This window comes from Lactuca saligna, chromosome 1 (assembly GCF_052625555.1).
Source record: "Lactuca saligna cultivar CGN05327 chromosome 1, ASM5262555v1, whole genome shotgun sequence".
In the NCBI taxonomy this organism is placed as follows: domain Eukaryota; kingdom Viridiplantae; phylum Streptophyta; class Magnoliopsida; order Asterales; family Asteraceae; genus Lactuca; species Lactuca saligna.
The window spans coordinates 139,572,803-139,716,981 of NC_136417.1; positions in this window are offsets into that span (position 1 = coordinate 139,572,803).

Genomic DNA, 144,179 nt, shown 5'->3' on the forward strand with positions numbered 1-144,179 from the left:
ATTAGTGAATCGTCATTCACTTACTTTCAAATATTCTGCAACTAGATTACGACATCTCTTTTCTAGGTTGTAGCATATTGTGTTGGGTCCTAGCCTTAGTATCTCATTTGGGTGATTTACTAAGGAATCAATCAATCAACTAACTTGAATTTGTTTCTCCTGTTTTGTAGACGTCAAAGTTCGACAACTATGGTCTTCCCAAATCCCATGGAACAAGCATTCCACATGAAGATGACATTCCACGATTCGATCGAGGAACAAGAAATCATGCTTCACTTCTTCTTCCTCCTCCTCCAATTATTCTCCCTAACCCACAAGATTGTAAAAGTGAAAGGTTCAATATCACTCAAGCCCTTTTGACAAGTAAACATAAAGAAGGAAAGTCGGTGTGTGCACACGTCTTAGGGATGAAGTCAGACATTGATAGGTTAAGAATGATGGGATCCGTTGTTGGTGAAGAGATGGCTATTCATTGGGTTCTTCAGTCACTTCCTAACTCGTATAGTGAGTTCGTAAGAGAGTACTATATGATGAACCATGACGTGACCCTTATTGATCTCACCTATATGCTTATTGCTGCTGAATCAGCAATGGTTTGGCGCAATAGAAAAGCAAAGTTGATTGGTGAATCTGTCTTCACGACCTCTATGGATATAGACAATGGCAATGAAATACATGCAATGATCGAAAAGTTTGATCATAAGAGAAAGTCGATGTCTGAAGTAGTTCCATGTGTTGTTCCAAAAGAGTCAATTTTCTTTTATTGCCAAGAGAAGGGGCATTGGAGACGAAGTTGCCCTATTTACCTAAGAGATCTAAGAGATCGGAGAGTCAAAAGTATGACTACGCTTCAGGTAAAATCCACTATCTAACTCCGCTAAGTTCCTATTCATTGATTCTTAATACATGATGTGATAAGATTGCATTTGAATGTTTTGCAGGATCAGTAAAAAGAAAGGAAGCTTGATAAGAGAGCAAGATGAATCTAATCACATGAGATGGATCTCGATCGCATGGACTTGAAGATTGGATTTTGAGCTTAGATAGTTATGATAGAGTTGTTAGAAATTTTCCTTTTAGATAGTTTTCAATAGATTTTGCATTGTAAGGACAAATGTTTTTCCGCTGCTTTTATAAATAAAATAAATTTTGACTTATTTATTTGTTTACTTCCTTGCAATGAAATCATTATGAAAATTGATGTTTGCATATTTCTACAACGAATGGATATGATTCTTAGTTATGTTATTTATGGAAATGTCGAGAATTTACTAAATAGGGAGAGTTTCTCATCGCCTAAAGTTTCAATTGGACTGAAATTTGAAATCACACAACTTGGTTGCATGATGAATGAGAAATTTCATATTTGGAAATTAGACAAATTCGTTGACAAAGTGTCATGTGAAGGACTAGGAGATCGAGTACACAAAGTTGTGTGTTGATCAAGTTCACCATAAGAGTAACAAAGATATTCGTCATGATTTACTAAAGGTTTAGTAAATATGATTATACTTACAGGATTAAGTATAATTCTGAATTGATTAAAGGGTTTAGATCAATAGTAGAACGAATAAGAAGAATCAAGTAGGCAAAAAAATAAAAGTTTCTCCATTCTAAGAAGAAGGGAGAGTAGCTTTTATGCTTTATGATAGATCTTAATGATTAAGAACCATATCTCAATTGATCCTCTAAGTGAGTCTTAGTACAATTGTATGTTTAAGAAGAGGAATCAAGGATTGAAGAAATGGTTAAATCAAGAAGTCTATCATACTTCGTTCCAATAACAAGTCTTAAAGTTAAGATTGTGACAATGAGTGAAAAGTATTAAAGGTTTATAACATTTATCAAATGTGGAAAGTTGTGATGTCTTCAATAAGACAAAGACCGACTAGGACCAATTTATGAAGTGTTTTGATAAAAACTACACTAACTCTTGAATATTTGTTTGTCAAGAAATGGTTATTGACAAAAGAATCTTATATGTCAAGGAGTCAGTGGGAGCCTTAATGGTCTTGAAAGGTTTCAAGAACAAGTAGAAACGGGGTTATGACATTTTGTGGATATGGGGACTGGACGAGTTGGCGGGTCAACTCGGCGAGTCGAGTCAACCAGATGTTGACTATGTCCAAAAGTTGACTTTGACCTTGGATTTGACTTTGACATTACTGGGATTGAGTGACCCTTGTAAGGGTTATGAGTATGATTTGATAACTTAGAAGACTTTTCATATACGGATTGAGGAGTCGGGGAGAGTTGATTTCCATACCAAGGTCAGTGCAGACACTACGTGACAGTGAGGTGAGTTACCTTCTAGTAGTGGTGGGTCTACGACCACAATGTCGGCCCACCAATAAGAGTTGTATGTTAGATGATTGTCTTTGTGATATTCATCTTGGTTTGCTACTAATTGATATGCTATGTGCTAGTATGATATTTTATATGTTGTAGTGGTAGGGGTGAAATAGTCCCCGATAGTTGGGTGAAATAAACCGACGGGTAAGTCAAGCACCCCAAAATGGCTTGACCTGGGTAGGTCAGGCGCCTCAGAATTGCATGGCAGTATATGTGTATTATATTATTATGAGGTAGTAGTAGGGGGTAAAATAGTCCCCGATAGTCGGGTGAAATAGACTGACGGGTAAGTCAAGCACCCCAGAATGGCTTGACCTGGGTAGTCAGGCAGCCTAGAATTACCTGACAGTATGTTATTGTATATGTGTGGTATGATGGGGGATCTTACTAAGCTTCGTGCTTATAGTTTTGGTTTTGTTTCAGGTACCTCTTCAGCGAAGGGGAAGGAGCCGGCACGGTAGCGACACATCATATGCACAACAGGATTCTGCATTTTCAGTTCTGTGGGATTGTACTCTGATTTTATTATTATCTGATGATATGTTTTCGAGACACGACGTAACGGTTTTATGCATTAATATAATATTAACAATGTTTTGACAAATGATTTTTCATGTTACTTAATTAAAAATCAAAATTTATCCTTGAATTTTTTGATGTTACAATGTTTTACTCGGTGGCCGAGTACTCCTTTCTGCTTAAGGGATTGGCCACCACGTTAGCCTTGTCAGGATGATACTTGATCTCATATCCTTAGTCGTTTAGCAGCTCGACCCATCGTCGCTGCCTCATGTTTATTTCTTTTTGATTCAAGATATGCTGGAGGCTTTTGTGGTCCATGAAGATGGCGCACTTTGTACCATAAAGGTAATGCCTACAAATTTTTAGGGGGAATACCACAACTCCCAACTCGAGATCATGAGTGGTATAGTTCACCTCGTGGTTATTCAGTTTCCTGGACGCATAGGCAATCACCTTTGCATGCTGCACTAGCACACTGCCCAAACCCTGGTTGGAAGCATTGTAATATACTACAAAATCTTCTGTTCCCTCTGGTAGAGTCAAGACCGGCGCATTGCAGAGGGTCTGCTTCTGAGTTTGGAAAACAACTTCTCATTTTGCATACCTGATAAAGGGTACGCCTTTTGGGTGAGAGCTGTGAGAGGCTTGGCAATTTTGGAGAAATTATGAATATACCTTTTGTAATAACCATCAAGACCCATGAATTGCCTGATCTCCGTTGGCATCTTTGGGGTCGCCTATCCCTCAATTGCCTTGATCATAGAAGGGTGCACATGTATCCCTTCTTGACTGACTATGTGCCCCATGAAATCCACCCTGCAAATCCAGAACTCGCATTTGGAGAATTTTGCATACAACTTCTCCTCCCTTAGAGTTTCCAAGACCTGCCTTAGATGTTGACTGTGCTTTTCCTTTCTTCGTGAATAAACGAGTATGTCATCGATTAAGACGATTACAAAGTCGTCGAGGTATGGTCGGAAGACTCGGTTCATGAGGTCCATAAATGTTACATGCACATTCGTTAGACCGAAGGGAATTACCACGAACTTGAAATGTTCGTTGCGGGTTCGGAAGGCAGTTTTGGGGATATCTTCTTCTTGGACCCGTAGTTGTTGATATCTGAACCTTAGATCTATTTTGGAAAAGTAACTGACTCCTTGGAGTTGGTCGAATAGATCATCAATCCGAGGAAGTGGGTATCGGTTCTTGATAGTGAGCTTGTTTAACTCCCGATAATCGATGAACATTCTGAAAGATCCATCATTCTTCTTGACAAACAAGCCTAGAGCTCCCCAAGGTGAGAAGCTCGGCCTAATGAATCCTTTGTCTAGGAGTTCAATCAATTGGCTAGATAACTCCTGCATTTCTGCTGGGGCTAACCTATAGGGTCACTTGGCAATTGATGTGGCACCAGGTATCAGGTCAACTTGAAATTAGACCTGCCTCTCAGGAGGTATTCCAGGGAGATCTTCCAGAAATACGTTTAGAAAGCCATACACCTCTGGAATATCATTGATGTGCTTTTTTTTTTCTCTCTGTTTGTCCACTATGTGGGCTAGAAATGCATGATTTTTCTTATGCAGACACTTTTGTGCCTTCATGCATGATATGAGTCGAAGGTTTGTGCCAGGTTTATCACCGTAAATAATTAATGTTTCATTGGTCGGTTGGTGGAGTTGAACGACCTTCTTGTGTCATATAATGTTGGCATGGTGGGGGGCCTAACTAATCCATGCCGATGATCGCATCAACACTCCTAATATTAGCATGCATCAAATTGATTTGGAACGAGTGGTTATTTAGTGTTAACGTGCATCCTACGTATATGTCTTTGGTTGTTTCAATCTTCCCATTAGCCATCTCCACCATGAAGGCATCGCTTAGCTTATGGGGGTTTTGATTTAGTAGATGTTTGAATTTATGACTCACGAAACTCGGCTCAGCCCCACTATCAAATAGAATTCATGTGTAAGTGTTGTTAAGAGGAATCGTACCAGTTACAATAGCCTGATCTCGTACTGATTCACCCTGTCCTAACTTCAGGACCCTGTCGGATCCCCCGACACCCTGGTTGTTAGCTTTTGGACCATTCTGCTTGAAGTGACCAGTCTCCCCACATCCATAACATGTGTGGTTGGCCCCAACACTGTCGGGTTGAGGGTTGTTTTGTCATGGAGGCGCTCTGCAATATCGGGCAATGCTCCCTTTTCCATTGCAGTTTGTGCATTGAAAAGTCTTTGCATGCCCTGACATGATGGAAACTACATTTGTCACACTTTGGGTGGGAACCCGCATAAGGCTTCGCAGGTGCTGGTGTAGTTGTTGTGGTTGCAGCTGGGGTGTGTTTGGTCAGAGTAGTAGTAGCGTGAACCACTACCATTTGCTGCTTCTTAGAAGAATATGAAGCTTATCCCCCTTTCCTTTTATTTCCCTTGTTCCTCTTGTGGCTATCATCCTTTTTGGTCTCTGCCTCTAGAGTCTTGGTGCCTTCTTGTTCCCATGATCATATAGCTTTTTAGCTAGATGCTTTGCACTATCGAACATATCAGGGTTGGCTGCAATAATGTTTTCCTGAATTGGAGGAATTAACCCCCAAATAAAACGTTCGATTTTCTTTCATTCCAAGGTTATCATACCCGGACACAAAAGTGCCAGTTCACTGAACCTAGTGATATAGGCTTCGACATCAGAGTTTTGTACAGTAAGGTTCCAGAGTTCCTGTTCAAGCTTTTGTACATCCACGTGAGGGTAGTACACAACCACCATCATTATCTTGTGATCCTCCCAAAACATAGCGTTTGCAACCGGAAGAGTTAAGACCTTGACATGGACATTCCACCATGATAAGGCCCGATCAGCAAATGTACATGCAGCGAACCTCACCTTGCTTTCTTCAGGACAATCACAAATTTCAAAGATGGATTCAATTTTCTCGAACCAGCATGTTAAAGCTATCACTCCACTGGTTCCGTTGAAAGTTTTGGGCTTCGCATTGGTAAAATCTTTATAGGTGCATATTCTTGTAGGTCCCTGATTGGCTCCCTGATTGGAACTTCCCATTCCCTGACCATTTCCACCCCCGTTGTTACCGTTGTGGATGTGGGCCAACGTTGCAGTAACCGCGACTGACACTGCTGCCTGGAATGAAACAGAGTTTATCTCCGGTGGAGGCGGCGGGGGTGGAGGTGTGTTGTTGTTTCTATGAATGTACCTTCGAGGCATCTTCTGTCATGGAACAGAAGGATGATAAGCACGTAATAGTTTTTTTGGTTATTCGATTTGTGCTTTTAAGTGAAATCATGCAATGTCAGGAAATAATGAAAATAGAACTCATAGCAGATAACAACATCACAAATAAAACACACACTTGTTTCATTATTGATAAAGGTTTAGTACATGTTATGTGAAAAATTTCCTTTATAAGACCTACAGTACATGGGATAAAAGTCAAACAACAGAACAACCCCATCGAGTAATGTAATCACCTAATCGAGGGGTTAACTCTACATACACAAGGCATGAAGGAAAAAGGAAATAATATCAAGAGCATGAATACCCGAACTAGTAGTGCGGTGACTCTCATACGCCGAAATACCACACAAGGAGTTCAGCCATTTCACTCATTTCATTAGTGATATCACCTTCCTTTTGCTCTGCTCAAACTGCCCTAGCTTCGGCTGCAAAGAGTTGTTGCTTAAGGGTGGGTACTTCCTCTTCTAATGAGCGTAGACGGTCAGTAGGGTTCTCATGTGCTGTATGCTGGTCCGGTAATGTTCCCGAAGGGCGGGGTTTGTTATGGATTTCTTCGATGTCTTCTTCCTCATCTAACACCTCATCAGATTTTCCACCCTCATAGTCTGTTTCTTGATATTCTTCAAGTCCCACTTATGGGTTTCCCGATTGAACATCTTCTGGTTCTTCATCAACCCATCCATTGGCCGCCAGGGCCTAGTAGTAGAGGTCTCTGTGCTGGAAATGTCCGAGGTAAGTGACTTCATTTTGTAATATCATAACAAGTGTATATAAATGAAACATAGACATCATCATTACCATTCACAAAATATAACAACATACATGGTTTACATACTTGAGTTTGATTGTAAAATTACATCCCAAAATATCAAATGTACGGTGAAATAAAAAACACCACAAAAATCCAAACTCCATAGCTGTCAACCTGTTTAGCGAGTTTATGAGAACACAAGTTATTTTGAAAAGCATCAACATATAAAATGGTAGTGAGTTCATAAGCATGTTTGTAAGAAAAGCTTCGTATTAGTTTGTAAACACTAGAAAATCCAATATTTTATGTAAAACAGTTTGTGAGTTTTGTCTCAAATCCTATATTATAACATGTGTATTCTTGTTAATAGTGCCTATAGGGAGATTCATAGAAAATCCTGTATTTTATGTTTAATGAAAAGTGTGGTCTTAACCCTTAGTCCTGAGTGGTGAAAGTTAAACATAAAGTACTGACTGTATAGTTCGTACTTTGTATCACAAGTAGAGTATGTGTATTTCGTAAATTTATTGTGTTGTTATTCTCTATGTGAGTCGTTATAACCATACTAATATGACGAGAGCGCCTGTGTTGACGTTCTTCAAGCATCGATTTCTTGAAGACATTTGTCACCCTATAGTGGCCTGTCTAGCTGTAGCGAGCAACTCATGTGTGGGGTGTCAACCTTGTATAGATCTATACACAAATTCCTGCTCTCCCTCCAAGAGACTCTGGTTATAACTACAAGACTTTCTATGTACACTAGGTGGGTACGAGTGAAGGAGTGCCTCACAAGAGCCTTAACAAAATTTACGCGAATAGTGTATTTCATTATTTAATGTTATAAATAATGCTGCGAGTGTATATTTTGACTACAAACCATAAGTGATAAAAATATAATTGTTTTTAATCGAAAGTGTCAAAATATATAATTTTCACTATAGCTTTCGTAAATAACACATTGTTACACAAAGTATCATGAAAGATTCGAGTTTACTAGGATTGTCACTAATGGCCCAAATGACACAAAGTTTGTCATGCAAGGCCCAACTAGAATAGAGTTGTCATATATGGCCCAATTAGTATGGAATTATCACATAAGATCCAATTTCAATGGATTGGTCATATAAGGCCCATTTTTACATTAGTGTTCAAATATGGCCCATATTTGTTAGTTTGTTCACTTTCGGCCCATTTTAATTTGAAATATCATAAATGACCCATTTTTTTATTAATAACCATTTTAGCCCCAAAATACCGAAAATGACATAAAAGCCCATTTTTAATGAAAAATGACACTTTTTGCCCAATAAAATCGTGGATGTCAAATAAAGCCCATTTTTGTCAAAAATGACACTTTTGGCCCAATTATACCGTGAATGTCAAATAAAGCCCATTTTTAATCAAAAAGGACTCTTTTGGCCCAATACTACCGTGAATGTCAATAAAATCCATTTTTATTAAAAATAACAATTTTGACCCAATAATACTGTGAGTGTCAAATAAAGCCCATTTTTTTTATAAAAAATGACACTGTTGGCCCAATAATACCATGAATGTGAAATAAAGTCTATTTTATCAAACATGATACTTTTGGCCCAACAAAACTGTGAATGTCAAATAAAGCCCATTTTTATAAAAAATGACACTTTTGGCCCAATAATACCATGAATGTCAAATAAAGCCCATTTTTTTAAAAAAATGACACTTTTGGCCTAATAATATCGTGAATGTCAAATAAAGCCCATTTTTATCAAAATTGAAACTTTTGGCCCAATAAAGTCGTAAATGTCAAATAAAACCCATTTTTATCAAACATGACACTTTTGGCCCAATAATACCTTGAATGTCAAATAAAGCCCATTTTTTTTTATCAAAAATGACACTTTTTCCCAATAATACCGTCAATAACAAATAAAGCCCTTTTTTATGTTTTCTTTGGTTTTATAGTAAATATTCAAGCTTACTTAGAATTTTTAGCCAAACATAAGAAGTTACATAATGTAAGTTATTCCAACAACTTCAAGGTTTGGGTAAATCTTGAAATTTTGGAGTTTTTGGCATAATATCACAACATATTAACACATATATCACACAAAACATACACATGCAGTTATACATACTAAGATTTTTCACAAAACTAGCTTGTATTCTCCCCCAAAAGATAGTAAATCACAAAAACAAGGGGTATGAAGCTCACCTTAGAGGCTTATTTGGTTTGAATGGAAAGATGAAGGAGGTTATCGGCCTTGACTTTCTTCCTTGAAGAGATTTTTGATTGAAGGTGGTTCTAAGAAGCATATACACGAAGTAGAGTGGTTTAAGGAAGATTTTTAGTGTAACCTTTGATTAAAACTATAAGGTTTAACAAGAACTTACCAATAGTGCACTTCTTGAAGAGATCCTATGAGAAAACCCACCCCAAACCCACGATTTTGATGAAATAAGGTGAGAGAGTTTCTTATGTTTGAGAGAAAATAATATAAGAGGTAGCTTTGAAATGTGAGGAATGGAGAGAGGTGGTGATGGTTCAGCCGATGAGAGGTGAGAGGAGATATTATAGAGTTTGACTTCTCGAGCTTGTGATGTGAGTGTTATGTAGTTGCATGAGATATAATGCATGGTTATCCACCATGCAATATTGAGGTGGCAATGCCTTCTTCCAATGCATCATCATCATTTTTTTAAATAACCGAGAATAGGAGATGGTAGGGTTTTGGGTTTTTAAGTGTGACCAAGAACCCTAAGCCCAACATGGTTTTCAATTTAAAGGTCCACAATTAAATGGCTCTCGGCCCAACAAATGATCCATGAAGGGTTTTGGAACCAATAAAGATTTTCGACCTATTAGGGCCCATATTTAGGTTTTCGGCCCAATTACACTAAATGGAAGTGTTTTCGGCCCAATAGGGCCCATTAGGGGGTTTATGGCTCAAAATTATGTTAATGAAGAGTTTTCTGCCCAACTATGGCCCAAATAAGGTTAACTAATGTTTTTGGCCCAAGGATGGCCCAATAAGAAAGTTTTGGGCTTACACGAGGAAGTTTCAACTTGAATTGATATTTTGGAATGAGTAAACTTGTATAAAATTGAAATTTAGCTTATATCAAAAATACGGTTACAAGATTACACCAGGGGTTATTTGCACATTGATAAAATTTCCTAGTCCTAAAATTCTCGTTGTGACAAGTTAGATGTAGTGAAAGACTATGATTATGAGATCTTGTATTATTTGGGCAAGGCCAATATGGTGGTCGACGTCTTAAGTCGATGGGCGGTAAGTGCCCCGATTTGGGATGTGTACATGAGGATAACTATGATGACTCCAGTTTTAGAGATCATCAAGGAAGCACAGTTAGAGGCTATAAAAGAGGAAAATCGGAAAAGTGAGAGGGTGATCGGTCAGATTTCAGCCTTTGATATTGACAACCGAGGACTTTTGACTCTTCATGGATGGGTATCGGTACCGTGTGTGGGTGGGGCCCGACGGATTTTGATGGAGGAGACCCAGAAATCACGACTTTCAATATACCTAGGGTTACAAAGATGTATCTCGACCTGAAGCATAATTATCAGTGGCCATGTATGAAGAGAGATGTGGCATGGTTTGTAGAGTGATGTTTGACCTGCCAGAAGGTCAAGGTCAAGCATTAGCGCCGTCATGGAAAGTTACAGCCTCTGGAGGTTCCCCTATGGAAGTGGGAGCAGATTACCATGGATTTTATTACAATGTTATCGAGGACTGCAAGGTAGTGTTTACACTATCTAGGTGATAGTGGATTGTTTAACAAAGAGTGCTCACTTCTTAGCTATTAGCAAGAAATCTTATGTAGAGAAGTTGGCCGACATTTATGTCTGGGAGGTGGTGGCTCGGCATGGGGTCTCGGTGTTGTTTGTCTGGGATGTGTGTTTTACTTTCTGGTTTTGGAAAATATTTCACGCGGAGTTGGGTACCCGACTACACTTCAGTACCATGTACCATCCGCAGACGGACAAGTAGAGCTAGCGAGAAATTCAGACGCTCAAGGATAAGCTGTGTGCATGTGTCATTGATTTTGGTGGGAGTTGGGATTCCTATCTTCTATTGGCTGAGTTTTCTTATAGCAACAACCATCACACAATTATTAGTATGCCCCATTCGATCTTCTTTATGGTTGAAGGTGTCAGACTCCTATTTGTTAGGGCGAGGTAGGATAGAGGGTCATGTGGAGCACGAAGATAGTGCTCAAGACGGCTGAGCTTATACAACTGGTTCGATAGAGATTGCTGATAACACAGAGCCATCAGAAGAGTTATGCTGATAGGCGACGCTCTGAGTTAGAGTTTCAGGAGGGAGATTTTGTGCTCTTGAAGATGTCACCCTAGAAGGGTGTTATCCGCTTTAGGAAGCAGGGCAAGCTCGGCGCCAGGTTCATTAGCCCTTTCCAAGTTTTGGCTTGTGCGGGCAACGTGGCTTACCGGTAGGAGCTACCGGAGGAGTTGAGTCAAATTCATGATATATTCCATGTTTCCCAGCTTAAGAAATGTTTAGGTGACGAGGCAACAATGGTACCTTTGTAGGAAATTAAGGTTGATGATCACCTGAACTTTATGGAGAATCCTATGGCAATTATAGATCAGAAAGTGAAGACCTTGAGGAACAAGGTAGTGAACTTGGTCAAAGTTCGATGGCAGCACTAGAGAAGTTCAGAGTGGATGTGCGAACTAGAGTCCGAGATGCGAGAGCAATATCATGAGCTTTTTTTGGAGGATGAATTCGAGGGTGAAGTCTGATTCTAGTAGGGGAGAATTGTACCATCCCAAAATCAGGTATTTTTATTAACTCTTGAATCTTTATTAAAAGTTTCACATTTGGTCCCTTGAAGAAAAAGGTTTGTGGAATTGGTCGTACACAGGACCTACATAAGAGTACGTGCAGCGTACTCATGCAGTGTACATGATCGTGAATGACCAGCTAGTACGTTGGGTGTACGTGTGATATGTCGGGTGTACTAGCCCAGACTTCAAACCCTATTTTTAAGCGTTTCCCCCTATTAAAAGAACATTATGTCTCCATTTGAGCAACCTTATCATCCTCCAAACCCTCTCTAAAACACTAATCCCATGTTGTGTTACTTGTGTGAGCTTTTCCAAGGTTTTTGAGTTTTATTGGTGCTTGTAGTGGAAGAAGGAGACTTGAGAAGAAGGAGTGGGTGCTAGAAAAATAGTAGATAATGAAACCTTCCCTCTTTGTGCATCATTATTAGATATAAAGTTTGTACCTTGGTAATCTTTCCTTCAGATCTTCATGGTTGAAGTTTTATGAACTTTTTTCCCCAAGATTGGACCTTTATGAGTTTGAAGCACTCCATGGATTTGTAGTTGTCCTTTCATGCATTTTAGGACTTATAGATCCATAAAAATGATTGGTTGATCATGCTCTTTCGCTCATGCTTTAGTATAATAACTTAGAGTGTATTAGAAGCTAAAGATTGTCGCATTGGGTCCTTCCTAGCCATGAAAAGGCTTAAATCCAACAACTTTATGGGTTAAGACAACTTAGATTAGTCAGATCTGTGGTTAGGTTGGTCGTCTTAAAGGATTAAGACATTAACTTGGTGGAAGTAGAGGCAGATGGAGTACATTGAGCGTACTCTTGGCTACACTCAGTGTAGCCAATTCCTCCCTCGATGGAAGCTGACTTCATTGTATGCCTTGCGTAAGAAGTGGTACTCCCAGTGTACTAGCTAGTTAGTTGAATTTTATTGAATTTGACCATTGGTCAATATTTAGGGTTTTGGACCATGAAAAGGGCAAAATGGTCTTTTACCAGTGGAAGGTTTAGTTGTGGGATTTGGTCTCGTGAGTGAGTTTTGGACCTTAATAATTAATTAGGGTTAATTATTTATTTTGAGTAGGTGGAGTCTAGATCTGACAGTTCGGGTGTGAGATTTACTTGTCGTCAGTATCAGGTGAGTCTCCTCAATCATTCTTACCTATGTGGTAGAATAGTTGTATTTATGATGACCACTTGAGTCTACCTGTCATGCTTATGTTATGCTATTTATATATGGCTAAGGCTATTAATAGCCAACCAGGGTTGCTGATAACCCATACGGCGTGCTGTTAGCCTAGTGGGAATGCTGATAGTCCCTACAGTTGCTGATAACCCATAGTTGTTTATTTATACTGTGCTGTATGTGGTATCTTGGGGAACTCAGTAAGCTTCATGCTTATAGTTGTTGATTTATATATGACGAGTACTTCTGAGGACTGCGAGAAGGCGAAGGTCTGATTATACACACGTATTGGCAGATATACTACTTGGCCATGTTTATGAACTATGATATTTTTGATACTGGTTGTTTTGGGATAACTATGTAATTGATAACTTGGTTGTGAAACTATGATTTTGGTACATTAAGATGAAAATTTTGGGCTAAATTTTGAGGTGTTATAATTTGGTATCAGAGCCCTGGTTTGAGGGAATTGGATAAACCTTTGGTTGATTCCAGACTCAAACCAAGGACCTGAAGATTTTTTAAGAATTTGACAAGAAATAAAGACTTTTAGAGGATAAAAACCCAAAGAAGCAGTGTGTACAATCGACCATCGCTCGAGCGGTAATTCCCAAAATACCTCGATTATATTATGAGTAGTGTAGAGAAAATATGTTTATATTATGAGCTGATAGAATTGCATGCTAACTAGGGGTAGGCTAAGGAATCTTGCAGAGTTAGTGAGAAAACGTTGCCTGATTTGTGATGCTTTAGCCTAGGAGTTCACTCTTATGAAATGGAATTTGCCATTACTATTTGCTTATTGTAGGCTACATGGTTGTACATAGTTAGCATTTTATAGCCTTAGACTGCCTGATATGTCATGTCTTCGTGTTCCTTGTTTGGTTATGGATTTGAGGTAGAATCATTTATTCAAATGTATATTGAGTCTCGTATTATATACAATTGGCATATGTGAAGAAAATGGCGAGGGCAGAAAAGATCTTGTGAGGCGGAGCAATTCTAGGAGCAGTCTAGAGTTAGAGTCTAGATGCTTAGTTGTGGTTCTAAGGAACTAGCAGGGTGAGTCCATAGCTGATTCAAGGAAGTAGAATCCTTGCGACTTGGGATCTTGAGGGAATGACTCGAGACAAATACGGGTTGGTGTGGAAGGTAGTATTGGGCATGTACTACTGGAAGCAATGGATTTGTACGTGGCTTGAGGAATAACGTGAAGGAACTAAAGAGCTTGTAGGGGTGTGAGTGTCAGTATATACATTTTAGCATGTTTGCTGATAATTTTCTTATGTGTTTCAGTATTGTGGTTACTTGAGGTTTAGGCTCTAGCGACCCCAAAAGGCTGAGTGCCAACGATGATGAGATCCGCTAGATTGTTTCCACAGAGGTAGCCGCATTAATTGGAAAGGATATTCTGGAGATATTTGGGTATGCCAAGACCACGCTAATTGAGACTGTTGGCAAGCACTAAGTTGCTGTCACTGAGGCTGCAGCTGTCGTAACTACCACAACTCTTAGTACTGCGAGGCCACAGGTGGGGGGGGGGGGGTGATTCGTTGTGGTATCGGGAGTTCACCAACACGAATCCACCTGAGTTTGATGGGACCGATGATCCAATTGCTGTTATGAGATGGATCTATGATGTTGAATGATTTTTCTATACCTGATCTTGTCCGGAGAATCCAAGGGTTTGTTTCACACTGAACTTGCTTCAATTAGGAGCGAAGGACTGGTGGAAGTTTGTTACAGTTGACTACTCTATTATAGATCATACTGTGATAACATCGGAGAGGTTTAATGAGATATTCAGGGATGAGTTTGTACCCATGGTTGAGCGAGAAAGGTTGACCCAGTAGTTCCTGTCTCTCAAGCAGAAGATAAAGATGGTGACTGAGATCACAAGGATGTTTCATAAGAGGGCTTTGTTTTGCCCTGAGCAGGTGTGCACGAAGCTAGCCCTTGTGAGATGGTACTTGAGTATTTTGAGGAGGGGTATCCGAGAGTTTATGCTGTGCACCACGTATCGGATATTGGTTGAGCTACAAACCAATGCTAGGAGGAGAGAGATTGAGTTGTAGACTCATGCTAGGGAGGACAGGGAGACCCAGGGGATAGATAGGAGGCAAGTGCTATCGCAACCAGTAACTAAGCAGCCCGAGTTCGCTAATCAAAGATCTGGAGGACAGAAGGGTTGTACTTGAGGGAACTGCAACAAGGGACAGGAGGGAGCCTGTCGGTCTGATTCATCTTGCTACTTGTGTGGCGAGGAGGGGAATTTGGCTAGGGATTGGCCCAAGGGATTTTAGGTTTGTTTCAGCTGCATCCAGACTAGCCAAGTAAAGGTAGATTTTCCTCATCTTACATCTAGGGAGGTTTAGACTCTACCCCCCGTGACCTGCGTATCACTGATATGCAGTGGAAGGCCGAGTCATCGAGGGTTTGATGGAGAGCATTTCAGTTGACAATAGAGGAGGCTCGTGCATCTCCAGACGTCGTGATTGGTATGTGTTCTTTATACTTTTGTTGATTTATTTATGTTGCTGATATTATCGATTGTGTAGGTACTTTTCCGATGAATTATGTGTCTGTGCTTGTGCTGTTTGAGTTGGGTGCGAGTCTGTCATTGTGTCATCATCATTCTGTTGCGATTTTAGTTTTTTTCAAGAGACCTTGAGCAGGACCTTGAGAGTCTCGATACCTATGAGCATTAGGTGGTGAAGGTTCGAGACTCTAGTGGCGGAGTGCTGACTATCTACAACGAGGGTACTAGATCAGGATCAACTTTTTGTTTTGCGGTAAGGTAAAGGAAGACTTTGCAGCATCGGTGTATGGGTTATTTGGCATATGTAGTGGATGCTCAAGCTAAGAAGAAGGGATCGATCTCTATTAAGATGTTCTGGTGGTATGTGATTTTCCCGAGGAGTTACTGGGTGTGCTTCCTAAGAGGCAAGTGGTGTTCTGGATCGATCTGATCCAGATGCATCGCTGATTGCCAAGGCACCTTGGATCAATCAATGATCGTTTTCATCGATGATATTCTAGTATATTCGAAGACTAGGGAACATCATGAGGAACATCTACAGAAGGTTCTTGGGGTTATGAGGATGGATAGACTTTACGTCAAGTTCTCGAAGTATGACTTTTGGATGCGTGAGGTTTAGTTTTTGGGACACCTTGTCAATCATAATGTTATCTTGGTCGACCCATCCAAGATAGAGGCGGTGATGTAGTGGGAAGTGCCGAGATCTCCATCTGAGATTCACAACTTCCTCGAACTGGTAAGTTATTATCGGAGATTTATCAGAGACTTCTCCAAGATTGATGTTCATCTCACCCAGTTGACAAGGAATGATGTTGATCTTAGTTGGAGGCCTGAGTAGCATGCATTATTTGAGGCTCTTCACCAGAGGTTCTGTGAGGCATCGGTACTTGCCCTCCCTAAGGGAGTTGAGGACTTTGTGGTTTACTGTAATGCATCCATTGCAGGATTGGGTGTTGTGTTGATGCATAAAGGGCATGCGATCGCATGCACTTCGAGGCGGTTGAAGCCTCACGAAGCAAAATCTGACACAAATGATTTGGATTTGGGGGAGTGGTTTTCATGCTCAAGATTTGGTGCCACTATATCTTTAGTGTTCGGTGTACCATCTACACGGACCATCAGAGTCAGAGATATATTATTGATCAGCCTAACTTGATTATGAGGCAAAGGAGGTGGTTGGATGTAGTGAAAGACTATGACAGTGAGATCTTGTATCATCCAGGAAGGAAAATGTGGTGGTCGACGCCTTGAGCTAGAGGGCAGCAAGTACCCCAATTTGAGATGTGTTCATGAGGATGACCATGATGACTCCTGTTTTAGAGATCATCAAGGAAGTGCAATTGGAGGCTATAAATGAGGAAAATCGAAAAAAATGAGTGGGTGACCGGTCAGGTTTCAACCTTTGACATTGACAACCAATGACTTTTGACTCTTCATGGACGGTTATGGGTAGCGTATGCGGGTGGGACCTATCGGATGTTGATGGAGGAGGCCCACAAATCGATATTTTCTATCCACCCTGGGGCTACCAAGATGTATCCCGACCTGAAGCTTAATTATTGGTGGCTATGTATGAAAAGAGATGTGGCATGGTTTGTAGAGCGATGTTTGACATGCCTGATGGTCAAGGCTGAGGACCAGCGCCCTCATGGCAAGTTGCAGCCTTTGGAGATTCCCCTATGGAAGTGGGAGCAGATTACCATGGATTTTAATAAAAAGGTACCAAGGACGGCGAGGCATGTTGACGCTATTTGGGTGATAGTGGATCATTTGACGAAGAGTGCTCACTTCTTAGCCATTAGTGATAACTCTTCTACAGAGAGGTTGGCCTATATTTAAGTCCAAGAGGTGGTGGCTCAGCAAGGGGTGTCGGCATCTATTGTGTATGATCGAGATATGTGTTGTTACTTTTAGGTTATGGAAGATATTTCACAAGGATTTGGGTACCCGACTACTCTTCTTTACTGCATACCATCCGCAGATGAATGGGCAGAGCGAGCGGATGATTCAAACGCTCGAGGATATGTTGCGTGGCCGCGTCATTAATTTTGGTGGGAGTTGGGACTCCTATCTTTTGTTGGCTGATTTTCTTACAACCGCCATCACGCCGTTATCGTTATGCCCTTATTCGAGCTCCTTTATGGTCGGAGGTGTCAGACTGCTATTTGTTGGGGCGAGGTGGAACAGAGGGTCATGTTTTTGATGAAGATAGTGCTCAATATAACTGAGCTTATATAGTAGGTTCAACAAAGATTGTTGACGGTGCAGAGCTGCCATAAGAGTTATGTCGTGCGGCGAGGTTCTAAGTTAGAGTTTCAGGTGAGAGATTTTGTGGTCATGAAGGTATCACCCTGGAAAGGTGTTATTCGCTTCAGAAAGCGGGGCAATAAGCCCCAGGTTTATTGGCCCTTTTCGAGTTTTGGCCCGTGTGGGCAAGGTGGTTTACCGGTTGCAGATACCAGAGGAGTTGAGTCAAATTCATGATACCTTCCATGTTTCCTAACTTAGGAAAGGTTTATCTGACTTGGCATAAGTGATCCATTTGGAGGACATTCAGGTCGATGATCGCTTGAACTATGTGGAGTAGCCTGTGGCAATTATGGATCAGAAAGTGAAGACCTTGAGGAAAAAGGTAGTGAACTTGGTCAAATTTCAATGGCAGCACCAGAGAAGTTCAGAGTGGACATGCGAACCAGTGTTCGAGATGCATGAGCAATTTCTTGAGTTGTTTCTGGAGGATAACTTCGAGGGCGAAGTCAGATTCTAGTCGGGAAAAATTGCAACATCCCAAAATTAGGTATTTTTGTTAACCCTTGAATCCTTATCAAAAGTGGCATATTTGGTTCCTTGAAGAAAAAGGTTTGCAGAATTAGCCGTACGCAGGACGTATATAAGAGTACGCACAACTTACTCTTGTAGCGTACATGATTGCGGATGACCAACTTTTATGTTGGGCGTACTAGCCTAGACTTCAAACCCTAATTTTAAGGGTTGCCCCTATTTAAAGTAAATTATGTCTTCATTTGAGCATCCTTATCTGTAACACCCCCCTCTGGCACGTATCACAATATTGTCCGCTTTGGGCCACTCGGCACGAGGACTTCTCAGGGGGTCACCCATCCTGGTACTACTCCCACCCGAGCACGCTTAACTGCAGAGTTCTTATGGGATCTGCTGCCCTCACGGCTTTAAAACGCGTTGTGACAAGGAAGGTATCCACACCCCTTATAAGTAGATGTTTCATTCTCCTTCCAAGCCGATGTAGGATCAGGTGCAACCCACCTTCACCCCCCATTATAGGGTTCGATGTCCCTGTCGAACACATCGACCCGTGCCCTAGCTCTGATACCATTTGTAACACCCCCCTCTGGCACGTATCACAATATTGTCCGCTTTGGGCCACTCGGCACGAGGACTTCCCAGGGGGTCACCCATCCTGGTACTACTCCCGCCCGAGCACGCTTAACTGCAGAGTTCTTATGGGATCTGCTGCCCTCACGGCTTTAAAACGCGTTGTGACAAGGAAGGTATCCACACCCCTTATAAGTAGATGTTTCGTTCTCCTTCCAAGCCGATGTAGGATCAGGTGCAACCCACCTTCACAACTAGCATTTTTAGCTAGGAAATTCTATTCTCATATAAACATCATCCATTGTAAAAGCATGTACTCTAAGTGAATACAATACTCTATCCTCGTTCAAAATACATCTCATATGTTCAACTAAGGGTTGGAAGCCCTAGAAATTCATGTTCAAATTAGTTATGGACTATGAATTCTTTATTGATCTTATTGGGCTGATAATTCTTCCCTTTGATCTACATTGGGCCGTGAACACACTTAAGGGCCCAATGGGCCGAATATTTTTTTTTTGGGCTTCATAACTTCGAACCAAGTCAAGAAAGGAGCCCAAAACCATTCTATCATTTTGTCAAGCCCATTCTCGGCCCAACTAATATAAAAAAAATGAATAAATCTAACTAATTCATACAAAGACACCTCATTATGGACTATAGGATTTCTAGGCACATTACCCACCATGTAACAATAAATCCCATGCTTCCATGCTACCACCCTTCAACATAATCTTCTCCTTTCCCTATTCTTCATACTCTCGGCCACCACCACCATCATTTAACTTTCAAAGATCTCTTCCATTTTACTCTCAAACTCAAGGAAATTTACTCACGTTTTCCCTTCAAATTTTCGAGTAATACAAGTGTGAATCAAGAGGATTTATGCAAGTTTTTCTCTAACTTGGTAAGTTATTGTCAAACAAAAGTATCTTCTTTCATCTTAACATGAAAAACTCCTTCTCACATGATTTTATTCCATGATCACACCTTAGAAGCTTCATAAAACTCGAGATCTACAACAAAGGTGTGCTAAGACCCAAAAATCTCTTCAATTCTTCATCAAAAACCGAAATATTCAAACAAGGTGAGCTTCATACCCCCTTAATTTCGGTTTTTATAAGTTTTTGTGGGGGAGAATACAAGTAAAGGTGTAGATCCATCATTATGTGTATGTTTTGGTTGATTTCAATGCTTATATGTATGTTTTGTATGATTTTGATGCTAGATCTAGTTATGAATTGCTAAAAACCGAGATATATCTTATACTAGCATGAAATATACTACTACATACAAAGTATACCAAGAAAAATAGCTAAGTGGCTTAACAATACATACTTTGGGCTAAAAACTCATTTTTTTGACATAAATGTTAAAAATACAAAGTTAAAGGGCTCAAAATGAAATATTTCGAAATCTGATGGGTGAGATGAGTCAAAACAGATTCCATAATGTATTTTCTGAAAATATACTCTTTTGGAAGATCAAAAACATAAATTTCAAGCTTAATGGGCTAAAAATGACAACTTCGGCCCAATAGGGCCCATTATGCGAAATTTTCTGTTTTGGAGGGCCAAAACTGTGTTTTCCTGTAAAACAGTGGACTATTAGTGTTACATGTACTTTTCAAAGGTTTAAAACGCTTTTCAAATTTAAAAAGGACCAAAGTTGCAAAAATTTTCCAAATTGGGCCAAAAATGTAAAAATTGCGAAAAAGAGGGGTTATAACCGAGAAAACTGCAATTTCAGGGACTTAAACTGTTTTAAATGAAAAATATGCTGAAAAATATTAATTTCAATAATTTTTGGTGTTAAAATGTCAAGAAAAATGGTTTAAGGACTAAACCGGAAATTATTTTACCTAAAGGGGTGAAAAAGTAAATTTACAAAATTAAGAGGGGTTGTAAACAGAAAATTTTCAAGGGTAATTCAATACACTCGTTGTGAACAAAGATTGACACTACGACTCTCGATAAATTACAATACACAATATCACCAACAATCGTTATCAAACGAATTGATTCGGTCTCGAATCAATAACAAATCCAAAACTACTAACACTATAACGCTCAATACACATATGAAACTCTTGGAACTCTTTACTCTCGTGGAATTACTCAATACGTCGACGTACACTCCTTAGGCCCAAAAGTTGCAAATCATGCTTGTCGAGCCTAGCTAGCCCGATGACATGATCTTTAGGCCCAAAGGACACTTGCTTACATGTAGTTGGGTCTAATGCGACTCGACCGTGTGTAAAAGGACTTTCAATGGCAAACATGCTGCTGGTCCCCAAGGGTCCTTCAGTGCTGCTAGTAAAGTCGGTAACTCACGATTGCGGGTTGGGCTTCGGGCCCTTCGCAATTGCAATGGTCTTGAACGACGCAGGGAAATACCGAGGGTTTCGCACCTTCACTTTTTCTCTCCGGTCGTGGGACTACACAAGTCCGGGAGGATTGAGTTGTGTGAATAAGTGCGAGTGACGCCTAAGGGATCACTAGCACGGTTGCCAATTGGACGTTTTCATTAACGTACGATACAACAATTCACCACCCTCTGTATACTCAATGCCTCCGGAGCTCAACGAATACCTCTAACGTAACGAAATAACAGTACACAAACTAAGTAAAGCAAAGTGATAGGAAAACGTCGGGTTTTCCTAGGGTTTTCAACTATTACACTTACGAATTACATGACGAATTTTACAACTCGTACGCTTACATCTATAGAAAACAAACAAGCATACTCACGGATCTTCACACTTTTTTTTTACGCTATACTATTTTCAGAAAATATCGGATTTTCTGGTGGTTTTCGAAACAATACAAACATTGGATTTCAAACATTACTTATGAACTCACCAACATTTCATATGTTGACGTTTTTCAAAATACTTGTATTCTCAGGTAACAGATAAATTGAAGGGATAAGTGTACTCAGTGACGTTTTGCTGCTTGTTTAATTAGCACCGAACAATCTACTTTTTGGGCAAGTAATGTTAGGGAACAATGTACTAAATGTAAACGCTACCAGTTGTATTATTCCAATGCTTGGTGATGTATGATGTTATGTTTCATGTATATTCATTGTGATGGTATTCAATTGAGTCACAACAGCCCCCGGACGTTTCCGCCGTCTGGTTCGGGGGTGTGACATTATCAGCCTCCAATTCTTCTCTAAAACCCTAATCCCGAACTGGGTTGCTTATGTGAGCTTTTGCAAGTTTTTGAGTGTTCTTGGTGCTTGTAGTGGAAGGAGACTTGAGAAGAAGGAATGGATGCTAGAAATCTTGTAGATCCACAAACCTTCCCTCTTTATGCATCGTTTTCAGGTATAAAGTTTGTACCTTGGCAAGCTTTCCTTTAGATCTTTATGGTTGAAGTTTTCTTAACTTTTGTCCCTAGGATTGGACCTTTATGAGTTTGTATCACTCCAGGGATTTGTAGCTGTTGTTTCATGCATTGTAGGACCTATAAATCTATAAAAATGATTGCTTGATCATGCTCTTTGGCTCATGCTTGAGTATAGTATCTTAGAGTGTATTTAAAGCTAAAGATTATTGCATTGGGTCCTTCCTAGCCATGAAACCCTTAAAGCAAACGACTTTATGTGTTAAGACATCTTAGATTAGTCAAATTTGTTGCTGGGTTGGTTGTCTTAAAGGATTAAGACACTAACTTGGTGGAAGCAAAGGTAGATGGACTATGTCGGGTGTACTCCTGGCCACGCTCAGTGTAGCTAGTTCCTCCCCCAATGGAAGCTAACTTCATTGTACACCCCACGTAAGAAGTGGTACTCCCAACATACTCGCTAGGTAGTTGACTTTGACCATTGGTCAATATTTAGGGTTTTGCACCATGAGAAGGGAAACATGGTCCTTTTCCCTTGGAAGGTTTAGTTGTGGGATTTGGACTCACGAGTGTGTTTTGGACCTTAACTATTAATTAGGGTTAATTATTTATTTTGACTAGGTGGAGTCTAGATCCGACAGTTCGGGTGATAGATTTACTTGTTGTCGGTATCAGGTGAGTCTCCTCACTCATTCTTACCCATGTGGTAGAATAGTTGTATTTATGATGAACAGTTGGCTCTAGTTGTCATGGTTATGTTATGTTATTTATATGTGACTAAGAGTGCTGATATCCATCCAGGGTTGTTGATAACCCACTGGGCATGTTGTTAGCCCATTAGGACTGCTGATAGTGCCCAGGGTTGCTGATAACCCATAGATGTTTATTTATGTTTTGTTGTATGTGGTATCTTTGGGAACTCACTAAGCTTCATGCATACAATTGTTGATTTATATGTGGCAGGTACTTTAGAGGTCCGATGGAAGGCGAAGGTGTGATTGTACACAAACGCTAAGGGATTTACTACTAGAACATGTTTATGAACTATGATGTTTTTGATACTGGTTGTTTTGGGATAACTATGTAATTGATAACTTGGTTGTGAAACAATGAATTTGGTAAATTAAAATGAAAAATTTGGGCTAAAATTTGAGGTGTTACATTTGCCAAGTATATGTCACGAAAGCTGTAACTTGCTATAGCTCGTCACAATGATCATATGTGAACACTTTCAATAAGTTTGTTGCCTATATATCTACAAAAAATGTTACCTAAATGCGAACACTTTGAATAATTTCATTACCATAATAAGTCAATTCCCCTTTAAAAATTTGATATAACACATATCTCTTTCATTTGCTCGATTGTATGTGAAAACATATCAAACATAAAAATAATATAGTGATTTTTCCTTTCTTAACTAATCGATTTTACCTCAATTAATATCCGAGTTATTAAAAAACAAAAATGTATGTCTTATCATATTTTTTAGTTTGTAGTTTGGTTTCATTTGAAAGATTCGCTCTCTCTCACTATCCTTATTCCCAAAATATAGGAAGTCTCTCCGAGGTCCTTCATAGCGAAACACTTCCCGAGCCAGGACTTAACCTCCTACAGAGTCGGGATGTCGTTTCCTATGAGCAGTATGTCATCGACATACAAAACGAGGAAGCTAAGTATACTCCCACTAGCCTTGACATATACACATGATTCATTTTCACTTTGTACAAATCCCAACTCTTTGACTTTCTCATCGAAGCAAAGATACCATCTGCGAGATGCTTGCTTGTGCCCATAAATGGACTTCTCAAGCTTGCACACTCTATTGGGATGCTTCGTATCGACAAAACCCTCTGGCTGAGCCATGTAAATATCCTCAGCCAACTTCCCATTAAGAAAAGCGGTCTTGACATCCATTTGCCATATCTCATAATCATGAAATGCAGCAATGGCTAGAATCACCCTAATAGACTTTATTTTAGCAACTGGTGAGAAGGTCTCATCATAGTCAACTCTAGGAGTTTGAGTAAATCCCTTCGCAACCAATCGCGCCTTATACGTGTGTACATTCCCATCCACGTCGGTATTCTTCTTGAAGATCCATTTGCACCCAACGGTCTTACGTCCGGGCACATTGTCAACCAAATTCTAAACTTGGATGTCATACATGGACTGAATCTCGCTGTCCATTGCCTCTTTCCATTTTGTAGACTCTGGGCCTACCATGGCTTCCTTATAGCTGTTAGGTTCATCTATATTTATTAGTGTACCATCACGACTATACATGTCCACTTCAGTAGTAATATGAAAGCCATAAAACTGGGGTTGAACTCTAACTCTTTCGGAACATCTAAGAGGTAAGGAATCGTCAATTGGTTCAACCGGAGTTTCCTCCTCTGGTTGAGTGCCAGCGATAGAGGTTCCTGTTGGGTTTTGAGCATTCTAACACTCCTAAGTGTACATGCAACCCTAAATACCTTGGATCTATGTTTTCTCTATTATACATGCAAATATCAACTTTCCAAGGTATTGTTCTATTCTAGCATACTAAACTTTGAATAACGCAAGTTAGAATAACATACCTTTTGTTAGTGCTTGTCTTCACGAAGCTTGAGTGCCTAGTGCCCCAAGTGTGACACCTCAAATGGTTCACACAACACAAAATACACTTGGAATAACTTGAGAGAATTCTACACTTCATGAAATCGGCTAGCCCTCTCTAGAATCATACTAGTGCCGATTTTGTCAAGAATAAGATCTTTATATAGTGTTAGGGTAAACCCTAATTGTCATGACTTTCCATTTCCTTGGATCCATGGGTTCAAATACACCATGGAGCATCCATGGACCATCCTATGGGTTTTAGCCCAGCTTGATTATCCATGGAGCATTAACCCACTATACAAGTATGGATGATTTACACAATCAACCCATATATTTAATTAATCTTCTTTTGATCACTTAATTAATCCTAGATTAATTCTTGATCAATACTATTTAAATAATCTCATTATTCTTATTATTAATATACTAGAACTTATAATATATTAATAACCATAAGTGTCTTATTTCTCTCATTATAGTCTATCCAAGTGCATGATGCCATGCAACTCAAATGGACCAAGCCGGGTCGGGTCAAGTCTTACCAATTATAATTATGGACTTAGACATTAATCCAACAGTCTCCCACTTGGATAAGTCTAAAACTATTATTGCGTATGACTTCAGGAACCAACTGGTAATCGTAGCTCTCAAAAGCTTCTGTCGAACTCTGACCTTGTCGATAAACTCTGACCTTTGTCAATGACTTGTCCATTAGATAAGGGATCATATATTCCTCCATTCTAGATATCATATGGACTGAGACCTGGATTATAATCATTCTCTCTATCCATTTGTTGTTTCCCGATTTCCGATTTATGACGACTGACTAATTGAACAAATCAAATCAGTCCTGGCCCAGTCGAGTACTTCCATTTGTCATCATCAAATCATCGAGGGGCCCACAGATATCGCTTTTATCCCGAAGGTAAAAGGAATGGATAAACTTCGACTCATATGGCTTGTTCTACTACTTGTTGAATCATACACAAAGACACGTTTTATAACATCGAGTTACCAATGCATTTTCGTGCAATCAATGTACTATCAACTCATAGTAACAACTCATATCTCTAGGTTTGAAGAATATAAGATATTATCGTCTCATGATCACTCGTGATAAAATCCATGAAGTGATTCCAATGAGCGCGGGTTGAATCCAATACTCAGAACTTATGAGAACTCATGAGTGTTGTAGCCCTTTGTCCAACACCTTAGACCTCTACAAGCCAACCCATGACAGTCTTAATTCATATCTACTTCCAACATATGACCGACTGTGGATGGTTTGAAAAACTTAGTCATTCCGGAAGAATAACCTAGTTTATTTGGGAAGTCAAAACATGCAAAATGAAACACAATAATAATTGAATCAAATATGGTATCAAAACCTATGAACATAAATAAAACACCTTTTATTTATCACCATATGATTACACATTATTCATTGTATACTGTTTCAGCTATCAACTTTATTCTTGAATTTAAAACAATAGTTGTCCCATGCTCCAAGCATGTACACTATGTTTTCTAAACACTAGTCATGCCATACACCAAGTATGCACACTATGTTTGTCTATGATCTTTACTTTGTGAACTAGATCCATTGAACATAACTTAAATGATTCTCTTTTCACACTCCCAAATCCTTACTGCAAATGCAAGAATTCCAAGTTCATGCCATTTACTGAAATCTGTTAGATTCTAAACTTATATGCATTGATCCTCTTGTAACAATTATGCACAAATTCACAAAGACTTGGCAACAATCATTACAGAGTATTCCAAAGGAGATCAATTCCTTGGAAACATCCTTCTTGCATTAAGTTTCCTTAATCTTACACAGATTGAAACTTCTGACTTTGAAACATTTCCAGATTCATTTTGACTATCACTTCTGAACAAGAGTTGCCTCCTTACAGATTATGTCAATATGGTCCTTCCAGAATTATCACTATACTTCCAATTCTCCTTGAGCAACCAATCTTTGGTAAACCTTAGATTGTCCTCGACAATTGTTTAATCCTTTTAGTCATATCCAGTTCTAAACCTTTTCCCTTCTTAATGCCCCAGGCATTTGGAAACTTTTAGAAAGGATGAATATATCACATGTAATCGATCCTATATCCGAAGCATATAGGACACGATTCACGATGTCTCACATAAAGACTAAACCAGTCTTTTGCTATAACATTTCCATTTCTATTTGCCAAGTTCTCATAATTCAGATTATGAAAAGGGACGCCGTAATCATAATCGAATTTAAGAACGCAAATAATGGACCCATATACATAATTTCCTTATGTTGAGCCTTTCCAACATGAAATTCATATATATTTCCTTGACTAAATGATTAAAACCTCACGATCTAAGCTTATAGATTTGAGATGAAGTATAATTTCCTCTCCCTTAATTATAGCAAAACAACTTTTCCTAATTGAAACCTTTTGTTTTCTATAATTAACATTGCTAACTTGCAATACTTATCATAATTATCATGCTCCCAGTAACATGATGATTATTAGCATAATACTTACGCTCCCACTAGCTTTGACATGTACTCAGAAACCAGCTGACTTTCTTACCAAAGTTCAGATTTCTGATACTAGATTGTTTTGATAAAACTTTATCAAAATCATACACCTTCCCTTAGATAGCACACTTGTGTGTCTAAATAATTATGAAGAGGGATGCCGTAATCATAATGGTTAGACCTTTTTGCCACTTCCCACAAGTCCAGGTTAGTGTGCCGGTAAACCACAAACGCTCCACTAATGACTTTGAGAATGCAAATATCACAATTGCTATCTATCTAAAATCTACTTAGTGAAAGTGTTTCCTCACCATCATTTTCATGAATCGAAGAGAAACCTTATGACACTTAGATTTAATGGTGTATGTGTTCTTATCCATGTGAATTATCAAAACCATAGTCACAAGACAAGGATAATGACAAATCCGAACTCATATGGACTGAACTCAATCTTAACTTCTTGCCACCTGGCAGCTCAAGGTCCCGCCATTGCTTCCAAGTTGTTGCGCAACACATTGAGAACTCTAAGAACTCATATGCAAAGCCAACTTTAACTGGAATGGGCACAGAATATGTCAACACGATAGGTTATAAACCTCAAGTTGTGTGCTAGTGAGGAACTTCAGGTTTCATTCTTGATTAGTTCTTGAGACTTTCAAGACCTTCAAGACTCCCTTGTCAAACATCCAAGAGATAGTGTGGATTCTAATCAAGACAAACACTTAACACAATTGGCCTTAGTTGGTCTTTGTTTTATCCAAAACATCACAACTTACCAATTTCAAATGTACAAGAGTAGAAAACTTTTACTCTTACATTTGACTTGTGTTTTTAAACCTTCTTTAAGACATGTCACTCAAATTACAATCTTGGAGTATGACTCTAAGACTTGTATTGGAACGAAGTATGACTCATCTTCTTGATTTAACCACTTCAACAATTCAAGTTCCTCTTCTTAGTCATAAGAATGCACTAAGATTTTCCTTAGAGAACTGATTTTGATATGGTTTCTTAATCATTAAGATGATCACAAAGCTGATACTAAAGTACTCTCCCATCTTTTCAGATTTGAGAAACTTTTATCCTTCTGCCTAATTTGATTCTTCTTATTCGCTCTGCCATGCATTGGAACCTTTTCCAATGTCTCAGAGTTACACTTAAGCTTGTAAGTATAATCATATTTACTGAGCTTTAGTAAACTATGACGAATAGCCTTATCAATCTTTTGTGGTGGACTTAATCAGTGCACATGACTATGTACTCGATCCTTTAGTCCATTACATGACTCACACATCCATGTGAACAAGTAATTAGTCTTAATTTTTCCAATACTTGAAAGTTCTCATTCATCATGCTATACAACTTTCATGATTCCAAGTCCCGGTCCAATTGAGACTTTGGATGATGAGAATCTTTCCTTATTTGGTAAATTTAGACATTACCACAAATGAAGGAATCAATTTCATATTTCCACTCTTGCTATTAATGGAATCATATAAGCAACAATTTTTCCTCAAATGCCATTGTAAGGATATTTTAAAATAAATAAAATCAAAAGTTTTCTTTTATTTTAAAACTATGCGGAAAAACTTATCCTTACAATCCATATGAAAACTTGTTGTTATCTATTCCTAAGCAATACCTCATAACTCCTAAGAAGTAGCTCAAGAATCCGATTTTCAAACTACGCGATAGAAATCCATCTATGCGATCAGATTCAACATATTTTTTCTTTAAGTTCCTTTACTTTTCTTTGATTCTTAAAATATTAACATGTGACCCAGTCACATCATGTATCAGGAATCTCAGAATAGAAACTTAACAGAGTTAGATTAGTGGACTTTACCTGAAGTAGAGTCAACCTTATTGACTTTAACATCCTTAGGTAAATTTGGCAGCTTCACAACCAATGACCCTTCCTTTGGCAATATAAACATATGAACCTTTTGATAATGGTACACGGGACTATTACAGACTTAGCCTTTTCTCTTTACCATTTGGTCAACCTAGTTGACTATGGTCAACCCCTTTCCTTGGGAAGAGAATGCTTTTTTTTTTTGTATTTCCAGTGTCACCATTGTCAATGTCCATAAAGTTTCAGGAAGTTGATCTTAGCAAATAGATAAGATCATTAAGGGTCTTGTCATAGTCTGTTTCATAGGTGTTCCAAAAGAACTCACTATGTGACTTAGAAAGTAGTTGAACCACCAACTTTCTCAAGACTTTGACACCCAACTCTCCTGACTTGTCAATATGTGACTACATCTCCAACATGTGACCACACCTAGACCTTTACTTGCCAATAGGGCTCGAGTGACCTTAAACTTTTCAAGAACTTGTGGGGTAGGGAGAATAATTGGAGGAGGTGAAAGAAGTATGATTTCCATGGAACATCATCTTCATTTAGGAAAGCTTGTTTCCAGAGATTTGGGAAGATCATAAATGTCTAAACCAGACATGTTTTGGGAGATATTCAAGATAGTTGATCTTAAGGTCCTTAATATGACACCCAATATGAAATATTAAGGCTAGGACCCAACAAACTATTTTATAACTTAGAAGAGGTATGCCGTAATCCAAGCTATAAGACAATTTGAAGGTAGGTGAATGACGATTCACCAATTTCCACCAAGATAAACGAAATGTATTATTAGGTTTTAATTGGTTTTGAAACTCCTAGATCTTTTGAGATTCATTGAACTGTTCAATGGCATGTTTCAATCTCGAGTGTGCCCTTCAGGTTTTGTGACTGGGATGCCGAGGATCACAAAACAAGGTGTGAAGTAACCATGCAAATTACTTGGTACCCTTAAGTGTTTACCCCTCAATCGATGTGCCGATTAACCACACACGCTCCATCGATACTATGATAAACATTAAGTTACCCTTTGCCTACCTTGTTAAATACAAGTTAGTGTGCCGGTTAACCACACACGCTCCACTAACCGACTTAAACAAAGTGCAAAGTGTAATTTCATGGATTAGCACCTTATTCACATTTTCCTAAGTAACTAAGATTGGGAATTATTAAGAGTTTAGTTACTTAGTATTTATCATTAATACTTTTAATGAAAGGAGAATTATAGTCCTGTCAAACCCGTTCGACTAACGACCCTCCACCAGTCAAGCAAGCGGTGGGTGAGAGTGGACACCCATTAAGTTGCCATTTTATAAGCAACAACCTTATACCCACCTTATAAACCGGCTTCGTGAATGAGGCGTACTAGCGGTAAGACTGACTTTACTCGTATACATATATATATATATATATATATATATATATATTATTAACTTATAATATTATAAAGTATAAGGGTTGAATTTTAACTTTTAAAATTCTAAGGTCTAACTTGGAATTAAAGTATTCATAAGAGAAAACTTTACAAATTCCAAAACTTGAGGGCAAGTTTTAAAACCATTCAAAACTAATTAATTCCATAACTTATGTGTTTAAAGTAGTTTTAATCCAAAAACTCTTCAAGTTCCATAACTTGAGGACAAGTTATGGAAGACTTTAAACTAATAAAAGAATTAACTTTTCTTTATTTTATACCTTATGAAATTAATTAAGGTTACACTTTTTTTATTTATTATTTAATGAAGAGACTCTTGGTCCTCCATAACTTGAGGACAAATTATGGAGTCATAACTCCAATTAATTAGAACTAGACTCTTCATTTTGTAACCTTTGCCAACTTTTATGAGTTTTATGAAACTTAAATATGACTTTTCATATAACTTGAGGACAAGTTACAAAAACACATTTTAGAATCAACTCTTAGATTAATTTGGATTGAAAACAACTATTTCACTCAACTTTTCTATTAATCTAAGCAACTCATAAGAACAAGATAATTCAAATCAAACTTTTTCATGTAATTAGTCTAACCCTTAAACTAATACAAAACATGAATCTATTGACAATTATCTTTGAAATTGGATTAGCATGAACATTACCACACCAAAAGCAAGTTTATAAGTTCAAAAACATCTTACGGTAATGTTCCTAGTCCAATTCCAGCCAAAAGGTCGAATTTATGTTGTCTGGGGGTCCAACTCATCGAGTGCACTAACCAACTCGGCGAGTTGGATGCTTTTTGCCTTGGACTCGTCGAGTCCCTTCATGGACTCGGCGAGTCTGTTGGGCAGACAGCATCAAAACTCGATTTTTCAGCTCCATTTGCAAGTATAACAAGAAAACAAGCCTAGGTTCTGATACCACTGTTGGGTTTTGAGCATTCTAACACTCCTAAGTGTACATGCAACCCTAAATACCTTGGATCTATGTTTTCTCTATTATACATGCAAATATCAACTTTCCAAGGTATTGTTCTATTCTGGCATACTAAACTTTGAATAACACAAGTTAGAATAACATACCTTTTGTTAGTGCTTGTCTTCATGAAGCTTGAGTGCCTAGTGCCCCAAATGTGACACCTTAAATGGTTCACACAACACCAAATACACTTGGAATAACTTGAGAGAATTCTACACTTCATGAAATCGGCTAGCCCTCTCTAGAATCATACTAGTGCCGATTTTGTCAGGAATAAGATCTTTATATAGTGTTACAATTTGGGTAAACCCTAATTGTCATGACTTTCCATTTCCTTGGATCCATGGGTTCAAATACACCATGGAGCATCCATGGACCATCCTATGGGTTTTAGCCCAACTTGATTATCCATGGGAGCATTAGCCCACTATACAAGTATGGATGATTTACACAATCAACCCATATATTTAATTAGTCTTCTTTTGATCTCTTAATTAATCATAGATTAATTCTTGATCAATACTATTTAAATAATCTCATTATTCTTATTATTAATATACTGGAACTTATAATATATTAATAACCATAAGTGTCTTATTTCTCTCATTATAGTTTATCCAAGTGCATGATGCCATGCAACCCAAATGGACCATGCCGGATCGGGTCAAGTCTTACTAATTATAGTTATGGACTTAGACATTAATCTAACAGTTCCTTCATCACTCGACTCTTGAATCTCTTCAAGATTGATTTGCCTCCCACTGTCTCCCTGGCTTATGAGTTCTCGCTCTCAGAAAATCCCTATCCTCGTAACAAAGACAACATTGTCACTTGGTCTATAGAAGAGATATGCAAAGGATTTCTGTGGGTAGCCGATGAAAATATATCGCTCACTACGAGGTTTGAGCTTGTCGTGAGTATCTCGTCTTACGAAAGCCTCGCAGCCCTAAACCTTGATATGTGCCAACGAGGGAGCTTTCCCTGTCCACTTCTCGTGAGGTGTTTTGGAAACCTTCTTTGTAGGGAATCGGTTAAGGATATGGGCGGAAGTCTCTATGGCATACCCCAAAATGAGATAGGTAGTGAAGCACAACTCATCATGGAACGAATCATGTCCAATTGGGTTTGATTACGATTTTCTGCCACACCATTCCACTGTGGTGTCCTAGGTGGCGTCAATTGCGAAACTATTCCGCATTCCTTGAGATAGTCTTGGAATTCAAGACTTAGGTACTCTCCTCCTCGATCGGATCAAAGCATCTTGACTTTCCTACCCAATTGATTCTACACTTCATGTTTGAATTCTTTGAACTTTTCAAACATTTTTGACTTGTGCTTGATTAAGTAAATATACCCATATCTACTATAATCATCGGTGAAAGTCACATAGATGCGGTTCACATCCTTTGTAGGGGATCTAAAGGGCCTACACATGTCGGTGTGTATGAGATCCAATAAACCCTCACCCCTATCACAAGTGCCAGTGAAGGGTGACTTGGTTATCTTTCCAAGCAAACAAAACTCGCACGTGTCATCTTCCCTAAGGTCGAATGACTATAACACTCCATCCTTTTGGAGCTGGGCTATGCGCTTCTTGTTGACATGTCCAAGACGACAATGCAACAAGCATGCTTTATCCATACTATTTGAAGAACCCATACACAATACGTCATTTCCTAGGTTATCTACAACCATGACATTTCATAAATTCCATTAGAAGGCAATGCTTCAAAATATAAAACACCATTTAGATAAGCACAAATCGAACCATTCTCATTATTAAACGAATATCTAAATCCTTGTTTAAACAAACCATGAAATGAAATGATGTTTCTTGCCATATCTGGCGAGTAGCAATAATTGTTTAAATCTAAAACTAATCCATTAATAAGCACTAGAGAATATACTCCAATCTCGGTGATAGGCGACAATCTTCTGTTCCCCATGATTAGATTTATTCTTCCACGCTCCACATCCCTACTTCTTCTTAGTCCCTGCAAATCAAAACATATGTGATAACCACATCCTATATCAAGAACCCATGAAATAGCATGTGATGAATCATTGGATTAATTGTGTAAATACCTACGAAAGATGGCTTGATCTTCCCATCCTTGATGGTTTGCAGATATTCCGGGCAACTTCTCTTCCAATGCCCTATTTTGTGGCAGTGGTGGCACTCTGCCTCCTTCTGGTTTGAGTTGGGCTTGGTAGGACCAACTTTGGTCCCACTAGAGGAAGAACCATCATGGGACTTTCCCTTGTGGTGGCTCTTTGAAGAAGCCTTCCTCTTCTTGCCCCTCCCTTACCTAATAGCCAAAACAGAAGCAACGGGTGGAGTGGGAGTTAATGCAACAAACTTTTCCTTGAGGTTGCTCTCAGCAGTCCTTAGGAGCCCTTGGAGTTTACTTAGGGTGACCTCTTCTTTTTTCATGTGGTAGATCATCCTAAATTGGTTGTAGGAAGAGGATAAGGAGTGAAGAACGATGTCGATTTCTAAATCTTCCCCAAAGTTAACATTTAACTTGCGAAGACGATCAACATATCTTTGCATCTTTTGCAAGTGCACGGTTAGAGACTCTCCACTACCCATCTTAGTGGAGATCATGTTCGTGATGATCTCATAGCACTCTTGCCTTGCACTTTGGTGCTATCTCTCCATCAAGTCTTGATGCGTTTCGTACGGATACATGTCCTCATTAGACTTTTGGAGTTCGGGATTAACTGTGGCTAGTATAATGCAATGGACTTTCGTTGCATAACGCTCATGGGTCTCAAAGTCAACCATTTCTTCGGGAGTAGCGATTTCCGGATTGATCTTTTCAAGCTTCTCATCGAGGACATACTCCTTGTCCTCGTAGCGAGAAATTGTACGAATGTATCTTATCCATTCGCTAAAGTTCGATCCATCAAATGTCACCTTTTGACATAGGCTCATTAGCGAGAATGAGGTAGCAGTAACGTTGTTTATGTTAGACATCTACAATAGAAAGTAACAAGGTTTTATTAGAATTAAATCCCTAATTAAACACCCAAAATAGAAAATTAGGGCTAGGACCCAAAAACATTATTTACACATTAGAAAAAAAGGATGTTGTAATTCAATATGCAAATAATTTGGAGGTAAGTGAACGGCGATTCACTAATTCTTCACAATGAAAACCATAATGTTCAAGTTTTAAATGTATTGAGAATTCCTAGATTTCCTTAGAGATTCATTGAACTTTACAATGGCATGTTTATATGTCGATATGCCTCTCTTGTTTGTGACTGGGATGCCGAGGATCACAAAGTGGGTGTGAATAACCATGCAAATCTACATGGTGCCCTCATTGTTACAATCACCTATTCAATGTGCCGGTAAACCATGCATGCTCCATCGAATTATGACAAACAATGAGTTACCCTTTGCTTAGAACCAATTAGTGTGCCGGTTAACCACACACGCTCCACTAACTTCTTAGCAAGGGTGCAAAGAGCAATTTCATGGGATTGCATCAATTTCACTTTTGTCTAAAGTAACTAGGATTGGGAATTTGTAAAAGTGTTTAGTTACTTTACACAGATTCATTATACTTATTAATGAAGAGAGGATTACCCTATCCTACCCGTTTGGCTAACGACCCTCCACCAATCAAGGAAGCAGTAGGTAAGAGTGGATACCCATTAAACGACCATTTTATAGGCCATAACCTTATACACCCCCCCCCCCCCCCTTTATAGATCGGCTTCGTGAATGAGGCCTACTAACGGTAAAAATAGCATTTTAGTTTTATATATATATATATATCTTGTAACAATATAATAGTATAGGGTGTATTTTTAATCATTTCAAAATACTAGGGTTTTAATCTCAATTTAAATTTTTTTCGAAATTTAATACCATTTAAATTAAAATTTTAAATATTAAAACTCTTGATTTAATAATTATCTTGAATTAAACTATTAATTTAAATTATTAAATCATAAGGGATTATTTAAATTATGAAGGATGATTACCAATTAAACAATTAATTTATCCTAATCCTTTCAATCCCTCTAAATTTTGAAAATCATGGGATAGGATAATTCAAAATACTTAATTACCATATTTAACCATTAAACGATAACTGCAAGATATGGGATTATCCAAATCCCTAAAATTTAGGATCTTATCTTGGGTAGGAGGCTAATATCGAAAATCCTAGGTTTTGTAAACCCTAGATTTCGAATTCTTTGCATTTAAGGAAAGGATTTGAAAAACCCTTTCAACTTTTCGCAAATTAGGGTTTAGGAACCCTAATCTCGAAATCTTGCCTCCTAGGGTTTATTGGCTTTAAACCCTAATATATCAAGTTCATACAATTGTATAATGCTAATAGATAACAAGTTAACCAAAGGCTCTGATACCACTGATGGGTTTAGAACAAACAATCCTATGTGTGCATGCAACCCTAGATTTGGATATATGTTTTCACTATTAGATATACAACATTATGAACACATGAAGAACCCTAGCATGCTCTTAGGATTTTCGATATTCATGTAGAAAGATAGATCACATACCTCTTGTTGTTATATTACAATAACAACTCAAATCTTCAAACCCTAAGTCTAAAGTACCACACGTGTAGTACCTCTAATGGGTCACAAACACCACAAACAAATGGAGAGGCAATAGAGAGAGAAGATGAGACGTAGAAATCGGCTCTAGGAACCCTAGGGATCAAGAGGGGATGATTTCTATGGCCTTAGGGGTCTTTATATAGGGTAGAGATTAGGGTTTCAGTCCTTATCCTTATCTAGTTGCTTGCCCACCAAGTAACCAAAAGATAAGCCTTTAAAACCCTATCTTTGGACGATTTCAAGGATGCCTTATCCCTTGAATTCGTCCAACCTATATTTAGGGTAACCATTACCCTAATTTGCAACTATCACATAATTACAATTCAGCCCCTCTAGTTTAATTAATTACACTTGATCACAAAATTAATTCCTAATTAATTATTGACCAATATTAATTAAACAAATATGATTTCTCTTTTAATATATTATTCTTATAATATATTAATAAATCATAATAACCTCTTTCTCTATTTATTTCTCCAGTCAAGTTGCTTTGGTGAAGACAACCCAAAAGGACCATGCACAACCGGGTCAAGTACTTACCAAATATGGTTACGGGCTTAGACACTAATCCAACAGTTTTGTTTTGGGGTCAAATTCCGCAACATCTTTAAAAATATTACTCTGATTTTGTTTTAAAAGCATAAAGTAAATCGGTCTATTTTGCCCGACAAATTTGGGGATGTCACAAAATCGCTATCGGCCTCTCAATGTAATTCAAGCTCGCATCCACCTGAATGTCCTCTATGATGGGTTTTGAGCATTCTAACACTTCCTAAGTGTACATGCAACCCTAATAACCTTGGATCTATGTTTGTCTAATTGTCATGCAAAGTTGAATTCCAAGGTTATATTCCTATCTAGCATACATGGGGAACAATTTTTACATAAAGTATAGATAGAATAACTTACCTTGTTGTTGTTTGTGTTCCTTGAAACCTTGTGAGCCTAGCACCCCAAGTGTGATGCCTCAAATGCTTCACACAACACCAAATGCTCTTGGAAGAACTTATGAGAGAATACACACTTCTAAAATCGGCCAAGCCCTCTTGATTCTTAGTGTAGCCGATTTTGGGTGGAGAACATGTTACTTATATAGTGTTGACACATCTAGGGTTAAACCTTAATGTGTCATGACTCTTCATTTCCATGACCCATGGGTTTGTAACTCCTATGGAGCATCCATGGAGCATCCTATAGGTGGAACCCAACTTGATAGTCCATGGAGCCTTTTAGCCCACTATACAAGATATGGATGATTTACATAATCAACCCATATAATTAATTAGTTATCTTTTGATAACTTAATTAATTCTAAATTAATTCTTGATCAAACTAATCAAATAATATTATTAATATATTAGAACTTATAATATATTAATAATCTCCAAGTGTTATTTCTCTCATTTAGTCTATCCAATTGCATGATGCCATGCAACCCAAATGGACCATGCCGGGTCGGGTCAAGTACATACCATAAATAGTTATGGACTTAGACACCTTATCCAACAGTCTCCCACTTGGATAAGTCTAATAACTATTACTGCAAATATGACTTCAGGAACCGATCGAAAATCGTAGCTCTTTACAAGGTTTCTCGAAACTGAGAAGATGATGGTACGCCATTTAAGATAAGTGATCATATAATCCTCTGTTCTAGATATCAGTCGGACAAATACATGGAATAATGTCTTACTTATTGTCCAACAATTTGTTTCCCGATTTCCGATTTGTTTGAGAAAGAACTTCATTGAACACATCAATTTAGTTCTGATCGGGCCCGGTACCTAGGTCAAAACAAAATCATCGAGGGGCCCAAATATCAGCTTCTAATCCAAGAAGGAACAGATAAAGTTCGACTCATATGTTTGTTCTACTACTCATTGAATTACACACAAGAGCGCGATTTTATAACATCGAGTTACCAATGCGTTTTTCGTACAATCAATGCATAACCAACTTGTAAGTAACAAATCATATCTCTAGGTTTAAAGACTAATATGATATTACCGTCTCACGATCACTCGAGATAGAATTCCATGAAGTGATTCCAGTGAGCGTGGGTTGAGTCCAATGCTCAGAACTTATGAGCACTCATGATTGTTGTAGCCTTGTCCAAGACCTCTACAACCAAACATGACAGTCTTGATTCATACCTACTTCCGACATATGACCGACTGTGGAGGTTTGAATAATATGTTATACCAAACAAAATTATTCTGGAAGTCAAAACATGCAAAAGAAATATAGTAAACGATTGACAAGAGATAACAACACTTTACTCATAAATAAAACACTTTTATTCATCATCAAATGTCAATTACACTTTACAAATTTCGAGGTTATCTAACTACTAAATCTAATATCATCCTTCAGCCCTATGCTCCGAGCATGCTGGAGATGCTTAATCCGAGTCAGTCCCTTCGTGAGGGGATCTGCCGGATTCTCATCTGATGATACCCTCTTTGCCACGAGGAGTCCTTCTTCGATCCGATGTCTGATGAAATGGTATTTTCTGTCGATGTGTCTGGATCTCCCGTGATCCCTTGGTTCCTTGGCTAAGGCAACAACACTTTCACTATCACAAAAAATTTCCATTGGCTCTTTAATAGTTGGTACAACTCCAAGGTCTCCAATGAAGTTCTTCAGCGATAAAGCCTCCTTTGCCGCCTCGCTAGCTGCAATATACTCTGATTCACAAGTAGAATCTGCCACCGTCTCTTGCTTGGAACTCTTCCAAGAAATTGCTCCTCCATTTAGGGTAAAGACCCAGCCCGACTGAGAGCGGAAGTTATCCCTATCAGTCTGGAAGCTAGCATCACTATACCCTACAACTCTCAAGTTATCACTCCCACCGAGGGTAAGGACCCAGTCCTTAGTCCTTCGTAGGTACTTGAGAATATTCTTTACCGCAGTCCAGTGTGCCTTGCCAGGGTTCCCCTGAAACCTGCTAACCATGCTCAAGGCAAAGGCTACATCAGGTCGAGTACACGTCATATCATACATGATCGAACCTACAGCCGAAGCATAAGGTACTCGACTCATTTCTGCTATCTCAGCCTCAGTGCTAGGGCTTTGTGTCTTACTCAACTTGGCGCTACTCTGGATGGGCAACTCTCCTTTCTTGGAGTCTTGCATTCTGAATCTCTTCAGAACCTTCTCCAAGTAGGTACTTTGACTAAGTCCAATTAGTCTTTTACTCCGATCTCTCAAGATCCTTATCCCCAAAATATAGGCAGCTTCACCAAGGTCCTTCATAGCGAAACACTTTCCAAGCCAGGACTTTACTTCCTGCAGGGTTGGAATGTCATTTCCTATGAGTAGTATGTCATCAACATACAATACCAAAAAGCTAACTATACTCCCACTAGCCTTGACATATACACAAGATTCATCTTCACTACTAGAAAAGCCAAATTCCTTGACCTTTTCATCAAAGCAAAGATTCCATCTGCGAGGTCTTGCTTTAATCCATAAATGGATTTCTCAAGCTTACACACTCTATTAGGGTACTCGTTGCTGACAAAACCCTCTGGCTGACTCATGTAAACATCTTCAGCCAACTTCCCATTAAGGAAAGCGGTTTTGACATCCATTTGCCAAATTTCATAGTCATGAAATGCGGCTATGGCTAACAGAACCCGAATAGACTTAATCTTGGCTACCGGAGAAAAGGTCTCATCAGAATCCACTCCAGGAATTTGAGAGAAGCCCTTTGCAACCAGTCTAGCCTTATAAGTGTGTACTTTACCATCCATGTCGGTCTTCTTCTTGAAGACCCATTTGCACCCTACAGTCTTTCGACCTGGTACATTCTCAACCAAGTTCCAAACTTGATTGTCATACATGGATTGAATCTCGCTATCCATAGCCTCTTTCCATTTAGCAGACTCGGGGCCTGCCATGGCTTCCTCGTAGCTGTTAGGGTCATCTTGACTTACTAGTGTCTCATGACTAATAAGTGTCTCACCTTCTGCAGTAATATGGAATCCATAGTAATGCTCAGGTGCACTCCTAACTCTCGTGGAACGTCTCAGAGGTACAGATTCGTCAATTGGCTCAACAGGAGTTTCCTCCTCAAGTTGAGGGCTAGAGTTTGAAGTTCCTTCACCACTTGACTCTTGAATTTCTTCAAGATCAACTTGCCTCCCACTGTCTCCTTGACTTATAAAATCTCTTTCTCGAAAGACTCCTCTTCTTGCTACAAAGACCACATTGTCACTAGGTCTGTAGAAGAGGTAACCAAAGGATTGCTGTGGGTAGCCGATGAAAATACACCTCTCGCTTCGGGGTTCGAGCTTATCATGAGTCTCGCGTCTCACGAAAGCCTCGCATCCCCAAATCTTGATGTGGTCTAGTTTAGGTACTTTACCAGTCCACACCTCGTGAGGAGTTTTGGCAACTTTCTTTGTAGGGACTAGATTAAGGATATGGGCGGCAGTCTCTAAGGCATACCCCCAGAATGAGATTGGTAGCGAAGCTCGACTCATCATGGAATGAACCATGTCCAACAAGGTTCGATTACGCCTCTCAGCCACACCATTCAACTGCGGTGTCCTGGGAGGTGTCAATTGTGAGACAATCCCACATTCCTTTAGATAGTCGAGGAACTCTGAACTAAGATACTCACCACCCCGATCGGATCGAAGCATCTTAATGTTCCTGCCCAATTGATTCTCGACTTCCTGTTTAAATTCCTTAAACTTCTCGAAAGTCTCTGACTTATGTTTGATTAAGTAGACATATCCATATCTACTGTAATCATCAGTAAAAGTCAAATAATAACGATTAGCATCCCTTGTGGCATGTTTGAATGGCCCACACACATCCGTGTGTATAAGGTCCAAAAAACCTTCACCCCTTTCACACGAGCCTGTGAAAGGTGACTTTGTTATTTTTTCAAGTAAGCATGATTCGCAACTATCATTTGACTTTAGGTCAAACGACTCCAAGACTCCATCTTTTTGGAGTTGGCCGATGCGTTTCTTGCTTATATGTCCAAGACGACAATGCCATAATGATGCTTTATCCAAGTTATTATAATTAGTAGAATCAATACACAAAACATTATTTCCTAAGTTATCTACAATAGATACAACTTCATACACACCATCACAAGGTAATGCTTTAAAATAAAGTACATTATTAAAGAAAGCATTAATCGAACCAACTTCATTATCAAACGAAAAGGTGAAACCTTGTTTGTACAATGCATGAAAGGAAATAATATTTCTTGCCATTTCTGGCGAATAACAACATTTATTCAAATCTAAATTTAACCCACTACTTAGTGATAAAGTATAAACTCCAATCTTGGTGACAGGTGTAACTTTCCTATTCCCCATGATTAAGTTTATTCTTCCTTGCTCCACATTCTCACTTCTTCCTAGTCCCTGCAAGTCACAACAAATATGAATACCGCAACCGGTATCAAGGACCCAAGATTTCGAATGGGGTGAGTTATTAGAAATGATAGTGTAAATACCTGCATGGTTGGGTTTGACTTTCCCATCCTTCACATCCTGCTGGTACTTTGGGCAGTTCCGCTTCCAATGAGCTTTTTCATGGCAATAGAAGCATTCAGCATCTTTTGGGTCAGAAGAAGGAGTAATGAAACCTTTCTTGGTTCCACTTGAAGAAGAGCCATCAAGGGTCCAAGCCTTGGTACCCTTCGATGATCTCTTTCTCTTCCTCCCTCGACTTTGCCCGATTGCCAAGACTGGAGTTGAGTCTGGAGTAGGAGTGATAGCAACCGACTTCCCCTTAAGACCTGTTTCTGCGGTCTTGAGAAGTCCATGAAGTTTGCTGAGGGTGACCTCTTCCTTGTTCATGTGATATGTCATGCGGAATTGATCATAGCACGATGGTAAGGAGTGAAAAATGATATCTATTGCAAGCTCCTCAGGGAAGTTCACATTGAGCTTCAGCAGACGATCCACATACCTTTGCATTTTCTGCATGTGGCTCGTGACGGACTCTCCATCCTTCATCATGGTTGTTATCATGGAGCAGATGACTTCGTACCTCTCTTGTCGTGCACTTTGATGGTATCTTTCCATCAAATCTTGGTGCATTTCATAAGGGTAGAAATCCTCATAAGATTTTTGGAGTTCAGCTGTCATGGTGGCCAACATGATGCAAGCCACCTTGGTTGCATCTCTTTCATGAGTATGAAAGTCAGCGATCTCCTGTGGAGTTGCAGTGGACTCATCAATTTCCTTAAGCTCCTTGTCAAGGACATATTCTTTGTCCTCGTAGCGGGTAATCATCCTGATGTTTCTGATCCATTTATTGAAGTTGGATCCATCAAAGGTGACTTTCCCACACAAACTCATAAGAGTAAAGGAGCCATTAGGATTCGAGCCAGAAGCATTATTTGAAGACATCTGAAAGAGAAGAACGAGTTTAGTTTAGATTTAAGAGAGTCCTTAATAAAACACCCAAATGTAATATTAAGGCTAGGATCCAATCACAATATAATATAACTTAGAAGAGGTATGCCGTAATCTAAGCTATACCATATTTGAAAGGTAGGTGAATGACGATTCACCAATTTCCACCACGAAAACCGAAATATTAAATATTTAGTTTTTATTGGTTTTAGAAATTCCTAGATTCTTTGAGATCCAATGAACTTTTCAAAGGCATGTTTCAATCTCGAGAGTGCCCTCCAGGTTTTGTGACTGGGATGCCGAGGATCACAAAACGAGGTGTGAAGTAACCATGCAAATCACTTGGTACCCTTAAAGTTTATCACTCAATCGATGTGCCGGTAAACCACACACGCTCCACCGATACTATAATAAACCTTAAGTCACCCTTTACCTACCTTGTTAAGTCCAAGTTAGTGTGCCGGTTAACCACACACGCTCCACCAACGACTTAGACAAAGTGTAAAGTGTAATTTCATGGATTAGCACCTTATTCACATTTTTCCTAAAGTAACTAAGATTGGGAATTTAATAAACATTTAGTTACTTTATTATATTCATCATACTTTGAATGAGAATTTATAAGTCCTTGTCTTACCCGTTTGGCTAACGACCCTCCACCAATCAAGCAAGCGGTGGGTGAGAATATACACCCATTAAGTCACCATTTTATAGGCAACAACCTTATACCCACCTTATAGACCGGCTTCGTGAATGAGGCGTACTAGCGGTAAGACGACTTTATTCTTATACATATATATATAATTATTAAATCATCATAATATAAGTATAAGGGTTGAATTTTAACTTTTAAAATTCTAGGGGTTGGAACTTAAAGTTTTAACTTAACTTTACTTGTTCCAAAACTTGAGGGCAAGTTTTGTAACTTTCAAAACTTTTCATTTCTTGTAACTTATGAGTTTAATAGAGTAATAAAATGAAGACTCTTCATTTTTTCTAACTCTTGTGTTTTTCTTAATGGTTTTAACTCAAGTGTGACTCTTGGTTTTCCATAACTTAAGGATAAGTTATGGACTCCATTAAAACACATTATGATCAAGAATTAATCTACCACATAGGTTACAAATAATTCCTATGATCATCTAAAACATCATAAGAACAAGAACATGGATATGAACACAATCAAAAAATTACATAAAACTTTGTAATTTTGATAACTAGTTGTTGTAAATGAATTAGCAAAGACATTACACCACCAAAAACAAGTTTTCAATTACCAAAACAGTTTAGGGTAATGTTTCTAATTCATTTCTAGCAACTGAATCGAAAATCTGCACTCAGTCGACCCTACTCGCCGAGTGCATGAACTGACTCGCCGAGTTGGTTGAAGATACTCATGGACTCGACGAGTCCCCCCTATAGACTCGACGAGTCCATTCACAGACAGCAAGATTTTCGATTCTGTTTTCAACTTTTAAGCACAAATAAGAACAAACAAGCCTAGGCTCTGATACCACTGATGGGTTTTGAGCATTCTAACACTTCCTAAGTGTACATGCAACCCTAATAAGCTTGGATCTATGTTTGTCTAATTGTCATGCAAAGTTGAATTCCAAGGTTATATTCCTATCTAGCATACATGGGGAACAATTTTAACATAAAGTATAGATAGAATAACTTACCTTGTTGTTGTTTGTGTTCCTTGAAACCTTGTGAGCCTAGCACCCCAAGTGTGATGCCTCAAATGCTTCACACAACACCAAATGCTCTTGGAAGAACTTATGAGAGAATACACACTTCTAAAATCGGCCAAGCCCTCTTGATTCTTAGTGTAGCCGATTTTGGGTGGAGAACATGTTACTTATATAGTGTTGACACATCTAGGGTTAAACCTTAATGTGTCATGACTCTTCATTTCCATGACCCATGGGTTTGTAACTCCCATGGAGCATCCATGGAGCATCCTATGGGTGGAACCCAACTTGATAGTCCATGGAGCCTTTTAGCCCACTATACAAGATATGGATGATTTACATAATCAACCCATATATTTAATTAGTTATCTTTTGATCACTTAATTAATTCTAAATTAATTCTTGATCAAACTAATCAAATAATATTATTAATATATTAGAACTTATAATATATTAATAATCTCCAAGTGTTATTTCTCTCATTTAGTCTATCCAATTGCATGATGCCATGCAACCCAAATGGACCATGTCGGGTCGGGTCAAGTACATACCAGAAATAGTTATGGACTTAGACACCTTATCCAACACTCTAGTGGTACCAATGCCGTATCATCGGCTACACACTTCCTCAAGTGAGACATGTGGAAGGTGTTATGTACTTGGCTCAACTTTACGGGTAGCTCCAACCAATATGCTACCTTACCCACTCTAGTGGTCACTCTGAAAGGACCAATGTATCGGGGCCCCAACTTACCCTGTTTCCTGAATCAGATCACCCCTTTCCATGGGGATATCTTCTGGAGGACAAAATCTCCAACCCGAAACTTAATCTCGGATCATCGCCGATCTGCGTGTCTCTTCTGGCGACTCTGGGCTGTCATTAACCTCTGTCTGACCTGCTGAATCTACTCCATCGTCTTGAGCACTATCTCAGTGCTACCCATTACTCTCTGTACCACCTCTCCCCAACATATGGGAGTCTGAAACCTCCTCCCGTACAGAAGCACAAAAGGAGGCATACCAATATTGGAATGGTGGTTGTTGTTGTATGAACACTCAGCCAAGGGAAAACAAGTGTCCTAATTTCCACCGAAGTCAATAACACATGCACGCAGCTTGTCCTCAGTGTCTGAATCGTCCGCTTACTATGCCCGTCTATCTGTGGGGTGTAGGCTATACTGAAGTGCAGCCGGGTACCTAGCTCCTCATGAAACTTTTTCTAGAACCTGGAAGGAAAACGCACATCCCGATCTGACACTATCGAGGTTGGCACTCCTTGCCGAGCTACCACCTCCCTCACATAAATCTCGGGTAGTCTCTCTGCAGAAGAGCTCTCACTGATAGCGAGGAAGTGATCACTCTTCGTCAGCCGATCCACAATCACCCATATCACATCAACCCTATGCACCGTTTTCGGAAACTTGGCAATAAATTTGAAGGAAATTTGGTCCAACTTCCACTGGGGAACCTCTAGTGGTTGCAGCTTTCCATGAGTATGCTGGTCCTCGGACTTAACCCGTCGATAGGTCAATCACTTCTGAACTACCCATTTTACATCTCTCTTCATATAGGGCCGCCAGTAATCTCTCTTCAGATCCAAATACATCTTCATGGCTCCTAGATGGACCAAGAATCTCGATCTATGTGCATCCTCCAACAATACATGACGAGCTCCACCTGTATAGGGCATCCGAATTTTCCCATGTAAATTCATAAGCCCACGACTGTCTGTCACAAACTCGGAATCCTGCCTAACCACACGCTCTGTCTTGCAGTTCTTCAATCTTACAACCTCCACCTGAGCATCTCGGATGTATCTAAGATTGGAGTCATCACTGTCATCCTCATACACACATCCCGGATCAGAGCACTCTCGGCTCTGCGACTAAATGCATCGGCTATCACATTAGCCTTGCATGGGTGATATAAGATCTCACAATCATAGTCCTTCACTACATCCAACCATTTACTCTTTCTCATATTCAGGTTGGGCTGATCCATCAGGTGCTTCTGGATCTTATAGTTCGTGTATATGGTACACCGGACACCATAAAGATAATGGCGCCAAATCTTGAGGGTGAACACCACCTCCCCTAACTCCAAATCATGTGTGGGATACCTCATATCGTGAGGCTTCAGCTTCCTCGACGCGTATGCTATAATGTGACCTCTCTACAACAACACTGCACCCATCCCTGAAATGGACGCATCGCAATAGACCACGAAGTCCTCTACTCCCTCTAGATGGGCTAACACCGGAGCTTCGCACAACCTCTAGCGAAGAGTCTCAAATGATGTATGCTACTTAGGGACCTAAACAAAAGTAACACCCTTTCAGGTCAATCTGGTGAGAGGAATCGCAATCTTGGAGAAATCCTTGATAAATCTCAGATAGTAACCGACCAATCCTAGAAAACTTCTAATCTCGGATGGGGATCTCGGAACCTCCCATCCCATAATTGCCTTAATCTTGACCGGATCGACCAATATCCTATTTAGATTAACGAGGTGTTCAAAGAACTGGACCTCTCGTAACCAGAAATCACACGTGGAGAATTTGGCATAAAGCGTCTCCAACCTCAAAACCGTAAGAACCTCTCGCAGAAGATTTTCGTGCTGCTCTCTGGACCTCGAGTACACTAAAATGTCATCGATGAACAAAATAAACGACCGATCGAACATAGACCTACACACTTAGTTCATGAAATCCATGAACTATGTCGGTGCATTGGTGAGCCCGAAAGGCATCACCACAAACTCATAATGCCCATAACGAGTTCCAAAGGTCGTCTTCTGAATATCCTCCTCGCATACTCTCATATGGTGATATCCAGATCGTAAATCAATCTTGGAAAACCAAGATGCCCCTTGCAACTGATCAAATAAATCATTGATACTCGGAAGTGGATAACGGTTCTTGACTATCAGCGTGTTCAACTCCCGGTAATCTATACAAATCTGGTGTGAACCATCCTTTTTCTTGACAAAAAAGATCGGCGCTCCCCATGGTGGCTACTTGGTTTGATAAAACCCTTCCCCAGCAGCTCCTAGAGTTGTGAGGATAACTCCTGCATCTCTTGTGGTGCAATGCGATGAGGTGCTTTGGAGATAAGTGCCGCTCCCGGAACTAAATCGACCCGGAACTCCACCTGCCTCTCGGGAGGCACACCTGATAACTCCTCTAGGAAAACATCCAGGAACTCGCACACTATCGGAACCATAGAGATAGAACTCAACCTCTCTAAAACAACCCGCTTATCCATCATGTACGTGAAGAAGCCCATGCAACCCTGCTGTAAACTCTAGCTCACCCTAGATGTAGAGCAGAAAGCTGACCCAGATCTGGTACCCTCGCCATACACTGTAAGCACTCCCCCACAAGGGTCTCATATAGTCACCAACTGACGCTCGCAGTCGATCACTTCTCCAAAATGGCTCAACCAATCCATGCCCACGAGGACACAGACATCTCCCATCACTATCGGTACTAGATCTATCGGGAACTCGACACCAAAAATCTCCAGTACACATCCTCGAATTACATCAGTAGCAAAAACTGCATGCTTGTAGGCTATGGAAACCCTCAGAGGTCGACTCAACACCTCACGTCAGATGCTGATGTGATGACTGAAAGCTAAGGACAAAAAGGACCGACTCGCACCCAAGTCAAATAACACCAAAGCAGGTACATAACTCACAAGAAATGTACCGAAATACAGCACATAATAAGCACAATAAATCTCAAAATAGATAAATAAGGAAATACGTACCAACCATGACATCAGGTGGTGCGCGAACCTCCTCTGTTGTCAGCTGAAAAGCTCTCTTACGAGCCCTTGTAACCTCAGCCTTCACCTGCCGAATATCAATAGCATGCAAAGCTGTAGGAGTGGAACCCTGGGTTGATCCCTGAACAAGCTGAGGGCACTCGACCTTCCGATGGCTGGTTTGGTTATAGTGAAAGCAGACTGCCAACCCCTTGGGGTAATCCTTCGCAATATGCCCCTCTTTGCCACATCTGTAGCATATTCTCTCCTGGAAAGATCCCTCATGACTCTTGTCACACTTTCCACAAGTGCGACCCTTCTAACCTACTGATCTCAAATCAACGGGCTTGTTGTGATTGTGCTGGCCTCCAATCTCTCCCCTGAGACTTCGGATCCTCCCTGGCCTGAGTCTCCACCTCGATCTCCCTCCTCCTGGTATTTTCCTGGAGCTCAAAAAATGTCTGATAAGAGGAGTTCGCCACGATCTCTCGAATATCCCTCCTCAGAATGCTCAAATATCGGCTCATGCGTGCCTCCTCAGTCGATTTCGGAGCATGAAAATGCTCTACAATGTTGAGTGTTTATTAGGATAGAATATTCCCTTGTATGAAAAGCATATTCCCTTCACTGGTATATAAAGTGGACGTGATGGTCATTTTATTGTAAGTGTTCACTATCTAGACTTTGTAGATTAGAGAGAGTGTGGTGGGATCTCTCCCACCATGGGAGAGTTATCTTTCCCACCCATTAGTGTTCTTGTATTATTTTATATCTCTCTATCTATCTACTAGAGTTTTTACACACATATCTTGTTCATCATGTTCATACACGATTATCTTCTTGGTTATATCTTCTGCAACAGTTCAATCGATAAAATGGGAACCTACAAGTGGTATCAAAGCAAGACCTTGGAGATCTCACAATTATTTCAAGGGAACGATCCCGATTGGTTTATTATCTTGAAGATTTTTTTCATTTATGAATATTTTCTTAGCCTACGTAACTGAAAAATTTTCTATGAGTTATTTACTGTTTTATTGGTGATGTTGCTAGAATAATAAAAATTATGCTGCTACTGTTCATACATTTTTGCTGCTGTTGAATTTGAGTTTATGAAAAGAAAATTTTGTTTGTTGGAGAAGATGAAGTTCTCTTAAAAAATGTGGTGTTTGGTCTTCTTATCCTATGCAAAAAGATGTTTAGAAAAAGCAAAAAATATGGTTATGGAGTAAGAGATTGAGCAAATGGTCATATGTCCGGAGTAATTGTGTTTTTTAGAAGAAAATGAGTTGTGGATAAGTTTTTCTGTGATGATATGGCTTTTGGTGTGGATGTGTATTAAAATTCCGAGGTTACAAGTACTTTGTGTTGTGGTACAAACTTGAATAATGTGGTTTGTTTTCAAGAATATAATTGGGAATATGTTGAGTGTAACGTATGGACCGGACAATATGCCGTTTATGTGCATAGCAAGTGAGATAATCTAAAGTCAAACAAGGTATAAATATCATATGCAATCAGCTTTTGTCAGGTATTATATCAGCCTCAAGACCGGTTTCATCTACATGATAGACGCGTGAGGTGTGTTCTCCTCTCAACCGGGTCCCACATGCATTAAAACCTACAGCTTTTAAGAAGTCAAACAATGAATGCATTAACTATTGAGGTTGTATTGAATAGGGAGTACCACTCACTCCATTAGCGCGTGAGCCTCAACCTCCTATCACCCTTCAACACGTCAACATGTGATGTACACTCGATCGCTCGTTTTTTGCTGCTATGGGGCCCAGTCCATGTTATTTGTCTCCGACAAAATATGCAGAGGAAAGAGAAGGTTAGATAATTGAATGCCTTTTTTCTCTTTTGTCGGTTAATGCATGCACACTCTAGTATGAACCATTTGCTTCCGGACACGACCCACTTGCCTTTTTGATTCTAGATTACGGACGAAAATAATATGAAACCACTCCGGAACCTCTTTTGTAACATCCCGAAACTCAGGTAAGCTTTATAACCCCTCTACTTTTGAAAATTTTCAAGATAAGTCCCTTAAGTTGAGCATTGGACTTGTGAGTACGTTGGGCGTAATCAGGTCTACACTACGCATACTCTCACGCTTAATTTGGATGCAAACTCTCTTGGGTACGCTGGGCGTAATGCGCCCAGATGCAAACCCTAATTATGGCTTGTGCACTATAAAAGGAACGGTAAGTACTTTATCCCCAGCCACCATACTTCATTGAGTGAGCCCTAAGAGAGCAGAAAACCTGTTTTGAGCTTGTGTGTGTGTTCTTAAGCTTGAAGGTGCCTTCTTAAGGTGAAGAAGGAGAAGAGGAAGCCATTGTTTGAGCTAGAAGTTGGAGAGCAAGAGTAGATCCGAGTTCTATAGAGGATGGAGCTCCTTTTTGAGATAAAAAGCACAAATCTTTCCTTGAATTTCATGATTTTTGCTTATGGACCCGTTTTTAGGGTTCTTAGTTCAAAATTGGAGACTTTTTGTGCGAAGGGTATCCATAAGCTTAGATCTGGCCTTTCCCAGTGTATTATGTGATGAAAGTTCATAAAAATCCAATCTTGGTCGTGGATGTTGAGTCATGCATGAGATATGGACTTAATATGGAAAGAGGAAAGGTGTTTTGAGGGTGTAAGGGCCTTTACAGCCATGCAAAGGCTTAAAGGTTCCAACTTTATGGAATAAGAGGTTTTGAGGGAGTCAGATCTGGAAGTTAGAGAAGTGGCTTAACCGTTTAAGACCAAAATCCATAAAGTAAATGAACTGGGACTTACATTGGGCGTAATCTCAACACGCCCAGCGTAAGGGGTCGCACACCCCGATTTTGTGAAGGCACCGGGTACGCCCAACGTACATGCTTGGTACGCGCAGCGTAACCCGGAGGGTTGACTTTTGTTGACTTTTAGGGTTTGGTCAACTTTAGTGTATTTAAGCCATGAGAGGGGTAAACTGGTCTTTTACCCTCCTAAGAATGATAGGAAAGCAATGAGTCTAGCCTTGGGGAAATGTATTAATGTGAAGTGTTTGTTATGATTAGGCGGAGGCCAGACCCGATTCATAGAGTTTGAGATTATCCGAGATACCAAGGTTAGTCTTCTCACTATACTGTACCTGGAAGGGTACCTATGTGTAACCAGGAGGTCTTGTATGATATGATGAATGTGCTATATGTGGTTATGTGATATGTATGTTATATATGACGAGGACTGAAGGGTTAAGATGACATTTATGTGTTATGTATGGTATGCATGATATGGACCGGAAGGTCAAGATGATATGGACCGGAAGGTAAAGACGATATGGACCGGAAGGTAAAGACGATATGGACCGGAACATCAAGAGGGTACGGACCGGAAGGTCGATACGTGTAGGATTGAAAGGTCTACCGGAGTGCGGGACAGAAGTCCCCTGAGACACCTGGATCGGAAGATCCCACAGAGTATGGCATTGAAAGGCGTATGTGTGGTATGTGGTATTTTGGGGAACTCAATAAGCGTTTATGCTTACAATGTTGTGTTATGTGTTTCAGGTACTAGCGACGATCGGGAGAAGGTGCCGAATTGAATCTTACACACACCGTTGGATTTGGATATGTTTCGATCTTGGGATGTAATGTTATGGATTGATATGTGACACAAATGATATTTTTATAACTATTATGAATGAAAGTGTGTTTTAAATGTAATTTTTTTTTTGAAAATTTACATCATTAGAAATTGGTATCAAAGCCTTGGTTTGAGGGATTCGGGCGCATCTTCGGATGAATCTGAACTCAAACTGAGGAATTGAGAAAGTTTTTCATAAAATAAACAATTTTTTTAAAAGAGTAAAAGGGTTTGAAGATGAAAGAACAGAGCAGTGTGTACGATCAGCTAACGCCTGAACGGTGATTTCCCAAAATACCCTTACGTTTTTTGTTATAAGATATGATTATGATATGATATTCATGCTGGAGTTGGCTAGGTATTCATAGTAGGACTAGAGTGGCCTGATTTTGTGATGCCTTAGCCTAGGAAGGATTTTGCTGCTATGTGATGCTTGAGAGTGAATAGGTAGCCACGAGGAGCTCATGAGAGATCTACCAAAGGGTAGCCTATGCTAATGAGATGAAGAAGTACTTGTGATCTGGGATCCAAGGAGGAGGACTTGGGATGAATACTGATGCGGTGTGAGCGGTAGTATAAGGGCCCGTACTACCGAAGGCACCGTATCAGTGCGCAGTCCATGTAAGAATCCTTTGGATACTGGGGAACAGATAGGAATGTGTTATCGAGTGCGAGTATGCTCGAGCGGGTCTCTGATACTTTTATGTTGTATTTCAAAGACATCATGGTTGGGACACGACACACACCTGGGAGCAGTGGTCTCAGCGATGAGGAGATCCGTCGATTGATTCATGAGGAGGTGGTTGTTGCCATCTGGGCCGAGATTCCAAAGATGTTTGGGGACATCAAGACCACATTGATTAAGACCTTTGACAAGCGATATGAAGAAGTGACTGAGGTTGCGGCTGCTGCAGCTACTGCTGCTATTGCTGCTTCTAGACCTCAAGAAGGTGACTTGTTGTTGTTTTGGGAGTTCAGCAACATGAAGCCACCAAAGTTCGATGGGATGCAAGACCCGATTGCTACGATGAGGTGGATCTCTGATATCGATGGATGTTTCTACATGTGTTCTTGTCCAGAGCACTTGAGGGTACGGTTCGCTCTAAACCAGCTCCGCTTGGGAGCGAAGGATTGGTGGAAGTTCGTGATGGCGAGCTTCACTCTAGCATAGATTTCTTCGGTGACCTAGGAGAGGTTCATTGCCATGTTCAGAGACGAGTATGTTCCCTCGGTGGAGAGGGAACGGTTGATTTAGGAGTTCTTGACCCTCAAGCAGGGTACTGATTATGTTACAGTTGTTACCAGGAAGTTTCATGAGATGGCGATGTTCTGCCATGAGCAGGTGTGTACCGATCAGGCACGCATGAACCAGTATTTGGGAGTTTTGAGGAGGGATATCTGGGAGTTCGTATCGAACTCGACTTACCGGACATTTGTTGAGCTTCAGGAAAATGCCCGGAAGAGGGAGATTGAGTTGGAGACGCATGCCAGGGAGGAGGCCGAGTCTCAGAGGATGGATCGGTGGCCGACACAGTCTCAGCCGGCAGCCAAGCGGGCCAAGCCCGCCGATTCGGGATATGGGGGCCAGAAGGGCCGCACTTGCAGAAAGTGCGGAAAGGGACACGATGGGGTTTGTCGATCCGGTGCTTGCTACAAATTGTGCATGGAGGGGCATATCGCCAAGGATTGCCCCAAGGGATTTATGGTATGCTTTCATTGCAACCAGACAGGTCACCGGAAGGACGCGTGCCCGTAGTTGCGTCAGGGATTAGCACATGGGTCTGCACCTGCTACTAAGGTTACTGAAATTCGGTCGGCAAAGGTCGAGGCACCGAAGGCTCACGGGAGAGCCTTCCAGTTGATAGCGGAGGAGGTCGGTGCAGCACCCGATGTCGTGGCTGGTATGTGTTCTTTCGTTTACTTATGTTAAATATGAAGTTCTGTGCTTATATTATGATATGCGTACGTACTTTTCTTGTGAATTTTGTACCTGCTTTGGTGTTATTTGATTCAGGTGCGAGTGGGTTATTTGTTTCTTTGGCATTTAGTCAGCACATTAATATCTGACGAGAGGCGATGAGTCGGCCTCTACGAGTCTCTATAGCTAACGAGCGAGCGGTGTATGCCACGGATGTGATTCCAGGATGTAGACTTGAGATCTTCAGTGTGGAGTTCCCAATTGATCTAGTCTCGATATCGATGGGGGACGTATGTGTCATAGTAGGCATGGATTGGTTGAGTCAGTTTGGGGCTGTTATAGACTGCGAGAGTCAGTTGGTGACGATACGAGACCCTTGTGGGGGAGTGCTTATGGTGTACGGCGAGGGTACCCGTCCCGAGTCAGCATTTTGATTGGCTACGAGGGCGAGACAGAGTCTACAGTAGGGTTGTAGTGGGTTTATGGCCTATATGATGGACACGCGAGTGGCCTTTGGGAGGTCGAGTTCAGTTGATGAGGTCCCGATAGTGTGCGAATTCCCTGATGTTTTTCCCGAGGAATTTCCAGGTGTGCCTCCTGAGAGGCAATTAGAGTTCTGTATTCAGTTGGTTCTGGGGGCAACACCTATCGCCAAGGTGCCCTACCGCCTTGTGCCACTAGAGATGCAGGAGTTATCCTCGCAGCTTCAGGAGCTGCTGGGGAAGGGGTTTATTAGACCGAGTGGCTCACCTTGGGGAGCGCTGATCCTTTTTGTCAAGAAAAAGGATGGTTCACACCAGATGTGGTTTGATTACCGGGAGTTGAACAAGCTGACGGTCAAGAACCGTTATCCGTTACCGAGGATCGACGATCTGTTCGTGTAACGACCCGTTCCCGGTATGTTGATTTATTGGTAATTATAGTGAGTTTTTCAAGAGGGACTCGGCGAGTTCTAGCCTGACTCACCAAGTAGGGTCGCGCCTGAGGGAACGCGTGAGCCGGGGACTCGACGAGTCCATATCCCTGACTCGGCGAGTCCGTCTGTCTGGGTGAAACCCTAAAATCCCCGGGTTGCCCACTATTTATACCACCTTATAGCCCCCATTCTCGCCTCCCTCACCCTGAGAACGCAGTGATAGAGCCTTAAACCTCCCTTGAAGAGCTTATATGTGTTTTGGTGCCATTTTGTGAAGGTGTGAAGAAGGAGAAGAAGGAAGAAGCAAGGAGAAGTGTTGTAGTGCAAAGATCCAAGGCCAAATCAGAGTTAATTGAGGTATTTTCGGAGTTCCATCTTGTTATATGCTTTAAACTTCCATTAGAGCTCTCCTAAGAGCTAGTTGATGCTTGTCCCAAGCCTTACACTTGCATGAACGTCTTATTAAGTCGATATATCTATGGATCTGAATGTTGGGGTGTTGTAGAGCCCAGATCTACTGTCTTTTTGGAGTTATATTGCATGATAACCATAGATCTACCCATTTTATGCATCTTTTAGCCTTATTTCCCTTATTCATGAGGTTGTGCACGTAAAGTTGGAAACTTTACGTGGTAAATCAGCTTGTTGGACTCAGATCTATCAATTGTATGCATTGGATTCAAACAAAATCGAGTAAAAATCTGTTGCATGGCGGAAACTCGGCGAGTCGGAAGAATGACTCGACGAGTTGGGTCGCGAGTCCCGAGTTCTTCAGTTTTATCAGTGTCGAGTGGACGACGTGAGTTAGAGAGTGGACTCAGCGAGTTGAGGGTGAACTCAGTGATGGAAGGACTCGGCGAGTTGTTCATCAACTCGGCGAGTCCAAGGCAATCTTCTTGGGATCAATAACAACTCGTCGAGTCTGTTCATACGACTCGACGAGTCGGATGAAGATTGTCTGAGTTCTTGGATCAAGAGGGTACTCGTCGAGTCGATGCCAGACTCGACGAGTAGCAGTGGGTAAAAGAGAAAAGTGAGAGTAGGACTCGACGAGTTGGGTGGCCCAACTCGGCGAGTCAGCCCAAAAGAGAGTTGATTTTGACCAAGGGTAAAAGAGTCATTTTACCCCAAGCACAGTGTTTAGTATTTGATTGAGTGTGTTTATGGACTTGTAGTCGAGGAGATTCAGGAGCAGCCGCCATTAGCTTTCCGAGCCACACACTCAGCAGCCAGCTTACGAGGTGAGTTTCCTTCCAGTAGGAACGGGTCTAAGGCCACAATGCCGGCCCGTTCAGTTAGCAGTAGTTTCCGGATTTAGGTCCGATGTAGTAGTTGGTATGTTCATTGCCTTCGTGGTTCGAACAGGATTTGTGTGCTATGTTTTATGTGTTAAGTACTATGTGTTCCGGGCCACGGCCCGATGTAGCATGTCGTATATGTGTTATGCTAGTTGATGTGCTATGGTATGCCATGTTCAGTCAGATAGTTCCGGACTTTGGTCCGATACAGTTAGTTCCGGACTTCGGTCCGATGCAGGGGACAAGGTCCCAGTCAGTTCCGGACTTCGGTCCGATGCAGTTTCCGGGCTTCGGCCCGATGCAGCGGGCAAGGCCCAATATGTGTTTATATGTGATTGTATGGTATGTGGTAGTTTGGGGGAGCTCACTAAGCTTCGTGCTTACAGTTTCAGTTTTGGTTTCAGGTACTTCCGCAAGCAAAGGGAAGAGCTCGGGGTGACAGCATCGCACACACCGCATCATAGCTTTTATCCTGGGGATGTCTCTTGATGTTTTGGATTGATGTAGTATGATACAGTTTTCCGCACAATATTTTATTATGTTTTGGGGATACATTGCGGGTGTTTATGGAAAAACAAAAATTTTTGGGTCGTGTTTTGGGTCGTTTCAAGTTGGTATCAGAGCCCTGGTTTGAGGGATTCGGATACACTTCCGGGTGTATCTGAACTCAAACTAAGGGAAACAAAAGATTTTAGTAAGATAAAAACGTTTTACAAAAAGAATTTTGAAAGCACTTAGAAAGAAAGAATTGTTTTAAACAAGATAGAGGTGTGTGTGCATGCGGTCAGCCGAGCTCAAGTAAGTACTCCCAAATTACCCATACAAGTTATTTGTTCAGTTTTAGTTTCAGTAGAACAGCATGCTAGTATAGGGCTAAGGATCTAGGAGAATGCCTTATGTGCCTGCTTATGTGTTACAGCTTTATGAGTATTGCATGCTAGAATTGTGTAGACAGCAGTAGGATAGCATGTTTAGGTTATGCCTGATAGTATGAGCTTAGCATCCTATGCTAGCGCAGTTTCTTGTTATAAGAATAGTTTTGCCTGAGTCTATTTCCCTTGTCCGAATGCTGCTTGCTTCATGCTTGGTGGGGTTCTGAGTAGTGGGAGTTAGCCATTAGGTGAACACGTCACACCACATGTGATCAGGTTTGAATAATCCCAGAGTGCTGGAACTGGCCCTATTGCGCAGCTCTTGTTTGAGTCCAACCGTTGTAGGGACGGATCTTTTACTTGAAGGATTATCTGATCCTCATCACATGTGATGGTGTTTAGGTGGTGGCTAACTGGCATTATGAGGAGACCTATAGCAGCTGAGGACCAGTCGCGTTGAGCTTGAAGTTTCCCTAGGGCAAGCCTAGGATGAGAGTAGCAGAGAATGGCAGTAGTAGAAGTGACTTGGTGGAGTCAAGGCAGTTCTTGAGGAAAGTATGGATAGATGTGGAAGGTAGTAGGGGCCCATACTACTGAAAGCAGAGGATCCGTACTCGAATTAAGGAAGGCCAAGACATGACCAGGAAGCTAGTAGTAGTATCATGATCCCTTGAGAAATTTCAGTGTTCTGATGTTGTTATGATATGTTTCAGAATGGTAGTTTTGCGTCCGAGGCCAGCAGCCGGCAGTTCAGATGCCAGAGGGGGATCAGGATCGGGATCAGGCCCGGAGGCCGGGCAGATGGATGAGCAGACTAGGGAGTTCCTTTCTTCTGAGGTTACCCGCATCATACTAGAGCAGACTCCTGTGATCTTCGGTTCGATCAAGGAGGGTATTTTAGAGCTGATGGATGAGAGATTGAGTACTTTCCGTGCTGAGATGGCGGCCGTGATGGGGTCGCGCACACTTACGTTCAGGGAGTTCAGGGCATGCGGGGCTCCATACTATCATGGGGCGCGGGACCCCATAGCGAGTACCAGATGGTTGGCGGATGTGGCCAATGCTTTCCGCACTAGCAGGTGTCCCGAGGGGGACAAGGTCAGATTGGCGTCCTGTCTTCTGAAGGACAGGGCACGGGATTGGTGGGAGGAGGTCGGACATGCCATTGGGGATGATGCGGCATTGGATGCCATGACCTGGGCTGATTTCTCTACCAGGTTCAGGGCGGAGTTTGCACCGGTCATTGAGGTGCAGCAGTTAGGTAGGGAGTTTCAGGACCTTACCCAGACTACAGAGACAGTGGCGGAGATCACCGCCAAGTTCAGGGAGAGGGCCCTTCTTGTTCCTCAGTATGCAGCCGATGAGGAGATGAAGAAGGCCCGTTATCATGAGATGCTGCGGAGTGACATTCGCATGTTTGTGAGCCGGTCCAGTTGTAAAACGCTGGACGACATGATTGCCAGAGCTAGAGAGAGGGAGATTGATCTCGAGATGGAGAAGAAGAGGAAACCGGAGGCGTTTTCGGGTTCAGGCAGTATGGGCAAAAAGCCCAAGGTTTCAGATCACAGGTCTAGGGGTCAGCAGAGCCACGGTCGGTGTGGCAAGTGTGGGAGATTGCACGAGGGGGCGTGCAAGGCAGGGAGTTCCGGCTGCTACAAGTGCGGTCGGATTGGGCATTTGAGTAGGGATTGTACGGCCCCTGCTACTACGGTTACAACATCAGATCTGATTTGCTTTCAGTACAATCAGAGGGGACATAAAAGGTCCCAGTGTCCCAGTTTAGCTGCAGCAGGGAAAGTGGTTGCACCTGCCCCTGCCACCCTGAGGATTACGGATGGCCGGCAGAGCCGAGCTGATGCGCCGGTGGCGAAGAGCAGGGCATTTCAGATGACAGCAGAGGAGGCGCGAGCGACTCCTGATGTGGTGACGGGTATGAATCTTTCCTTCATCTTTAATTGTTATTATATCGTTTGAATATTACTTGATGATATGTTTTATTTAGGGTCGTTCTCGGTGAACGGCATCCCTGCTTTGGTATTGTTCGATTCGGGGGCTACCCGATCATTTGTATCGCTTGCGCTTAGCAAGAGATTTAGCAGAGCTCCCGGCGAGCTGGATTGTCCACTAGAGGTTGAGATAGCAGATCATAGGACCGTGAGGGTCGGCAGAGTACATAGAGGGTGTTCCCTTCAGATATTTGATGAGCAGTTTTCAGTGGACCTGGTTCTTATTCCCCTGCGTGGGAATAAAGTTATTGTGGGCATGGATTGGCTGAGCCCCAATGGGGCAGTGATTGATTGTGAGCTACAGCTAGTGAGGGTTCGCACTCCCAGTGGGGGAGAGATAGTGATTCAGGGCGAGAGGCCCCAGCGAGGACCGATCTTTTATTCCGCCGCGAGGGCGAGGCGCTATGTTCAGCAGGGTTGCGCCGGTTTTGTAGCTTACGTCTTGGATGCCCGGGAGAAGGGCAAGACGACGATTGATGATGTTCCTATTGTTCGTGACTACCCGGATGTGTTTCCCGAGGATTTGCCGGGGATACCTCCAGAGAGGCAGGTTGAGTTCAGGATCGACCTAGTTCCTGGTGCGGCTCCGATAGCCAAAGCACCGTATCGACTTGCTCCCCCTGAGATGCAGGAGTTGTCTACACAGCTTCAGGAGCTGTTAGACAAGGGTTTCATTCGGCCGAGCAGTTCGCCTTGGGGAGCGCCGATCTTATTTGTGAGGAAGAAGGATGGGTCGCATCGTATGTGCATTGATTATCGGGAGTTGAACAAAGTAACGGTGAAGAACCGTTACCCACTTCCGAGGATAGATGACTTGTTTGATCAGCTTCAGGGAGTGTCTTGGTTCTCCAAGATCGATCTACGCTCCGGTTATCATCAGATGAGGGTTAGAGATGAGGATGTACAGAAGACTGCTTTCAGGACCCGGTATGGTCATTATGAGTTCGTGGTGATGCCATTTGGGCTCACCAATGCCCCAGCCGCGTTCATGGATCTCATGAACCGCGTGTGCAGACCGATGCTGGATCGGTCGGTGATAGTGTTTATAGATGACATCTTGGTGTATTCCAAGACACAGGGGCAGCACGAGGAGCACCTGCGGGAGGTGTTGGAGACTTTGAGGAGGGACAGACTTTTCGCAAAGTTCTCCAAGTGTGAGTTCTGGTTGCGCGAGGTGCAGTTTCTTGGTCATCTCGTCAACCAGAAGGGTATTTTGGTAGATCCGGCCAAGATTGAGGCCGTGATGCAGTGGGAGGTCCCGAGGTCTCCATCTGAGATTCGGAGCTTCCTGGGGTTGGCAGGGTATTATCGGAGATTTATTCAGGACTTCTCCAAAATAGCAGTGCCGCTCACCCGGCTAACCAAGAAGTCGGTGGTTTTTTGTTGGGGGCCTGAGCAGCAGGCGGCGTTCGAGACTCTCAGGCAGAGATTGTGCGAGGCTCCGATCCTTACCTTGCCAGAAGGAGTAGAGGATTTCATAGTCTATTGTGATGCATCGATCACAGGTATGGGAGTAGTATTGATGCAGCGAGGCCATGTAGTAGCTTATGCCTCGAGAAAGTTGAAGCCTCACGAGGCTAATTATCCTACCCACGATTTGGAGCTGGGGGCAGTCGTGTTTGCCCTCAAGATTTGGAGGCATTACCTTTATGGGGTCCGCTGTACTATTTACACGGATCACAAGAGTTTGCGATATCTTATGGATCAGCCGAGTTTGAACATGAGACAGAGGAGATGGTTAGACGTGCTGAAGGACTATGACTGTGAGATCCTCTATCATCCAGGGAAGGCCAATGTGGTGGCCGACGCCCTGAGCCGCAAGGTGTCGACGGCCCCTATCAGAGATCTGTGTATGAGGATGACAGTGATCACTCCATTGTTGGAGCGGATCAAGGAGGCTCAGATGGAGGGCCTCAAGGAGGAGAGGCAGAAGTGTGAGAGGATAGTGGGCCGAGTAGCTTCATTTGATTACGACAGTCGGGGTTTGTTGACGCTTCATGGTAGGATATGGGTACCGTACTGGGGTGGGGTACGGCAAGTATTGTTGGACGAGGCTCATAAGTCTCGATTTTCTATCCACCCAGGAGCGACGAAGATGTATCGAGATCTTCGATCTGATTATTGGTGGCCCTGCATGAAGCGAGATGTCGCTTGGTATGTGGAGAGATGTTTGACCTGTCGGAAGGTCAAGGCGGAGCACCAGAGACCTCACGGCAAGATGCAGCCGTTAGACATTCCCGTGTGGAAATGGGAGGACATCACCATGGATTTTGTCACCAAACTCCCCAGGACCGCACGCGGGGTGGACTCGATATGGGTAGTAGTGGATCGGTTGACGAAGAGTGCCCATTTTATTCCGATTCAGGAGAGTATATCGGCGGAAAAGTTAGCCGATATCTATGTGCGAGAGATTGTGGCACGTCATGGAGTGCCGGTATCGGTGGTGTCGGACCGAGATGTTTGTTTCACGTCCAGATTCTGGAAGCGATTCCACGACGAGATGGGTACTCGTCTCCATTTCAGCACCGCTTTTCATCCCCAGACTGACGGGCAGAGCGAGAGGACGATTCAGACTCTCAAGGACATGCTTAGGGCATGTGTTTTAGATTTTGGGGGCAGTTGGGATACGTATCTTCTGTTAGCAGAATTCTCGTATAACAACAGTTATCATGCGAGCATTGATCGACCTCCTTTTGAGATGTTATATGGCAGGAAGTGCAGGACCCCGATTTGTTGGGGCGAGGTCGGTCAGCGAGTCATCGGGAGCACCGAAGTGGTGCTCAAGACGACTGAGTTGATCCAGCAGGTCCGTAGTAGGCTGCAGACTACGCAGAGTCGGCAGAAGAGCTACGCCGACAGGAGGCGTTCAGACTTAGAGTTCCAGGTGGGAGATATGGTTCTTCTGAAAGTCTCACCTTGGAAAGGTGTCATTAGGTTCTGGAAGAGGGGCAAATTGGGCCCCAGATTCATTGGTCCTTTCAGGGTTTTGGCCCGGGTGGGTCGGGTTGCTTATCGGTTAGATCTCCCTGAGGAGCTTAGTCAGATACACAACACCTTCCACGTATCGCAGTTGAGGAAGTGTTTGGTGGATGAGACAGCAGTCGTTCCCTTAGAGGACATTCAGGTTGATAGCGGCCTAAATTATATCGAGAAGCCGGTCGCGATTCTGGAACGGAAGACCAAGACCTTGAGGAACATGGTAATTCAGCTAGTAAAGGTGCAGTGGCAGCACCGGAAGGGGTCTGAATGGATGTAGGAGGCTGAAGAGGAAATGAGAGCGCACTACCCGGAGTTATTTGCAGATCCAGCCGTAGCAGACTTCGAGGACGAAGTCTGAGACAAGTGGGGGAGAATTGTAACGACCCGTTCCCGGTATGTTGATTTATTGGTAATTATAGTGAGTTTTTCAAGAGGGACTCGGCGAGTTCTAGCCTGACTCGCCGAGTAGGGTCGCGCCTGAGGGCACGCGTGAGCCGGGGACTCGACGAGTCCATATTCCTGACTCGGCGAGTCCGTCTGTCTGGGTGAAACCCTAAAATCCCCGGGTTGCCCACTATTTATACCACCTTATAGCCCCCATTCTCGCCTCCCTCACCCTGAGAACGCAGTGATAGAGCCTTAAACCTCCCTTGAAGAGCTTATATGTGTTTTGGTGCCATTTTGTGAAGGTGTGAAGAAGGAGAAGTGTTGTAGTGCAAAGATCCAAGGCCAAATCAGAGTTAATTGAGGTATTTTCGGAGTTCCATCTTGTTATATGCTTTAAACTTCCATTAGAGCTCTCCTAAGAGCTAGTTGATGCTTGTCCCAAGCCTTACACTTGCATGAACGTCTTATTAAGTCGATATATCTATGGATCTGAATGTTGGGGTGTTGTAGAGCCCAGATCTACTGTCTTTTTGGAGTTATATTGCATGATAACCATAGATCTACCCATTTTATGCATCTTTTAGCCTTATTTCCCTTATTCATGAGGTTGTGCACGTAAAGTTGGAAACTTTACGTGGTAAATCAGCTTGTTGGACTCAGATCTATCAATTGTATGCATTGGATTCAAACAAAATCGAGTAAAAATCTGTTGCATGGCGGCAACTCGGCGAGTCGGAAGAACGACTCGACGAGTTGGGTCGCGAGTCCCGAGTTCTTCAGTTTTATCAGTGTCGAGTGGACGATGTGAGTTAGAGAGTGGACTCAGCGAGTTGAGGGTGAACTCAGTGATGGAAGGACTCGGCGAGTTGTTCATCAACTCGGCGAGTCCAAGGCAATCTTCTTGGGATCAATAACAACTCGTCGAGTGTGTTCATACGACTCGACGAGTCGGATGAAGATTGTCTGAGTTCTTGGATCAAGAGGGTACTCGTCGAGTCGATGCCAGACTCGACGAGTAGCAGTGAGTAAAAGAGAAAAGTGAGAGTAGGACTCGGCGAGTTGGGTGGCCCAACTCGGCGAGTCAGCCCAAAATAGAGTTGACATTGACCAAGGGTAAAAGAGTCATTTTACCCCAAGCACAGTGTTTAGTATGTGATTGAGTGTGTTTATGGACTTGTAGCCGAGGAGATTCAGGAGCAGCCGCCGTTAGCTTTCCGAGCCACACACTCAGCAGCCAGCTTACGAGGTGAGTTTCCTTCCAGTAGGAACGGGTCTAAGGCCACAATGCCGGCCCGTTCAGTTAGCAGTAGTTTCCGGATTTAGGTCCGATGCAGTAGTTGGTATGTTCATTGCCTTCGTGGTTCGAACAGGATTTGTGTGCTATGTTTTATGTGTTAAGTACTATGTGTTCCGAGCCACGGCCCGATGTAGCATGTCGTATATGCGTTATGCTAGTTGATGTGCTATGCTATGCCATGTTCAGTCAGATAGTTCCGGACTTCGGTCCGATACAGTTAGTTCCGGACTTCGGTCCGATGCAGGGGACAAGGTCCCAGTCAGTTCCGGACTTCGGTCTGATGCAGTTTCCGGGCTTCGGCCCGATGCAGCGGGCAAGGCCCAATATGTGTTTATATGTGATTGTATGGTATGTGGTAGTTTGGGGGAGCTCACTAAGCTTCGTGCTTACAGTTTCAGTTTTGGTTTCAGGTACTTCCGCAAGCAAAGGGAAGAGCTCGGGTTTGAACATGAGACAGAGGAGATGGTTAGACGTGCTGAAGGACTATGACTGTGAGATCCTTTATCATCCAGGGAAGGCCAATGTGGTGGCCGACGCCCTGAGCCGCAAGGTGTCGACGGCCCCTATCAGAGATCTGTGTATGAGGATGACAGTGATCACTCCATTGTTGGAGCGGATCAAGGAGGCTCAGATGGAGGGCCTCAAGGAGGAGAGGCAGAAGTGTGAGAGGATAGTGGTCCGAGTAGCTTCATTTGATTACGACAGTCGGGGTTTGTTGACGCTTCATGGTAGGATATGGGTACCGTACTGGGGTGGGGTACGGCAAGTATTGTTGGACGAGGCTCATAAGTCTCGATTTTCTATCCACCCAGGAGCGACGAAGATGTATCGAGATCTTCGATCTGATTATTGGTGGCCCTGCATGAAGCGAGATGTCGCTTGGTATGTGGAGAGATGTTTGACCTGTCGGAAGGTCAAGGAGGAGCACCAGAGACCTCACGGCAAGATGCAGCCGTTAGACATTCCCGTGTGGAAATGGGAGGACATCACCATGGATTTTGTCACCAAACTCCCCAGGACCGCACGCGGGGTGGACTCGATATGGGTAGTAGTGGATCGGTTGACGAAGAGTGCCCATTTTATTCCGATTCAGGAGAGTATATCGGCGGAAAAGTTTGCCGATATCTATGTGCGAGAGATTGTGGCACGTCATGGAGTGCCGGTATCGGTGGTGTCGGACCGAGATGTTCGTTTCACGTCCAGATTCTGGAAGCGATTCCACGACGAGATGGGTACTCGTCTCCATTTCAGCACCGCTTTTCATCCCCAGACTGACGGGCAGAGCGAGAGGACGATTCAGACTCTCGAGGACATGCTTAGGGCATGTGTTTTAGATTTTGGGGGCAGTTGGGATACGTATCTTCTGTTAGCAGAATTCTCGTATAACAACAGTTATCATGCGAGCATTGATCGACCTCCTTTTGAGATGTTATATGGCAGGAAGTGCAGGACCCCGATTTGTTGGGGCGAGGTTGGTCAGCGAGTCATCGGGAGCACCGAAGTGGTGCTCAAGACGACTGAGTTGATCCAGCAGGTCCGTAGTAGGCTGCAGACTACGCAGAGTCGGCAGAAGAGCTATGCCGACAGGAGGCGTTCAGACTTAGAGTTCCAGGTGGGAGATATGGTTCTTCTGAAAGTCTCACCTTGGAAAGGTGTCATTAGGTTCCGGAAGAGGGGCAAATTGGGCCCCAGATTCATTGGTCCTTGCAGGGTTTTGGCCCGGGTGGGTCGGGTTGCTTATCGGTTAGATCTCCCTGAGGAGCTTAGTCAGATACACAACACCTTCCACGTGTCGCAGTTGAGGAAGTGTTTGGTGGATGAGACAGCAGTCGTTCCCTTAGAGGACATTCAGGTTGATAGCGGCCTAAATTATATCGAGAAGCCGGTCGCGATTCTGGAACGGAAGACCAAGACCTTGAGGAACAAGGTAATTCAGCTAGTAAAGGTGCAGTGGTAGCACCGGAAGGGGTCTGAATGGATGTGGGAGGCTGAAGAGGAAATGAGAGCGCACTACCCGGAGTTATTTGCAGATCCAGCCGTAGCAGACTTCGAGGACGAAGTCTGAGACAAGTGGGGGAGAATTGTAACGACCCATTCCTGGTATGTTGATTTATTGGTAATTATAGTGAGTTTTTCAAGAGGGACTCGGCGAGTTCTAGCCTGACTCGCCGAGTAGGGTCGCGCCTAAGGGCACGCGTGAGCCGGGGACTCGACGAGTCAATATTCCTGACTCGGCGAGTCCGTCTGTCTGGGTGAAACCCTAAAATCCCCGGGTTGCCCACTATTTATACCACCTTATAGCCCCCATTCTCGCCTCCCTCACCCTGAGAAAGCAGTGATAGAGCCTTAAACCTCCCTTGAAGAGCTTATATGTGTTTTGGTGCCATTTTGTGAAGGTGTGAAGAAGGAGAAGAAGGAAGAAGCAAGGAGAAGTGTTGTAGTGCAAAGATCCAAGGCCAAATCAGAGTTAATTGAGGTATTTTCGGAGTTCCATCTTGTTATATGCTTTAAACTTCCATTAGAGATCTCCTAAGAGCTAGTTGATGCTTGTCCCAAGCCTTACACTTGCATGAACGTCTTATTAAGTCGATATATCTATGGATCTGAATGTTGGGGTGTTGTAGAACCCAGATCTACTGTCTTTTTGGAGTTATATTGCATGATAACCATAGATCTACCCATTTTATGCATCTTTTAGCCTTATTTCCCTTATTCATGAGGTTGTGCACGTAAAGTTGGAAACTTTACATGGTAAATAAGCTTGTTGGACTCAGATCTATCAATTGTATGCATTGGATTCAAACAAAATTGAGTAAAAATCTGTTGCATGGCGGCAACTCGGCGAGTCGGAAGAACGACTCAATGAGTTGGGTCGCGAGTCCCGAGTTCTTCAGTTTTATCAGTGTCGAGTGGACGAGGGGAGTTAGAGAGTGGACTCAGCGAGTTGAGGGTGAACTCAGTGATGGAAGGACTCGGCGAGTTGTTCATCAACTCGGCGAGTCCAAGGCAATCTTCTTGGGATCAAGAACAACTCGTCGAGTCTGTTCATACGACTCGGCGAGTCGGATGAAGATTGTCTGAGTTCTTGGATCAAGAGGGTACTCGTCGAGTCGATGCCAGACTCGACGAGTAGCAGTGAGTAAAAGAGAAAAGTGAGAGTAGGACTCGGCGATTTGGGTGGCCCAACTCGGCGAGTCAGCCCAAAAGAGAGTTGACTTTGACCAAGGGTAAAAGAGTCATTTTACCCCAAGCACAGTGTTTAGTATTTGATTGAGTGTGTTTATGGACTTGTAGCCGAGGAGATTCAGGAGCAGCCGCCGTTAGCTTTCCAAGCCGCACACTCAGCAGCCAGCTTACGAGGTGAGTTTCCTTCCAGTGGGAACGGGTCTAAGGCCACAATGCCGGCCCGTTCAGTTAACAGTAGTTTCCGGATTTAGGTCCGATGCAGTAGTTGGTATGTTCATTGCCTTCGTGGTTCGAACAGGATTTGTGTGCTATGTTTTATGTGTTAAGTACTATGTGTTCCGGGCCACGGCCCGATGTAGCATGTCGTATATGTGTTATGCTAGTTGATGTGCTATGCTATGCCATGTTCAGTCAGACAGTTCTGGACTTCGATCCGATGCAGATAGTTCCGGACTTCGGTCCGATGCAGGGGACAAGGTCCCAGTCAGTTCCGGACTTCGGTCCGATGCAGTTAGTTCCGGACTTCGGTCCGATGCGGGGGACAAGGTCCCAGTCAGTTCCGGACTTCGGTCCGATGCAGTTAGTTCCGGACTTCGGTCCGATGCAGGGGACAAGGTCCCAGTCAGTTCCGGACTTCGGTCCGATGCAGTTTCCGGGCTTCGGCCCGATGCAGTGGGCAAGGCCCAATATGTGTTTATATGTGATTGTATGGTATGTGGTAGTTTGGGGGAGCTCACTAAGCTTCGTGCTTACAGTTTCAGTTTTGGTTTCAGGTACTTCCGCAAGCAAAGGGAAGAGCTCGGGGTGACAGCATCGCACACACCACAGCATAGCTTTTATCCTGGGGATGTCTCTTGATGTTTTGGATTGATGTAGTATGATACAGTTTTCCGCACAATATTTTATTATGTTTTGGGGATACATCGCGTGTGTTTATGTTATGATACTTATATTATGGTTTTGATTTTATGGAAAAACGAAAATTTTTGGGTCGTGTTTTGGGTCGTTTCAGTTCGATCAGTTGCAGGGAGCGTCTTGGTTCTCCATGATGGGTTTTGAGCATTCTAACACTTCCTAAGTGTACATGCAACCCTAATAAACCTTGGATCTATGTTTGTCTAAGATATATGCAAAAAGTTATTTTTCCAAGGTTCATATCCTAACTAGCATGGCATGGGGAGCATGAATCAAATAAAGCTAGTAGAAATGCTCATCTTGTAGTAGTAGTTGATTGCTTGGAGTTTTAGAGCCTAGCACCAATAGTGTGAATGCCTCAAATGGAAATCACAAATCACCACAAACTTGGAACTTTGAGAGAATAGTCACTACTATCTTGAAATCGGCCCTCACCTCAACAAGTGTCAACTAGTGTGATTTCAAAAACCAAAGCCTCCTTTATATAGTGTGGTGGATTAGGGTTATATCAGTTGGATTAATGTCTAAGTCCATAACTATATTTGGTATGTACTTGACCCGACCCGGCATGGTCCATTTGGGTTACACTTCACCTACACAATTTATATGAATAATCTTTTGAGAATAGTATGTTTATGATTAATATTAATATATTATAAGTTCTAATATATTAATATGGAATTATATTATTTACTTAGTATTGATCAAGAATTAATTTAGAATTAGTTAAGTGATCAAAATGAACTAATTAAATATGGACTCTTGTATATATGGAATGGGCCAAGTTCATTTAGGTTGGGCTAAGCTCTCATGGATAGTCCATGGAATGTTTAACCCATGGATCATATGAAATGAAAGGTCATGGGTTTAACCCTAGTCTCCATACTATATAAAGATGTCCTTGGTTGGTGAAATTGGCACTAGTGTGATACACTATGAAGGGCTAGCCGATTTCACTAGAGAGAACTAAGTATCCATATTCTCTAAAGTCTTCCAAGGTGTTTTGGTGATTTGTGATTCCACTTGAGGCTTCCACACTATTGGGGCTAAGCTCTTAAAGTTTGAAGACATCAAGCTACGTCAAAAGGTATGTCATCTAACTAGTACTTTGTAGTACAAGTGCTTCATAATATGCTAGTTAGGATTAAAGCCTTGGAAAGTTCTTATTTTCATGTATTATAGAGAAAACATAGATCCAAGGTTTATAGGGTTGCATGTACACCATAGGAGTGTTAGAATACTCATAACCCAACAATATCCATGTAAACCCTAATACCCATGTCTCTTCATTTCCATGAGATCCATGGGTTATAGCTCCATGGAGTATCCATGGACTTTTCCATGCAAGCCTAGCCCATTCCAAATAAGCATTAGCCCACACTATATATATATATATATATATATATATATATATATATATATATATATATATATATATATATATATATATATATATATATAGAAGCCTATATTTAATTAGTAATATCTTTGATCTCTAAATTAATCCTAGATTAATTATAGATCAATACTAATTAAATAATATGATCTTATATTAATATATTAGAACTTATAATATATTAATAAATCATAACTTGTACTATTCTCAAATATTATCCATAAATTGTTTGGGTGAAGTGCAACCCAAATGGACCACGCCGGGTCGGGTCAAGTACATACCAAATATAGTTATGGAGTTAGACACTATATCCAACAGTCTCCCACTTGGATAAGTCTAATAACTATAGTTGCAAGTATGACTTTAGGAACCGATCAGCAATCGTAGCCCACTCTGTTGAACTAGAATGTGTCATTTTAGATAAGTGATCATATAATCCTCTGTTCAAGATATCAGCCGGACAAATACATGGAACATGGTCTTACTTATTGTCCAGCATTTGTTTCTCGACCGATTTGTTTGACATAGAACTTAACTGAACACATCAATTTAGATTTGACCGGGCCCGATACATAGGTCAAAACACAATCATCGAGGGGCCTAGATATCAGCTTCTAATCCTAGAAGGAATAGATAAACTTCGACTCATATGTTTGTTCTACCTCTCATGGAATTATACACAAAGGCACGTTTTATAACATCAAGTTACCAATGCGTTTTCGTACAATAAATGCATAATCAACTTGTAAGTAACAAATCATATCTCTAGGTTTGAAGACTTATATGATATTACCATCTCACGATCAGTCGAGATAAAATTCCATGAAGTTATTCCAGTGAGCGTGGGTTGAGTCCAATGCTCAGAACTTATGAGCACTCATGATTGTTGTAGCCATGTCCAACACATAAGACCTCTGCAACAAATCATGATAGTCTTGATTCATACCTACTTCCGACATATGACCGACTATGTAGGTTTGAATAATATGATATACCAAACATAATTATTCTGGAAGTCAAAACATGCAAAAGAAATATAGTAAACGATTGACAAGGGATAGCAACACTTTACTCATTAATAAAACACCTTTTATTCATCATCTAATGTCAATTACACTTTACAAATTTCATAATTTATCTAACTACTGAAACTTATATCATCCTTCAGCCCTATGCTCAGAGCATTCTGGAGATGCTTAACCCTACTCAGCCCCTTCGTGAGGGGATCTGCTGGGTTCTCATCCGATGATACCCTCTTTGCTACAAGGATTCCTTTTTCTATTCGATGTCTAATGAAGTGATATTTTCTGCCAATGTGTTTGGATCTCCCATGATCTCTTGGTTCCTTGGCTAAGGCAACTGCATTATTGCTGTCACAGAAAATCTCCATTGGCTCCTTTATAGCTGGTACAACTCCAAGGTCTCAGATGAAGTTCTTTAGCCATATAGCCTCCTTTGCTGCCTCGCTTGCTGCTATATACTCTGATTCACAAGTGGAATCAGCCACTGTCTCCTGCTTGGAACTCTTCCAAGTGATTGCTCCTCCATTTAAGGTAAAGACCCAGCCCGACTGAGAGCAAAAATTATCCCTATCAGTCTGAAAGCTAGCATCACTATACCCTACAACTCTCAAGTCATCACTCCCACCGAAGGTAAGGACCCCGTCCTTAGTCATTCGCAGGTACTTGAGGATATTCTTTACCACAGTCCAGTGTTCCTTGCCAGGGTTCCCCTGATACATGCTCACCATGCTCAAAGCAAAATCTACATCAGGTCGAGTACACGTCATAGGATACATGATCGATCCTACAGCTGAAGCATAAGGTAGTCGACTCAGTTCTGCTATCTCAGCCTCAATATTAGGGCTTTGTGTCTTACTCAATCTGGCGTTACTCTGAATGGGTAACTCACCTTTCTTGGATTTATGCTTGTTGAATCTTTTCAACACCTTCTCCACATAGGTGCTTTGACTAAGTCCAATTAGTCTTTTAGTCCTGTTTCTCAAAATCCTTATCCCTAGGATATAGGCAGCTTCACCAAGGTCCTTCATAGCGAAACACTTCCCAAGCCAGGACTTTACTTCCTGCAGGGTTGGGATGTCATTTCCTATGAGTAGTATGTCATCCACATACAATACCAAAAAGCTAACTATACTCCCACTAGCCTTGACATAAACACAAGATTCATCTTCACTCCTAGAAAATCCAAATTCCTTGACCTTTTCATCAAAGCAAACATTCCATCTGCGCGGTGCTTGCTTTAATCTATAAATGGATTTCTCAAGCTTACACACTCTATTAGGGTACTCGTTGCTGACAAAACCTTCTGGCTGACTAATGTAAACATCTTCAGTCAACTTTCCATTAAGGAAAGCGGTTTTCACATCCATTTGCCAAATTTCATAGTCATGAAATGAAGCTATGGCTAACATAACCCTAATAGACTTAATCTTGGCTACTGGAGAAAAGGTCTCATCATAATCCACTCCAGGAATTTGAGAGAAGCCATTTGCAACCAGTCGAGCCTGATAAGTGTGTACATTACCATCCATGTCGGTCTTCTTCTTGAAGATACATTTGCAACCTACAATCTTACGACCTGGTACATTCTCAACCAAGTTCCAAACTTGATTGTCATACAGGGATTATATCTCACTATCCATAGCCTCTTTCCATTATCGGACTTGGGGCCTGCCATGGCTTCCTCGTAGTTGTTAGGGTCATCCAGACCTACTAGTATCCCATCACTAATAAGTGTCTCACCTTCAGCAGTAATATGGAAACCATAGTAATGCTTAGGTGCATTCCTAAATCTCGTGGAACGCCTCAGAGGTACAGATTCATCAATTGGCTCAACAGGAGTTTCCTCCTCAAGTTGAGGGCTAGCGTTTGAAGTTCCTTCACCACTTGACTCTTGAATTTCTTCAAGATCAATTTGCCTCCCACTGTCTCCTTGGCTTATAAACTCTCTCTCTCTCTCTCTCTCTCTATCTCTCTCTCTCTCTCGAAAGACTCCTCTTCTTGCTACAAAGACCACATTATCACTAGGTCTGTAGAAGAGGTAACCAAAGGATCTTTGTGGGTAGCCGATGAAAATACACCTCTAGCTTTGGGGTTCTAGCTTGTCATGAGTCTCGCGCCTCACAAAAGCCTCGCAACCCTAGATCTTGATGTGGTCTAGTTTAGGTACTTTACCAGTCCACATCTCGTGAAGAGTTTTGGCAACTTTCTTTGTAGGGACTAGATTAAGGATATAGGCGACAGTCTCTAAGGCATACCCCCAAAATGATATTGGTAGCGAAACTCAACTCATCATGGAACGAACCATGTCCAACAAGGTTCGATTATGCCTCTCAGCTACACCATTCAATTGTGGTGTCCTGGTAGGTGTCAATTGTGAGACAATCCCACATTCCCTAAGATAGTTGAGGAAGTCTGAACTAAGATACTCACCACCTCGATCGGATCGAAGCATCTTAATGTTCCTGCCCAATTGATTCTCGACTTCCTGTTTAAATTCCATAAACCTTTCGAAAGTCTCTGACTTATGCTTGATTAAGTAGACATATCCATATCTACTATAATCATCAGTAAAAGTCAACTAATAACGATTAGCATCCCTTGTGGCATGTTTGAATGGTCCACGCACATCCGTGTGTACAAGGTTCAACAAACCTTCACCCCTCTCACAAGAACCTGTGAAGGGTGACTTTGTCATTTTTCCAAGTAAGCATGATTCGCAACTATCATCTGACTTTAGGTCAAACGACTCCAAGACTCCATCCTTTTGGAGTTGGCCTATGCGTTTCTTGCTTATATGTCCAAGACGACAATGCCATAATGATGCTTTATCCAAGATATTATTATTAACAAAATCAATACACAATACATTATTTCCTAAGTAATCAACCACAGATAATGTTTCATACACGCCATCACAAGGTAATGCTTTAAAATAAAGAACATTACTAAAGAAAGCATCAACAGAACCAACTTCATTATTAAATGAAAATGTAAACCCTTGTTTATACAATGCATGAAAGGAAATAATATTTGTTGCCATTTTTGGCGAATAACAACATTTATTCAAATCTAAATTTAACCCACTACTTAGCGACAAAGTATAAACTGCAATCTTGGTGATAGGTGTAACTTTCCTATTCCCCATGATTAAGTTTATCCTTCCTTGCTCCACATTCTCACTTCTTCTTAGTCCCTGCAAGTCACAACAAATATGAATACCACAACCGGTATCAAGGACCCAAGATTTAGAATGGGGTGAGTTATTAGAAATAAGAGTGTAAATACCTGCATGGTTGGGTTTAACTTTTCCATCCTTCACATCTTGCTGGTACTTTGGGCAGTTCCACTTCCAATGTGCCTTTTCATGGAAATAGAAGCATTCAGCCTCTTTTGGGTCAAAAGAAGGAGTGACGAAACCTTTCTTAGTTCCACTTGAAGAAGATCCATCAAGGGTCCTAACCTTGGTACCCTTTGAAGAACTCTTTCTCTTCTTCCCTCGTCCTTTCTCGATTGCCAAGACAGGGGCAAAGTTGGTAGGAGTAGGAGTAGTAACAACCGTCTTACCCTTAAGACCACTTTCCGTGATCTTTAAGAGTCCTTGAAGTTTGCTGAGTGTGACCTCTTCCTTGTTCATGTGGTATGTCATGCGGAATTGATCATAACATGAAGGTAAGGAGTGCAAAATTATATCTATTGCAAGCTCCTCAAGGAAGTTCACATTTAGCTTCAACAAACGGTCCACAAATCTTTGCATTTTCTGCATGTGGCCCGTGATGGGTTCACCATCCTTCATGCGACTTGTTATCATGGAGGAGATGATTTCATACCTCCCTTGACGAGCACTTTGATGGTATCTTTCCATCAAGTCTTGGTGCATCTCATAGGGGTAGAAATCTTCATAGGATTTTTGGAGATCAGAGGTCATAGTGGGCATCATGATGCATGCCACTTTCGTGGCATCCCTTTCATGTGCCCTAAACTCAGTGATCTCTTGAGGAGTTGCAACTGTCGCATCAATATCCTTAAGCTCCTTATCGAGGACATATTCTTTGCCCTCGTAGCGAGTAATCATTCTGATGATCCATTCATTAAAGTTGGATCCATCAAAAGTGACTTTCCTACACATGTTCGTAAGAGAAAGGAGCCATTAGGATTAGAGCCAGAAGCAATAGTGTTTGCAGACATCTGAGAAGAAGAAACATTTAGTTTAGAAATAGGAGTAGTCCTTAATAAAACACCTAAATGTAGTATTAAGGCTACGACCCAATCACAATATATTATACTTAGAAGAGGTATGTCGTAATCTAAGTAATAACATATTTGAAAGGTAGGTGAATGACAATTCACCAATTTCCACCAAAGTCGAAATATTAAAATATTTAATTTGGTTCTTAGAAACTCCTAGATTCTTTTGAGATTCAATGAACTTTTCAAAGGCATGTTTCAATCTCGAGTGTGCCCTCCAAGTTTTGTGACTGGGATGCTGAGGATCACAAAATGAGGTGTGAGGTAACCATGCAAATTACTTGGTACCCTTAATAAATTACCCCTCAATCGATGTGTAGGTTAACCACACACGCTCCACCGATACTATGATAAATATTAAGTCACCCTTTACCTACCTTGTTAGGTCCAAGTAAGTGTGTTGGTTAACCACACACGCTCCACTAGCGACTTAGACAAAGTGTAAAGTGTAATTTCATGGATTAGCACCTTATTCACATTTTTCCTAAAGTAACTAAGATTGGGAATTTAATAAAACATTTAGTTACTTTATAATATTCATCATACTTTTAATGAGATTTTATAAGTCCTTGTCTTACCCGTTCGGCTAACGACCCTCCACTAGTCAAGCAAGCAGTGGGTGAGAGTGGACACCCATTAAGTTGCCATTTTATAGGCAACAACCTTATACCCACCTTATAGACTAGCGATGAGATTAAACAAACCTTTAATCTATAAAGATCGATTAGATCTTGAACAAGTAGGTAAACAATGACGATATGAACACAATAAAAGAACAAGACAAGATTGAATCAAACATGTCGAATGATTAAACAAAATCCTCAGAAGAGCTCGATTAAGAACATCAACTGTAGAGGATTGGAAGGTTTACAAGAACGATCAAAGAAACCTGTTGTCGTCTAGATGTATCGCAATGTGCAGATCTCTAAAACCTTAACCCAATATGCATGCAAGCGTAAACATATATACAAAACATAAAAAGGTTCACGGTTGGACAGGCCCAAACCGGTACACAAAAAGCCTTAGGCAAAGCGAGCCCAAACGACGCAATCAACAAAAATGATCTTCAGCCCAACAATCTCCCCCTTTGCGTCAATTTGGAGCGAGACCTTCACTTATTACTTGGGCCGGCAGCTGAAACTGGTACCTTCTTCACGGTACTAAACAAACATTTGGTTATTGAAAGAATGGTCTGTCTAAACCGGATGTACCAGTTAATCATATCTTCAAAATACTTGACATCATCGGCCGAGTTCTCTTTACACCGTTTGACAATGAACAAAACATGCTCCAAACAGGTTGTGGTGTAAAGATGCTTGTCAGCTAAAGCGAAGAGACATTTCTGTCCTTCCGCTCGAGTGAACATAACTGTGTTGCGTCTCGGGTCGATCCGGCCCAGTAGCATTTGATTGAGATCACTGGCCGATCCCACAGGAGCAATTTTGGGTTTCTTCTTGAAGACTGTGGCGACCTCCTGATCCATTAGGGCAACCTCCATGATGTAGCAGATTAACATCCTTTTGACATGGTCTAGAATGGGACCATATTCAACTTCATTAGTCAAAAGGATATTATACAGGACGATCCAATCATGAGGATTTAGATTCGGTAGATCTGCCAGGGAGATAAGATGAGCAGTCTTTGCAGATCCCCGAATCAATTTGAACCGAACGTTTATAAAACGTCCCTCAGTGTAAGGTTTTAGCACCCGAACGTTGACAATCTTCTGGGCGCTCCATGTAAGGAATTGAGGACGAGCAGCCGCCAGATAGAAGTCAATGAGCTCCCTGTCAAGCTCAGTGTTCGGGTGAGGGACTTCAAAGATGTTAGAGAAGACGTGGACAATGAACGCCTTTCGAGTCAGCGGCATATCGAACTGCGAATCGATAGTGTTGCTGCAGTCGAACGATATAACCGGATCAAGCCATAAGATGCTGGGAGTTTCAATGGCCTCTTTGATTAAGCGTTCCCTGGTCCATTCAGGGAAGAGAGTCTTTCGGCTCTCAAGGAGATCGTGGGCTTCTTTTTGCTTGCGTTCGGCTTCGGCAGCCTCACGCGCCACACGACTGGCATCTTCACCAACCTTGCGACTGTTCTTTCGTTTTAAAATGTCAGCAATGGTCTCCTTGTCGCCTTCTTCATCTTCGTCCTCAGCTATGTTTTTGCCTTTGTTCTTCACACCCGAACCTAAAGTTTGATCAGTTGGAAATGGTTCGGTCGTGTGAGTTGCTTTGGAGGAAGGAGGTGGTTTTGATCCTGTCTTCTCATCTCCCCCTTGTTTCGGAATGGACACAAAACTTGGGAGACCTTCGACTTTGTTGAGAAGATCGATGGCTGGAGAGAGCTTTTCAGCAAGGGAATGCCTCACCAAAAAGTTTAGGATGGGATCGTGTGCTTCCAGAATGTTGGATATAACATTGTGGACATCCGAAACACACGTCTTGACCATCTCCCGTTTAGAGTGAAGATCTTCCAGTTGTTGTTGGGATTGAGAGAGTTGAGTTGTCTTGACCTCAAGTGCAGTGGTTTTGATTGCTAGATCGTCCATTAACGAACGCTCGGTTGCCAGATCTGCTTGTAGCTTGGCGAGGTGAGCATCAATGGAGGCAGTAAATGCCGAGTTGTCGTCGCGTATGGTTTGACGTAGAGTTGCGAACGAAGGCAACTCCGATGAGACAAAATTGGCCAATTGTTGGACAATTGGTTCCAAAGATGCCTTTGTGGTATCTGCACTTTTCTGCAAGGACTGCAGCAGGGTAGAGGCATCAGAAAATAGTTTATCGACTTTTTCGGTCGCTGCCTCGCATGCCCTGGTAGATGCCTGAATTGCAGCAAATGCTGAGGTTGTAGAATCATGTTGAGCCCTGGAGAAGGCATCAACAATCTTCTGAAGGGCAGCTTTAGACAAAGAGGACTGTTGGTTAGACGAGGAGGCGAGAAGTAGGTCAATCTTCTCGTTGAGCTGTTTGAGATGTTTCTTGGTTACTGGAGCATCATCTTCCTCGTCACTTTGAACTTGAAACGGACTATAGTAGACCGAATCAAAGATCATGTTTTCTCCCCCAAGATAAGGTTGTTCATCCTCAGATGCATTTTCATGAGATGAAGAGGGTGGAGAGGTTGGGGGTGTTGAGGGTTTGGTAGGAGTAGGTTGAGTGGGTGAAGGTATAGTTTCGGTTGGTGGTTGAGTAAGAGTAGTTTCGGTTCTGTGAGTTTTGGGTTGAGGAGGTTCGGTTACATGTGGTGATTCGGTTGTAGTTGTAAAAATTTGTGGAGGGGAGGAATTGGGGAAATAGGTAGTTCAATCTCTGGGGTAGGGGACCGAGGTGGTGTATTGCCTCTTTGAGGAGATGCATCCCCTTGAGAGTCGTCAGAACCCGAACTCTCACCCTCAGAGTCACTCGAAGAAGAGGGTATAACAAGCTTTCGCTTCGGTTGGGTCTTCCTCTTCTTCGGTGGTGGGGAAGGTGCGGCCTTCGGCTGTTTCCTCTTTTTAGGTGAAGGTCCCTTTGAAGATTTGGAAGCTTGCTTTCCTTTTTCTGCCTTTTTACCCCTGCTCACCGGTTTATCTGCATCATGAATAGACCTGAGCATATCCGGGGTCAGATCCCTTGGACCAGATGGCCTTAGCTCCTTGAGCTGCCGAATCAACCTACTATCCGAAGGCACATCACCATACATTGACTCCGGGATAGAACCAATAAAGGAGAATTTTGATGCATCTGAGACGATGATCTTCTTGGTATGGAAAGTACCAACAGAAGACATCGATGCACCTTCAGCAGTGGGAACATCGAATCTGTCCATGGCCCATTTAGTTATCAGTATCCAGAATCGGGCCAACGAAACTTCAGAGTGTCGGGATGAAGAAGAGAGGCTTTGAATAAGTTGTTGCCATAGAACAAACCCATAGTCCAGGTTGATTCCGTTGTAAACTCCGTACATGATAGTGAGGAACAGACGACTTGCCCCATCTGAACCTGAACTTCTCTCCGACAATCCCTTGAAAAGGATTGTAAATAAACCGTTCCATTGTGGCGGCAAGCAAGACTTTTTGAATTTTGCAACGGAGGTAAGAACTTCTGTGTATTCCATGTTGTAAAACATGTTGTACAGATGACCAATCTGTATCGACTCCGGATGAACTCGGGAATGGTCATTGGCAAACCCGAGCAAAGAGCAGAAACGCGGGCGAGAGACGGAGGTTTTGTGGTCTCCAATCTCGAAAAAGACCCGATCAACAGCTTTGTCGTAATATGCAGTCGCGTAGACCTGCGATAGGGCCGCCATCGGCACCGATTTGATTCTTGAAAGTGCTGGAACGAGTTGGGAATATTTTAAGCACTCTATGATCGGCGACATGTAGGGGTCGTATGCCTTTGGGTTAAGATCAATGACCAAACATTGCTGTGGTCGAATGGGAAGAATCTGTGAGGTAGCATGAACTGAAGAGGAGTCAGCCATTGATGCAGGTGAGAAGAAGATGATGAACAGGAAACTGTATGGGAGTGTTTGCGTTTCGGAAATTTTGAAAGTGGTAAAGAGGTAAAAGGAGGAGTAACGGGCTATTTATAGTGGGTGATAGGAGAGAGAAAAATAGGGTCAAATCTCTTATGGATGACAGTTGGAATGTGCGATGATCACGTAGGAGAGAGAGTGTCAGGTTCCTAGGACCACGCCGCCCAATAAGCGCCGTTTCATAGGGACAAGCCGTTACTGTTTAACCACGCGCATTAAATGCCACAGGACAAGAAAGAACTTAAGGTTTAAAAGAATGTCCGTTGAAATTACGATCAACCATTTATAAAGAAATGTTGAAAGGCTTCTTTTAATTAGGCTAAAAACGACTAGCTTGAAAATAAAATCTCAGAAAGAAAAATAAGAACGAGATCCCAAGGGAAGAAATGTTATGGGTTTGTAACAATTTCATAGGAATCACATAAAATTGGAGATTTTAATAGGGTACATTCATCAATTCTTTAGTGAGAACTTGAGCAATTTAATTGTTCACCGTCAATTCGTTAGGTGTGGAATTATGGGTTTCACTTAGTTCGTAGTGACACAATACTAAGATCATAAACACAGATGTTGTGTAACCATAAACCTCAGTGGTAATTTCTGAGAGTCTCAAGGGTTACCATGATGGAATGAATGAAGTGGAGAAATAATGAAGAGATGGTGTAAGAGAACAAAGTACCTCTACTGCGAAAAGAAGGACCAAGCAGGAAATTCTTAACTCATGTGAGAAAAGAATGAGGTAGCTCACGATTAGAATAAATGAATTGGCCTTATTGGGAAGACTAGGTTTGTGTATACCAGGTCATGAAGGCCATTATTCAAAATCTTATGAGGCTTGAGACACATACAACAGCATGCTTCTAGGGACATTTAGGTATTGCATCGAATGTATCCCCATAAACTAACAGTAACATAAAAAAAAAAATTTGGAATTTTTGAGATAAACCGAACCCGAACCTTCGGTTGGTTTCGGTTGAGAAAAGTTTTGAAAAACCGAACCCGAACCTTCGGTTGGTTTCGGTTCTAGAAAATTTTGAAAAACCGAACCCGAACCTTTGGTTGGTTTCAGTTCTAGAAAATTTTGAAAACCAAACCCGAACCTTTGGTTGGTTTCGGTTCTAGAAAATTTTGAAAAACCTGGGAATTTAGGAAAACAAGGGATTTTTCTTTTTTTTTTTTTTTTTTGAATCAAACGAGGAAAAACAGAATTCTACAAGAAGTATACAACATTGAAAGAATATCTTTGAAGAAGAGAGTGGGTCAGATAGTTGAACCGAACCCGAACAATCGGTTGGTTTCGGTTCTTATGTTTGAGTTTGAGAGGTAGCGTGAGGTACTGACTCCGATTCCATTATACCTAGTCCTTGCAAGATTTTATTGAATGATGCTTCAGGAAGAGCTTTTGTAAAGACGTCAGCCAGTTGATCAGTGGTTCTTACGAAGTGAACTTCGACGTTTCCATCTTCCACGTGATCTTTGATGAAGTGATACCTCAGTGCTATGTGTTTGGTTTTGGAGTGTTGCACTGGGTTATGACAGATCCTAATTGCACTTTCAGAGTCACAATATAGTGGGATCTTCTTCATATTGAGTCCGTAGTCTCGAAGTTGACTTTGGATCCAAATCACTTGTGACGTGCATGATGCAGCTGCAATATATTCCGCTTCGGCAGTAGATAGCGACACGCACGTTTGTTTCTTGGATTGCCAGCTGACTAACTTCCCATCAAGAAATTGACAGCCACCAGTTGTGCTTTTACGGTCGAGTCCACATCCTCCAAGGTCAGCATCAGAATAGGCTTGAACAAAGAAGCCTGAGTTGGATGGATACCATAGACCTAAGGAGGTGGTTCGCTTGAGGTAGCATAGGATGTTCTTCACTGCAAGCATGTGAGGTTCGCGTGGGTTTGCCTGAAATTGAGCACAGTAACAAACAGAAAACATGATATCAGGTCTGCTAGCGGTTAGATACATTAATGAGCCAATCATTTGACGATAGAGCGTGATATCAACAGCCGGTTTGTCTAGGGATGGGGTAAGCTTGGTGCCGAATGCCATTGGGACTTTGACTTTTGAGTCTCCCATCATACCAAACTTTGCTAGGAGAGTCTTCGTGTAAGCTTCCTGATTAATAAAGATGCCTTCGGGTCCCTGTCTTATGTTTAAACCCAGGAAAAAGTTAATTGGACCCATTGAGCTCATTTCAAACTTAGTCTCCATCAGCTTTCTGAATTCAGCTGTTAAGTTGGGATTCGTGGAGCCAAATATGATGTCATCGACATAAATTTGAACTATCATAAGGTGGTTACCTTCTTTTTTGCGAAAGAAGGTTGGGTCAACCGAACCTTGTTTGAATTTAGACATCTTTAAAAATTTTGTGAGCGTTTCATACCAGGCTCTCGGAGCTTGTTTAAGGCCGTACACAGCTTTATCCAGAATATAGCAATGATTTGGATGCTTTTCGTTCACGAATCCAGGAGGTTGCTCCACGTACACCGTTTCTTCGAGTTCTCCATTGAGAAATGCACACTTGACGTCCATTTGGAAAACCTCAAAGTTCTTGTGAGCAGCATAAGCCAGAAATATTCTAACAGATTCTAGCTGCGCTATTGGAGCGAAAGTCTCTTCATAGTCTATCCCTTCCTCCTAACAATATCCCTTTACCACCAGACGAGCCTTGTTCTGTATAACATTACCTTCCTTGTCCATTTTGTTCCTAAATACCCATTTGAGACCAACAACCGAAGCATCTGGAGGAGTTGGAATGAGGCGCCAGACTTTGTTCCTTTCAAATTCGTTCAGCTCGTCTTGCATTGCTTGAACCCAATCAGAGTGATCGAGGGTAGTATTAACTGTTTTTGGTTCAACTTTTGATACGAATGAGTTGAACATGCAAAACTCAACCTTTGAAAATAAGGAAGCCTGTTTTGCTTTCAGTTGTGATCGGGTCAAGACCTTTTCAGAGACATCTCCAACTATTTGAGAAACAGGATGATCTCTGGTCCATTTGATAAGAGGAGGGTAATCCGAATCAAAGGTTGGGTCTAGTTCAACATTAATTATTTCTTCTGGCTCAGATTGGCTATCGTAACCAAGCGTGATATCATTATGTTCCCCCTCAATTGATGAGCTTTGAAAAACATGAGGTTCAGGTGTTTCTTGTGGTACTGAGCTTCCTGGTGTTGAGGCCTCTTCGATTGATGAAGGACCTTCGGTTGAAGATGTAGAATTTGGCTCCCCCTGGACTTGTGAGCTTGTCTCCCCCTCGACTTGTGAGCTTGGCTCCCCCTTGACTTGTGAGCTTGGCTCCCCCTCGACTTGAGCGTTGTTGGATGGAGAGTCGTCAGAGGTTGATTCTTCTTCATGCATTCTTCTTGCAGCATCTTCGGCAATCTGCTTCATGTGATCAACTTTGTTGTCTACTGCACCTGCTTCGGAGAGTGAAGCTTTCTCTGGTTCGTCAAAGAGCTCCAGAAATTTCTCGTATATATTGGCTACCGAGACTGTGACTTGGCCAGTTAGAGGAAAGATTTCCCCTACGGTGTCTTCTTTGGCCTGCAGCTTCTTGACATAGGTATCGTCAAAGGTCACATAGTATGTTTCTTCAATTCTTCTCGATCGTTTGTTTAGGACCCTGTACGCCTTGGATGTGAGAGAATAACCCAGAAAAATTCCCTCGTCGGCTTTGACGTCAAACTTGTTGCATTGTTCTTTAGAATTGAAGATGAAACACCTTGAGCCGAACACATGGAAAAATTTCACATTTGGCTTTCTGTTGTTCAGTATCTCATATGGAGTGAGTGTGAAGCTCTGGTTGAGATATGACATGTTCTGTGTAAAACAAGCAGCTGAAATAGCGTCAGCCCAAAAATAAAGAGGTAAGGAAGCGAAACTTAGCATGGTTCGGGCAGCTTCACACAAAGATCGGTTTCGTCTTTCGACTATTCCGTTCTGTTGCGGTGTGTAGGGAGCTGAGAAATTGTGACTTATTCCTTTTTCTGCAAGAAACTCTTCAAACTCCCTGTTCTTGAATTCGAGACCATTGTCGCTTCTGATGTTGCGAACAACCTTCTTAAGCTGTACTTCAATTTGCTTGATAAACACTTTCAGCTTTTGAGTCGCTTCAGATTTGAGCTTTAGAAAGAACACCCATGTAAATCGTGAAAAGTCATCAACAATAACAAGAATATACTTGCTACCACCGATGCTTTCGATATATGAAGGACCACACAAATCGATATGAAGTAATTCGAGTGGTTCAACAACTTTTGTGTTGATTATAGATGAATGTCTTTGACGACTCTGCTTCCCCATTTCGCATGCAGCGCACAGATGATCCCTGTCGAACTTGAGCAATGGAAGGCCCCTAACATGACCTCCAGTAACAAGACGGTTGATATCTTTAAAATTAAGATGAGATAACCTTCGGTGCCACAACCAACTTTCGTCGGATTAAGCTTTTGACAACAAGCATATAGCTGGGTTTCCTTTGATGGGTTTAAGGTTTAAGGGAAACATTTCACCCTTTCGCTCTGACTTGAGAATCACTTTCTTTGACTTTTTCTCTATGATTTCAGAACCTTCATCATCGAATGAGACTTTGAGACATGTACCTCCAACAAGCTGAGATACACTAATGAGGTTGTGTTGGAGTCCTTCTACATAAGCCACCTTCCTTATAGAGAAGTCCCCATTGGTTATCATCCCGTATCCCTTTATGGTGCCGAACGAATTGTTTCCAAACTTGACGTTGCCACCATTTGTAAGAGATCTGAATTCCCTGAGCTCCTCTTTCCTCCCTGTCATGTGACGTGAGCAGCCACTATCGATGTACCATTCTTCGTCGAACTGCTCGTCACTTATAACCTGCAAAAATTAGACATATTTAGGAACCCAAAATTTCTTGGGTCCACGTGAGCTTTGCATGGGAACGGGAACAATAAGAGAGACATCAACAAGATAAGTTCATTTTATAAGAGTTGTTGCATCTTTCCTTTTAATGGTAAAAACTTTTATTTTGTTGGGTTTGGGTGAATTAGGTTTGAATTCTGGTTGGGATTCAGTGACCTTTTTCTTCCACTTTTGCTTAGTTGACGAATGAGATTTTTGAAAATAAGAGAAATCAGCTTTAGAGTAAGATGGAGATGTATCGGTGGGAGTAGAAGAATTATGAGACTGAGAAGAGGAATTAGAAGAACGAGAAGAATTTGAACAGGAGGGTTTGGATTGAGAGAAGTTCCGGGCTTGAGACTCTAGGTGACCCTTTTGCTTTTGATCAATGGAAGGGAATGACCTTAGAGTTTTGTTCTCTTTTGACTTCAGAACCGAACCTTTGCGTTCGGTTGGAACTGTCCTTGGAACCGAACCTTTGGTTTCGGTTGAAGTCCTTTTTAGAACTGAACTTTTACCTTCGATTGATATCTTCTTGTGAACCGAACCTTGGCTTTCGGTTGATATCTTCTTGTGAACCGAACCTTGGCTTTCGGTTTTTGTGACTTTCAAGCTTTCCTTCAGGATTGTTTTCATACTTTAGATTCTTGTCTTGATGAGAGAAATATGCATTCTGGGAATGCCAGAATTGTTTCCTTTCAGAAAGATTCTTCCTGTATCTATTGTTCCTTTCTATCTTCCTATTCCTCATCTGAGAAGGTTGATGATGAACATTTGCTTTCGTTTTTGGTGACTCCTTGGCTGGTTCCCTTTGAACTGCAGGAGATTTACTTTGAGCTGAAGGAGCCGAGGGAATGTCTTCTTTTGTCGAGTGATCATTCTTCTGAGGAATATCTTTTGTACCGCTGGTGCTCGGCTCACCAAAGTTGTTCGGCTTATTCAAGGGTTCAGGTATGTATCTTCCTTTGCTCTTCCAGGAAGTTCTTTCAGATAAACCAATGGTTTCGTCTGCATTATCAATTGGAGCTTCCCAGAAGTACTCATCGCAGCCATCAGCATTGTCTTTGTTTACAATGGCTACAAGTTCCGCTGTTTGATGTTCGGTTACTCCTATTACCTTGTATACTTGGTTTGGAGTAGTCCTGACCTTTTGATACACAATTACTTTCTCAACTAATTTTGGGGACTTTTGATGGGACAACCGAGCGAACTCCATAGAATTTTCAGATATAAGATTCTTGTGGTTTTCAGGTTCGGTTTTAATAAATTCTGAGCAGTCAACTGTGTCCTCTACAGAAATTTCGCTCATGTAATCGTCCTCGTTAAGCTCAGATGTATTTTCAACATCAATTTTGTTTTCTGAGCTTACGTTGGCGTTTAAAGAGTCAAATTTTTGCATGGTTTCGGTTCTCAGTTTAATTCTGTCATTTTCATCCAAAAGATTTTTAAGCATGTTCTTGTGGTCTTTGGATTTAATGAAGGACTCAATTTTGTCCAGTCCATACATGTAGGTTGGATTGACATCATCAGACGATATCACACTCTCACAATTATAGGCTTCGGCATCGATTTCATCTTCCTTAAACTCTAGGAAGGGCAAGATCATGCGGTGGATCTTTTGGCCTATTTCACAATCCAAATGAAGCTGAGTAATATTAGAATATAGACGTTTAGCAATTAAACAAAAAACATTTCGTTGTTTTAACAATTTCAAATTGTCTCTTTGCAAATAAATGTTTTCATCTTTAACTTTGACTAATTCCGACTCCTTTAACTCTATCCACATTCTCCGCTCCTCACTCTTCGAGGCCACCCTGCTCAATTGATCAGTTAGGTTAGAATTTGTGACTCGAGTTTGAGTTAAGCTACTATCTAGATGTGAAATTCTTGTATTGACATTTTTTAGTTCTTTCTCATAAGAGGATGATGGTACATTGCATGAAATAAAAACAGATTGTACCTTCTTTATCAGTTCATCGAGCTCATTGAACTGCTGGCTGAGCGGTTTGGCTGTAAAGCACATGTCCTCCTTTGCTTTCTGTCCATCAATGCCTCCATCGGTGTTGTATCCCCTCATTTGAGATACGTTAGAAACCATGAGGCATTTTCCACCACTGCTTTCTTCCTTAGACAAGTAGGCCTTTCCATGAGTAGGCTGCCTCACTTCCTCGTCTTCTGAGTCGGTAGACCAAACTTCCGTGCTATCAAACTCATCACCTAGAACAGAACCCTGCACAATAAGAGCATTAATAGGCGGGTTAGCAGCAGACTTCTTCTTTCTCAGCTCCTCCAGTCTTTTCTGCAACACGGCTTCCTCGTCATCCCCATCATCTTTTTCAGCCATTTTCTTAAGGACACAGTCCTTAGCATAATGATTTTTCCCACCACAATAGAAACAGCTCACTCCAGAGTCGCCATCCACTTTCGGTTCCTTCTTGTGCTCCTCAGCTTTCGGTTCATGAATCACCTTTTCAGAGCTATAACTCCCCTGCCAGTTTCGGTTTTTGTTGCTGGGAAATCTCTTCTTTATGAACCTTTTGGGATAGGATACCATCAAGGCATAATCCTCTGATGTGAGATCATATTCTTCCAGGTTGAGGTCTTCATCCTCCATAACAACTTTACTTTTTGACAAGAGGGCCAACGAACCGAGACTGGAAACGACGTTCTTTTCTTGCACCACTATCTTCTCTTGAGACTTGAGAATTCCCACCAGTTTCGCCAAAGAGTATGATTTAAACTGCTCATGGGCTTTAACTGTGGAAACTACTGCTCTCCATTCAGACCTCAGACCATTCAGGAATGTAACCTTCTGTTCGATGAGCTTCCTTTCAATATCATGTTTGATCATCTTGCTTAGAAGATGATTGAAGCGATCAAACGTCTGCGTCACAGATTCTTCATCCCCTTGCCTGAATTCTCCAAACTCAGATAGAAGCAAGGTTTGAATCGAATGTTCAAGATCTTCGTCTGTAGAATACAGTTCGCGAAGTCTATCCCAAACATCTTTTGCCGTCATGCATGAGCTAACCAATCTGAAAGTATCGGACTGAAGGGCGAACCGGATCAATCTTAATGCCTTGATATTGCATTGGAATTTATCCTTTTCATCTTGTGCAATATCTTTCACGTCCTTTAGCAGATCATTGTATTTTTTTTGAGTCTTGATGATTCTGGACGTAGCAGAATGAGAAAACGGTCCATTGGTGATGGCTTCCCAAATCAGATACCCATTCTCCTCCGATCCAATAACATAGTCTTCGAACTGATGTGCCCATACTTCATAGTCATGGGTGTATAAGATCGGAATCTTTGTCGTCGAACCAATGCTGTTGGAAATATTAATAAGGTTTGATTGTGTCGCTTCCATTATGATCGTAAAAACCTGTTCAAAGATCAGACTTGTAATAAAGCAGATTAGGGCAAAGTAATAAATATCGAGATACGTCAATAAAGAGATGACGACTCAATAAATATTAATGATTGCGGAAAAACCCTAATGGAAATCTTTTTCACAGAAAAGATGTGTATCAATTACACAGCCTCCTAATCTATAAAGATCGATTAGATCTTGAACAAGTAGGTAACAATGACGATATGAACACAATAAAAGAACAAGACAAGATTGAATGAAACGTGTCGAATGATTAAACAAAATCCTCAGAAGAGCTCGATTAAGAACATCAACTGTAGAGGATTGGAAGGTTTACAAGAACGATCAAAGAAACCTGTTGTCGTCTAGATGTATCGCAATGTGCAGATCTCTAAAACCTTAACCTAATATGCATGCAAGCGTAAACATATATACAAAACATAAAAAGGTTCACGGTTGGACAGGCCCAAACCGGTACACAAAAAGCCTTAGGCAAAGCGAGCCCAAACGACGCAATCAACAAAAATGATCTTCAGCCCAACAACTAGCTTCGTGAATGAGGTGTACTAGCGGTAAGATGACTTTGATCTTATACATACATACATATATATATATATATATATATGTATATATATATATATATATATATATATATATATATATATATATATATATATATATATATATATGTATATTAACTTATAATATTATAAGTATAAGGGTTGAATTTCAACTTGAGGGCAAGTTTTGTAAACTTTCAAAACTTTTCATTTCTTGTAACTTATGAGTTAAATAGAGTAATAAAATGAAGTGTGACTCTTCATTTTTCTAACTCTTGTGTTATTTTAATGGTTTTTAATTCAAGTGTGACTATTGGTTTTCCATAACTTGAGGACAAGTTATGAACTCCATTGAAACACATTACGATCAAGAATTAAACTACCACATAGGTTACAAATAATTCCTATGGTCATCTAAACATCATAAGATCAAGAACATGAATATAAACACTTTCATGAATCAAAAATTACACATAAAACTTTGTAATTTTGATAACAAGTTGTTGTAAATGGATTAGCAAAGACATTACACCATCTAAAACAAGTTTTCAAGTACCAAAACAGTTTAGGGTAATGTTTCTAGTCCATTTCCAGCAACTAAAGTAAAAAATCTGCACTCTGTCGCTCCTACTCGTCGAATGCATAAACCTACTCACCGAGTAGGTTGAAGATACACATGAACTCGGCGAGTCCCCCCATGGACTCGCCGAGTTCAACTGGTAGACAACAAGTTTTTCGACTTTTTCAACTATATTGCATCAAGTATCAAACAAACAAGCCTAGTCTCAGATACCACTGATGTGTTTTGAGAATTCTAACACTTCCTAAGTGTACATGCAACCCTAATAAACCTTGGATCTATGTTTGTCTAAGATACATGCAAATAATTATTTTTCCAAGGTTCATATCCTAACTAGCATGGCATGGGGAACATGAATCAAATAAAGCTAGTAGAAACACTTACCTTGTAGTCGTAGTTGATTGCTCTAAGTTTTAAAGCCTAGCACCAATAGTGTGAATGCCTCAAATCGAAATCACAAATCACCACAAAGTTGGAACTTTCAGAGAATAGTTACTACTATCTTGAAATCGGCCCTCACCTCAACAAGTGTCAACTGGTGTGATTTCAAGAACCAAAGCCTCCTTTATATAGTGTGGTGGATTTGGGTTACATCCATGTAAACCCTAATACCCATGTATCTTCATTTCCATGAGATCAATGGGTTAAAGCTCCATGGAGTATCCATGGACTTTTCCATACAAGCCTAGCCCATGCCAAATAAGCATTAGCCCACACTATATAAATATAGAAGTCCATATTTAATTAGTAATATCTTTGATCTCTAAATTAAACCTAAATTAGTTATAGATCAATACTAATTAAATAATATGATCTTATATTAATATATTAGAACTTATAATATATTAATAATTCATAACTTGTACTATTCTCAAATATTATCCATAAATTGTTCGGGTGAAGTGCAACCCAAATGGACCATGCCGGGTCGGGTCAAGTACATACCAAATATAGTTATGGACTTAGACACTATATCCAACACTCCAAGATAGATTTGAGGTCGGGATATCACCAAATGATGGTTCAGGATGAAGATATCCAGAAAACGGCGTTCAAGAGTCGTTATAGTCATTATGAGTTCGTGGTGATGCCTTTCGGGCTCACCAATGCACCGACAACGTTCATGGATCTCATGAACAGGGTGTGCAGGCCGATGTTGGATCGGTCGGTGATCGTGTTCGTTGATGATATCTTGGTGTACTCGAGATCTAGAGAGCAGCACGAGGAACTTCTGAGGGAGATTCTTGTGGTATTGAGGTCGGAGAGGCTCTTCGCCAAATTCGACAAGTGTGATTTTTGGTTACGAGAGGTCCAGTTCTTGGGGCACCTCGTTAACCAGGAAGGGATATTGGTCAATCCGGCCATGATTGAGGCAGTTATGAGATGGGAGGTGTCGAGATCACCCACCGAGATTAGAAGCTTCCTAGGGTTGGCTAGCTATTATCGGAGATTTATCCAGGATTTCTCCAGGATCGTCGTGCCTCTCACCAAGTTGACCCAGAAGGGTGTTATTTTTTCATGGGGTCCGGAGCAGCAGGCCTTGTTTGAGACGCTTTTTCAGAGATTGTGCGAAGCCCCGTGCTAGCACTCCCAGAAGGGATGGAGGATTTTGTGGTGTATTATGACGCATCGATATTGGGGATGGTTACAGTACTGATGCAGAGGGAGAATGTGATAGCATATGCGTCTAGGCAGCTAAAGCCTCATGAGACGAGATATCCCACCCATGATTTAAAGTTGGGGGAGGTGGTGTTCGCCCTCAAGATCTGGCGTCATTATTTGTGTGGGGTCCGGTGTACCATCTACACGGATCACAAGAGTTTGAAGTATTTGATGGACCAGCACAATCTGAACATGCGCCAGCGGAGATTGTTGGATGTGGTAAAGGATTACGATTGTGAGATCCTGTACCACACAGGCAAGGCGAACGTCGTAGCTGATGCCTTGAGCCGTAGGGTGGAGAGCGCCCCGATTCAGGATATTTGTATGCGGATGACAGTGATGACTCCGGTTTTGGACACCATTCGAGGGGCCCAGGCGGATATCGTGAGATCGGAACACCACAAAAGGGACCGGGTGATCGGGCAGGTATCGGAGTTCGATACCGATAGTCGAGAGCTTATGACCTTTCAATGTCGGGTTTGGGTACCGTTCGTTGGCGGAACGCATACCATCTTGATGGAGGTGGCACATAGATCGAGGTTCTCGATCCATCCCGAGGCCACTAAGATGTACTTGGATTTGAAGAAGGATTATTGGTGGCCATGTATGAAGAGGGATGTAGCATGGTTTGTATAGAGGTGTTTAACATGTCAAAGGGTTAAGGCTGAGCACCAGCGACCGCATGGCTTGTTGCAGCCACTCAAGATTCCCGAGTGGAAGTGGGAACAAATTAGCATGGATTTTATCACTAAATTGCCGATGACTGCTAGGGGTGTCGATGCAATTTGGGTGATTATGGACAGGTTGATGAAGAGCGCTCACTTTCTTGCTATCAGTGAGAGCTCTTATGCTGAGAGGTTGGTAGAGTTGTACGTGAGGGAGGTGGTATCACAGCATGGAGTACCGATCTCGATCGTCTCAGATCGAGATGTACGTTTCACTTCCAGATTCTGGAAGAAATTACATGAGGAATTGGGTACGAGGTTGCACTTTAGTACCACATACCACCCATAGACTGATGGGTAGAGCGAGCATACGATTCAGATGCTCGAGGACATGCTTCAGGCATGTGTATTGGACTTCGAAGGGAGTTGGGATACGTATTTACCCTTGGCTGAGTTTTCCTATAACAACTGCCATCATTCGAGCATTAGTATGCCACCCTTTGAGCTGTTGTATGAGAGGAGGTGTCTGACTCCCATTTGCTGGGGTGAGGTAGGGTAGCGTGTGATGGGAAGTACAGAGATAGTGCTTCATACGACAGAGCAGATACAACAGGTAAGACAGAGGTTATTGACGGCTCAGAGTCGCCAGAAGAGTTACGCGGATAGGCATCGAACGGAGCTCGAGTTTCAGGTCGCGGATCTTGTACTCCTGAAGGTGTCTTCTTGGAAAGGAGTGATTCGTTTCAGGAAGAGGGGCAAGCTGGGGCCCCAGTATATTGGGCCGTTTAGGGTGATTGCGAGGGTGGGCAGAGTAACATATCGCTTGGAGCTACTTGCGTAGTTGGACCAGATTCATGACACCTTCCATGTGTTGCAGCTGAGGACGTGTATAGCCGACGAGTCGACAGTGGTACCATTGGAGGATATCCAGGTGGACGCGAGTCTGAATTATGTCGACAGGCCAATCGCAATCATGGATTAGAAGATCAACGTTCTGAGAAACAAGGAGGTGCACTTAGTTCAGGTTCAGTGGCAGCATCGAAGAGGGTCCGAGCTGATTTGCGAACAGGAGTCGGAGATGCGGGAGCATCATCTAGAGTTATTTTCGACATGAGACTTCGAGGGCGGAGTCTGGTTCTAGTGGGGGAGAATTGTAACACCCCGAAACTGAAGTAAGCTTTATAACCCCTCTACTTTTTCAAAATTTCAAGATAAGTCCCTTAAGTTCAGCATTGGACTTGTGTGTACGTTTGGCGTAGTCAGGTTTATGTTGTGCGTAATCGCACGTTTATTTTGGATGCAGACTCACTTGGGTACGCTGGGCGTATCGAGGGTTACGCTAGGCGTAATGCACCCAGATGCAAACCCTAATTATGGCTTGTGCACTATAAAAGGAACGTTAAGTCCTTTATCCCCAGCCACCATACTTCATTGAGTGAGCCCTTAGAGAGCAGAAAACCCGTTTTGAGCTTGTGTGTGTGTTCTTAAGCTTGAAGGTGCCTTCTTAAGGTCAAGAAGGAAAAGAGGAAGCCATTGTTGGAGCTAGAAGTTGGAGAGCAAGAATAGATTCGAGTTCTATAGAGGTTGGAACTCCTTTTGAGGTAAAAAGCTCAAAGCTTTCCTTGCATTTCATGAGTTTTGTTTATGGACCTGTTTTTAGGGTTCTTGGTTCAAAGGTGGAGACTTGTTGTGCAAAGGGTCTCCATAAGCTTAGATCTGGCCTTTCCCAATGTATTATGTGATAAAAGTTCATAAAAATCCAATCTTGGTCGTGGATGTTGAGTCATGCATGAGATATGTACTTAATATGGAAAGAGGAAAGGTGTTATGAGGGTGTAAGGGCCTTTACAGCCATGCAAAGGCTTAATGGTTCTGACTTTATGGAATAAGAGGTTCCGAGGGAGTCAGATCTGGAAGTTGGAGAAGTGGCTTAACCGTTTAAGACCAAAATCCATAAAGTAGCTGAACTGGCACTTACGCTGGGCGTAATCCCAGTACGCGTAGCATAAGGGGTCGCGCACCTCGATTCTGTGAAGGCACCGGGTACGCCCAACGTACATGCTTGGTACGCATAGCATAACCCGGAGGGTTGACTTTTTTTGACTTTTAGGGTTTAGTCAACTTTAGGGTATTTAAGCCATGAGAGGGAGAAAATGGTCTTTTACCCTCATGAGAATGATAGGAAAGGAAGGAATCTAGCCATGGGGAAATGTATTAATGTGAAGTGTTTGTTATGATTAGGCGGAGATAAGACCCGACTCACAGAGTTCGAGATTATCTGTGATACCGAGGTGAGTCTTCTCACTATACTGTACCTGGAAGGGTACCTATGTGTGACCAAGAGGTCTTTTATGATATGATGAATGTGCTATATGCGGTTATGTGATACGTATGTGCTATGTATGTTATGTATGAAGAGGACCGAAAGGTTAAGATGACATTTATGTGTTATGTATGTTATTTGTGGTAAGGACCGGAAGGTCAAGACGATATAGACCGGAAGGTCGATATTGGTAGGATCGGAAGGTCTACTAGAGTGCGGGACGAAAGTCCCCTGAGACACCGGGATCGGAAGATCCCACAGAGTATGGCTTAGAAAGGCGTATGTGTGGTTTGTGGTATTTTGGGGAACTCACTAAGCGTTTATGCTTACAGTATTGTGTTACGTGTTTCAGGTACTAGCGACGATTGCGGAAAGGCGTCGGCTTGACTCGTACACACACCGATGGATTTGGATATGTTTTGATCTTGTGATGTAATGTTATGGATTGATATGTGACACAAATGATATTTTTATAACTATTATGAATAAAAGTGTGTTTTAAATGTGAAAAATTGTTTTGAAAATTTACGTCATTACATCTTTCATTGTTTCGGAATTTACGATCTCATCCGGTGTCAGAAACATTTTATTTTCATTCCATATTTTTTTTAAATCCACTTCGGAAACCAACCCATTTCTAATTTTTTTTTTGTTTTATTTTTCGGACCTTTTGTTTGAAAGCCCATTCCGGAATTAAAAAAAAAAAAAACAAAACAAAACAAAAAAATCCGATATCAAAAAAATTCCGGACTCACCCTTCCATTTCGGACTCAAAATTTCCTGAATAAAAAAAAAAAAAATAGAAAAAACAATTCAGGACCTTTGCTTTTAAAACCCATTTCAGACCTTGGTTTTATAAATATTTTTAATTTTTTAAATTATAACCAATTTATTCATTTTTTTAAAACCAATTAGTTTTATTTAATACCAGTTATTTAAAAAAAATCAAATATTTATAAAACCAATTATTTTTTAACTCCAATTTTTGCCTCATAGTTCAAGGCTTCATTGTTCTTGTTGAGTATGAGTGAAGATACAGTTGGTTCAGAGATTAATATTTTTGTGTCTCACTTCCACCGAGCTAATCGCATATTTACTCCCTTTTGACTATTTATATATGGTCTCATACCATTATTTGGTAGTTCGGGTTTGCATTTCGGTTTTCGGCATCACTTCGGTTCTGCATTATTATTTTTCAGCAGTGGGTTTATCATATATATTCTACAGTGTTTGTTGATTTCAGCGATACACCACCAAGTCTACCTATGACCAAAAAACAGTATCCTCGTTTTTACGGGTAGATGCTCACATCAAGGGGGAGCGTGCGATGCTCCATCATATCCGACGGATTTTTTTTTTCCGGTTTCATGATTATTTTTAATCTTTATTGCATGGTCAATCAAAAATAAGGGGAGAATCGTAAGCATCCATTCTGGTTTATTATTGGAGTTTTGACATTAGAGATATTTGAAGACGAAGATTCATTTAGAAGTGTGATGTGGCACTGATTTCTGATATTTACATATCGAAATTTTGGCATAACTTGATGTTCTTCGGATTATGATTATTTATATTCAGTCTATACACTTTAGGTTCTCTCATTTGTGTTTGCATCCGGTTCAGATATTATGATTGGTCGAGAGTGGATTTACGATATTTTGAAGACGATGATTAATGCGGCGTGGCACTTATTTTTGATCTTACAATCAAATTTTTGGCATTACTAGACCATGTCTTCAGAGTTACATTATTTACCATTCGGGCTTTATTTTTGGATGCTTCACAATTTTAGCATGTTATTCTTTAGAGATTATTTGATGCATTATCATTCGATTTTGGAATATTGAAGACGTTGTGTGATTCGACATTGTGCTCTTCGGTTCTACAGTCGAGGGGGAGACTGTAAACATGATTAGTTGTTAGGGACCGATCACATTCGAAGATTGTGATTTCATACTTTTATTCAGAGAATGGGGTTTCTCTGTTTGTTCTTTGATGCTAGAGATTCCATTGCCAGATTCCGAGATCAGGACTACTTCCGCTTTTCCTAGACACTTCAGCACCAGACCCATTAGACCTGCCTGTCGGATGTTCTACCTTTTATCACTTCTTTACCCTCTTCATTTCCGAGCATTTAGGGGGAGATTGTTGGAGAAATAAAATGCTCTACAATGTTGAGTGTTTATTAGGTTAGAATATTCCCTTGTATGAAAAGCATATTCCCTCCACTAGTATATAAAGTGGAGGTGATGGTCTTTTTATTGTATGTGTTCACTATGTAGACTTTGTAGATTAAAGAGAGTGTGGTGGGATCTCTCCCACCCATGAGTGTTCTTATAATAATTTATCTCTCTCTATCTATCTACTACAGTTCTTACTCACATATCTTGTTCATCATGTTCATACACGATTATCTTCTTAGTAATATCTTCCGCACCGATCCAATCGATAAAAATGGGAACCTACAGTCGACACATGCTTAGGGCAGAACAACGCCCTCTCGTGAAACATCCTTGAAATATCAGTCACTAACTCTATTATGTGCTTGAGAGATAGAAACTCATGTGCAAATCATTCCCTCTCCACTGGGGGAACATACTCGTCTTGGAGCATTAGAACAAACCTCTCCCATGTCACTGCATTAAGATCTGTAATGGGTAAAATTGGTTGTCACAAACTTCCACTAGTCCTTCACTCCCAAGCGAAGTTGGTTCAGCACAAACCGAAACCTCAAGTGATCTGAGCATGAACATGTGTAGAAACATCCCTCAATATCATGTGTCCCATCTAACTCAGGTGGCTACGTGTTGCTGAACTCCCGAAACAACAACGAGTCGCCTTCCTGTGGCCTAGCAGCGACGATAGTTGTGTTGGATGCAGTAGCAACCGCCTCAGTAACAGCAACATATCGCTCGTCAAATGTCACAATCAGTATGGTCTTAATAGACCCAAATATCTTAGGTATCACCTCTCTTATGGTCGCAGCCACCTCCTCATGAATCATTCGGAAAATCTCATCATCGCTAGTCCCACAGCTCCCTAGGTTGTGGAGTGTACCCACCATGATGTCTCTGAAATTCAATATAAAAATCATCAGAGACTCGCTTGAGCTTACTCACACTCGATCAATCATCCCACCTTATTCCTTAGCATCCTAAGGATTCTTACTTGGGTTGCATATAGATCGAGTGTTTTCAGTAGTACGAGCCCAATAGTACCTTCCACACCTGGCCTGTAGTCACCCCAAGTCCTCCGCCTAGGATTCTAATTCACAAGCACTCTATCTCTCACGAATATCAGACTACTCTCTTAGTAGACCCCTCACAACTCATCTAGGTATCTCCTCTAGATTATCTTTCACCACATAATTCTCTTTCTAAGTGATTCCTGCTAGATACTCTTACTCATCACATACTCAAAACACATAATATATAGCAACAACTCCTAAGCTAAGGCATCATAAATCAGGCAACTCTGGCCCTAAGATATGAAATACCTAGCCTAGTCTCTAGCATGCATAACTATTATCTCATAAGTATCTCATAACAAAAATAAGTAAGGGTATTTTGGGAAATCACCATTGGAGCTCTAGCAGATAGTACACATTGCTCCAACTCGTTTCCTCTTAAACTCTTTATCTTTTATGTTGAGTCTATGGATTGCGCCATTGGGCTTCACTAGTTTAGTCCTATGTATTCACGGTTTAGGCCTATCTATCCGTGTATTTGTTTTGAGGGTTTAGTATTTATGGTGCATGCATCCATCACATTAGACATGCTTTTTCAATATTTATTTTATCGTACTGTAACCCTAGCACACCTCTACAGTAGAAGTTCTTTATCGAGCTCTTCTAAGGTGTTTCTGTTTTAATCATTCGCATTTTTTTTTGATTCATTGTGTGTTTTCACTTTGGTCAACATTCTGGTTTATTTGTTAAGAATCTTATCGATCTTAGAAGAGTTTTCAACTCATCAATTAGTATCAGAGCACAAGGCTTTGTGAATCATATGCATTTCTTCTGTTTGAAGAATTTTCTTAGGGTCTCGGCTTTTATTGAATCTATTAAGCCATCATTCATTCATTGACGTTGCTCATAGATCTTGATATTACCCTATTTAATTTTTACAAGTCTGGTTCTTGGCAAACATTCTAAACAAGTCGTCATGTCTCTCGATGATTCACAAACCAACCCCATCAACATATCCAACAACATCGGATCTATTACAAGAGTCCCAATCTTGTATACTCAAGATTACGAAGTCTGGACGCATCACTTTGAAGACTATGTTCTTGGTTCATAGGACAGTGGCTATCTAATCTAGGAAGCAATCACTGTGGGTCCTTTTCTCATAACGGAAACGAAAGAGTCATCAAGACCCAAAAGGAGTACAATCAGCTAATGATTGACGTGAAATATGTTGCTAAAGACGAGAAGAACAAGCTGCTTTGCAACATTAAAGCTATGAGGATGACCAAGTTTGCATTGCAATTGGGTACCTTTCGTCTGGTTAGTACATGCACAACATCAAACAAATATGGGATAGGCTTAAGGAGCTATATTCTACAGATGAAGATTTAGAGCACTCAATACAAACTCTTTTGCTCTCTGAGTTTTGTGATTTCAAGTAGAAGCCAGAAGAAAAACTCATCCAGGCCTTTGATCGGTTTAATCATCTCCTCAGCAAAATGATCATGCATGGAATTGGTAGAGAAGTAGCTGAGCAGAAGGTCACTTTTATGAATGGCCTAAGACCTGAACGGATGGCAGTGGTTTCAACTGTAAAAGTCCATGAATTGTTCAAATCCTATTCGTTGGTGAAGCTTGTGGGAATACTCAAATCACACAAAAGCGTTGTAACTAAGGAAACGAAAGTGGTCTCTAGTATGGGATCATTGGCTCTTCTTTCTAAAGGGAAGAATGTGGATGAAGAAGAAGAAGAAGAGTTGGATCTTTCTAAATGTGATCTGAAGAATGATGAATATGCTTTAATGGTCTCTAATCCCAAAACGTTTGCTCGCAAAAAGTTACCTACCCCTAAGAACCGAAACTTTTAAGGGAGCTACAACTACAAAAAGGCGAAAGAAGAACCTAAATATGCTCCTCATCATGTAGAAGCGAAGAAGGAGAACAAGCTTGTTGGTGACTCCGGATATGATTTCAATTTCTGCCACCGCAAGAATCACTTTGCCAAAGATTGCATGTTGAGAAATTTGGCTGAAAAGAAGGATGGAAAAGGGTGATGAGGCATACCATTCATGCAAGTTGGAGGAAATAAAGAAGAAGAAAACATCTAAAAATAATATGGATGCTTTAATTATGCAGGGAAATATTGTTGATGATGAGCTCGGTGGTGTAGAAGTCTGGTGTACAAACTCTGAAGATGAAGAAGTTCGCAAGCCCACACATGGTAGGGCTTTTGTGGCGAAGGAAAGAAACTCTGAGTTTGGTGGAAGATGTTTGATGGTGATTACTAGAGTGTCATAGATGAGAGGCCACACAACCGAAGGTGAAAGTGAGGAAGCGACGGATGATACAATATATCCTTGAATCTCTGAAAATATATCCTCGAATCTCTGAAAATACAAGTTAATAACTATGGAAAGGAATTAAATGATTTAAAATTGAAGTTTCTAGTTTAAGTGGTAGTCTAAAACAAAATCGACTAGAAAATTCTTACCTAACTGATCAAATCAGCAGGGTGTCTTTAAAAAGTGAGGAAAGAAGAATTTAGATTGAGCAGAAGGAGGTGGAGTTAGTTAGGACGAAAGATGAAGTAATTTATATGCAACATGATAATTTGAAGCTTTTGAAACAAAGAAATTTTTTTTGCTTGATTGCCAAACATTTATATACTAATATCACTCAATTGCATTTAGATTGTGAGATTGGAAAAAAGATTCACAAAATGATTTTGCCCTTCCTAGAGTTAAAGGAGGACGAACTTAATATTGATGGTTATAATTGTGAATATATTGTTTCTTCAGATGAAATCTCTGATGCCTATAAGATTGGTTTGAACAAAATCGAGTCCTTTATTAAGTCCAAAGACCTATAAGATTGGTTTGAACAAAATCGAGTCCTTTATTAAGTCCAAAGACCATAAGGACATGCTTAAAAACCTTTTCGACGAAAATGATAAATTGAAAATAAGGACCGAAACCGTGCAGGAATTTGACTCATTGAATGCCAAGTAGAGTTCAGAAAACAAGTTAGACGTGGAAAACACTTCTGAATTTGACGAGGAGAGTGATATGAGTGAAATATATGTAGAGGATGTGGTTGACTGTTCAAAATTTGTCAAAATCGAAACTAAATCTTCCAAAGGTCTTTTCTCGGAAAACTCAGTTGAATTCGCTCGAATGTCCCAAGATAAACCCAAAGTTCTGAAACAGAAGGCAGTGATATAGAAGAAGATTCAAACAGTACCAAATCAAGTATACACCACATAGGGAGTTACTTAGGAACAAACAGCCGAACCTACAGACTTGGTGAACAAAGACAATGTTGGTGGATGTGATCATCATTTCTGGTCTGCTCCAATCGACAATGCAGATGACACTGTCGGTTTATCAGAGAGAACCTCATGGAGGCTTAAAGACAGATACATGGAATAATCACTCAATAAACCTACAAGCTTTGATGTACCAAGCACAAGTGGTACTAAAAGAGATTCCAGGCGAGCTAGCAAAGGTAGCAAGCGAATCATGTTAAATGAAGGGAGAAACTCACGCTGAAAAACCGAAGCCGGAAGTAAATATTCACAAGCCTCAAAAGCAACTTTCTGAACAAAAACACCAGCGAAAGAAGATATATCAAAAGAATCTCTGTGAAAGGAAGCAGTTTTGGCAATCCTAAAACTCCAGTTATGTTCACACAGAAAAAGCATCAAATCTCAAGGCAAAAGCAAGATCAAAGGATAATTCTGGTCCATGCACTCACTGCCAATCTTGCATTCAGATGAACTGAAAAGAAGTTTTAGTCCTAGATCAAGTGGTGACAAGAACCGAAAGCCCAAATTCAGTCTTAAACCCCATCCTCCTCATTCTCGACCAAAGCAGAATCCTAACAAGGATGTTAAGGATGTCAAGGGAAAAGGGAAGCTCGTCTCTAAAGACAAAACGCAAACAAAAAAGACGTCAGCTAACCCTAGGAAACACGAAAACAATTTTATTAAGAATCAAAATAAAAATCCTCAACCTGATTTAAACAAACCAAAAGATAACAAAATCAAGGTTTTTACCATCAAGAGAAAAGATGAAACCACCTTAATAAAAAGAACTTTTATGTTTGATCTTTCAATTGCTATTCCTTGTTCTGGAAATGGCTCACGTGGACCCAAGCAACTTTGGGTTCCTAAATCTGCTTGATTTATGCAGGTTATCAGTGACGAGTAGTTCGATGACGAATGGTACATCGATAGTGGTTGCTCGCATCATATGACAGGATGAAGAGAAGAGTTGAGGGAATTTGGTGCTCTAGAAGATGGTGGATGTGTCGAATATGGTAACAACTCATATGGCACAATAAAAGGCTATGGAATGATCACAAACATGGATTTTTCGATTCGAAAGGTGGCATATGTGGAAGGATTACAACACAATCTCATTAGTGTCTTACAATTGGTGGTAGGGACTGGCTTGAAAGTCTCATTTGATGATGAAGGATCAGAGATCCTTGAAAAGAAAACCAAGACGGTTCTGCTGAAGTCACAACATAAAAGCAAAATGTATCCATTAAATCTGAACCCGATACGTGGAAAGCTTGTTGTATGTCTCCTAACGAAAGGTCATTCTGATGAAAGTTGGTTGTGGCATCAACAACTTTTGCACCTTAACTTCAAAGAAATCAACAAATTAGTTCTTGGTGATCATGTGAAAGGACAGCCACTTATAAAGTTTGACAAGGAACATCTATGTGTTGCATGAGAAATGGGAAAGCAAAGTCGAAAGAGTCATCCCACAATTGTTAACACAAAGATCATCGAACCTCTTGCGCTTCTTCACATCGATCTATGTGGTGCATCGGCCATAGTAAGTATTGGTGGTAGTAAGTGCATTCTCGTTATAATTGATGATTTTTCATGCTTCACCTGGGTTGACTTTCTTAAATAGAAATTAGAGGCGACTCCAAAGCTGAAGAACTCTATTAAGCAAGTGGAGCTTCAACTGCGAAAGGTGGTTAGAACTGTCCGAAGCAACAATGGACTGGAATTCAAAAACCAAGAGTTAGAAGAATTTCTTACTGAAAAGGGAGTGTCTCACAACTTCTTTGCTCCCTATAATCCACAACAAAATGGTGTAGTTGAAAGGCGAAACTATTCGTTGTGTGAAGCGGCCCGAACCATGCTCAACTTCACTTCTCTGCCTCTATACTTCTGGGCTGATGCAATTACAGTAGCCTGCTATACCCAGAATCGAACCTTCCTCACTAAGCGATTTTCCATTACACCCTATAAAATCCTAAATAATCACAAGCCTAATGTTAAATTTTTTCATGTTTTCGGTTCCAGGTGCTTCATCTTTAACTCTAAAGAGAATTGAAACATGTTTGATGTGAAGGCAGACGAAGGGATCTTTCTTAGCTACTCTCTTACCTCCAAGGCATATAGAGTTCTGACAAAAAGATCACAGATGATTGAAGAAACATATTATTTCACATTCAATGATAGTTACTGTCACACCCCAAAACCGAGAATGGCGGAATACGTTCTGGGGTGGAGGACATCATGTACATTATCGTAACAATGCATAATAGTAAAAAAAAGCAACATCATCCATTTCATTAATATAATAATTGTAATACATGTGTGTTCTGTACAGTAGACACCAAAAGTATAATCAAAATAAAAGATGAATCTTATATATATGCTCCATCTTCCCAAAAGTTGCATCAGTACCTGTTTATTGTTGACCTCAGAATACAAGTTATTTTGAAAACGAGTATCAACATAAAGCTAGTAAGTTCATAAGTATTTAGTGTCATTGATAGTATAAAAAATTTTACAATCTTGTAGTGAAATGTCTGTCATCAAAATTTGAAAGTAGTTTGGTTCCTAGAAAATCCCATATTTTCCAGCAACAGTAGTATTTTTCTAAGACATAGTTAGTTGTAAGTTCATTTCTTTGAAAATGTAATAGTCTTCTTGTGAAAATATTAGTAAAGAAAATATAGTTTTAAACTCGTTCATTATAGAGAAGGAATAGAGTTTCACCCGAGCAGCGTCCCTGCCAGTTAAATGTAATAGTAAATGTGAACTCCGGGTAGTATAAATTTTGTATGCACCTCGGGATGTGTATTTAATTATGGTTTGAATATGAGGTTGTATGTAATCATACTAAGAGATGGTAGTATAGCGGCTGACCCTCCAGGTCACCAATAGTGTAGTAGTGTTTTGTCATCCCTGGGCCAAAAAGGCTCGGACTATAGCTGACAGTCGGGATGGGGGAAAACCCGTCCCGTATAGATCTATACACATAGTGGTTGCTCTCCTTTCAGGAAGCGATGGTTACCCGACAGTTGCATAGCAAAGTGTCGTATAGAGAATTAGTGCATCACATTCCATTGTAGTGTTTTCTCTCGTATAGTATATAGTATTCTCTTAGTGTAATATGTAATGTTCTCTTGATGTAGTTTATAACGTCTTTTCATATAGTGGATAATGTTACCTTAGTATAGTATAGTATATAACGTTCTTTTCACATAGTGTATTGTACATATAGTCTTGTAATTGTACTGACCATAGTGTGTATCATAGTAACATCGATAGTGAGCGGTAATCCTTAACTATAACTATTATAGTTAAATAGAGTACTTAATTAAGTGTCTTCGAAATGTAGGAGTATCGAACTAGAGTGAAAACTTTTATATCTAACACAAATATACAAGATGTATAACTAAGTATTAAACGACAGTCGGATAGATAACCTAACACCCTAACTCCACAATCAAACAAGAACGGGAAATAAGTTCAGTTATCAGTTCTAAGTCCTTCAATACTTACTTATATAAAAATATTGGTATAGACATGATTTGGAAATAATTTAACGTTTGAAAACATTGAAAACCAGTTTTGAGACAATTGATTCGTGAAAATGAGGTTGATAAACATTTGAAATAACTTTATTGACAAGATACTTTAAAAATGTAAAAAATCCTTTTCATAGCAAGTCTTAATTCACATGTGATTGATGGTGTAATGTATTGGAATCAACTTGTATCCCCCCCATAAAAGCAGTTAATGTTGGATTAATGTCTAAGTCCATAACTATAATTGGTAAGACTTGACCCGACCCGGCATGGTCCATTTGGGTTGCATACCATCATGCACTTGGATAGACTATAATGAGAGAAATAAGACACTTATGGTTATTAATATATTATAAGTTCTAGTATATTAATAATAAGAATAATGAGATTATTTAATTAGTATTGATCAAGAATTAATCTAGGATTAATTAAGTGATCAAAAGAAGACTAATTAAATATATGGGTTGATTGTGTAAATCATCCATACTTGTATAGTGGGCTATTGCTCCATGGATTATCTAGTTGGGCCAAAACCCATATGATGCTCCATGGATGCTCCATGGTATATTTGAACCCATGGATCCAAGGAAATGGAAAGTCATGACAATTAGAGTTTACCCTAATTGTATAACTATAGAAGCATCTTATTCTTGAGGAAAATTGGCCACTAGTGAGAGTAAGAAAGGGCTAGCCGATTTTCATGAAGTGTAGAACTCTCTCAAGTTATTCTAAGTGTTTTGATGATTGTGAACCATTTGAGGTGTCACACTTGGGGCACTAGGCACTCAAGCTTCATGAAGACATTCTACATCAAAGAGGTATGTATTCTATCTTGTTATATTGATAGTTTTGTATGCTAGATTAGGATAATACCTTGGATGTTCATATTTGTATGTATAATAGAGAAAACATAGATCCAAGGTATTTAGGGTTGCATGTACACTTAGGAGTGTTAGAATGCTCATAACCCAACAGTGGTATCATAGCCTAGGCTTGTTTTCTTGTTATACTTGCAATAGAAGCTGAAAAATTGAGTTTTGTTGCTGTCTACCCAGCTGTAACAACCCGAAATTTCTGCATCATTTTAATGTAACTCTTTCGCGCAACCGATCGTCATTCCGATTTCCAATTTCCGATTTCTCCGTTTAATTAAGTCATTAATTAGGACACATTTAAAATGACTTAATGGGTGTCTTAATACATTTAGAAATCAATTTAACACCCAACTTTAGCGATCGGAATAATTCTAGAATTTACCGTATCGGGTTACGGTAACTCAATCGGGTACGACCAAAAACCCCGTCTAACGCCGGTATCGGGTAAAATTCCACCGTGTCCAAAACTTAAACGCTATATAAACATGTTTAAGACTTCATTTGAAGCCTTTGGCCAATTTCTCACTAAACTCTTACAACCTCTCTCCTCAAGCTAGAATTAAGGTCCAAATCACAAGTTTAAGGCTTCAAATCTTTAAGGTAACCTCCCTAACATGTTATTCAACACCTTTAGCCTTCAAATTGATGTATTAATTGAGTTTTAGGGCCAAGAACATGAGTTTATGGCCAAGGAACAAGCTTGGGCCGTAAACACCATTTAATGGGGTTTTAAGCCCTTAAACTCCTTCCTAAACTCAATTGGACTTTAGATATGGCTATGGGACTTCAAGATATGGACTTAGAACATTTAAAACTATGATTTTGAGCCATTTAAAGGAGTTTACGGCCAAGGCATAAGCTTAGGCTGTAAACTCAAGTAAAAGGGGTTTTTCATGCCCTAAAACCCTTCCAAATCACTCCTATGGCTTGGATATGAATTGTAGGACCTTGGTTTTAGCATTTGGACACCTGAAACATGAATTTTGTGGGACTTATGTGAGTTTATGGCCAAGGATAGTGCTTGGGCCATAAACTCCCCAAAATGTGACATAAACCCAATTCTAAAGTGTTAGAAAGCCATCCAACACCACCAAAAGACGTGGAATAAATCAAGGGACCAACCAAAAATGCTTTAAGGGTCTAAAACACATCATTTGTGGGACTTATAAGGGTTTACGGCCAAGGCTTGTTCTTAGGCCGTAAACTCCAAAACTTTTGGTGTTAGAATGCAAACTAAACACCCCTAAAGCCTTTAGATGAATTTTAGAAGCCCTTCTATACAAGTTTTAGAACTTAAAACACTTTGTATGACCCTACATTAGAGTTTACGGCCATGAGGAGGGTCTCATGGGCCGTAAACTCCATAAAACCCCTCAAATGTCACATAAAAATCATACTAGGTCTTGGAATAATCTTATGAATCACATGTGATTTGTTTTAACAACATTTGACACCCATTTCATGAAGATTAAGGAGTTTACGGCCAGGAGCCTATACTGGGCCGTAAACTCCCATAAAATAAGCATTTTGATGATTTAAATTCAGTCCAAGTGTTCCAAGACAATTTAGAAAATCCATTCTAGCAACCTCTAGGTCCATTTGAGCCCTTAAACCCTCAAAACCACACCAACATGAGTTTACGGCCGTAAACTCATGTGTGAGTGTGTTTCATGGTTGTAAAATCATTTAAATGTTTACTTATGGAGAGTAAACTCATGTCCCAAGTCCCTAGTGCCATTACAAGTCCGAAGATGTCACCCGGGTCACTCCAAACGCTCGTTTTGAGGTGTTTAACCTCATTGGAGTGTAATGTTCCATATGATTAGTGAATGTATCTCTAATTGTATATATATGGACATTATATCATTTTACATAGGGTCATCGCGAGTAATCAAACCCCGAACCAACATCTAGCATTCAAAACCGACACGTTTCCGAGTCCGGTGAGTTCATACCCCTACCCTTTTTCACTGTTTTCACTGTTTTCAGTGGGGAACACAAGCAAAATACAAGGGAATTCTTGTACTCATAACATGTTTTCAAATGTGTGTTTCATATTCTTATGCTTTTATAACTGATAACTACAACTGATAACAGATCGAACATACAGATCACGTAACATAGATTTGTGAAATAAGTCTTTAAACTAGTATGTTTTACATGTATTTCACAAATGGTTTTCCACATTTTATCAGTTAAAAGCATGACATTAAAACATTTGAATATAATACATGTACACTGTTTTGTCCTCGGTAACACTCCACGCACATACGCGAGTGGAGGACTTTCATATTATTACTAGTAAATTTGTTATTCCGGTATGATTGGAGACACGTCCTCGGAGAACACTCCACCTGGATTACGCGAGTGGAGGACTACACCCATAACCAGAATCTCTGGTATTTAGAGAGCGTGACTTGAGTGTATAGATCTATACAGGGCTGACTACCCCACACCTGGCTGCTAGCTACAGTCGAACCGAAATGGTTCAAGGGTGACGAAAGTCATAAGTATGTGGACGACTTATTGCCACATGTGGACTACTTATTGCCACAGGTTTCAGTCTATTGTATGGTTATGGAACTCGCAATTAGGATAACTGAGATTTACTTACAGTAATAATGGATTACTTTATACATCGTTTACATCGTTTACATCTTTTACTTACTGTAACTAACATTCAGGAAGGTACGGGACCTTCCTGGGGAAAACATGGAATCTAATCACGATTAAATCTTTTACATCTTTCACATCGTTTACATAAGATACATACATGCAGGAAAGCATGGGGCTTTCCTGGGTAACACTTACATAACTAGAAAGAGTCACAGAAAGGATAACATTACATCTTTTACAATTTGTAACACACAATAAGGAAAGTATGGGACTTTCCTGGTAACACATGATAAGTAAACAGAACAGTTCAACCAGTCAGATAACCAACTATACATTTTCACATGAGTAAACATGTTTTCAGTGTACAAACTTACTATACTTTACATTTGTGAAACAATAACCAACTTTTAAGAAAATACGGGATTTTCTTGGTGTACATAACATTTCAGAAACAGAAAGGAAACCGATACATTTTCGTAAAACAAAACCGCTTATGAACTCACCAGCTTTATGCTGATTTTCAAACCGCTTGTGTTCTCAGGTCAGCGTTAGAACAGGTACCCGAAGATCCGTTTGCATGAAGACGGTGTAAAATGAAGACCCGTTACATTTTGTCTATATATACTATGTATCACAACTGTACAAACTTTACTTTTGAAACAACTGTAAAACTGTTATTATGTAATGTAATGCTTGTTTTACTTTACTTACTATGTACATTGGAGTTGATACTCAACACGGTAGTCAACCCCGGAAATGTATTCCGCCTTCGGTTTTCGGGGTGTGACAGATTGGTATCAGAGCCCTTGTTTATAGTGAATAAAGTATACCAAACCTTACATGGTATAAAACTATAAACACTAAAGGGCCTAAGTGCTCTGAATTAAAAGTATCTTCAAACTACAAGTATTTTCAAAAGTGTACAAGTATACCAAACCGTCGCCATCCGTAACCACAAGTAGAACAGAACATAAGTAAATGGGTGTTGTGTACTACGGTTAAACCTGGGCAGTTATGTAGTCGTGTCTAGGGTCAATATGGCCTGGCCAACTATATTCATTCGAGACACGGCCAACATGTGTTTGGGAGTGGCTGTGGTATGTGGCATGCCTAAAACTTACCCTAATATCCCAACATCGAATCATTATCGTAAACAATTCATGAAATACTATGGGAGTATTTCTCGATTCCAATCGTCTGTAGTAATCCTCATTCGAGTAGTTTTCTGTGATTACTCTTAGCGATAAATTATCTGTTCGATAACTCTTTCCTGCTTTATCGCTTACTCAAATCATATAACTGTCATGCCTATCGATTCAATGTAGAGGACTTACCATCCTCTTTTCCTTGATCTTATTAGATCAAGATGCCTCCCCGAAAGAGACCTAGCTCAAAGAACAACGACAATCCTTCTTCGCCGTCACCTCCTCCCCAGTTTGACTTAGCATCAGTCCAGACAATGATGACAGCTGCAATGGTAGCAGCTATGTCACAAATGAACCCTAGTGGTTCAGGTGGTGGTACTCAATCTCAAAACCCTGAGGGTAGCCAGGGACACCAAAGAGGGGGTTCCTATAAAGATTTCATGAATGCGAAACCAACATCCTTTAATGGCGCTGGAGGTGTCATTTCTTTATCTCGATGGTTCGAGAAAATCGAGTCCATCTTTGAAATCTGTGCTTGTGCGGAATCCGATAAAGTCAAATTTGCAGCCTGTACCTTTGCAGATAAAGCTTTGACTTGGTGGAATGGCCGAGTCAAATCTCTAACCTTACCCACAGCCAATGCCATGGGCTGGGAAGCCATGAAGGAACTTCTCATTGCTGAATACTGCCCCCGTGGTGAAATGCAGAAATTAGAGCACGAGCTCTAGAACCTGAAGATGAAAGGTTCCGACATTGCTGCATATACTTCCCGATTTGATGATCTTGCACTTCTCTGCCCGGGATTAGTTACTCCTGAAAACAAAAAGATCGAAAGGTTCGTTTGGGGATTATCTCAACCAATAAAGAGTCATGTTTTGGCTGCTCGTCCGGATACCTACGATAGTGCCAAGACCTTAGCACAAATTCTAATTGATCACAACGACGATATTAAGGAAATCACTACCACTTCTAAGCCGACTCAAAGGAGTGGTGAAAAGAGGAAATTCTGGAGGAAGAAGAAGGGTCAATCTTCTCAAGGATCATCCAAGAAACAACAGACGGTAGCAGTCCATGCTGCTACTACTACTCCTGTTGTTGCTGTTTCTGCCATGGGATCCACTGCCTCAACTCCTACCAGTAAATATGTTGGTAACCTTCCTCTGTGTGACAAGTGTAAATACCACCATCATCCTGGTCCCTGTCGAGAATTGTCTTGCACCAACTGTGGTAAGAAAGGGCACACAGTTCGGTACTGCAGAACCCCTACTCAATCAGCTAACCAATCATCAGGAGCCGGTGTTAGTCAAGCCTGCTACAACTGTGGTGAAGTCGGGCACTTTAAAAGGGATTGTACCAAGAAGTCAACTGCTGGTAACACTGGAAGGGTTCTGACCATGGGAAGGGAGGAAGCAGTTGCCGATCCCACTGTTGTTTCGGGTACGTTCCTTCTCGACAATTCACATGCTAGTATTCTTTTCGATTCGGGTGCTGAAAAGAGTTTTGTTAGTCATGCATTCAAACATAATCTAAAACCAAGTCCTCAACCACTAACTGAAACGTTTAGCGTCGAGATGGCTAATGGTGAGAAAGAAAGCGCTAACGACGTATTCATAGGTTGTACGCTTACCCTAAATGATCACTCATTTCCTATAGACCTCATGCCCGTTTCCATTAAGAGCTTTGATGTTATCGTTGGCATGGATTGGTTGAGTCCCAATCATGCTGACATCCTTTGTTACGAAAAAGCTATCCGTCTCAATCTTCCTTCGAATCAAACTCTCATAATCTATGGCGATAAACCCAGTTCCAACCTTCATATCATTTCTTGCATCAAAGCTCGAAAGCTCCTTCGAAAGGAGTGTGTTGCATTCTTAGCTCATGTAATCAACGAGAAACAAGAAGTTAGAGACCTCGCGAGCATTCCCGAAGTCTGTAACTTTCCCGATGTGTTTCCCGAAGAACTTCCAGGAATTCCTCCCGAACGTCAGGTCGAGTTACATATTGACCTAATTCCTGGAGCTACTCCCGTAGCAAAATCCCCGTATCGCTTAGCTCCCGCATAAATGCAGCAGTTATCCAGTCAACTCAATGAGTTGCTCAGTAAAGGATTCATTAGGCCGAGTTCCTCACCCTGGGGAGCTCCGATTCTGTTTGTCAAAAAGAAAGATGGATCCTTTCGGATGTGTATCGACTATCGTGAGCTGAACAAGTTAACCGTTAAGAACCGATATCCTCTTCCAAGAATAGACGACCTCTTCGATCAACTCCAGGGAGCCAGTTACTTCTCTAAGATAGACCTTCGGTCGGGGTACCATCAGTTACAAGTCCAGGAGAATGATGTTCCCAAGACAGCTTTTAGGACTCGGTATGGACACTACGAGTTTGTAGTGATGCCCTTCGGTCTAACCAATGCACCTGCTGTGTTCATGGACCTGATGAACCGGGTGTGCCGTCCCTTCCTAGACAAATTCGTTATCGTGTTCATTGATGACATCCTCGTCTACTCCCGAAGTGAAGAAGACCATAAACAGCACTTGAGGCTAGTGTTAGAAACTCTTAGATCCGAAAAGCTTTACGCAAAATTTTCCAAATGTGAATTCTGGTTATGGAAGGTAACTTTCCTCGGTCACGTAGTAAGCGAGGAGGGTATTCATGTAGATCCTTCCAAGATTAAAGCAATAGAGAGTTGGTCGGCACCGAAAACACCCACGAAAATTCGTCAATTCTTAAGGTCTAGCCGGCTACTATCGACGATTCATTCAGAACTTTTCCAAAATCGCCAAACCTTTAACCACTCTAACACAGAAAGGTGTACCCTTTTGTTGGAGTGATAAGCAAGAAACTGCATTCCAAACGTTGAAGAGAGCCTTATGCAGCGCGCCTGTTCTGTCTCTGCCTGAAGGGACAGAGGACTTCGTTGTCTATTGCGATGCGTCTAATCAAGGTTTAGGCTGTGTGCTTATGCAAAGAGGAAAGGTGATTGCCTATGCCTCTAGACAGCTGAAAGCACACGAAGTCAACTATACCACACACGACTTGGAGCTAGGAGCAGTAGTCTTCGCATTGAAGATTTGGAGACATTATCTCTACGGAACCAAGTGCACAATCTTCACTGATCACAAGAGTCTGCAGCACATCTTTAATCAAAAAGACTTAAACATGAGGCAATGGCGATGGGTAGAATTACTCAGTGACTATGAGTGTGAAATCCGTTACCACCCCGGCAAGGCCAATGTGGTAGCAGATGCCCTTAGCCGAAAGGATAGTACAAGCCACAAAGCGAAGAACCAGACGATGACCATCCATTCCAACTTACCTACGCAAATCCGAGAAGCTCAGTATGTAGCCCTCAAACCTGAAAACGTGTCAGATGAAACCTTGAGAGGAATGGAAAAGAAACTTGAGATCAGAGGTGACGGAGTTCACTGTTTCATGAATCGAATCTGGATTCCCAAATCCGGTGGATTCAGGGAAATAGTCATGGAGGAAGCACATAGAACCAAATACTCTGTTCACCCAGGTTCGGACAAGATGTATCTGGATCTCAAGAAACATTACTGGTGGCCAAACATGAAAGCTGAGATAGCTACATTCGTGGGCAAGTGTCTAACTTGTGCCAAAGTCAAAGTCGAACATCAGAAACCTTCAGGTCTGCTCCAACAACCCGAGATCCCCGAGTGGAAATGGGAAATGATTACCATGGACTTCATCACCAAACTACCCAAGTGTTTTAGTGGGTACGACACCATTTGGGTAATTGTCGATCGTTTGACAAAATCCGCTCACTTCATCCCAATCAAAGAATCATACAAAATGGAGAGACTCACGCGAATCTACATCCAGGAAGTAGTGCGTCTACATGGTGTACCTGTATCCATTATCTCTGATAGAGATAGTAGGTTTACCTCCAGATTCTGGCAATCTCTTCAGAAAGCCCTTGGAACCAAACTAGATATGAGCACGACGTATCATCCTCAGACCGATGGACAGAGTGAGAGAACAATCCAAACCCTGGAGGACATGCTCCGGGCATGTGTCATTGACTTTGGAAAGTCGTGGGATACACACCTATCCTTGATCGAGTTCTCATACAACAACAGTTACCACACCAGCATTAGGGCTGCTCCGTTCGAAGCCCTATACGGTCGTAAGTGCAGATCCCCTCTGTGCTGGGCCGAGGTGGGGGATACACAGTTAGCCAGGAGTCGAGTCCCCGACAGTGCTCTCACTAGTCCTGAAATCATCCGCGAAACCACCGAAAAGATCATTCAAATCCGTAACCGATTGAAAGCCTCACGTGATCGTCAGAGAAGTTATGCTGATAATCGTCGGAAACCACTAGAATTCCAGGTTGGAGACCGTGTCCTGTTAAAAGTCTCGCCCTGGAAAGGCACTGTACGCTTTGGAAAGCGTGGGAAACTTAATCCAAGGTATATTGGACCCTTTGAGATCCTCTCCAGGATTGGTCTAGTTGCCTATAAACTTCGTTTACCTCACGAACTCAGTAACATTCATCCTGTCTTTCATGTTTCAAATCTTAAAAAGTGCCTATCCGATGAAACCCTAACAATTCCCTTAGACGAGATCGAGATCAATGAAAACCTCAACTTTGTGGAGGAACCGATCGAAATCATGGATCGAGAAGTCAAACGTACAAAACAAAGTCGCATCCCGTTAGTGAAGGTTCGCTGGAATGCCAAGCGGGGACCGGAATTCACTTGGGAACGGGAAGACTCAATGAAACAGAAGTATCCACAACTCTTTTCTTATCCATGATTTGTATCTTGTCTTATGTTCTAAACTTGAATTTCGGGACGAAATTCCCTCTAACGGGGGAATAATGTAACAACCCGAAATTTCTGCATCATTTTAATGTAACTCTTTCGCGCAACCGATCGTCATTCCGATTTCCAATTTCCGATTTCTCCGTTTAATTAAGTCATTAATTAGGACACATTTAAAATGACTTAATGGGTGTCTTAATAGATTTAGAAATCAATTTAACACCCAACTTTAGCGATCGGAATAATTCTAGAATTTACCGTATCGGGTTACGGTAACTCAATCGGGTACGACCAAAAACCCCGTCTAACGCCGGTATCGGGTAAAATTCCACCGTGTCCAAAACTTAAACGCTATATAAACGTGTTTAAGACTTCATTTGAAGCCTTTGGCCAATTTCTCACTAAACTCTTACAACCTCTCTCCTCAAGCTAGAATTAAGGTCCAAATCACAAGTTTAAGGCTTCAAATCTTTAAGGTAACCTCCCTAACATGTTATTCAACACCTTTAGCCTTCAAATTGATGAATTAATTGAGTTTTAGGGCCAAGAACATGAGTTTACGGCCAAGGAACAAGCTTGGGCCGTAAACTCCATTTAATGGGGTTTTAAGCCCTTAAACTCCTTCCTAAACTCAATTGGACTTTAGATATGGCTATGGGACTTCAAGATATGGACTTAGAACATTTAAAACTATGATTTTGAGCCATTTAAAGGAGTTTATAGCCAAGGCATAAGCTTAGGCCGTAAACTCAAGTAAAAGGGGTTTTTCATGCCCTAAAACCCTTCCAAATCACTCCTATGGCTTAGATATGAATTGTAGGACCTTGGTTTTAGCATTTGGACACCTGAAACATGAATTTTGTGGGACTTATGTGAGTTTACAGCCAAGGATAGTGCTTGGGCCGTAAACTCCCCAAAATGTGACATAAACCCAATTCTAAAGTGTTAGAAAGCCATCCAACACCACCAAAAGACTTGGAATAAATCAAGGGACCAATCAAAAATGCTTTAAGGGTCTAAAACACATCATTTGTGGGACTTATAAGGGTTTACGGCCAAGGCTTGTTCTTAGGCCATAAACTCCAAAACGTTTGGTGTTAGAATGCAAACTAAACATCCCTAAAGCCTTTAGATGAATTTTAGAAGCCCTTCTATACAAGTTTTAGACCTTGAAACACTTTGTATGACCCTACATTAGAGTTTACGGCCATGAGGAGGGTCTCATGGGCCGTAAACTCCATAACACCCCTCAAATGTCACATAAAAATCATACTAGGTCTTGGAATAATCTTATGAATCACATGTGATTTGTTTTAACAACATTTGACACCCATTTCATGAAGATTAAGGAGTTTACGGCCAGGAGCATATACTGGGCCGTAAACTCCCATAAAATAAGCATTTTGATGATTTAAATTCAGTCCAAGTGTTCCAAGACAATTTAGAAAATCCATTCTAGCAACCTCTAGGTCCATTTGAGCCCTTAAACCCTCAAAACCACACCAACATGAGTTTACGGCCGTAAACTCATGTGTGAGTGTGTTTCATGGTTGTAAACTCATTTAAATGTTTACTTATGGAGAGTAAACTCATGTCCCAAGTCCCTAGTGCCATTACAAGTCCGAAGATATCACCCGGGTCACTCCAAACGCTCGTTTTGAGGTGTTTAACCTCATTGGAGTGTAATGTTCCATATGATTAGTGAATGTATCTCTAATTGTATATATATGGACATTATATCATTTTACATAGGGTCATCGCGAGTAATCAAACCCCGAACCGACGTCTAGCATTCAAAACCGACACGTTTCCGAGTCCGGTGAGTTCATACCCCTACCCTTTTTCACTGTTTTCACTGTTTTCAGGGGGGGAACACAAGCAAAATACAAGGGAATTCTTGTACTCATAACATGTTTTCAAATGTGTGTTTCATATTCTTATGCTTTTATAACTGATAACTACAACTGATAACAGATCGAACATACAGATCACGTAACATAGATTTGTGAAATACGTCTTTAAACTAGTATGTTTTACATGTATTTCACAAATGGTTTTCCACATTTTATCAGTTAAAAGCATGACATTAAAACATTTGAATATAATACATGTACACTGTTTTGTCCTCGGTAACACTCCACGCACATACGCGAGTGGAGGACTTTCATATTATTACTAGTAAATTTGTTATTCCGGTATGATTGGAGACACGTCCTCGGAGAACACTCCACCTGGATTACGCGAGTGGAGGACTACACCCATAACCAGAATCTCTGGTATTTAGAGAGCGTGACTTGAGTGTATAGATCTATACGGGGCTGACTACCCCACACCTGGCTGCTAGCTACAGTCGAACCGAAATGGTTCAAGGGTGACGAAAGTCATAAGTATGTGGACGACTTATTGCCACATGTGGACTACTTATTGCCACAGGTTTCAGTCTATTGTATGGTTATGGAACTCGCAATTAGGATAACAGAGATTTACTTACAGTAATAATGGATTACTTTATACATCGTTTACATCATTTACATCGTTTACATCTTTTACTTACTGTAACTAACATTCAGGAAGGTACGGGACCTTCCTGGGGAAAACATGGAATCTAATCACGATTACATCTTTTACATCTTTCACATCGTTTACATAAGATACATACATGCAGGAAAGCATGGGGCTTTCCTGGGTAACACTTACATAACTAGAAAGAGTCACAGAATGGATAACATTACATCTTTTACAATTTGTAACACACAATAAGGAAAGTATGGGACTTTCCTGGTAACACATGATAAGTAAACAGAACAGTTCAACCAGTCAGATAACCAACTATACATTTTCACATGAGTAAACATGTTTTCAGTGTACAAACTTACTATACTTTACATTTGTGAAACAATAACCAACTTTTAAGAAAATACGGGATTTTCTTGGTGTACATAACATTTCAGAAACAGAAAGGAAACCGATACATTTTCGTAAAACAAAACCGCTTATGAACTCACCAGCTTTATGCTGATTTTCAAACCGCTTGTGTTCTCAGGTCAGCGTTAGAACAGGTACCCGAAGATCCTTTTGCATGAAGACGGTGTAAAATGAAGACCCGTTACATTTTGTCTATATATACTATGTATCACAACTGTACAAACTTTACTTTTGAAACAACTGTAAAACTGTTATTATGTAATGTAATGCTTGTTTTACTTTACTTACTATGTACATTGGAGTTGATACTCAACACGGTAGTCAACCCCGGAAATGTATTCCGCCTTCGGTTTTCGGGGTGTGACACCAGCAGACTCGCCGAGTCCATGAAGGGACTCGACGAGTCCAAGGCAAAATGCATCCAACTCGCCGAGTTTTGTTCATGCACTCGACGAGTTGGACCCCAGACAGCATATCTTCGAGGTTTTTGGCTAGAAATGGACTAGGAACATTACCCTAAGTTGTTTTTGAACTTATAAACTTGTTTTTTGATGTGGTAATGTTCATGCTAATCCATTTTTCAAAGATAATTGTGAATAGATTCATGTTTTGTATTTGTTTAAAGGTTTAGACTAATTACATGAAAAAGTTTGATTTGAATTATCTTGTTCTTATGAGTTTCTTAGATTAATAGAAAAGTTAATTGAAATAGTTGTTTTCAATCCATTTTAATCTAAGAGTTGAGTATAAAATGTGTTTGTGTAACTTGTCCTCAAGTTACCTGAAGAGTCACATTAAAGACTCATAAAACTCATAAAATTGGCAAAGGTTACAAAAATGAAGAGTCTAGTTCTAATTAATTGGAGTTATGACTCCATAATTTGTCCTCAAGTTATGGAGGACCAAGAGTCTCTTCATTAAATAAATAAATAAAATATGTAACCATAATTAAATCCATAAGTTATAAAATAAAGAAAAGTTAATTCTTTTATTAGTTTAAAGTCTTCCATAACTTGTCCTCAAGTTATGGAACTTGAAGAGTTTTTGGATTAAAACTACTTTAAACACATAAGTTATGGAATTAATTAGTTTTGAATAGTTTCAAAACTTGCCCTCAAGTTTTGGAATTTGTAAAGTTTTCTCTTATGAATACTTTAATTCCAAGTTAGCCCTTAGAATTTTAAAACTTAAAATTCAACCCTTATACTTTATAATATTATAAGTTAATAATATATGTATATGTATAAGAGTAAAGTCAGTCTTACCGCTAGTACGCCTCATTCACGAAGCCGGTCTATAAGGTGGGTATAAGGTTGTTGCCTATAAAATGGCAACTTAATGGGTGTCCACTCTCACCCACCGCTTGCTTGACTGGTGGAGGGTCGTTAGCCGAATGGGTTTGACAGGACTATAATTCTCCCTTCATTAAATGTATTAATGATAAATACTAAGTAACTAAACTCTTAATAATACCCAATCTTAGTTACTTAGGAAAATGTGAATAAGGTGCTAATCCATGAAATTACACTTTACACTTTGTCTAAGTCGTTAGTGGAGCGTGTGTGGTTAACCGGCACACTAGCTTGGACTTAACAAGGTAGGTAAAGGGTGACTTAATATTTATCATAGTATCGATGGAGCGTGTGTGGTTAACCGGCACATTAATTGAGGGGTAATTTATTAAGGGTACCAAGTGATTTGCATGGTTACTTCACACCTTGTTTTGTGATCCTCGGCATCCCAGTCACAAAACCTAAAGGGCACACTCGAGATTGAAACATGCCATTGAACAGTTCAATGAATCTCAAAGATCTAGGAGTTTCAAATCTAATTAAAAACCTAATTATTATTTCGTTTTTCATGGTGGAAATTGGTGAATCGTCATTCACCTACCTTCAAATATTTTATAGCTTGGATTACGGCATCCCTCTTCTAAGTTATAAAATAGTTTGTTGGGTCCTAGCCTTAATATTTCATATTGGGTGTCATATTAAGGACTTTAAGATCAACTATCTTGAATATCACCCAAAACATGTCTAGTTTAGACATTTATGATCTTCCCAAATCTCTTGAAACAAGCTTCCCTAAATGAAGATGATGTCCCTTGGAAATCATACTTCATTCACCTCCTACAATTATTCTCCCTAACCCACAAGTTCTTGAAAAGTTCAAAGTCACTCAAACCCTATTGGCAAGTAAAGGTCTAGGTGTGGTCACATCTTGGAGATGCAGTCACATATTGACAAGCCGGGAGAGTTGGGTGTCAAAGTCTTGAGAAAGTTGGTTGTTCAACTACTTTCTAAGTCACATAGTGAGTTCTTTTGGAACATCTATGAAATAGACTATGACAAGACCCTTAATGATCTTATCTATTTGCTAAGATCAACTTCCTGAAACTTTATGGACATTGACAAGGTGACACTGGAAATACAGAAAAAGCATTCTCTTCCCAAGGAAAGGAATTGACCATAGTCAACTAGGTTGACCAAATGGTAAAGAGAAAAAGGCTAAGTCTGTAATAGTCCCGTGTACCATTATCAAAGGGTCCATATGTTTATATTGCCAAAGGAAGGGTCATTAGTTGCGAAGCTGCTAAATTTACCTAAGGATGTTTAAGTCAATAAGTTTGACTCTACTTCAGGTAAAGTCCACTATCTAACTCTGCTAAGTTTCTATTCTGAGATTCTTATTACATGATGTGACTGGGTCACATGTTGATGTTTTAAGAATCAAAGAAAAAGTGAAGGAACTTAAAGAAAGAACATGCTGAATCTGATCGCATAGATGGATTTCTATCGTGTAGTTTGAAAATCGGATTCTTGAGCTACTTCTTAGGAGTTATGAGATATTGCTTAGGAATAGATAACAACAAAGTTTTCATGCTCTTTTTCATTGTAAGGATGGTTTTTCCGCATAGTTTTAAAATAAAAGAAATTTTTTGATTTTATTTATTTTAAAATATCCTTACAATGGCATTTGAGGAAAAATTGTTGCTTATATGATTCCATTAATAGCAAGAGTGGAAATATGAAATTGATTGCTTCATTTGTGGTAATGTCTAAATTTACCAAATAAGGAAAGATTCTCATCACCAAGTCTCAATTCGACCGAAACTTGGAATCATGCAAGTTGTATAGCATGATGAATGAGAACTTTCAAGTATTGGAAAAATTAAGACTAATTACTTTTTCACATGGATGTGTGACTCAAGTAATGGACTAAAGGATCGAGTACATAGTCATGTGCACTGATTAAGTCCACCACAAAAGATATAAGGCTATTCATCATAGTTTACTAAAGCTTAGTAAATATGATCATACTTACAAGCGTAAGTGTAACTCTGAGACATTGGAAAAGGTTCCAATGCATGGCAGAGCGAATAAGAAGAATCAAATTAGGCAGAAGGATAGAAGTTCCTCAAATCTGAAAAGATGGGAGAATACTTTAGTATCAGTTTTGTGATCATCTTAATGATTAAGAAACCATATCAAAATTAGTTCTCTAAGGAAGTCTTAGTGCATTCTTATGACTAAGAAGAAGGGATCTTGAATTGTTGAAATGGTTAAATCAAGAAGATGAGTCATACTTCGTTCCAATACAAGTCTTAGAGTCATACTCCAAGATTATTATTTGAGTGACATGTCTTTAAGAAGGTTTAACAACACTTATCAAATGTAAGAGTAAAAGTTTTCTACTCTTGTACATTTGAAATTGGTAAGTTGTGGTGTTTTGGATAAAACAAAGACCAATTAAGGCCAATTGTGTGAAGTGTTTGTCTTGATTAGAATCCGCACTATCTCTTGGATGATTGACAACGGAGTCTTATAGGTCAAGAGGACAGTGGGAGTCTTAAAGGTCTTGAAAGTCTCAAGAACTAATCAAGAATGAAACCTGAAGTTCCTCACTAGCACACAACTTGAGGTTTATAACCTATCGTGTTGACATATTCTGTGCCCATTCCAGTTAAAGTTGGCTTTGCATATGAGTTCTTAGAGTTCTTAATGTGTTGCACAACAACTTGGAAGCAATGCTGGGCCCTTGAGCTGCCAGGTGGCAAGAAATTAATATTGAGTTCAGTCCATAAGAGTTTGGATTTGTCATTATCCCTTTCTTGTGACTATGGTTTTGACAATTCACATGGATAAGAACACATACACCATTAAATATAAGTGTCATAAGGTTTCTCTCCGATTCATGAAAATGATGGTGAGGAAACACTTTCACTAAGTAGATTTCAAATAGATAGCAATTGTGATATTTGCATTCTCAAAGTCGTTAGTGGAGCGTGTGTGGTTTACCGGCACACTAACCTGGACTTGTGAGAAGTGGCAAAAAGGTCTAACCATTATGATTACGACATCCCTCTTCATAATTGTTTAGACACACAAGTGTGCTATCTAAGGGAAGGTGTATGATTTTGATAAAGTTCTATCAAAACAATCTAGTATCAGAAATCTGAACTTTGGTAAGAAAGTCAATAAAGTATTGATTTCTAGAAGTCCAGCTGATTTCTGAGTACATGTCAAAGCTAGTGGGAGCATAAGTGTTATGCTAATAATCATCATGTTAGTGGGAGCATGATAATTATGATAAGTATTGCAAGTTAGCAATGTTAATTATAGAAAACAAAAGGTTTCAATTGGGAAAAAGTTGTTTTGCTATAATTAAGGGAGAGGAAATTATACTTCATCTCAAATCTATAAGCTTAGATCATGAGGTTTACTTCATCTCAAATCTATAAGCTTAGATCGTGAGGTTTTAATCATTTAGTCAAGGAAATATATATGAATTTCATGTTGGAATGGCTCAACATAAGGAAATTCTTTATATGGGTCCATTATTTGTGTTCTAAAAATCGATTATGATTACGACATCCCTTTTCATAATATGAATAATGAGAATTTGGCAAATAGAAATGGAAATGTTATAGCAAAAGACTGGTTTAGTCTTTATGTGAGACATCATGAATCGTGTCCCATATGCTTCGGATATAGGATCGATTACATGTGCTATAGTTATCCGTTCTAAAAGTTTCCAAATGCCTGGGGCATTAAGAAGGGAAAAGGTTTAGAACTGGATATGACTAAAAGGATTAAACAATTGTCGAGGACAATCTAAGGTTTACCAAATATTGGTTGCTCAAGGATAGTTGGAAGTATAGTGATAATTCTGGAAGGACCATATTGACATAATCTGTAAGGAGGCAATTCTTGTTCAGAAGTGATAGTCAAAATGGAATCTGGAAATGTTTCAAAGTTAGAATTTTTCCAATCTGTTTAAGATTAGGAAACTTAATGCAAGAAGGATGTTTCTAAGGAGCTGATCTCCTTTGGAATACTCTGTAATGATTGTTGCCAAGTCTTTCTGACTTTGTGCATAATCATTACAAGAGGATCAATGCATATAAGTTTAGAATCTAACAGATTTCAGTAAATGGCATGAATTTGGAATTCTTGCATTTGCAGTAAGGATTTGGGAGTGTGAAAAGAGAATCATTGAAGTTATGTTCAATTGATCTAGTTCACAAAGTAAAGATCATAGACAAACATAGTATGCATACTTGGTGTATGGCATGACTAGTGTTTAGAAAACATAGTGTACATGCTTGGAGCATGGGACAACTATTGTTTTAAATTCAAGAATAAAATTGATAGCTGAAACAGTATACAATGAATAATGTGTAATCATATGGTGATAAATAAAAGGTGTTTTATTTATGTTCATAGGTTTTGATACCATATTGGATTCAATTATTATTGTGTTTCACTTTGCATGTTTTGACTTCCCGAATAAGCTAGGTCATTCTTCTAGAATGACTAAGTTATTCAAACCATCCACAGTCGGTCATATGTTGGAAGTATATATGAATTAAGACTGTCATGGGTTGGCTTGTAGAGGTCTAAGGTATTGGACAAATGGCTACAACACTCATGAGTGCTCATAAGTTCTGAGTATTGGATTCAACCCGCGCTCATTGGAATCACTTCATGGATTTTATCTCGAGTGATCATGAGATGATAATATCTTATATTCTTCAAACCTAGAGATATGAGTTGTTACTATGAGTTGGTTGTACATTGATTGCACGAAACCGCATTTGGTAACTCGGTGCTATAAAACGTGTCTTTGTGTATGATTCAACAAGTAGTAGAACAAGCCATATGAGTCGAAGTTTATCCATTCCTTTTACCTTCGGGATAAAAGCGATATCTGTGGGCCCCTCGATGATTTGATGATGACAAATGGAAGTGCTCAGCCGGGCCAGGACTGATTTGATTTGTTCAATTAGTCAGTCGTCATAAATCGGAAATCGGGAAACAACAAATGGACAGAGAGAATGATTATAATCCATGTCTCAGTCCATATGATATCTAGAATGGAGGAATATATGATCCCTTATCTAATGGACAAGTCATTAACAAAGGTTAGAGTTCATCTACAAGGTCAGAGTTCGACAGAAGCTTTTGAGAGCTACGATTGCTAGTTGGTTCCTGAAGTCATACGCAATAATAGTTTTAGACTTATCCAAGTGGGAGACTGTTGGATTAATGTCTAAGTCCATAACTATAATTGGTAAGACTTGACCCGACCCGGCGTGGTCCATTTGGGTTGCATACCATCATGCACTTGGATAGACTATAATGAGAGAAATAAGACACTTATGGTTATTAATATATTATAAATTCTAGTATATTAATAATAAGAATAATGAGATTATTTAATTAGTATTGATCAAGAATTAATCTAGGATTAATTAAGTGATCAAAAGAAGACTAATTAAATATATGGGTTGATTGTGTAAATCATCCATACTTGTATAGTGGGCTAATGCTCCATGGATTATCTAGTTGGGCCAAAACCCATATGATGCTCCATGGATGCTCCATGGTATATTTGAACCCATGGATCCAAGGAAATGGAAAGTCATGACAATTAGAGTTTACCCTAATTGTATAACTATATAAGCATCTTATTCTTGAGGAAAATTGGCCACTAGTGAGAGTAAGAAAGGGCTAGCCGATTTTCATGAAGTGTAGAACTCTCTCAAGTTATTCTAAGTGTTTTGATGATTGTGAACCATTTGAGGTGTCACACTTGGGGCACTAGGCACTCAAGCTTCATGAAGACATTCTACATCAAAGAGGTATGTATTCTATCTTGTTATATTGATAGTTTTGTATGCTAGATTAGGATAATACCTTGGATGTTCATATTTGTATGTATAATAGAGAAAACATAGATCCAAGGTATTTAGGGTTGCATGTACACTTAGGAGTGTTAGAATGCTCATAACCCAACAGTTAAAACATTTGAAAGGTTAATTAAGGGGTATGAACTCACCGTTTGACGCAGGGTTCAAGTGTGCTATCGATATGAGTGTTGAGTGTCAACGGATGCTCTGAACACAAGTAGCCCCTATTAATCATATGGTAACACATATATAAGTTACAGCTAGGGTGTTGTATGACAAAAATGATTGGAAACCACCCTAAGGACTTGGAATCACTAGGACTAAGTGTCCCATGTTCTATACTCAATGATCTATGCAAGTTTAAGGCCAAATATGAGTATTAGGGTGTGTTTATAACCATAAAAGTGAGTGTGCAGCTGGGGAATATGGCCAGAATTGTGTGTGAGGCTACACACTAGAGTGGGCGGCCGTACAGGATGTGTGTGCGGCCGTACACTCCTTGTTTGAGTCCTATGTGTCGATTGTGTGGCCATACTCTCACTTTGGAGGGTGTTTTGAACGTATGCGGCCACATGATGAAGGTGTGCAGCTGCACTCCTTCAAGGGGTGAAGAATACGAAGAACACTATGAGTTTTAGCGTTGGATTCAAGTGGTTACCTCTATAACAAGCTGAAAGATGATGTTCTTCACGTTTTGGAGGCCTTCTAAGTGTTCTTTGGTGGTTTTTCTAGAGAGAGAAAGTATAGTAAGAGAAAGATGCAGCCAAAAGTGAATGGAAAGGGGTCCTTTACTATATATAGGGTTGAGTGTGAGGCTGGAGGGGGTTTGCGGCTGAGTGTGTGGCTAGCTAGCCACACACACTGGTGTGCGGCCGCACACACCTCTCTTGGTGTGTTTGGCTGGATTTTGTGATGCTACACCCTTCCTAACCATTCCTAAGGCCCATATCTATGATATACTAAGCCTAAAATACTCGTGCAGACCCAACATTTTGCTAAAAGATGCTAAATTTAAGTGAATTATAGATATATGGATCGATTTCACAGTGTAAAAGTTTCGGGTTGTCACAGTTACGTGTAGAAACTTCAATCAAGCGAAAGTCAAATGAAGGAGATCTTTTTACAAAAAGGTCAAGTCACGGTTCCTATATCAAATATGTTTGAAGAGTACATAATGCTCTTTGATGAACCAGAGAAATCCATTCTCTCTGAAGAAAAAGCAGCAGATAATAAAGTTGACAACCTGAAGGAGATAATAATCAAAGCGGCGCAAGACATGGAAAGAGAACCTCAAATTTCAAGCGAACCTCAAGATCAAGGCGAACCTCAAAGCTCAAGCGAACCTACTCATAGATGCTCTACACTCTATGGGGAGAACCCATCTCCAACAATGACCCATGAGAGTCCAATCGAGGGGGAGAATTTTGAACCAGATGTTGAGATTGTTTTGTCATTCGAGGGGGAGAATAATAATACAAATGATGAAGATTCTCAATCAGAATTTGAAGAAGAAATAAATGTTTAATTGGATCCTACTTATGATTCAGAGTATCCCCCACTCGTAAAATGGACATGAGATTATCCAAAAACTCAATTAATTAGTGAATCATCTGAGAGAGTTCTCACATGCTCTCAATTGAAAGCGAAGCAAACTGCTTTATTCTCTCAAGTAGAACTATGTATGTTTAATTAATTTGTTTCCATGATTGAGTCAAAAACAGTGAATAATGCACTTGATCACTCCGATTAGGTACAGGCTATGCAAGACATACTCAATGAGTTTGAGTGAAATTGAGTCTGGAGACTGATTCCCACGCCAAAGGATGCATATGTGGTTGGATTAAAATGGGTGTTCCGAAACAAGATGGATAAATAAGGGAACGTGATACGCAACAAGGCAAGGCTGGTAGTTAAGGGTTATTGTCAGGAAGAAGGTATAGATTACGAAGAAACTTGCGCTCCTGTAGCTAGGTTAGAATCCGTTCAGATCGTTCTGGCATACTCTGCTCACAAAAAAAATTGAAGTTTTTCAAATGGACGTCAAATGTGCGTTCTTGAGTGGAGAACTAGAAGAGACGTTGAGCAACCACATGGGTTTGTCAACGAGAAGTATCCTAATCATTGCTACATTCTGGACAAGGCAGTTTATGTTTTGAAGCAAACCTCGAGAGCCTGGTATGAAACTCTAACTCATTTTCTGAAATTGTCTAAATTCAAATAAGGTTCGGTTCACCCAACCTCCTTTCGCAAGAAAAAGGGTGAACACCTAATGATCGTCCAAATTTATGTCGATGACATCATCTTTGGTTCCACGAATCCTAGCTTAACAGCTGAGTTCTGGAAGTTGATAGAGACTAAATTTGAGATGAGCTCAATGGGTCCAATTAACTTTTTCCTTGGACAGAACATCAGATAGGAACCCGAAGGCATATTCATAAATCAAGAGGCTTATACTAAGACACTACTGGCGAAGTTTGTTATGTTGGGAGATTCTAAAGTGAAGGTTCCAATGGCATTCAAAACGTAGCTGACACCATCTCTGGAGTTACTGGCTGTTGATATGACTCTCTATTGTCAAATGATTGGGTCTCTTATGTATCTAACAGCTAGTAGACCAGATATCATGTTTTTTGTCAGCTATTGTGCCAGGTTCCAAGATAATCCTCGAGAACCTCATATGGTGGTTGTGAAAAATATCCTCCAGTATTTAATGCAAACCTCATCTCTCGGTCGTTGGTACCCGACGGAATCTGGCTTCTTTGTTCTAGCATTCTCTGATGCAGATCTTTGAGGATTTGGTTTAGACCGAAAGAGCACAGCTGGCAGGTGTCAATTCCCTGATGAAAAACTCATTAGCTGGCAATCCAAGAAACAAACATGCATATCTCTTTCTACAGCCGAAGCTAAATACATAGCTGCAGCGTCTTGCACTTCACAGGTCATTTGGATACAAAGTCAACTGAGAGACTACGGGCTAAACATGAAGAAGATTCCACTCTATTATCACTCATAAAGTGCTATTTGGATATGTCACAACCCAATGCAACACTCCAAAACGAAACATATAGCACTGAGATACCACTTCATCAAGGATCACGTTGAAGATGGTAATTTAGAAATCCACTTTGTTCGATCCGCTGATCAAATAGCTAACATCTTCATGAAAGACTTACCTAAAGTAAGTTTTAATAATATACTCCAAGGCTTAGGAATGATGGAAGCTGAATCAGTACTGAAACTTCTTTCGCCTCATTAAAATTGGACAAGCGAAATAGAGCGAACACTCGGTCTATTTCAGCTCCGGATTTTTCGGCAACTGAAATGAACCGAACGCTCGGTCCATTTCACTTCACTACTTCTAGGTGAAGTTTCGGTTGTATACTTTGTACACTATGTATATCTTTTCTCAATTCATTTCTTTTCATAAAATTCGAAAATATTCTTCCTTCTGTTTTTATTTCTTTTTCAGAAAATTTATAAAATTCAAGAATATTTTCCTTTTTGTTTTTATTTCTTTTTTCAGAAAATTCATAAAATCCAAAAGTATTTTTTGTTTTGTTTTTGTTGCTTTTTATCAAAATCAAAAATATCAAAAATATCACTGAAATTATCATGGATGATTCAAATGATGGAGTTGGGACAGGTATAAATATTTTTATCTTTGTACTAGCTAAGTGTTCCTAGAAGCATGCTGATGTATGTTGACCAAATCCTCAAAGACTTCAAGTGAAGCATTACTAATTTGATATATACAAATCAATTCTTCCCAATCAGGTTGATAAAATCACTTATGTCATGAGCTACCTTACTCGTCTCATATTCAGTTAAGAGTTTTCTGCTCGGTCCTTACTATATAGCAAAGGTACTTTCAGTTCTTTAACCTCTTTATCACTTTTATCCATCACACTTTGATTCATAAACGTAACCATTGAGACTCTCAGAATTTACAACTGAGGTTTACGGTTACACAACATCTGTGTTAATGATCTTAGCTTTGTTTCACCACGTGCTTAGTGATATTCAAAATCCAATACCTATAACAAATTGATGGTGAACAGTAAAAAGTTCTAGTTTTCACACGAAACCACATTAGTGGAAGGTACCAAGAAATCTCTTTTTTATTTTTGTGCGATCTTTATGAAATTGTCTGACACCAAGGATTTTCTACCCATAAGATCAAGTCTATTTTTGTTTATTAGATTTCTACAAAAATCACCAAGTCACTGAAAATTGATCATACCTACTTGTTTAATAGACTACACCGGTCTCACAAGTACTTCATTCAACTTTCGGTCTTATATCAAGTTTCGTAGTTTGAATGAAGCGAAAACCACCTTAATAGCCATAGAATTAAAAGTTGCCTATCAATGTTTCTTAATAAGAATTTGATCGTATTTCAACAGGAAACCACACAGACACTTCTAAGTATCTCTTGACTTTGAAGGAAGAGATTCGTGCCCAGGATCCACAGTTTCGTGTCTTAATTGACATTACTTAAATCCCACAAATTATTTGCTTTATTTCTTTTTCTTTGGCACACTGTTACACGAAGATCTTTATGATTTTCCACAAGTCTTAATCATTGTACTAATTGCTATTTCTCAGATACAACGTTCGGTTCAATATGTTGTAGTGGTACACTATGTTGGGAGCGAAGGGCAATTTCATATGAAGCGAAAGGGTGACTTGACATCTCAACGAGAATTTAGATCGTTTAAAAATTAAAGAGAAGATGAAAGGATAAGATTTTAAAGGCGCGTGAATTTGAATCATTTCCTTTCTCATGTCGCCTGACATGGTTGACACATTTTTCGGGGTAACAGTTGTCAAATCGTGCTTTTTCAGGCGTTACGTCAGAGGATCGTACAATCATCACTCCAGATTTTTCTCTCTCATGGTAATCGTATAAAGAGATTTCTCAACTTCTTTTTACACTCTTACCACTTAAAAATCCTCGTAAGCATTATACGGCAAATTCTCGCTACTGTTCCTCTTTTTATCTTCAAGGTTCATCAATCGCGGATTCCTCTTATGTTCATGAACATAGTGCACAATCCTATCTTCTCCCCATTAAACCAAATTAAAACCTCATCATTGATCTCTCACCTTTCCAGTATGATCCCTACATGCTCCAAGTGGTTGAATGCCTCAAATATTCACCACTTGTAGTTGCACTAACCAAGGTGGAATATGTCCCAATGTTGCTACTTTCTCAAGTTTACTCTATTGTTGTATACGATAAGGTTAAGGAGAGAATTTCCTTTGAGATCTTCAATCAAAAGGCGTCGATTTCAAAAGCTAGGTTTTGCTTGTTGCTACGGATTGCTATCGACGACTTCATGATCAACCCTGATTCCATTACCACCACTCAACTCATTATAATGTTCTATGCTATGGGTGACACTGAAGTTCTCACCACTGTAACAAAGTTCAAGAAATCATGCGTTCCTCCTTAGTGGAATGGTCTTTTTACCCTCCTCTTCAAAGGTTTATCAGAGAGCGTTGCAGGGTCTGATGGGGTTATCGATCAAATATGCATCAATACAATAGAAACCAATCAAGGCTCTGATACCACTAATGGATTTTGGTCATAAGACATCCTATGTGCTCATACAAACCCTAAAGCTTGGATCTAGGTTTCTCTATTGTACATGCTTTGAATCCAAGACTATAAACCCTAATTCTAGCATATGGAAATCAACATTAACATATAATTAGGTTTAAGATGTTACCTTGATTGCTATGTAGCAATAATAATCCCAAATCTCCTTGTATTGACTTTGGAAGGCCTAGAGTCACAAGTTTCACTCCTCTAATGGTTCACAAACACCATAAGCAAGAGGATGAAGAGGAGAGAGGTTGGAGGCTACCAAAAACCATGTGAAACCCTAACACTAAGCTTAGCCACGTTTTTGAGCCTTAATGGGTCTTTATATAGTTGGGCTATTAGGGTTATCTAACAAGGAAACCCTAATTTTGATGCTTAAGCCCTAAGAAACCCAGAGACTCCTTTTAATCAAGCCCTTGGACGATTTCCTTATGGGCTTCCCCATAGAATTCGTCCAACCCTTGATACAAGGCAATCCATGGCCCAAATTATAATTATCTTATAATTATAATTCCAGTCCCTTAAGTTTAATTAATCTCTTTTAGTCACAAAACTAATTACCAATTAATTATTGACTAATATTAGTTAAACAATATGATTTCTCCTTTAATATATTATTCCCATAATATATTAATAAATCATATTTAATCCTTTCTCTCCATAATTCATCATATCAAGTTGGTTTGGTGAAGGTAACCCAAAAGGACCATGCACCATCGGGTCAAGTACATACCAAAATAGTTATGGACTTAGACACTAATCCAACAGTCTCCCACTTGGATAAGTCTAATAACTATTATGCGTATGACTTCAGATCCTAATCTGCAATCGTAGCTTTCCAAAGCCGCTGTTAACTCTGATCCTATCAGATACGCGTGTCCTTAGATAAGGGATCATATATTCCTCCATTCTAGATATCGTCTGAGATATGATTTCTAATCATTCACTTTGTACTATATCTCGATCTCGGATTTATGAAGAATGACTAATTGAACAAATCAAATTAGCCCTAGCCCGGCCGAGCATTTACGTTTGTCATCACTAAACCATCAAGGGGCCCAAAAGATATTGATTTTATCCTTCTTTGGATAAAAGGAACGGATAAACTTTGATACAATGCTTGCTTGCACTTACTAACCAAATCACACACAACAATATGCTTTATAACACCAAGTTACTAGTGCGTTTTCATATTATCAATGTGCAACCTATTTGAAAGATACAACTCGCACATCTTGGTTTCAAGAATATAAGATGTTATCACCAATCACTCGTGATACAATTCATGGAGTGATCCAAGTGAGCATCGGTTTAATCCAATGCTCAAATTCATATTCATAAGCACTCATGAATGTTGCAGCAAATATTTGCTTATGTCTAATAATCTTTTAGACAATCCACACACCAATTCATGACAGTCTTCATTCATATCTACTTCCAACATATGAACGACTGTGGCCCGTTTGAGTAATTCGATTATTCTTAATAAACTCAATTATTCTGGAAGTCAAAACATGCAAAGTGAAACATAAGAATAATACTAATCCCATATGGCCTCAACCCTTTCAATATAAATAAAACACCTTTTATTTATCACCATATCGATTACTCATTATTTGTCGTTTTGGGTAATAAACTTCTTACTTGAATTATTACACTTGTCCCATGCTCCTAGCATGCACACAATGTTTACCTATGGTTCTTACTTTGTGAAATAGATCACATTGGACACATTTCCAATCATTTTCATTTCACAACTCCAAATCCATTTTTCATAAGTTTAAGAATATCAAATTCTTGCCACTTATAGAATATGCTAGATTCTAACATTTTATGCAATGATTCTCTCATAATGTCACTGCACCGAAGTCACAAAGACTATTGCCAATGATATTAAAAAGTCCTCTAACGAAGATTGTTACAAGACAATTCCTTAGATATGATGTCTGTCAGTCAAAGTACATTCCTTTGAACATCCTTTTGCATAAAACTTTCTAATCTAGTCATGGATTTTCAATATTTACTTCCCAATATAGATATATTTCCATACTTTCCATATGACAACTCATTTCTTAATAGAATCTTTTCTATTCATCATAATGTTAATATGGTCCCTTAATACCATGCTTCCAACTACTCACAAACAACCAATCCTCGTCGAACTTCGGATCGTCCTTTGATAGTTGTTTAATTATTTTTGATCAAAACCAATTCTAGTCCCTTTTCCATCTAAATGCGCTAGACATTTTGAAAATTTTAGAATGGTCAAGCATTAAAGCATTCGCAATCGATCCTATACCCGAGGCGTATGGGACACGATGCACAATGTTTTATTTGCTATGTTCTCAAATTTCGAATTGTGAAAAGGAATTCCGTAATCATAATCGAAATTTTAAGAACACACTATCTACCTTTGACTAAATTTATTAACACTTCTCAACCTAATCCTTTAGATTTGAAATGAAGCATAATATTCTCTCCCTTAATTATAGAAAAACAACTATACAACCCTTACGACTTTGCAAGGTATAACTCTTGTTTTCTATAATTAATATTTCCAACTTGCAAAACTTTCCATAATAATCATACAATCATAACTTTTATGCTCCCACTATCTTGATGATTACTATAAAACATAACACTTATGCTCCCACTAGCTTCGACATGTATTCATAAACATCTTAACTTTCCGAAAGACAATACCTATTGAATTTCTTAAGTCCATGTTTCTAATACTTAGTGCTTTGATAATATTTTATCAAGGCTTCTTGAACTTACACACCTTTGTCGTAGATAGTTCATATGTGTGAGTCTTAACAATTAAGACTAACTGCCAAACCTCACAATTCAAATTATGGAAAGGGATACCGTAACCATGATTGAATTCAAGAATGCAATTTTACAATCACTATCCTTTTAAAATCTTTCTTAGTGAAAGCGTTTCCTTACAATCATTTTCATGAAGGAGGAAATCTTATGACACTTAGATTTAAATGGTGTATTTGTTCCTATCCATGTGAATTTGTTAAAACCAAATTTTACGACAAATTCAAACTCATATGGACCGAACTTTCTTAATCTTGATTTCTTGCCTTATGGTAGCACAGCTGCCCACCACGTCTTCCAAGTAGTTAAGCATCTCACCTTTTTCCTATCAATGTACCTTTCATTGATCAAGGTGCCTTGCCTTTTATGCGTTCAAAATGAGAACTCATAGAACTCACATGCATAATTAACTCAATTGGAAACAACACAGAAACAAAATAATGTCAACACGATAGGTTGTAAACCTCAACTCGTGTGTTAGTGATGATCGATAAGGTTTATTTAATTTGTTCTTGAAACTTTTCGAGACCATTAGGACTCCCACTGACTCCTTGACATATAAGATTCTTTTGTCAATAAACATTTCTTGACAAACAAATTTTCAAGAGTTAGTGTAGCTTGGATCAAAACACTTCAGAAATTGCTCCTAGTTGGTCTTTGTCTTATCCAAGACATCACAACATTCCACATTTGATAAATGTTATAAACCTTTAATACTTTTCACTCATTGTCACAATCTTAACTTTAAGACTTGTTATTGGAACGAAGTATGATAGACTTCTTGATTTAACCATTTCTTCAATCCTTGATTCCTCTTTTTAAAAATACAATTGTACTAAGACTTACTTAGAGGATCAATTGAGATATGGTTCTTAATCATAAAGCATAAAAGCTACTCTCCCTTCTTCTTAGAATGGAGAAACTTTTATCTTTCTGCCTACTTGATTCTTCTTATTCGTTCTACTATTGATCTAAACCCTTTAATCAATTCAGAATTACACTTAATCTTGTAAGTATAATCATATTTACTAAACCTTTAGTAAATCATGACGAATATCTTTGTTACTCTTATGGTGAACTTGATCAACACACAACTTTGTGTACTCGATCTCCTAGTCCTTCACTTGACACTTTGTCAACGAATTTTTCTAATTTCCAAATATGAAACTTCTTATTCATCATGCAACCAAGTTGCGTGATTCCAAATTTCAGTCCAATTGAAACTTTGGGCGATGAGAAACTCTCCCTATTTGGTAAATTCTCGACATTTCCATAAATAACATACTTAAGAATCATATCCATTCATTGTAGAAATATGCAAAAATCAATTTTCATAACGATTTCATTGCAAGGAAGTAAACAAATAAATAAATAAGTCAAAATAAAATTTATTTTATTTATAAAAGCAACGGAAAAACATTTGTCCTTACAATGCAAAATCTATTGAAAACTATGTAAAATGAAAATTTATAACAACTCTATCATAACTATCTAAGCTCAAAATCCAATCTTCAAGTCCATGCGATCGAGATCCATCTCTTGTGATTAGATTCATCTTGCTCTCTTATCAAGCTTCCTTTCTTTTCACTGATCCTGCAAAACATTCAAATGCAATCTTATCACATCATGTATTAAGAATCAATGAATAGGAACTTAGCGGAGTTAGATAGTGGATTTTATCTGAAGTGTAGTCATACTTTTGACTCTCCCATCTCTTAGATCTCTTAGGTAAATAGGGCAACTTCGTCTCCAATGCCCCTTCTCTTGGCAATAAAAGCAAATTGACTCTTTTGGAATAACACATGGAACTACCTCAGACATCGCCTTTCTCTTATGATCAAACTTTTCGATCATTGCATGTCTTTGATTGCCACTTTTTATATCCATAGAGGTCTTGAAGGCAGATTCACCAATCAACTTTGCTTTTCTATTGCGCCAAACCATTGCTGATTCAGTAGCAATAAGCATATAGGTGAGATCCATAAGAGTCACGTCGTGGTTCATCATATACTACTCTCTTACGAACTCACTATACAAGTTAGGAAGTGACTGAAGAACCCAATCAACATCCATCTCTTCACCGACAACGTATCCCATGATTCTTAACCTATCAATGTGTGACTTCATCCCTAAGACGTGTGCACACACTGACTTTCCTTCTTTATGTTTACTTGCCAAAAGGGCTTGAGTGATATTGAACCTTTCAATTTTACAATCTTGTGGGTTAGGGAGAATAATTGGAGGAGGAGGAGGAAGTGAAGCATGATTTCTTGTTCCTCGATCGAATCGTGGAATATCATCTTCATGTGGAATGCTTGTTCCACGGGATTTGGGAAGACCATAATTGTCGAACTTTGACATCTACAAAACGAGAGAAACAAATTCAAGTTAGTTGATTGATTTATTGAGTCCTTTAGTAAATCACCCAAATGAGATACTAAGGCTAGGACCCAACACAATACGCTATAACCTAGAAAAGGGATGCTGTAATCTCGTTGCAGAATATTTGAAGGTATGTGAATGACGATTCACTAATTTCCACCATGAAAAACGAAAAAGAAATTTAAGTTTTAAATCTTTGAAAACTCCTAGATCCTTTGAGATTCACTGAACATTTAAATGGCATGTTTAAATCTCGATATGCCCCTCTTGTTTGTGACTGGGATGCCGAGGATCACAAAGCGGGTGTGAATAACCATGCAAAGTTACATGGTGCCCTCACATGTTACAATCACCTATCCAATGTGCCGGTAAACCACACAAGCTCCACCGAACTATGACAAACATTGAGTCACCCTTTGCTACCTTCGCTTAGAACCATTTAATGTGCCGGTAAACCACACACGCTCCACTAACGTCTTCGCAAGGGCACAAAGTGTAATTTCATGGAATTGCATCAATTCACTTTGCCTAAGTAACTAAGATTGAGAATTTGTAAAACATTTAGTTTCTTTGTTTTTCATTATACTTATAATGGAAGGTTTCGTCCTATCCTACCCATTCGGCTAACGACCCTCCACTAGTCAAGAGTGCGGTGGGTAAGAGTAGATACACATTCAATCGCCATATTATAGGAAATTTCCTTAAACACCCCTTATAGACCAGCTTCGTGAATGAGGCCTACTAACGGTAGGACTGACTTTTACTCATACATATATATAATGTTAGACCTTTAATGTTATATATAATATAGGGTGTATTTTACACTTTTAAAATACTAGGTGGTCTAATTCAACAATTATACTTTTAATTCAATTAAATTGTAAACCTAAACTTTTATGGATTTATTAAACCTCATTTTATTATACACCTTAATTAATTAATAAAACCATAAGGGTGTAAATTGAACTTTTCAAAACATTATTAGGGTTTTAGAATTTAACATTCCTAATTAAACTCTTAATCAACTTTTAAATTCCAAAACTTGAGGGCAAGTTTTGAAACATTTCAAAACATTAGAGTTAGAATTTAAATATACATGAAAATTAAACTTTTTAATCAAAATTTAAATTCCAAAACTTGAGGGCAAGTTTTGAAACCTTTTCCAACCCACATTAGGGTTTTAACTATTTAAATTTCAAAACAACAAAACTTTTGGGTTCAAATTTAAACTATAAAACCTAAAGGGGAAAAATTAAAACTTTTTTTTTTTACAAGATAATTCAAATCTAAATTACAAATAATCAAACTTTATCTAATAAAACAAGTGATTATCTAAATTTTAACAATTATCTTCTATTTAGGTAAGGATAATCACCTAATATTGAAAAAATTCGGATTTTATCACAAAATCATGTTTATGGTAATTATCCAAAGCCAAAACAGGAAGAAAATCGCGAATATGAGCTGTCAGACCCTTTGACTCGTCGAGTCTGGACCTGGACTCATCGAGTACAGCTGACTCGGCGAGTCAAACACTCAGAAGCTCAAAAAATCGATTTTCAGTGCTTATTTCGATCAAATATGCATCAATACAATAGAAACCAATCAAGGCTCTGATACCACTGATGGGTTTTGGTGATAAGACATCATATGTGCTCATACAAACCCTAAAGCTTGGATCTAGGTTTCTCTATTGTACGTGCTTTGAATCCAAGACTATAAACCCTAATTCTAGCATATGGAAATCAACATTAACATATAATTAGGTTTAAGATGTTACCTTGATTGTTATGTAGCAATAACAATCCCAAATCTCCTTGTATTGACTTTGGAAGGCCTAGAATCACAAGTGTCACTCCTCTAATGGTTCACAAACACCATAAGTAAGAGGATGAAGAGGAGAGAGGTTGGAGGCTGCCAAAAACCATGTGAAACCCTAACACTAAGCTTAGCCACGTTTTTTTAGCCTTAAGGGGTCTTTATATAGTTGGGCTATTAGGGTTATCTAACAAGGAAACCCTAATTTGGATGCTTAAGCCCTAAGCAACCCATAGACTCCTTTTAATCAAGCCCTTGGACGATTTCCTTATGGGCTTCTCCAGAGAATTCGTCCAACCCTTGATACAAGGCAATCCATGGCCCAAATTATAATTATCTAATAATTACAATTCCATTCCCTTAAGTTTAATTAATTTCTTCTAGTCACAAAACTAATTACCAATTAATTATTGACTAATATTAATTAAACAATATGATTTCTCCTTTAATATATTATTCCGATAATATATTAAAAAATCATATTTAATCCTTTCTCTCCATAATTCATCCTATCAAGTTGCTATGGTGAAGGCAACCTAAAAGGACCATGCACCATCGGGTCAAGTACGTACCAAAATAGTTATGGACTTAGACACTAATCCAACAATCAAGACATTCATAACCCTTCTTTACAGTTTGTACCATGGATTCAACATGGACTTTGGGTCTATTTTATGGTCTCAACTGGTTCAAAGTCTCAGTTCTACTTCTCGCTACTCTGGAATCTCTTGTGCTAGGTTTTGGACTCTTGTTACTCAATGGGCGATGGAGAAGTTTCAAGTTACAACAATGGAAGACTCACTGATGTCGTCTATTGCTACCTTTCACACAACGAAAAAAATGGTTTCTGATCCATCAAAGTTTATGTTCATTGGTTTAGTTCCAGAATCCATGTGCAGGTGTGTTTCTAGTGAAAGCAAGTTGATGAATGAATACAAGAAGCTCCATCCTTCAGGACCAAGGCAGCTTACTCCTGAAACGCAAAGCTCTCTGGACGCAGCAGATAAACCAACAAAACGAGGGAAGAAGCCTGAAAGAGAAGGGGAGAAGGACGGTCACTCATCTAAAGTTTCTACACCCAAGAAGCAAAAGTCTAAACAAGTAGCTCCTTCTGCTCCAAAGAAACGAAAGCTCAAGAAGAAGGCACACAAGCCAAAGGCCCCTTCTTCAAGTGATTCTAACTACATTCCATCTGACCAATAGCCCGAACTAGAGTCAAGTGATGATGACATTTATCAACACGAGAGTTCGCTCTGAGGTAATTCTCCTCCACCTTCACCATCTCATGAAGGTAACCGAAACTCCCCTCCTCCCTCTCCTACTCCCACAGTGCCTATAACAATTGATCCATGTCCTCCTCCCATCTCATCTTCAACTAAAACTTCAATACCCATTCCCACCCCTTTTTTCACCGAAGTTACCACAACCACTACTACTACAACCGAACCTCAAGTTCGTGTCAACGTATCTGATTCAGGGGAACCTACTTCAGAAACTGAAACCCTGTCTACTTCTAAACCTCTACACCCACCTCCCTCACACGAATCTGACAATGTTCTCGACGGAGTAGAAATGGAGTTTGATTCAATCTATTTTAGCCCATACTGAGTCTAGAGTGATGATGATGATGATGCTGAGGAATTTGAGAGATCTAAATGCAAAGCTTGACCAATTGCTTTCTTCTTCCTCTTCTACTCCAAGTGAGGCATACTATGAGACTACAATCAAGGCTATAAATGCTTCCACTATCTCATGAAAGAAAGCATCAGTTGTCGTTGAAGAGTCCACCAAATATTGCAAGAAAGCGACCGCAAAAGTCGAAAAACTAATTTCTGATGCTAAAATTTTTCTAGATTCTCTTCAGACTGCTGCTCAGAAGAATGCTCAAATGGTGAATGCTTTTGTTGATAATCTTACAAGATCGCTTCAAGCTAGGAAGAAACAATTTGAGGAAGCACGCCAAGGCAGCAAGACTGACTACACCGAGCATCAATCTTCTATCCATGAGCGTCTTGATAAACTCCAGGCTGATCTAGCCATGGAAAACAAAGCCATGGATGAACTTGCTCTTAAAACCACCAAAGTCAAAACTCAGGCTCTGAAGCTCAACCAGTCGCTAAAAGAAAATGATGACCTTAAGTTAGAGGGAGTTGTCATCAAAAGCAGCGTTGGTGATGTGCATTCTATACATTTAAATCTTCTGGAAGCACATGACTCGGTCTTTACTATCTCAGTTCGACGCCACTTGGCTGAGAAGTTGAGACTTGCTCTTGACATTCTAAACAGGATTGAAGGTATTTCGGAGGCTGTTGTCCCTCCAAAACAACGAGGAGAAGATATTAGTCAGGGTCTACCGCAACAACCTCCAAAAAGCAAACCCATCTCCCAACCAAAATTCACTGCTGAACTGAAGGGTAATGAAGCTTTGGGTAGTATGAAGGACAAAAGAAAGACGAAAATTGGTGATGATGATGAGGTAGAAACCGAAGATGTGGTTGAAACCGAAGAAAAGTTTCCCAAAATCGAAGATCTCAAAATAAAGCAAAATGACAGAGAGCTTGAGGAAAAGCTTCATAAAGAAAATGATGAAGTTGAAAGGTAGAGAAAACAAAAAGAAGTAAACGATTCATTGGAATGAAGGAAATCTATGTTCCCTCTGTGGACTATGGAAAAAAATTCTGAAGGAGGAAATTGAATCTACAAGCACGCATTGGCTCGAACAGGCTCTCTCATTTGACCGAGAAAACTCCAAAGACTCTCAATTTGACATTCCGATAACCCAAATGGCATTTATCTTTCATAGTTCGAGTCAATGGTTGTTGTCCCCTATCCTAACCCGAAGGTTGATCGAGACCTGATTGAATATTATCTTGCATTCTCTCAACCGCAATACGTGACTTGGAGTAAATAGAAGATCACAACATTCAAGGTGTTGAAACCTACTTAGGCAGGGAAATTAATCAATGTCAAATTCAAAGTGACCCGAGGCTCAGATAGTTTGGTTCATATAATCTCCCTCGTTGATTTGCCAAACTTTAATTGACATGTCTAGATTCTCCTGAACAATATCTTACTGACTGATGAACACCAATACGAGCCTGTGATCGATCACATCAAGCGAATGTTGATGTACTACGTTCTTGAAGTAGCGAAGATGGATCAGGAGATTGCCTCTGCGTTGAGGAAGAGGCCCGCTATCAAGCCAATTGGTAAGGCAAGAGACATCAACTTGATGTTGAAGGGAAAAATTGACCCACAGTTTCATACTGTCATGTTCACCAGGGGCGAAGGTCAAAAATGTTTTTTTGCTCTTGTTGAAAAACACCTGTTCTCCACTTCTTGCTTGGAGCACATTCTCGATATCATCTACAGGTGTAATCAGAACAATGAAGCTGATAAGAAGATGTTTTCAGATATGCTTCGACGGTATATTAACTTTCGTCAAACTCCACTTGGTATCATACCGAAGCTTTTCAAGACTGAAGAAAACCACCATTACTCAACCGAAATGATCTCTTTCCTCAATTGGCGCAAAGGGGGAGATATTTGAGTCTATGGATTATGTCATTCGGGTTCATTAGTTTAGTCCAATGTATTCACGCTTTGGGCTTGTCCAACATTGTATTTATTTTTAGGGTTTAGTATTTATGGTGCATGCATCCAACACATTAGACATGCTTCCTAAATATTTCTTTTATCGTACTGTAACCCTAGCACACGTCTACAGTAGTAGTGCTTCATCGAGCTCTTCTTAGGTGTTGCTGTTTTAATCATTTGACATCTGTTTGATTCATTGTGTGTTTGCACTTTGGTCTACTTTTTGGTTTATTTGTTAAGAATCTTATCGATCTTAGAAGAGTTTTCAACTCATCAATTTTGAAAAATCATTTCTTTTGAATTTTTTTCTCAAATCCTCAGTTTGAGTCCAGAAATACCTGAAGATATATCCGACTCCCTCAAACCAAGGTATACGGAGACAAGCGCACGGTAAATTATGGAATCATTTCCCTAATGAAAGCCAGAAAATGTTTATCTAAAGGATGCACCTCATACTTGGCATTCGTGATCGATGCTAAGAAGGAGAAAAAGTATATGCAAAGTATACCAGTGGTGTGTAACTATCCGGAAGTTTTTGCTAAAAATCTTCATCGATTGCCCCCTGATAGATAAGTGAAGTTTTGAATAGACTTGTTACCAGGAATGACACCAAGAGCAAAAGCACCATATCGATTAGCACCAACGGGGATGAAAGATCTTATGACGAAACTTCACGAGTTGTTGGACAATGGTTTCATTAGACCTAGTTCACCACCCTGGGGAGCTCCGGTGTTATTCGTGAAAAAGGAAGATGGTAGCATGAGAATGTCCATAGATTATAGAGAGCTGAAAAAGGCACCAATAAAGAATAAGTACATATTGCCAAGGATTGATGACATGTTTGATCAGTTTCAAGGTTCGAGCTATTTCTCAAAGATCGATCCTAGGTCAGGATATCATCAGCTAAATGTGAGAGAGCAAGATATTGAGAAAACTGCATTCAGAACAAGATATGGACACTATGAGTTCTTGGTTATGTCATTTGGACTAACCAATGCTCCAACAACATTCATGATATTGATGAGCACGGTTTGTAAACCGTTCCTTAATAAATCTGTGATAGTGTTCCTAGATGATATTTTGATTTATTCAAAAAGCAAGCAGGAGCATGACAAGCATCTGTGAGAAGTGTTAGAAGTTTTGAAAAAGGAGAAGTTGTACGCAAAGTTCTACAAATGTGATTTTTGGATTCAAGAAGTCCAATTTTGGGTCATGTGGTTAACCAAGAATGCATAATGGTTGATCCAGCAAAGATTGAAGTTGTGATGAAGTGGGAACAACCGAAAAGTCTCACAAAGATCCAAAGCTTTCTGGGATTATCTGGATATTACCGAAGATTTATCCAAGGCTTTTCTTCGATAGCTTCTCCATTGAAAACTTTGACCCACAAGGGAGCTACTAATTGTGACAACCCAAAAATTTATTGTCTTCTATCCTTGTTAAGGGTCATCCTATTGGGTTTTAAGCCTAGTACACTTAAGGAATGAGAGTAAGAATGTACCTGCTAGAGACAATGTGCAACATATCAAGCCTTAGGACCACCAAAAAGAATTCATGGCCACAACATTTGAGTTTACAACCTTAAACTCAAGGTTGGCCGTAAACTCCCTCCTTAAGTCTCATATTCCTTCACTTTTCTTCAATATTCACACTTTCAACTCAAGAAATTCCATTTTCTCTCAAGTATCATCGTGTTCTTCATCCAAGATCTTCAAAAACGTAAGTGTTTCTTCCATCCTTTAGTTGTTATCCTTCTAAATGATGAAACACTCTTTGATTTCATCAATGGAAATCATCTTTTTGAGTAGATCTTCAAGATCATCATTCTTCACCAAGAACATCAAGAACACACACTTGTTCTTAGTGCCCGAAAATTCCTCAAAGGCCCTCAAAAGTGTGAGTATTCCCTCTATCATCTAGTTGTACATGTTAAACACTGGATCATAGTCTTGAAACATCATCAATCTTATGATCTTCAAGAGTTTATGATCGTAAACTTTTGGTTATGGCCGTAAACCCTTGTTTTTTTTTCATGTCTTGAGCCTTAAACACTTCTATACACTTGCTATCCATTAAGAACACTTGAACCCCTTTGATTTAAGACCCAATTACCCAAAATATATTGAGTTTACGACCATGGAATCTCCCTTGGCCGTAAACGCATGGATTGGTCACATTTTGGCCGCAAACCCTTCTTCTATCTAGGTCTTAGACCTTGAACCCCTAATGGATGATAGATAGGACCTTAAACCACTATCGTTTTGCATAATGGTCCAAGAGCTTACGGATGTAAACTCCTTGCTTGGCCGTAAACTCATCTACCTTGTCCGTAAACACTCCTTTGATCAATCACATGTGATTGATCACTACACTTCAAGTGTTCCTTAGTCCCTTGGAGTGTTTTCTTGCATGATAGTCGCATTAAACACTATATTCATGCCAACATATGCCATTCTATGCTATTTAGGACTCGTTTGTGTCTTAGGATTTCATTCGTGGAACTTCTCATCCTTACGCACATATTCATTTCAATCACTAAAATAAGGTGAGTTCATACCCCTACAATGAATCTTTTAACTGTTTTAAATGCTTTTAAGGGGGGAATACAAGTTGAACATAATGATAATTGTATAAATGTTTGTTATAAACATCTTTCAAAAGATTACTTATGTCTTTATAAGTTATCAAAACATTTCAAAAACTCTTTTAAAGTTATGTTACTTTGTAGTTTAACAAAACTTCGTTTTTGAAGTACAAGAATAACTTAGTAGTAAAATGAGTCTTTGCAATAACAATTCAAGTAAAACACTAGTAAACTATAAGGGGTATAGTTTAGAGGTTCAGTTCATACTAGATACTAGAGCATACTACAAAGAGAAACAGGGAGGAAGATATAATACATTAGAGAGACATAGTATACACTATACATGATAACAGAAAGAACATACTAAGATACTATAACAGAACAAACACACTAAATGCTACAGTAGGAGAAAACTATGGGATCTAACTATACCAATAATCATTAACTCATTGTTCTAAACAAAAGGTGATAGTAAATTGGGTATACATGATCATATAACTTTAATGTGAATTTACGCGGCCTAGCAATTTGTTTGCGAAACTCATGTTTGGTCCCCAGAATCTCTTGCAGGGAGAGCGTATAGTATGGGTACTATCCATCACACTATGACCTTAATAAAACACACATGTTTTAAGGTAATCAGTACGTCATGATGTCAAATCAAAAGATAATTAGGTACTTAAATTTTCCCATTTCTTTCATATTGTGATAGTTCCACTTGAAAGTTAATGCAAACTATTGTCGAGCTATGATAGTTATAAACTAGGGAATACCTTCCATTTTACAAACGACAAACAGAACATTCGAGTCTAGTACATTCAGTAGAAAGGGGGCCTATAATGCTAACTTTATGATTCCTTAGTGTATACATCAGGGATATATATGTAATGACGTAAATTTTCAAAACAATTTTTCACATTTAAAAACACCCTCTCATTCATAATAGTTATAAAAATGTCATTGTATCACATAACAACCCCTAACATTACATCCCAATATCATAACATGTAAAACTCCTAGTGTGTGTACTGATCATGGCGGCGCCTTCCCGTGATCATCAATGATACCTGAAACACATATCATAACAACTGTAAGCATAAATGCTTAGTGAGTTTCCCAAAATACCACATACAACACATATGCCAATCGAGGCTACTGTACGACCCTCCGGCCGATGTGTCTTAGTGGGACCCTCCGGTCCTGTGGCTCGTTGGACCCTCTGTTCCGGTCATAGCTCATTGGGCCCTCCGGCCCAGTCTGTCTCGTTGGACCCTCCGGTCCGGTCTATACAATTCAATATCATATGTACATCATGTTGAGAGATAAAACTTGGAGTCACACTTGAACAAATGTTAGAACAAGTATATTGCAGAATACTTAATCTTAAAGGATCTAAAAGCTCAACAATAATATAGTTAGATAGTTAGATAGTTAGTTGCGGAAAGTTAGGAAATATAAATGACAGCAATTGTTATATCAGGAATACACTTAAACTGATTCATAACAAGGAATGCATTCATTCCAAGTTAGTAAGGAAGATCAAGTTTAGTGATTAAGTCTAAAAGACTTGCTCCGAAGAGAGGTTACGTTTCAGTAGCAATTTAGAGTATGAAGAGTAGTGAGATGAATGATGAAGATAACTTGTGTATTAAGAAGTTGCGAGTTATATCGAATACATCAGAAAGAGTCTTTATTTATAGAGTCTCAGAAATAAACAACTACTCTATAAGCAGCCGTGCAAGGTATGTTGGATAATAGAGTACATTACATAAAGATAAGAAAAAAAAATAACAAAAGACTACGGATGCTGAAGACGAGTTGACTCCGGGTGCTGAGATGAACGTTGATTGTGAGCAGTTGTGGTAGATAGATGATTGCGGTGTCTTAGTTTAAGAGGGTCACTTTTATGTTTCAACAATTTCCCCCTAAGTGAGCTCTTTAACTTCAGTTCAGTTATCAAGTTTAAGGAACTTGATCAAAATCCACCAGAATTTTCTGACATTTTCATGCCAAGTGATTCTTCTTGAAATTTAAAACTTGACTTCAGCAGTAGTATGCTTCGATCTTTCTACTGCGGTCTTGCATATGTCAAGTTGTTTCTTGGGTAGCCGGTGCATAGCATTCATCGGAATAAAGTATTTGACGTTGTCAGCCTTCCGTTTGAAAATGATCCCAAGTTCAGGAAAGTTTGTTGCGCCTAATGATCTTTTTTCAAATCCTTCGGTGGGCATTGGCACAGGTTCAAGTGGGGGGAGATCAAACTTTCTGATGATGGTGGGGTGGATATCCGCATCGATCTTGGTGAAGTCACAAACTGTGTCCCTTAGAAAGGATTTGGCTTTGTTGAGCGCCATTTGCATCTTCAGATGCTTTTCTACCTTGTTTTGGAATACTCTGGCAATGAGGAAAATTTCTTCCGGATTCATGCTTGGAAAATCTGCCTGAGTGCGTATGTAGTCATGCTCTCTTCTAGTAAGAGTCTACTAAACAAAGTCAGCCTTCATGAACTTTCGTATCTTGTAATTTTTAATTGCGGATGGTCTATCTTTAGACCATATGTTTTCCACAGAGGAGCCAAGTTGCGCATAAAAGCGATTGAGTCTTTCAAATTCCATAGGCAGTCGTTTGTGATCAGGGAGACTGTAGTCAAAGGACTCAAAAACTGCAAAATACTTGGCATTCGGAGAGATTGGGATATCTCAATAACCATCGGAGGGAGGTTCAGCATACGTGAGATGTGGAGTGTAATCTTCATCTAGTAGCCTGCGGAGCGGATTGATCCATGAGTTAATCAGCGACTCGTCTATCATTGTATCAAATCCACATTCTTTCCATATGAGTTCAGCAAGCTTGGCCGCTTTCCAATCGTGTTTCCTTTGGGCTGTGGCGGGAGAGTTTGTCGAACTTGTTGTTGACATATTTTCCTCAAGATTTTTGAGGTGATGAGGAGTGTCAAGCCTATTGAGGGTGTTGTTTATAGGTGAAGAGTGAGGAGATGGAATATTGTGGGATGGTGGAGGTAAGGGTTGCGGTGTGGGAATTTTCTTTGTGGTGATGGGAGGACTCAGATGGATGGAGGTATCCGAGTGGTGGACTTCTTCATGACTTCCCCCTCTTGAGGGATGCAACGGAGGTGCTTCCTCAAGTCATTGTTTAAGGCCATCCACCTTGGCACATAATTCTGCAAAGTGAG